The sequence below is a fragment of the Lygodium microphyllum genome, chromosome 3 (assembly GCF_053477565.2).
Source record: "Lygodium microphyllum isolate KBCC chromosome 3, Lygodium_microphyllum_v1.1.10, whole genome shotgun sequence".
Classification (NCBI taxonomy): Eukaryota; Viridiplantae; Streptophyta; class Polypodiopsida; order Schizaeales; family Lygodiaceae; genus Lygodium; species Lygodium microphyllum.
In genome coordinates, this window is record NC_141137.1 from 1,489,686 (window position 1) to 1,627,500 (window position 137,815).

At 40.6% G+C, this 137,815-nt stretch overlaps 1 pseudogene; it reads right to left on the reverse strand.

Annotated features, from left to right (window-relative positions):
• Nucleotides 1-53,079: 53,079 nt before the first annotated feature.
• Nucleotides 53,080-111,771, reverse strand: LOC148037999 (serine/threonine protein phosphatase 2A 55 kDa regulatory subunit B beta isoform pseudogene; annotated as a pseudogene).
• Nucleotides 111,772-137,815: the final 26,044 nt, after the last annotated feature.

Consider the following 137,815-nt stretch of genomic DNA (forward strand, 5'->3'; position numbering starts at 1 on the left):
GCCCTCTTAAGTTTTATTGATTCATCTATTTTTTGTAGTTCTCTCTCTCTCTCTCTCTCTCTCTCTCTCAGTTTTCCTCGCTTCTCCCTCACAAGCTCCTCTCTCTCTTGCATAGCCTCCTAGTCCACTCTTCCATGACTAGGTGGTGCCCTTATCTCATTCACTTTGTGACAAAAGGGAGTTTGGCATAGTATAGAGGCTGCCATACCGAATCTCCTTCATCATAAATTGGTGCCCCCACTGAGGACATTCTCATCCACAATTCTCTACCTCCTTATGCAGAATGATACAACACATAGTGGTGCATCCTGTACAATAAGTGCTCCAAGTGGCTCTTCTCCAATGCCTTCACCGACTCTTTTTGAAGCTGATCGAAGTCCATGACTCCCACAATGGTCTCCCAAAGAAGCCCAAGAAAGAAAGTATGCCTACTAGATGACACCACGTATACGGGTAAAAGGTGTTCACCTTAGAAATTCCATTCTCTCACAACGGAAAAAATCATGTTGCCATCAATTGCTAGGTTCTCATAATTGTGGTGAGTGTTTTGTAAACAAAGTGAAGGCCCTTTCGAGAGGTCCTCATCTCCAAATCATCAAATCCCTCTTTTTCTCTAGCCTAATCCACATCAAAGGAGGACAACTATGCATGAACAGTGTGGAGTTTTGTAGAGGTGCAAAGCATGGAGACTACCTTCAACTGTGGCTAGCTCGAAGGTTGGGTGTGGTTCAAAAGGTGGCCATCACACCTTATGAAATATATGACACCGAGGATGGACACACTAAGGCAAGAACAATCACTAGTGAGAAAATTCTCTGTATAACAAAGTTGGTGGGTTCCAGAAAGAAACACTCTGGGAAAAATCCTTTATAATTCAAGAAAGTGCATTCCCTCTACTCCCTTAAGTAGTCTCCACTTATGAATAATAATAATGGCCTGAATTTCTACACCTTCCACTGTGTACAAAACATCCGAGTTAATGTATGCATCAGTAGGAAGATTTTCTTCCAGTAGCGTCTTGTCATGTACTTTGGGGCTGAAAGATTAAGGGAGATTCTTGTATCACCAGAACCTATAATCTTCCCAATGCTAGACTACAATGCATCCTTCAATGTACATGTCTTTATTTTATTATAATAGTTTCTCATGAATCACTGCGAGTTGTATGGACCAATCCAACCTCTTGATATGCAAACTGTGCATATTGTAGCCAACACAAAGCTTAGATTCCAAGGCATTATTAGAAGCATACTGGGGCCTAGAGGTCTTGCTAAGATCAATGCATCTGTGAACCCATTCATCCTTCCCTTCATAAAATACAACTTAATTCTAGACATGTTCATCTTTGTACTCTACTAAGGCAACATGGCATTTTCAAGCTTCTTTGGGCACAATGAGAAAAATGCAGTGGATTTTTTGGACAACCTTGAGATGGCCTTCCTTGTCTCTGGGAGGGATGATGAAGCATTAAAGTTGAGAGCTTTTCCTTTGGCGCTCAAGGAAGAAGCTAGAATGTGGTTCCAAACTCTAAATCTAGCCCAAAGAGCTAAATGGGAGGGATTGAAGGCAGCTTTTCTTGCAGAGATTTCAACAAACTAACTCAGCTGAAGAGTTATGGCAACGACTTTTTGACCTCCATCAAAGTGATCCTTATGGTTATGCAACTTATGAGGAAGGGTTTTTGAAGCTTTGGGGGCAGTGGTCAGACTCACTGAATTGTGGTGAGAGAGCTCCAAATTGCCTTCAAAAGGATCCATTTATTTCAAGTTTGTATCCCTTGCTCAGGGAGAAGGTAAAGGTGAAATTTCCAAAAACTTTTGAAGATGCTTTGAGAATCACTAGGGAAAAGAATCGAAAGATTCTTTTCCCTAGTGAATTGAAAGATTCTCTACCAAGCCCAAGCTAGCCAAGCACTTTTGGGAAACAACATCACAACTATGGAGGCCTCTCAAGTTCCCCCAAATGTATCCTTGTTAGAGGTCAAGAAGACATGATCCAACAAATAAACAATCTTACTAATCAACTAGAGGGTTTGAGAGTGAATCTTGTGCAAGGTGCAAAAAGACCTATCGAGGGGAATGGTGGGAATCGACCACAAATGCGGCGACAAGCAAGGGAGATGTTGTGTTACAACTGTGGAGAAAATGGACATGGCATGTACAATTATCCTCACCCTAGAAGATATGATCACCCTGCCAGAGGTCCTCGACAACAAGTAATCCCTCCTCATGCTAGGACTCAAAAGCAAGAGCAGTCACGACCTGCATTTTATAACCACCTTATGTTCAAGCTGAAACCCCTGATGTTCAACCAAATGTTAATGTCATAAAAATAGAGGAGGTAGTTAGGGATAGAAGGCTCCAAGAAGAAATAGTGAGAGGTAAGATAAAGGTAGATGTAGTAGAGACCATGTCTATCAAGTGGGTACGTGTCCAAATTAAGGCAAGGAAGGAAGCAATCAATGAGGCAAGTATATCACAGGCACCTAGAGATGAAGGAAAGAAGAGAAAGACTCGAATTAGTAGTAATGTATGAATTCTCACTACTCTCTCTCCATTATTGATAGATATGATATTATTTTATGAAGATTCTCTATTATTTTTTATAGGAGAGCTCTTGGACTCAAGCTATGGGGGGAAGAATGGCGACAACTCACCTATGATGGAACTTGATTAAGTACAAAATTGGTTAACAAAACATCTAGATGGAGCTTCCACATTGGTGGAACTGCCTTAATGCAGCTTTGGTGGTGTTAATTCCTATTCTATCTTAACCTCCTCCCTAAACACCCTCAAGGCCTATATAAAGAGGCCTTCTCCTTTGTAATTTGCAAGAGAGAGCCAAGAGGCCTTCTTTAGCCCTATTGAGCCTTCCCCATTCTCTCTCATGAACTTATGCAATTCATTCCCTTACTATAGCTTATGCATGCTCTACAGTGTAATAAGCCCATGTTATTGGTGTCCATATTGTGTATATTGGTTATGTCTTGAGGGTTCTCCATATCTTGTGCCCTCTTAAGTTTTATGGATTCATCTATTTTTTGTAGTTCTCTCTCTCTCTCTCTCTCTCTCTCTCTCTTAGTTTTTCTCTCTTCTCCCTCAAAAGCTCCTCTCCCTCTTGCATAGCGTCCTAGTCCGCTCTTCCATGACTAGGTGATGCCCTTACCTCATTCACTTTGTGACACAAGGGAGTTTAGCATAGTATAGAGGCTGCCATACCGAATTTCCTTCGTCAGAAACCTAGTTAAAAGTTTCTTAGCTGGTCTTTTTTTTGTGCATTTTCCAGGAGACAAGTGCACTCAAATTATGGGTGGTAAATCTCCTTAGGATATTTAATTCCTGGGTACATTTTAAAGAAATTAATGAGTGATTAGGAAGTCTCTTTCTTAAGAGACTATTTTTCCAAATTTGCCGCAAGATTACCAAAGGCAAGTGTTAGATTGGGCAAGAGACACAACATTAGTAGAGGGGGGAAATTATTTTGGTCCATTGTTAATAGTAGATGTTGGAAAATTATCCTCTTGGAGTTGGGGGTATTATGAATGCACACAAATCATTGTTTTCTTAGTGACACATTTTGCACTGATAAATGAAATTGAAATAAATACGATTAGTATGTCATACCACTTTGATTGGTATTATCACACAGCTTATCGAATGTTAGAAGGGTTGAATGGAATGATGTATTGCTTTGGATTCGTATATCCAGAGGCTTGAAAATTTATTTTGACACAAAAGACATTAGAGAGGTAGCTAAAATTTTAGGTCTAATTTCTAAGAGTAGAAGGAGAAACTACCGTATGGAGAAGTAGATCCAGAATTGTTGACTATTCTCAAATTATTGAGTGCATATACAACCACAAAAACCTTGACTTTGGAGCTTTGGGGAAAATGGATAAGTCACAAGAATTTTAGGTGTATTCCATTCGAGGTTCTTTGAATAGATTCTTTTGTCATTGTTGGCTGAGTTGGACTTCTTCCCACCATCTAGCATGTGTTTTAACATCCATCAATGTAGTTGGCATTTGTAGGCTAACATGTTGATGGACTTCAAGATTAAGCATATCAATAAATTTACACATTTGCATAAGCTCATTAAGGACTGGATTCATCTTTTGGATAATCCTTTCCATAGGCTCAATGTAATGCTCAACACTTTCGGTTTCCCCTTCGAATAAATAGTCCAATTGAAGGGCTAACCGATCTTGGAAACCTTGCCATCGAAACTTTTCTAAGAATTCTCTTAATAAGGCAACATAGGTCCCTTTATTTTGAGCCTTGTTGCTTCATCTTTTAGCATTTCTTAAAAAATATGTAACTTTTGATCATCATCTAATATTTCATTGGCCACACAAGTTATCTCGAAACTTTGGATGTGAGCATGAGGATCTGTCTCATAGTCCCCCAAGTTTGGTAAAATCAGCTAGCCTTACAAGACTATGAGCCATTGTTTCTTTAAATAATGTCCCTAGCCCAAAATCTTTAGTAGAGTCAACCCATGCAATTTCCTTAGACTCCCTGAATAGATAGGGATGTCAATCCTAAATCAGGTTCATCCTGATATGAATCTCCTTGGCAAGGAATCCTAAATTAGAACCATCATCCAAAATCTGGTAATTGCTCTATCCATGAAGCCTCCACTGGCTCTCTAAATAATTGGCAAAATCCAAAATCCGACTCTAAGTCCCAATAAATGGATGGTTCATTACTTCCTACTGTATCTTTAGCTTCACTTTTTATACTTTCACTACTTTGTCTACTCCTCTCTCTAGCAAGGCTACTAATACTTGAGATTGCTTGGTTCCATTGATATGAATCTTCTTAACTTTCTTGTGATGATGTGCTATCAAATGGTATTCTAGGACCAACCAGCTCCACATTTGAGCTTGATGCAATGTCTATTCCCGAATTTAGCAAATCATTCACCCTTGCTAGCCTCTCTAGCAGCCAAGCCTCCTATTAAGCTACCCTTTCCCTCACACGTTGGTCTTGAGCTTCAGTTTGTTGTCTTCGCCTCTCCTCAAAACTCATCCACCACTAACTTAGTACCCTCTAATGTCATTCTTCAAGTGTGGTGCCTAAGAACATGTCTTATGTGACCATTTCCTAAATTCACTTACAATTGTAAGTTCCAATGTATCAAGTATACCTTTAAATCCATACACTTCAATCCTAGCCTATATGATGCAAACATGTGTGCCATCTATGCCTCAGTCTTAGTCTACTCTAGATGAAGCTAAAGTAGTAGACATTATTGCAAAGTCCTTAGGAAAATTGAAAGATGAAATAATGGGTGTAGTTTAACCACCCTTGAAAGAAATTTATTCAGTAACAGCACAAGCTGCTAATGCACAAATGCCTTCGAGTAGCTCGACCTCAAACCCACCTAGATCCAATATCCGATATAGTAAGTGCCATGGTTATGGCCATGTGGCTACTGAATGCCCAACACCTTCACGATTAATTCCAGATCATCCTCCATTCTGTACATGCCTTAAAACAAGGAATTTAGAAACAAATTGTTGGCACAAGATCGGTCAACAACAACAACAACATCATGTGATGCAAGGAAGTTACAATTACATGGATTGCAACAACACTACTTATCAGATTGGGCAACCCAATCAGCCTTTTAGGCCTTGTGGATTGCCTACCCAAGGCAGACCTCCAATGCTACGAAACAATTATAATTGTGATGGAAACTAAGGAGGAAATTCTCATTTTAGGAGAAACAATGGTAATTTGGGACAAGGTGGAAAAAAGAGGCCTAGAGGACTAGTAATTTGTTATTGATGCCAACAAGAAGCTCATATAGCCACATACTACTACCCAAACTCCTATAAAAATCAAGACTATACCCCTCTTTGTAGGAGCTGTAGTGGCAAAGGGCATTACCAAGAGAATTGTCCTAAGCAAGAGGAAAAAACATTAGGAAAAAAATAAACTCACAAATGGGCCATTTAGCCCCCCCCTCTCCTCCTTAAAACAAGGATAAGAGGAGAGAAGAATAGTAAAATAATCCTCTTCTCTCTCCACTTTTGCAATCTCATTTTGCCTTTTTTATATTATCTACAAAGATATATTCAGATTCCTTCTCTGTCCTCATTCAAGAAGTCTTTTTCAACCAAATTTTATATTAAAGAAGGAGTTAGTTACGGGAGTGTGGTGCTTCATTTTCAATGCAAAATTATTAGTAGATACGAGATAATTGATTTTTTAATCAAGAACAAGAAAAATGAAATTTAAAAGTTCCTTTTAACATATTTTGGGGATTTTTTATATTCTAGCTTTTGGTGAGATGTTTTTGGAGGTAAAATAGAAATGTCTAAAATATAAAAAGTCTTGGACGTCCTAACCTTTGAGCTATTTTCTTGCATATCTATACTCTCTCATGGCTCTATTGTGACCTCTTCTATGTGTTTAGGCAACCTTCATTAATAGAGTGAATTACTTACACCCTCCTTTCCCCTAGCACCTTTGTGTGCCTCTCTGTGCATCTCCATTATACCTCCTGTGACAACCAAGTAGGCTCCCCATTTCTGTTAATAATAAAATGAATACAAGAAAGAAGGAGCTGCATATTAAGATAGAGATTAAATGTGCCCCATTATTCAAAAGAACCCAGCATACCAATGTCAACCCTCAGGTTTTGTAGAGTTACTGGTAAATGGGATTGAAGCATTTGGATTTGTGGGTTGATGGGGGAATCTACCCAATTGACCCCTTAAACAATTGACCTCCAACTTTCTCAGGAATCACAAATTTGCTGAAGTATGTGTACGAGGGTGAAAATGGGTTGCTCAGTTATACTAGGCGGCTCAATGATCAAGTGTTCAAAGTATTTACAACTTGACAACAAGCAACCATAAAAAATTGCCATGATGTGATCGCTACACATCAACTTCATATACAATAGCTCATAGGACAAGTGGTATAGCTGAATGACACTATAATTCAACAAAACAATCAAAATATTTCAATGCAGGACACTATCCATGACATTGGTATCTCATATGAGGAGGCAAATGCACAATTGGATGACTTGAGAAAGATCAATAGCAAGCTAACATAGGAGCACAAACGAAAAAAGAAGCCAATCAATGAAATAATTGTGACTAGCGGCCAGTGGAAGTGATGTATCAAAGCATGTGAGGTAGCTCATAAGGAGAACCTAGGTGAGGGTGAGGTTGGATCGTGTATTAGTAGATTTTCTGAAGGCAAGTACATTGGAAAATGCTTTGAGCAATCCTAAGTTTAAGGCTGTGAAGGAAAAGGTGATTGAGTGCACATAAAAAGATGTGTCAAATGAGTTCTCAGCTGTGGATGCACAATCTATTTGTGACATGGCTGGTATTAGCACAACGACTTAGTCAAAGATATTCAAAGGTGTGAAGGCTAGGTTTGGTCGTGTACTGAAGAGAAATAGAATTGTGCCTCTTCCTCGACCTTCAAAGTTAATAGAGGCCCGACAACAACTTAATACAAAGGTTTTGGAGCTAATAGGAGATCCCATGCATGTTCAATGCATGGAAACACTAAAGGTTGGGACAAAAAATGCATATGAAGTGAAGTTCATAAAACTCAACAATTACTATTTAGATTTGTACAAGGTGTAGTCGGCAATGGTAATGTACTACAATATGTATGCTGAGGAATGTAATGGTAGATTGCAGTTTGTTATAAAATTAGATGAAAGTGAGGTCGTCAAAGAAGTAAAGCTTGAAAGAGTTAGTGTAACTCTGATCAATAGAGCTTTACAATTTGACAAGAACAACCTAGGGAACTTTAGTGTTCAATTCGAGTGCCGTGTGTGGTGGCTCGCTGCATTTGAAGTTCGTAAGGAAACATTTGAGGTGATACAATTGTTCTTTATGCACACAAGCATTCCAAGCATCATCGATCATCAAGAACATGGTGAGATGCTCTCGGTTGAAGGGTATGGTAAATATTTGGTTGAATGTCATCTTGCAGAAGACTTGAAAACTTTAAAATGCATGTGTGGAATCTCCAATGGTGCAAATACAAAGAATCCATGCCTATATTGCTTGACAGAGAGGATGGAAGGAAAGGACAGAAAGAAGAATTAGCAAACGGTGACAAGTGCTACACTGATGCGCAATAGAGAAGATCCCACTTGGAAGCCCATTTTCAACATTCCATTAGATCATATTCACATTTGTTCATTGCATGCTTTTGTCAGAATCATGGAGAAACTTGTATATAAACACATTTTCTTTGCTTATAGGATGCAACCAGAAAAAGAAGCCATGCATTTTGAGATGCATGCCATGTTCTTATATGCATCAAGGGGAGAGGCCTGTTGTGGTTCTTCTTTTGTGATCATTTTTTATTTGTAGTATCATCCACCATTTGGTTAGTAGTGTCACACTTACTTTCAACATTATGGTACCTATTGGTTACACTTATCAGCGCCATGATTATGATAGTGTATTGTCGCCTGAGCGTAGCATTTCTTGGTATAGGGTGGGTAGAGAGTAGTAGGAATTTTTCCAATATCAAGCTATTGTTTACCGTCTTACTCCATCATATCTTAATGATTTAGTAAATGTCAATTGTCCTTGTTGGGATTATATCTGTTGGTATATGAATGTAATCAAGGGATACTCTTTAGGATGCTTACCAGTGGCACCTATGCCCTATTATGACAATGCCGCAGTGGCTCTACTCTATGATGTGATGGAAGTTTTTAGTAATGCACCTGATAGCGCGTTTATGACTGATTCCAAAAGGCATATTCCATGGTGGATTCCATGAGACAATAGTGGATTCCGTGAGGTTTTGTGGTGGATTTCGTAAAACTATATTATTTGCTGAGACTCATACACAAGGTGGATTCCTTGTACGATAAGTTGACGGGGATGCCTATCCTTTTCAAGTGTCATGTTAATTTAATGTGCACGTGGGTGATTCCATGGCAAGTGATTCTACAAAATACATATTAAATTAATGGATGCTTATGAGTTTAGAGTGCACTCCTATTTAATTAAGGTTAGGACAGAGTTCCAACCTATTTATTTATTTTGTACCTGAAGACAGCTAGGTATTCACTTTTGTCTATTTAATTTTATTATTTTCTAACAATTGTGAATACTTCAGTTGATGTATAGAGTAGGTAGCGGTGGCGTTGGGAAGCACCGGGCGATGGTGTATACTCAAATTACATGAAAAAATTATTATTTTTTATGGACGCGTGCCTTATCATTAAAGGTGTGGCACTAATATTTATCTATGCATGCTTATTTATTAAAAATCTTGATAAACATTTATTATTTTGTAAGTGTATACGCACTCGATTTAAATATTTCATTATTGGATATTGTTTTTGGGCACAGCCTGACTTTTGGGACGCCCAATTGCTTTATTCTTTATTTGGGCAACAAAAGTAAACACAAAAGCCAAAGCATGCTAATTGTAAATTGGGCTATTTTTAAGCCTGAAGATTAATAAATTTATAAATACATACCTTGTGGAGCGCTCATACAAGGCATGGGGGAAGATTGTATCCATCGTGCAAACCCTCTTCTTGCTTTTATGAAGTTTATGTAGAGTCCTTTGTTCTTAGGGACCTTCCGGTGTTCACTACACGCACATACAACATTCGAATTGTGCACCAATCATATCAAGAGCTTCCAATCGCTTACCATCGCGAAGGCGAAGCTCCTAAAATGAACGGGCTATACAGGTAGTCTCGCGATGAATCCTTAATGCCAGCATGTTCCTAGTAGTGAAGAACCCTCTTCTGTGTTGTGAGATTGCGAAGAACCACTTGCGGGAGACAAACGACCACTTCCCAAGCTCCTTTATTAATATTTTTTTAAAAAAGAGAAGCAAAGAAGAAAATTTCCATTAGTTTGCAATTTCATAAGGTTAATAAGATTAAGAAAAATCCTAAACTCCCAAAAACTTGATGTCGATGGCGGCAACACATACTCATTGGCGTCGAATCTGGCATCAATATACCATCATCTTGTTGCAATAATTCTATTTGTTTAAAAGTTTTTTCTTAAAAAGCTTAAGCTTAAGGTTTTAAGCTTATATTAAAGCTTCAAATTTTCACTCTTTAATTTCTTGCTTAGTAGATGTTCACACTGAGCTCTTTTAAAATTAATCCTGAACCGGTTTTGCAATTCCTACAAGCTCCTATTTGCACCTATAAGCTCCTGTTCACACCTACAAATTGACAGAATCAATTTCCAACAAGTAGACTGTCACATGTAGATTATATGGAAGAAGTATTCACTTGGAGGAATACCTTCATCAATTCCCGTACCCGTAAAAGAAGCAAGATCGCAAAAAGTCATTTAAAAAAAAAGCAAGACTTGTAAACCCAAATTTGAGCTATGGTCATCCCTCTAACAAGATTTTGAGTGTGTAAGGTTGTTTGAGATTTTGCAGGATCTCTGATCAAAACATGGAAGATTTTATGACCGAAGGTGATTTGCCAGAACCAACTATGGGGCAAAAATTGGACCTAATCATGATGCAAATTCAAGAAGAGCACGTCAAAATTTACAAGCACAACTAGCTACTCTTCAATGATCCAGTGTCAATCAAGATGGAGCACAACCCGAAGATGTTATTCAACATATGGTTGACGCAACACTCGAAGCACAGTCTCTTAGAAAAGAAGCCAAGATAAGTAAAAGAAATTTTAAATTTCGTACTTTTAATGGGCAACGTGAAGGAAAAATTGTTCTCACTTTTATCAATTAGTTTAATGAATATTTCCATGAAGAGCAATATGTAAAAAGGATAAACTTAAATGTATCACTAACTATTTAGCAGATAGAGCATCATTATGGTGGATTGTTGTCCACAAGAGTATTGATTGTCCCACTACTTGGGAGGCCTTTCAAAAGAAATTTTTGCAAAATTTTCTTCCACCTCAATTCCATGAAAAAGCAATCAAACAGTGGGATCTTTTGCAGCAAAGAGATCGTGAATCCATTCCACAATACACCGAGTGCCTTATTGCAACTTCAAATGCTTGAAGATGTTCTTGAGGTGGTCCACAAGTGCAAGTATATGTCTAGTTTGCTTAGTCACTTCTATGTGAAAGTGAATATGTTCAAGCCAAAGACTTTGGAGGATGTGATTTCTTTGTTCCATGATACTGAATACAAAATTTGTGGATGAGAAAAGCGACCACAATAATTTTCAACTAATGGTAACTTTGGTACAAAGCAATTCAATTCTAACTTTCAAAGATTCAATCAAAATCGATTTGTTCCTTCTTCTTTTTGTAAACCCTCGACTCGACGCCCTACTTTACCATCAAACACAAATTCAAACCCTAAGCCTTCTCTCTAGCTAAATCCCAACTTACCAAAATTTCTAGCCCTTACCAATAATGTTTCCAAAGCAAAGTCTATAGTTTGCTACAAGTGTCAACGACCTAGACACTTAGCAATGAATTATCAATCTAAGAAGCCAACTGTTCAAATCAATTACTTGGGAGCAACGGAAGACAAAGACCATGAATACATACATACCAAATTTTATTGAAGATGATAAAGACATCGGCAATGCTTCAGATACTTTACCAGGTATGCCAAATTTTTCATTCATTATTAACTATGAAATGTTTTGTGCATAGTCACGAAAAGATTGTTTTGCATGATGATAGGAGCACACATGATTTTATTTGCAAAGTTGGTAAAAGAATTGAATTTACCTAATGTTCCAAGTCATTATCGCATAAAGGTTGCATTCTTGGGCACTAGATACAATGGTACTCAAGAAGTTCATGATCTAGAAATTAAAATTGGTAATTATGTTGAGTGCAAAAATTTCTTGGTTGTGGCTTTGCAAGCTAGTGATATTATTTTAGGAATGCCTTGGCGTCACAAATATAATCCCAATATAGATTATTCCACACATTCCATGAAAATTTATTTTAATGGAAAACAAATCACATTACATGAAACACACACCTTTGATAATTTTCCATTGCTTGGTTACACATAGACTAAAGGTGCATTGAGAAAAGGTAGCAAATCATATTTAGTATGGGTGAATGAAATTGAAGTTAAGGAAAATCAGATGCATCCTAGGCATGCACAATTTCTTTCACAATTTAAAGATTGTTCTATTGCTGACTTACCTCCTAGTCTACCACCTACACATCCTGGAGATCATAAATAGACTTAGTCCTAGGTTCTCAACCACCATGTAAAGCACCTTATAGACATAATCAAATTGTGCAGAAAGAAATCCAAGCACAAGTTGAAGAATTGTTAACTCAAGGACTCATTGGACCCAATAGTTCTCCTTTTGGTGCACATGTCCTATTAGTTAAGAAGAAAAATAATACTTATAGGATGTGCATTGACTATCGTGCCCTAAACAAGATCACTGTTAAGAATAGATATTAGAGCCCTAGGGCAGATGATCTCATGGATAAACTACAAGGAGCAACTATTTTTAGCAAGATAGATCTCAAATTTGGATATCATCAAGTATGATTAGATACACCTGACATATTCAAAACTCCATTTATGAATTCCTTGTTATGCCTTTCAATTTGACTAACACTACAAGGAATTGGGCAATTAGCGATGCCGATTAGCGACGGCGGATATCGGCGTCACTATAGGCGTCGCTATTGGCGTCACAAATGGCGTCGCTATTTGCGTCGCTATTTGTGTCGCATTTTGGTGTCGCTATTTGCGTCGCTATTTGCAAATAGCGACGCCAATAGCGACACTGCAGGGAAAAAAAGCATGGCCGAAACCAGAGCGCCGTTTTCATTTTCTTTTCTTCACCTTTTGAGAGCGAGAGCGAGGGAGAGAGCCAAGGCTTTGTGAGGGAAAGAAAGAGAAAGAGAAAGAGAAAGAGAAATAGAGGGAGAGAGAGAGGGAGGGGGAGGAAATAGGAGAGGGAGAGAAAGAGAAAGAGAGGGAGAAGGAGGGAGAGTGCATTCTCTCTCTCCCTCTCCCTTTTGCTTGTTTAATGTTTAAATTACTTTCTTTTTTGCTTGTTTAGGAGAGGAAATGAGAGAGTAAGAGAGAAAGAGAGGGAGAGAGAGAGGGAGAGGGAGAGGGAGAGGGAGAGGGAAAGAAAGAGAAAGAGAAAGAGAAATAGAGGGAGAGGGAGAGGGAGGGGGAGGAAATAGGAGAAGGAGAGAAAGAGAAAGAGAGGGAGAAGGAGGGAGAGTGCATTCTCTCTCTCCCTCTCCCTTTTGCTTGTTTAATGTTTGAATCACTTTATTTTTTGCTTGTTTAGAAGAGGAAATGAGAGAGAAAGAGAGTGAGAGGGAGAGGAAGGGGAAGGGGAAGGAAATGAGAGAGGGATAGAAAGAGAAAGAGAGGGAGAGTGCATTGTATCTCTCCCTCTCCCTTTTGCTTGGAGGATGTTTAAATCACTTTATTTTTTGCTTGTTTAGGAAATGAGAGAGAAAGAGAGATAGAGAGGGAGAGGGAGAAAAAGAGAAAGAGAGGGAGAGGGAGAGGGAGAGGGAGAGGGAGGGGGAGGGGAAGGAAATGAGAGAGGGAGAGAAAGAGAACGAGAGGGAAGGGAACGAGAGGGAAGGAAATGAGAGAAGGAGAGAAAGAGAACAAGAGGGAGAGAGAGAGGGTGAGAGAAAGAGAGGAAGAGAGGGAGAGGGAGAGAAAGAGAGGGAGAGGGAGGGGAAGGAAATTTAAGATAATATACTTATTGATAATGGTATGCAATGTGCTTTGCCATGGGCCACGTACTTCATCAAAATGAACCCAAAATTATTGTTATAGAAGAAGAAACCCTTAAATTGAGTATAGGATAATTTCTCTCAGGTCTTATGACTATGAGTAGAATTGATTGAAATAAATTTTATTACTATAGTTATAAAATTTCGTAGATGGCGCGCATTAATTTTAAAATGGATTACTTATACTCAAAGCCGAGATATAACAAATAATTATCTACCGGGACAAACAAATCGTTGAGCATGATACAAGGCCGAGATATAACATCGGAAAATCTCTCGACTACTATATACAATGCAAGGTTTATGGTCAACTTGCAACTTGACGTACATCTCCATAAAGCTATCCATTTAAGCCTCGTTTGCTGTAATGTAGATAAGATGGCAAACGAAGAAGGTCTTATTGTTCAAGACCACGAGACGTATCTTAATCAGCGTGTCCCATGTCCTTGCTCTCAATGCAAGTTGGCAATTAGACGAAAACGCCGATTGTCTATAGAACACTTATGACGATTTGGCGAGTTTCAATCTGAGATCATTGATCAGGCGATTGCAGATTTTCAGCAAACAGTAATTTGAAGTTAGCATTTTTCATGCATTGTACTCTCAAGCTAATTGAAAACCATACACAATAAGATTGGGTCTTGTTGGCAAATTTTGTATCCAGGGGGGTGATGTCTCGACCCAAGGGGGAGTGCACCCTTTGCGGCCAATTAGAAGAGTTCGTGGACATGCGATGGATGGATTGCAGGAGCCAATCGACCACTCGCAAGGCCCATCTATACCGTCAATGCCAGAGGAGACAGACAACCTTCCCGACTTGCCTACAATCTTGGAGCCTGAGATGGAGGCAATGATCGATGCATTGATTCCCATGGATGTTGAGACATCTGACCCGCTTAGAGAGGAAGCATCCATACCATTATATGATAGGTGCCGAGTATCTTGGTTGAAGACATTGCTTGCACTCTTAAGTGTGCAAGCAAAATACGGTTGGAGCGATACGAGTGTGACTGAGTTATTCAGGTACCTTGCACACAGACTTCATTGTTTTTTTTTTAAAACAATATTATTGCAAACATGGATGGATTTTTCAAGGTGTTTTATGATTTTTTCAGGTTATTGAAATATCATATATTGCCACCTGCAAACACCATGCCTGAGTCTCGTGATGATGCACGACATGTTTTACGGAAGCTTGGCATGGACTACAATAACATCCATGCATGTATCAACGACTGCATATTGTTTCGAGATGAATACGAGACTATGGAGACATGTCCAAAGTGTGGTGCTCATAGGTATCGAGAGGACTTGCAAGGGCAGACCATCCCTCAAAAAGTTCTCAGACACTTTTCGCTCATCCCCCGCATAAACCACATGTTTCGCACGTCTGCCATGGCAAGCTTGACAACGTGGCATGTGTAGAATAGGTCCACGGATGGAGTGCAACGAATATCAGCAGATTCACGCGCATGGAGCCACATTGACTCTACCTTCCCAGGCTTTGCGCGAGAGCCAAGGAATTTTCGGCTCGATCTCGCCATGGATGGTGTGAACCCATTCGGTCTGCGCTCGACTTCTTACAGTGTGTGGCCTATAGTGCTTGTCAACTACAACATTCCTCCATGGCTTTCTACGAAGAAAGGACATCTCATCCTTAGCTTGCTCGTCCCGGGCCGCTACAAAGTAAAAAATATGGACGTGTATCTTCATCCATTAGTCGATGAGCTTAAGATTTTGTGGGAGGAGGGGGTCACGGTGCAAGATATGAGCAAGCGCGATGGTCGGCGGTTAGCCAACATTCGAGCCATTCTCATGTGGACGATGCATGACTTTGCGGGATTGGGAGAGTGCTCAGGTGAGAAGACCTTTGTTCTCGCTGGTAATATCTATATTTTATTTCATTCAATCAAGTATTCACTAGGTCATGGATTGCCTTGTAGGTCTCGTTACCTCAGGTTATCATGCATGTCCATTGTGTGGGCCACAGTTAGACTCCTGAAGGTCACGAACCATGAAGAAGATGGTATATCAAGGACACGCCGCTTTCTTGCCGGAGGATCATGAACTCAGGGAAAGTTTTCTTGGACGACCTCCAGCACGTATGAACGCTGCAAGCTGGTACGAGCTGAAAATGGTAAACCTAGAATCACATCCAAATGGAATGCGACGGTTCTCAGTTTTCTACTAGTTGCCATATTGGACCCACTTATAGGTCAACCACTTGTTGGATCCCATGCATATTTTCAAAAATGTGGGCAGCTTGCTATGGGACCACATCACAGGAAAGAGAGACACTATAGGGTCACGAATGGATTTAAAGGAGGTAGGTAAGATGGAGGCGCTTTGGCCGCAGTCGAGTGCTGAAGGGGGAGTGCAGCTTCCTCGCGCTCCCTGGGTTTTGTCTACCAAAGAAGAGCGCATTGTGAAGCAAGTAATCAAGTCTATCCGCACTCCGACGGGTATGATGCGTTCTCTCAGGTCCGCATTTTCTAAGGGCTAAAATCCTATGATTGGCATAAGATATGTCAGGTTTGTGAACAGAATGGATTTTAATTAGCGTGGACATTTTGAAATTTGAAAAGTGACCATTATTCTTAATGCTTTCTCATTTGTGGCAGTTTGTCCTACCGATCGCGATCGCGGGATGCCTAACTCCAGAAATTCGCGGGGCCATTTACAAGTTGTCGACTTTGGTGCAATGGATCTCACAGAAAGAGATTAAGACGTCCTCTATTGAATCCGCAAGGCGGGGAGCAGTTGAGACGGTCTGTCTCTTTGAGAAATACCTGCCCACTAGCATGCTCACGATACAAGTTCACCTTCTTGTGCATCTTGTGGACGAAGTGGAGATTGTTGGACCTGTCCATACGCGATGGATGTTCTTCTTGGAGCGCTTCATGAAAACCCTGAATAGCAAGGGCACTGTCCTAGAGTTTAGGTAACAACAAAAATCTCGCTTTATGCTATTTTAGGGGAATGGAATGGGAGTATGCCGTATGGGCAGAGAGGTTGAGCCTTGCATCCCTCTCGTTTCCCATTCTCCTTGAACCAAGTGCAGCATGAATCTGCTTCGTCCTTGGCATTTCTGTGTAAAGTAGTTTGCTTGGGTTTCGATGCTAGTTGCCGTTTAGGAAATGATCATTAGGGGAAACCTTGATTCAGGTCGGTCCTAAGTGGGAACGGCCGGAATACTTCCACTACGTGGCAGACGCGGGAAGTCCTAGATCGCAAAACCCGTAACATTCCATGGGAGTGCCGGGTGGAGCTTACTAGACTCTCTTTCCGATGGACTGCTAAGACGTGTCCTGAAAGGGAGCAGGTGGACACGTTATAGTTGGTATCAGAGCAAACCAACGAAGGATCTATCTTTCTAAGAGATCTTAATAAGAAGAAGTAAAGAAAATGTTGCTGTTAAGAACATTTCCTTACTCTCGATGCCGTCTTGCAGAGTTATGAAGCATGGAATAGGTTCTTAGTGTTCCAAGTCATTTTTATTACCGCGATGCATTCCTCAGCTTATCGACAAAGGATTGATATGATGAACATCTTAGATCGTATTTATAATCTATCGCCTTTGTACGTGGAACGGAGGTGGACAGGTGACTCAGGAATCTACTACATAGCTGCCCTCCGGTTTGTGTACCTTCGAAACAACCTAAAGAGGATCAAGTGGTTTGAGGACCTGAAGATCGTGAAGCTATTCATTTTTTTTGAAGCTCACGTAAACACAACTTTACATGTCAAAGGTCGGAGGGTCGAGCTAAACTCATATGTATACAAGGAAGTGATCCGCATAATCCCCGCCAACAGGATCAAACTGTTGGGATGCTATGAGAAGAATGGGTACCAAAGGAAAGGATACCCTAATCTTCCGATGACTTATCGATTCCTGAAGATCCATGACCCGAAACCATACTATTATCCAGTTTCCATGGCTAAATGTAACACAACATTATTCTCCCCGAACTAATGTACCAGTTGCTTTACTATCCCAATAAATATTGTACTCTGAAAGGGCTATGCCCATATAAATGGAATAAAACTTCCTTTTATCAATGTCTGTCTTGTCTATGAGAATTGATAAAAAGTTAAGTGGCTAGGTTTCTTGGTTGATAGCTAAATTGGGTATGAAATATAACCGTAACGATTAGTGAGTTGTAATGTTAAAAATCCTCTATCCAGGCACAACCCCAGGTACAGGTTCCCAGTGCGCCCCCTACATCAAGTACGATTGTGATTCAAGAGAAGAAGTTTCTTCTCAAGCAGATCAAGCCACCAGAATTTGACAGGAAAGGGAGGACTGTCCAAGCCGATGCTGAGATTTGGATAGAGTCCATGGAAGATTACTTTGAAGTGGCCGATACCGCACCCGCCAACCAAGCTATGCTCGCCAAACTGAAACTCACCGGCGAAGCTAGGCTTTGGTGGAAGCAATGGTGCAGAGATTAAGGGATCTCGGAAGGATCCATTACCTTGGAAAAGCTGAAGAAAGTTGTGCAAGGAAGATACTTACCACCTGTGTATCGCACGTAGAAAATGAATGAGTTCTACGAGCTAAAACAATGTCTTTGTGATTGTCTCTAGTTTTGTCTCTGGTCTGTATCTGATCTATCTCTGATCTATCTCTGCTGTGTCTCTGTTACTGCTTCTGTAACTGTCTATGTATCTGTTAATACTCTATATTTGTTCTATCTCTGTTCTATCTCTGTGACTGTCATCTAATAGGGAGAACAGTACATCCATGCTTCTATCTTGCTGTCAGATGTGATTTTATAAGTCAATTCAAGTTGAGGCAGGAGGTATTCTCCCATGGACAAGGACTTTGCTTCCCTTGGCAGTTGTCTTACAGTGCCCGCTGTTAGGGACTATGCCTCTATTTTCTTAGGAAAGATCTGCTTAAGAGCCTCTTCATCTCCGGATGCACCATTTGTTACCTCGTTAGAGGAGTCAGCTATGACTTCAATGGATGTGGATCCATTGCCTTTTTGTGATCCATACAACTTTAACACCACTTTGTTGGTTCCTCTGCCTAGGGTTAGGGTTCCTTTGAACCAGTTCATCTTGGCTCTTGCTTCAAAAAGCCAAGGTCTTCCCGATAGCAAAGGATATGAGGTCCCATAAAAATTTGGTTAGACCACCAAGTATGTCAGCCAATAATCTTTTCGTGCAAGGGTTGTTTCTATGTATGGGAGGATGCCCAATGGTTTAATTCTGCTTTGGTCTGCCAATCTGATAAGCCACTGTGTAGGTTGAATTCCTTGCAACCCTAAGTCATTCATTGTCACATCTGTCGTTATAATTACTGATGAGCCTCCATCAGTCAATGCATCTGAAATAAAGCACCCTTCTATCCATACACTAATCTCTGGGGTTCTAGGATCTAGGAAGGCGTTAGCCACATCGACTTCCTTTGCAGGCTCCGAGGCCTTATTGGTCTTAGTCACTATTGAAGGAACAATCCTTAGTCTCATCTTCTTGTCAAGATGCTTTTGAATTTCTTTCGGCAGCTGGGAGATAGCATCAGAATGTTAAGTTTAGTTTAAAAGTGTCTAGGTCTTTTACTAAGTCATAATCTTTGATAGGATCCACAGCCTTCTCCAACCTACTGGGGAATGGGGCTACACCCATTTTCATCTTTCCTTTTTCTTTTAATAATTGCAGAATTGACACTTCTTATGTTTCTGGAGGTGCTTCTGTATCACCTATCTCCTGGACCTCTGGTCCTGTTTTTGGGACTGTCTCTGTGACTCTCTGTAGCACTACAGTGCTCTCTGTAGTACTGCACTATTCTATCCTGTACTGCTCTGTCCCTCTGTTGAAAGGTTAAACTTCACAGTCTTGGCAGGAGAATTATTTTCGTTCTGAACAACTGGTTCCTTCTTCTTGGCACACGTGACAACGACAACTTCCAACTCTACCAAATTGGAGGCAGGCTCTTGTGCCTTTTGTTGGCTATCAATGGCATTGGCCTTTATAGGGGCTGGGCTTGGACAACCCTTTGCAGTGTAGCCTTCTCCTTTGCATCGGCTGCATAAGGACCTGTAATCCATAGATCATCTAGGGTTTGGACGATTCAGGGAGATATGACCCTTTTCTCCACACCTGTAACATTCCACTTCTGATCTTTGATCACCGCCAGACTGTCGGCCTTTGTAACTTTGAGAGGGAAACCTCCTTGGATCGAAATTAGGACCAAATTCCCTAGGCTTTGGTCCAATATCCTGTGTTGTTATTTTGGACTCTAACAAGTTGAATCTTGCATTTTCATCCTTATGTCTTCATTCGTGCATCTCTTTCAGAGAGCAAATATCCTCTGTATGGTTCTTCCGCAAACAATAGGAACAGAAGGCTCCAGGAATGGTTGGTTTTTGGGTACATTCAGTGGCTAAATGTCCCGCTTGATGACATTTTCCACACCATGTATTAGAGCGCATCACATCTCTCCCAGCTAGCTGCTCTGTAATCACATCCATAAGCTCTTTCTTGATACTCAATTGAGTTGGATAAGTAGTCCTTCAGATTTTCACCTCTTGAAGTACTTGTAGTAGGGTTTTGGGAAGCTTCTGTAATTACTGCATACACTAGTTGGGTTGATCCAGAGGGTCCTCTATTCTAGTTCTAATTCAGAGCCCCTGTTGAGACTTGGGGTTGTTGATTCCAGTTGGTAGGGTTCCATTGTTGTTGAGTCGCCATTGGAGGAACTATTTGAGGCCACTATTGTTGTGGTTGAACCATCATTTGAGGCACTTTCGTCTATGGTGACCACAGTGGATTAGGTGCATTATATTGCGGCACTATTTGCATCTGGGAATAGGGATACGGAACTGTCCCTGAGACTGCATTTGGTGGATATACCATTCATGGCATAGGAGGAGGTAAGACTCCTCTTCTTGGAGTCATTGACAGCCTTGCTTCAACTTCATCATACAATCTTGCACCTTCCACTGCAGCTTGCAGATTGACTAATCTTCTCAATTCCATGAACTTGCGAACTTTTGGTTGTAGGCTTCTGAGAAACACTCCTTTTTGAATACCTTCGACCAAATAATGGTTAGTCCATCTCTTCAGGATGGATTCCATTCGCGAGACATAAGCTTCTATTCTTTCTCCAGAGGACTGCTGGCTTAGGTTCATGAACTCCTCTTGCATCCTCTCTTCAAAACCTTCACACCTGAATTTAGTGAGGAAGGCCAACTTCAAGTCGTCCTATGTGCCAAAAGTTCCAGCAGCTTGTCTCTCATACCACTGAAACGCCGCGCCTTTGAAAATGGCAGGGAATATTGCTAACCAATGCTTAGGGGTTCTAGCATTGTCAGCCACACATGCTACCATGAATTCTGCTACATGAAGATCAGGGTCTTCATTGTACTCTCCCTTAAAAACTGGCAATGGGACTACATTTGTTGGTCTATCATCAATATTTCTAGGACGAATTTGACTAGGAAGGGCTAGGAAGGGGACCTTGAGTCGCCATGGGGACTCCTGTAAAGAGTGCATTTAGGGCATCAAAGGAGGCTTCTACTGCGAGCTCGTTCTCAGCTTTGATTTTTGCCTTCTCTCTTTTCATGTACCTCTGGACTCGTTCTAACGCTTGCCTCTTGATTGCATCTTTCATTAGGGGCTTGGCTCCAACCAGTTGTTCAATACTCAACAGAATAGTATCAGAGAGGGCTTCAGTCTCTAGAGGGTAACAAGCTCTTGTAGAAGTGAGGTTTATAGTCAAGCACCACATAATGATCCATCTCATATGGGCATACGTCAACATGAGTAATATAGGTCATACCATCAATTATGAGGTCCCCTAAGCCTATAGTACTTGTGATGTGAAGCTCCTTTTCATGTAATATTTAGTTATAAATACGTGGAGCATTATGTTCTCTTCTATACTGGTGAATATTCACTCGATTGGATGTCACAACACTATTTAAAATTGTTCATTATTTGGTAGTTGTGACCCTTTCCAATCATGTGTGTACAAGGGCGACATATTTCTCTTAACAATATTGTGTATGAATATGAGACATGGCATGCTTCTTGGGATAGTGAGTTGTTGTCCAAAAATAGAGCAAGTGGTGCTATAGGCAGACTTGTTAAACCAAATGCTTAACCTATGTCTTAAATAGCCTAATGGATGCCATTACAAAGGGGTGGAAAAGATAATAGAGATAAGATTTTGCCAAGAATATATATATGAGAATTTTATTTTAACATGTCAACATAAATTCTCAAGGTATCACGGGATGAGGAGGTATCCCAAATAGTTGATTTGAGGTGGGTGAACCCTCACAAAATAGTGAAGACTATATAGGAAACCAAAATGGGTTGAATTTTTAAGTGCATGATTTGGGTTCTCATATACCAAAATGTCCTCTACCTATGGGTAGATTGTAGCAAAGCTCTTAGCTACCTTTTTATAGGACTTCTTTAAACATGAAGGGCCAAATGGGCAATCATTATGATCAAAGTTAAGAGATAAAGTAATTTTTTCAAAGTACGATGGGTACATTTCATCTCCTTCTGATCTTGAGGAGTGGGTTTCCAAGCTAGAATCTTAGTTTTGCATTTTTCCAAGGAGTGATGACCACGAAATACACCTTGTCACCATATATTTGGAGGGATTTTTCATACACGATGGTAGTATATCAAAAGGAAAAATCAACTTGTGGATTCATGGAAAGCATTTAAGATTCTCATGGCATGGGTATTTGTCTCTCCATTGGAGAAAAGGGAATTTCCCAATTTGGGTTGGAAAAAAGGGGTTTCTCTATGCATGAATACCATACCTCATTCCTTAATCTCACTTTATATGCTGAGAGTATAAGTGATTATGCAAAACTTTGTAAGTACATGTATGTCTTGGATCCTTATTTGTCATTGGGTATTATGGCTTAAAACCCTACAAATCTCTTTAAGGCTATAGAAATTGGGGAGAGGTATAGAAGTAAATACATAAAAGAGACTACACTACTTTAGCCTACTTTTGGATAGCCAAGGACCATTTTAGACTAGGTTCAAGTGGGAAGCACTTAGGGTAGCAAAAACATGTGTAGTGGGAGCTCACGAGTATTGATTTATCCACTTTTTAATATCTCTAAGCCATAAACCAATTTCACATTGGCAATCAACCATAAAATAGAAAATAGAAAATAGATAAGAGAAAAGTAAGTAAGGAGATCATACTTCTCAAGGAAACCAAAAGTTTATTCCTATGGACCTATTTAAGAATGAAAAACCAAGGTTAATAGTATGTTTATTATTGAAGATTTAGTAGATAAGGATGAGGATCTAAGTGTCATGATTCTTGCTAGAAAATTTAGATTATGATGAAAACAATGGTCAAGAATAATTTTACGATCCCTCAACTAGCTCTCTTTGGACCCAAATGGGCATGTACTATTTAGTTTGGGAGGAAATGAGCCTTCACATGTTGCTACTTCAATTTAGTCTATCTCAATAGATGCAATGAGAGATTCTAGGAGGCTGAGGACACTTAATCGAAGAAAGAATTTGTGGGAAGAATGTTTCTAGTGGATAGTGGTGGCACATGCACTTTCATTCAAAGATCATCCATTTATCAATTGAAGTGTCTTCCCATTGATTTGTATCAATCAGTTAAGGTTCAAGTGGCCAATGGGGATGAGGAGATCAACATCTAAATGTTCTCAAAGGTTCACTTTTTGTAGAAACATTATATTAGGGAATTTGGAAATTCCCAATATATTTAATGTTTGGCCACATGGTCAAATCTTGTCCCCTTACTTGAAAGTGGATTCTACCTTGATTACTATATAGGTTGTCTTTCCAAGTCCCACTTTGAAGCATGGTTTAAGATTTAACCACATGGCCAAATCTTTATACCTTATTTAAAAGTGGGACTTTGGGAAATTCCCAAATTCTCTAATATGGTGTTTAGAGTAAAAATTATGAAATTATGGTAACTTGATAGCTCTAGGTATGGATCTTATTGATGTTTTCTTAGGATTTGATTAGCTAAACTAGTTATGTAAGATAACCATGGATTTATCTTAGCTGTGCATGGAGATTTTGAGTCATGGATAGCTCGTACACCTAGAGATGGCTCAAAGTAGACCAAGTTTCTAGCTTATCACAATAAAGCAACTAAAAAAAGAGTTTAGAAAATGGTCCCAAGAAGGGATGTAGCTCTTTAATATATATTAGAGGAGTACAAAGATTTGTTCCAAGTGTTTGGAATTGTTCCTCCAAAGAGAGCAATGGATCGTCCTATTGATTTGAAGCTCAACTTAAAGACTGTCAACAAATCTTCTCATAGACTTTCTCAGAGCAGAGTTTTGAGCCCGGGATGTGCCTAAAATTTGCCAAAAAATCCAAAATTTAGGGGAAAAATATTTAACATCGAAGGCGGTGGTTGCAGCTAGGACGATTTTAAGCACCAAGTGAAAGACGGATTTTAAAAGGCGCCCAAAAAACACTTGTGGATTTCTGATAATTTTTTAGACTGCCGTGTAGGATGTCAAGAGTTTCCGGTCAATGCGGGATGTCAAGCTGGACGCCCAGGATTTTTCAGAGCTCGAATCGGAGCCAGGACGAAGAAATGACCACAAAAGGGTCAAGATGCGAAGAGATGGACAAGTTTGTGACCAAAATTAGGTGTGCCTTTTGGAGCCTTTGACCCCCCCCCCCCCCCCCCAAAATTTTATGCATCAAGATGAAAAAAACGTGAGGATGAAGAAGGCGACGTGATGCAGAGATGCGCTGAATTTTACGCTTGATTCCATCATGATGATGATTGTAGGTTGTAAGCAACCTATCCAACTGACAATGGGGAGCAACTTCTCCTTCCTTGCTGATGCTATCGCCACCCTTCACGCGAGCAATGGCTGTGGGAATGAAGAAATCTGATTCTAGTCTTTCTCTCTCCTCCCTCTCTCTCTTCTCTATAGGCTGTTCATGTGTTCTCTCTTGAAGAAGGAATCCGGGTGGAAGAATGAGGAAAGTGGTGATGAAGATGCTGAAGAATGAAGTGCAGCATTGGATTGAGAGCTATGGAGGCTCCGTCTGCTGGTTATGCATGCATTCAAGGCGTCTCGGGTTATGAAAAATATGGTATGAGCATTGTTATGAAGGAAAATGAAGGATTTTTTATAGTTTATGATGATAATTATGTTCTTATTGGATGAAAATTTGTGTGAGTGCTCTTTTCATTATGAGTAATTTTTGTATATCAAAAAATTCTGAGTTTGCAATGATTTACATGCTTTATTTAATTTCCGTAAGCCCGAAAAGCAGGTTTTAAGTAGTAAAATGCTAGTTTTTTCCGTTTTAGGTGGGAAAAATATGTTTCCATGGGGAAAATATGGAAGATTAATTGATTGGTAACATAGTGAAGTGAGTGGGATAAGAAAAACCAGAAAATAGTATATTTTATTGCCAAATAAATCAAGAAAATGGAAAAAATGAGTGAAAAAAATAGAAATACGAGTTGGAAAAATAAAGAAAAATATAATAATTATTTGTGGATGTATGGTAGTGGCAAAGCATGAGGTTTGGCCTCAATTTGCCCTATCTCCTTGTAAAAGTTGGTGATTTATCACTTTCTATACATCAAAAAACCATAAAATGAACCTCTACACCTATGCAACGAAGCAATACCTAAACGTAGGGGGTTGGGATGTTTGAATGATGTGATTTGCGTGCTAATTGGTGCTGATTTTCTGATGCACATCATGTCATAGAGTTTTGTGTCATGTTAATTAAGAGGATAGTAGCACGAATTGTCTCGGTGCTATCCTTTCACCGCTGCAACGGGTTAGTGAATAGTGCATTATAAAGCCTGTTTTTGCACCAGCATGTTGCTGATTTTAAAATGATGTTTGAACACTTTAAAAATCATTCACTTTACATGTGCATGATGATTATGGTATCGGAATATAAAACCTGGATGCATAGCACCTATTTTCAATGACAATGACCCACGTTGAGTGTGGTAAGGCATCCTAAGTTGTAGGATAGACGTTGGTTCTTGGGGGATTATTTGGTGAGGAAACATGGTATATATCCTAGAAAACTTTTAAAATGAAGAGCGGAGTGTGTTCATTTGTTTTATATGTTGACCAACGCATCAAGGGGCTAATCCCTGCGATGTAGGAGAGCTGTAGTGGGGCCGCAGTGTTTCTACCGAGAGGTTGCCTCCATGTATGTGATTATCGTGGCATTGCCAATGTGTATAGGTTCTCCCTCTGAGGAGTTTATAGAAAGGGAAACGTTGGACTACAAAACTATAAATCTATAAATGCATAGATTAGGGCAGTTAGTCCTTTAGCAGTAGATAGACATTGCTGGTCCGCGAGGCCGTGAGGGTGTGTTTGTATGTTATGAGCATGAGGTTCAGCTAGTCCCATAGCCAGTGCCGGCCCATTTTAGGTCCCATTAGTGGTGCATTTGCGGGGAGCTGCCAACAAGTGGTGGTTCTCGAATCTAGGGTTTTTAGGGACCAAAAAGTTGGTTTATGTCCTCTGACAAGTACCCTCAAGCCAAAATACAAAAATCAGAACATGTTGAGAGGGCTAGACGGAAATTAGAGATTGTAAGTTGCTATTCTCCTCAAAGAAGTAGCCTGATACGCATAAGAGGAAGTTGTCTTAGTAACCCAACTACTGCACATAATCCTTTATGTGTAGGAGGAAACACAAGTTCTTTCTCTCTTCCACCAGGTCAACCCACTTCAAGTGGGGGTGTGATTACATCAGTTCAAGCTTCTATTGTTAATCCGATTGTCGTTATAGCACAACCCATTGCAATTCCTACAGGGACACCGAATCTGCCAGCTTTAGGAGTTCCTTTTCCCATTTTTAATGGGTTAGCCGAAGAAGATGCGGAGTTTCACATTTGTGAATTCCAAAGATTAATGTTTAATTACCGTATCCAAGATGAGAGACATCTTATGGTGTTCTTTAACATGACATTAAAAGGAAGGGCTGCAGTGTGGTATCATAGCATAGAGACTGGAACCATAACCACAATCGATCAATTTTATGCAGTTTTTTGAGGAGAATATGCCCCTGAAAGAGGTGGCCAATACTGATTGCATGTTTTGAATGTAGCACGCCAAGATCCCCATGAGAATGTGAAAGCCTATACCAAGAAGCTTAAGGAAGTGTTTCCTAAGTTACAAACGTACATTCCTATTTCACCGGCTGCCCAATTGCAATACTTCTTGCATAGATTGGATTTCAATATTTAGGTGCAATTGAGCAATGTGGCTTTGGCTGATATAGACACCGCCATCACGTGGGCAAAAGAAGTAGAGTCACGATTACAAACGGCCTACTCCTCTCGAATGAACCTTAATGCGGGTTTAGTACTTGGAGGCAATTCACCAGTGACAAATGGAAGTCAAGGGATCCCTATGAATAACCCTAATTGGAGAGGAAGCATGGTTCAAAATGTACCTTTGCTGCCAGCTCCTTCCAGTGTGACTATGCCTATGGCTAGTCAGTTGGCTCCACCAAATGTTGAAGGCCAAGTTTCGAACCCTAATGTTGTTCCTGTGAGTCAACAACCAATGCCTAATCAAATTGTTAGGCCAATGGAACGATGGATAGACGATCAGGGCTATGAGTCGAGTGCCTCTAATGTCCTTGGCGAAGTTAAGGATATGATGAAGCACTACACTGACATGATTTCTGAACAATATCGGCAAATAGCTGTTGACGTCAATTTCTTGAAGAAGTAGTAGAATCTGATAGGGAGTCGACGCCCTGAAGAGGGTGGTCCCTCAAGATTCAGTTGTAAGTGGTGTGGCGGACAACATTTCCCTAGAAACTATCCAAATGTTAAATGTGATATTTGTGGGAAGTCGGGCCATTTAGCCGCTACCTGTTGGAGTAAGATTACTTCCCTCCAATAAGGGAGTAAACAGCCAGGTCCAGTTAATCATAGAGTGCAAGGTAATAACCTCCAGCAAAAGGATGGACCAAGACAAATACAACAAAGGGAAAAGACCACTATAGAAGAGTTGCCACAAGGCAATGGAGTCAACCTTATCGAGGCTGTATGCATCAATGGGACTGAAACCTCTAACCTACGAGCCGTGACAAGAGGCCAAAAGGCTAAAGAGAGTGATAAAGATAATGTAAAACCGGTCGAGGGAAACCCTAAGCAAGGGGACGCAAGTCCTGAATCTTGGCGTGGAAGGTGGACCTCTAAGGCCTATTGACAAAAGAGTCGATCCTAAGAAGGATGAGGAAGTGCCAAGAAAGAAGGCAAGAGCTAAAAGAGAAACACCAAAGCAGGTCCCGAGACCAAAAGAAAGGATGGTTTGGTCAGAAAAGAGAGCTTTGGCTACCTATCATGATTTTGATTTAGCAAGGTCTCTGTGCGAAGTAAAACTAGATGTAAACCTCTTACAGTTGATTAAATTATCTCCAGGAGTACGCAAGGAATTCAAAAAGATCCTGCGTATTGGGTATATTGTAGAACCTTTGGGCATAGCACCAGTAGGGGAAGATTGGTTTGATCATGCTGAAAAGAATTTCCCTAAGGTTCCAGCATACGTGGATGGAATATTAGTAGAGCATGCTATTGTAGATAGTGGGTCCTCTGTCAATATCATGAGTTCAGAGTTGATGGAGAGGTTGGGTCAGGGCATCCAAAAAGATAGCTCTATCCTTCTTAGAATGGCTGATGATAGTCTAAGACAACCAGAAGGTTGTGTTACTAGAGTCCATGTTACAGCTGCAAGTGTAGAATGCTTCTTGGACTTTAGGGTAATAAGATTTGCAGGACGTCCTAGCTATCGAGTCCTTCTAGATAGGCCTTGGATCTTACGAACAGACTGTCAAGTCGATATACTTGCCGGTCAAGTGGTTCTAGGTAGAGGCGCTAATCGAGTAATAGTCGATGCTTACCCTGAGTCTCCTCAGAGTGAGAGAGCTTCTTTATCCTCTACTGAATTAGAAACAACAGATGATCCATCTGGTAGTGAGACATCATCTAGCGATGAATCTAAAGAGGTGTCCACTACAGAGGATATTTATCAGATAGCTCTAAATGAGCCGATAGAGCTGCAAGATAGGATAAGAGACGTGGATGTCATTGATTGGACCTTGGCACACCAAATGATTCACAGCCAATTAAATTAGGTTCCATGCTCAGTTCAACAGAAAGGGAGGACTATGTGTCCTTGATTCAAGAATTCCGCGACATCTTTGCTTGGAGTTATGACGAGCTGAGAGCCATTCCTCCCAGCCTAGCTGTTCATACTATTCCTGTAAAAGAAGGCAGTCGTCTTGTGCGTCAGAAAGTAAGGCGTATGCCTTTGAATTGAGGGACGGGTTGTTTGAGGAGTTACAGAAGTTAAGGAAAGCTAGTTTAATTTTCCATGTACAACACACGGAATGGTGTTCACCAGTTGTTATCAAGAAGAAAAACAACCAGATGCGATTATGTGCAGATTTAAGAGAGTTGAATAAGTAGATGGTTAAGGATTACTACCCGTTGCCATTTATTGACCAAATTTTTGATCAATTAGCGAGTAGGGAGATATATTCGTTTATGGATTGCTTTGCGGGATACAACCAGATGGCAATTGCAAAAGAGGACAAGTTGAAAATAACTTTCATTACTGTCTTTGCTACTTTTGCATACCATGTGATGGCCTTTGGATTGTGCAATGCACTTGGATCATGGCAACGAACAGTAGATAAGACCTTTGGTGACATCTCCCCAGATGAGTTGAAAGTATTTATTCATGACCATAAGGCACTCAATAGGCTATTTTGACCAGGCACTTCGAAAGAGGTACATAGCTTTTTGTCATCGATAGGATACTATCGGAGGTTTATAAATGCCTTGGCGGAAAGGATGTTGCCACTAACGAAATTATTATCATTTAGTTGTCTATTTGTATAGAGTGACCCTTGTAAGGTAGCTTTCGAGGATGTGAAACATGAGCTAGTAAAAGCACCAGTTTTAAAAGTGCCTAAAAGAGGCGAGGTATTTTACATATTTTTAGCAACCACCATGCATAGTATTAGCTGCTGTTTAGCCCAAATCTGGGAGAAAAAGTGGTATCATCTGGTATCATCCGATAGATTTTACTAGTCGAAAATTGGGCATAGTAGAAATTAACTACACCTACATGGAGAAGTTGTGTCTTGTGATGGTCTTTACGACTAAAAAATTCAGGCACTATATCCTCTATGAGAAGGTAGTTTTCTATACGAAGGCGAAAGGGCTTAGATTGCTTATGAACAAGTGACAACTGCCTGATCGTCTAGCAAAGTGGTTAATCATTTTGTAGGAGTTCGATTATGAGATTAAGAGTAAGCCACCGAGGTTGCAGGGTATTGTGGAATGCATTGTGTATTTTGGGGAGCTGAAAGAGACGTTGGCTGAAGGAAGTGATATTGATGAAATGTTTAAAATTGATATAGCTTCTATTCCATCTTGGTATGTTGCTATCATGCATTATCTATCAACGGGAGAGACTGGAGTTGGTTTATCAAAATCAGAAAATAGGAAAATCAAACAACAGGCTTTGAAGTTTTCCTTGATCGCAGGAACACTATATCGGCAAGGTGTTGATGATAACTACTGCCGATATGTGATGCCTGACGAGGTTTCTTTTATCTTGAAGGAGTGCCATGACTCTACATGTGGAGGGCACTTCACTGGATGGTTGACGGCACAGAAAGCTTTAAGAGCTGGATATAGGCGTCGTTCATCTTCCAAGATTCCTTTCAGTATGTTAAGAGATGTAATATCTGTCAAAGACATGACAGTAGAGAGAATAGGAAACGCCCACTTACACCTATCATGGCTATCCTTCCATTTGAGAAGTGGGGCATTGACTTTTTGGGTCCTATCACCCTGTCGTCTACTACATAGAAGAGGTACACTATAGTAGCAATTGATTATTTTACAAAATGGTCAAAAGCGTGGGCGACGAGGCAGGACAATGCAAAAGAGACTGTAAGTTTCCTTTTAGAGCAGATTATCTGCCGTTTTGGTCCATCAAAGGAACTAGTGTCGGACTGTGGAATCCATTTTTTGAACAAAGTGATAAAAAGCCTAACTAAAGCTTGGCAAATCAAGCACAATAAAACGACTCCCTATAATCCACAAGCCAACGGCCAAGTTGAAAGTACTAATAAGCATCTTGTGGGTATCTTGTGTAAAATAGTCTCAAAGAAGAAACGAGACTGGGATAGGAAGTTGTATGTGGCAGTATGGGCATACAATACAACGTTCAAGCGAGCTACCGACCATACTCCATTTAAATTATTTTATGGGGAAGAACATGTGTTACCCCTCGAAATCGAGTTGCCAACCATACGGTTTGCAATTAACCACTCTTTAGGAGATTAGGATTCACTCTTTGAGCGTTTTATGACTATAGCCCACCTGGATGAACTGAAATTGCAAAGCTTATTACACTAGGAGGTAGCTAAACGTTGGATGAAGCAGTTGCACGACCTTAAAGCAAAGAAGTATACCTTTAAAAAAGGGCAATTGGTTCTATATTACAATTCGCGTAGGGAGCTGTTCCAAGGAAGCTAGAACCTAGATGGGATGGCCCCTACAAGATTGTTAGGATAGGAAAAAATAAGTCTACAGCTCTACTAGCTGCTCTGCACAGGGAGTAGAATTTAAAAATAAGGTTAATCTTAATAAGATTAAACCTTATTATTTCTAAGTATGCTAATACGGGAAAATGCATTGCAGGTCCATGCTGGGGTTGATTTGAGACCTGAAAAAGAGCTTAAAGTTGGTTGATGGGGCGGTTTATTCCTTATTTGGAGCACCCATATCTGGAGCAGAGATACCATCAGGGGAAACTTATCTGGTGGAGCAAAGGATACAAAGTGACTGAGCAAGAGGACGGAACCTTTGTGTGGGAGATCAAAGTCTTCTGCCATTACTGCTTACGAATGTTGACAAGTATCCCTGTTGAGTTTAATGAAGAAGGTGGGATGGAGTCGTCAGTTCATCCTCTAAACATGTTAGATTTTGACTATCATAATTACGAATAGAGGAGTTCGTGATGGCAGGCTGTGTAAACCCATTGTAGACGTTTGAATCAGTTAGATGGGACGCACACAGTACAGAATCCCATCCTTTTTATGTATCATCGAACTGCTATGACCCTACTTAAGGAGTTTGAGAAAGTGTCTTTTCAGCTGATCCTACGCTACTGGAATTAGTTTGCGGATTCACTGGCAAATCTTGCTTATGAAGAAGACATTTTCTTCAACTGTGGTCCTAGTTTGGATATTGCTATCAATAATGAGATAGGACCCAGTTGCTTGTGGGGAATGTTATCAGAGCATGCAATATATGGCAGGCGATGATTGATATGGGTGATGCAAAGAGTAGCCGAGACCAATCTACTGTTATTATCCGGGACCCATAGGTTGATTAGACAACATGTGAACCGTACACCTCTTGCTATATATGCAGGAGGGATGGGACATAATCTTATGCATTTAGTTTAGGGCTGTGAGCCCTATTTTTCCTCCTTAGCAAGGAGCATATTATTGTATATCTATACCATTTCGGCAAGGGATGTGTAGATGCTATTCTATTTTATTTCGTTAGGCCAAGAGGGTCAGTTTTGCGAGGTAGTGGAGTGTTTTATTTCATTAGGCCAAGAGGACCGATCAGTTTTTTGTAGTGATATGTTTTATCTCATTAGGCCAAGAGGGCCACTTGTCTGTTTAGTACAGGTGCGGTTAATGGTTTTTTGTTTTAGTCCTCTGCTAGAGACAGGTTCGAAGAAGAGCTTGGAAGGAGCCTTTGTTGCGTGGAAGCTTCTCGTGGCCCTATACAGGTGATATCTCTCCTTTACGAGTAATGTGTTTTTATGCTATATGTGTTTGTGTACTTGTAGGGGATTTTCTTTTCTTGTTGGAGACCGGCGTCCAAGGCATGAAGTCCCAGGTTTAGGCTAGGTATTTCTGAGGGAGGTGTGAGTAGTTGTTCCCTCCTGTAAAGACATTACTAGACATTGAAAAACATGTTTTAGAAGGTAGTCCTAGTGACCCTGTTCTGCTAGCCTGCTAGGTGGCCGTTCTAGGAGTTCTTGTTAGTTGTGAGGCAGTTAGAGAAGCCTGCCGAGAGGAAACAAAAATGATGATGGTAGAGAGAAAGAAACCCTAAATAACTTAAAGGAAATAAATATATACAAAGGTGTGTAAAAAGGGGTTCTAACCCCTATCAAAATAGAAAAGCAAAGAAATGAAAACTTATAAGTAGTTGATCATTGCCTTGCGGAGGCCTAGTAGGTTCCTGAGGACGAGTCAAACCTTGTGAGGGCTTGGTAGGCTCTTGGGTACCAAGACAAGACCTGAGGCCGATTCCCTGTTCTCCTTGGGTCACTACGCTCAGCTCCCTCCTTTTAACATGCCCGATTATGGAAAAATAAAAACCCTAAAAGAAGAAATGTGTTAAAAGAAAATACTTCTTGATCAAGCTATAGGAGTCCTCACCTAGTAGAAGCTCTTGGTTGTGTTGTCCTTAGTTAGGTAGGCAGTTCAGACCACCACTTAGGGCGACTTCTTTGATAGTTCTTTTTAGTTTGGCCGTGTTGGAGCAGTCGGTTAGTGACTAGCTTCGGACCTTCTATCAAATTATGCTAGACCTACTCCTTGTGGATTTCATGCCTTGGTTTTGTAAGAGGGTAGGGTGAGTATTGTGCTATGTTTTAATATGTATCTATTTTGTATCAGCTTGATGCTTCCTTTGGTTGTTTTGTGCAGATCTGTTGTGGGATTCGACGGGCTGAGTCGCCCTATCACGTGGTCGCCAATGAGAGCAGATTTTTGAGCCCGGGATGTACCTAAAATTTGCCAAAAAAATCTAGAATTTAGGGAAAAAATATTTAACATCGAAGGCGGCAGTTGCAGTTAGGACCATTCTAAGCACCAAGTGAAAGATGGCTTTTAAAAGGTGCCCGAGCGACACTTGTGGATTTTTTTTAATTTTTTAGACTGCCGTGTAGGGTGTTAGGAGTTGCTAGTCAATGCGGGATGAGTTGTTGGTGAAGCCGAGTTTTGAGCCTGGGATGTGTCTAAATTTTGCCAAAAAAATCAGAAATAAAGGGAAAAAATATTTAACATCGAAGGCGACAATTGCAGCTAGGATGATTTTAAGCACCAAGTGAAAGACGACTTTTAAAAGGTGCCCGAGCGACACTTGTGGATTTTTGATAATTTTTCAGACTGCCGTACAGGATGTCAGGAGTTGCCAGTCAATGCGGGATGTCAAGCCGGATGCCCATGATTTTTCAGAGCTTGAATCGGAGCCACGACGGAGAAATGGCCACAAAAGGGTCAAGATGCGAAGAGGTAGACAAGTTTGTGACCAAAATTGGGTGTGCCTTTTGGAGCCTTTGACCCCCCCCCCCCCCCCCCCCTCCACCCCCAAAAAAATTTACATACCAAGATGGAAAAAAACGTGAGGATGAAAAAGGCAACGTGATGCAGAGATGCGCCGAATTTAGCGCTTGATTCCATCATGATGATGATTGCAGGTTGTAAACAACCTATCCAACTGACAATGGGGGGAAACTTCTCCTTCCTTGTTGATGCTATCGCAACCCTTCGTGCGAGCAATGGCTGTGGGAGTGAAGAAATTTGATTCTAGTCTTTCTCTCTCCTCCCTCTCTCTCTTCTCTATGGGCTGTTCATGTATTCTCTCTTGAAGAAGGAATCCGGGTGGAAGAATGCGGAAAGTGGTAATGAAGATTGATGAAGATGCTGAAGAATGAAGTGCATCATTGGATTGAGAGCTATGGAGGCTCCGTCTGCTGGTTATGCATGCATTCAAGGCGTCTCGGGTTACGAAAAACACGGTATGAGCATTTTTATGAAGGAAAATGAAGGATTTTTTATAGTTTATGATGATAATTATGTTCTTATTGGATGAAAATTTGTGTGAGTGTTTTTTTCATTATGAGTAATTGCCGTATATCAAAAAAATTTGATTTTGCAATGATTTACATGCTTTATTTAATTCCTGTAAGCCCGAAAAGCGGATTTTAAGTGGTAAAATGCTAGTTTTTTCTATTTCGGGTGGGGAAAATATGTTTCCATGGGAAAAATATGGAAGATAAATTGATTGGTAACATGTTGAAGTGAGTGGGATAAGAAAAAATAGAAAATAGTATATTTTATTGCCAAATAAATCAAGAAAATGGAGAAAATGAGTGAAAAAAATAGAAATACAACTTGAAAAAATAAGAAAAAATATAATAATTGTTTGTGGATGTATGGTAGTGGAAAAGCATGAGGTTCGGCCTTGGTTTGCCCTATCTCCTTGTAAAAGTTGGTGATTTATCGCTTTCTATACATCAAAAAACCATAAAATGAACCTCTACACCTATGCAACGAAGCAATATCTAAACATAGGGGGTTGGGATGTTTGAATGGTGTGATTTGCGTGCTGATTGGTGTTGATTTTCTGATGAACATCATGTCATAGAGTTTCGTGTTATGTTAACTAAGAGGATAGTAGCACGAGTTGTCTCGGTGCTATCCTTTCACCACTTCAACGGGTTAGTGAATAATGCATTATAAAGCCTATTTGTGCACCAGCACGTTGTTGATTTTAAAATGATGTTTGAGTGCTTTAAAAATAATTCACTTTACATGTGCATGACGATCATGGTATCAGAATATAAAACCTGGATGCATAGCACCTGTTTTCAATGACAATGACCCACGTTGAGTGTGGTAAGGCATCCTAAGCTGTAGGATAGACGTTGGTTCTTGGGGGATTATTTGGTGAGAAAACATGGTATATCTCCTGGAAAACTTTTAAAATGAAGAGTGGAGTGTGTTCGTTTGTTTTATATGTTGAGTAATGCATCAAGGGGCTAATCCCTGTGATGTAGGAGAGCTGCAGTGGGGCCGCGGTGTTTCGACCAAGAGGTTGCCTCCATGTATGTGATTATCGTGGAATTGCCAATGTGTATGGGTTCTCCCTCTGAGGAGTTTATAGAAAGGGAAACATTGGACTACAAAACTATAAAACTATAAATGCATAGATTAGGGCAATTTAGTCCTTTAGTAGTAGATAGACGCTCCTGGTTCGCAAGGGCATGAGGGTGTGTTTGTCTGTTATGAGCATGAGGTCTGGCTAGTGTCATAGCCAGTGCCGGCCCATTTTAGGTCCCATCACTTTCATAGTGTGAAATGGAAGAAGTAGCCAAATAAATTAAGGAATTTTTCGAGATGGTTTTCATTGAGCCTACTTCATCACCATATGCCTCTTTAGTATTATCGATTAAGAAGAAGGTTGGTACTTTCCCCATGTGTATACAATACAAGGATTTCAATAAGGCTACCATCAAGAACATGTATCATATTCCAAGGGTTGATAATTTTTTGGATGAGCTTAAGGATACTAAATACTTCACTAGGATACACTTGAGGTTGGCCTATAATTACGTTAGGATGAGAGAGGTTGATGAGATAAAGGCTACTTTTTTAACTAATAGCTTGGGGCTTTATCAATTTCTTGTTATGTTGTTTGGATTGGAAAATGCTCCATAAACACTAACCTAAAGAAAGTGCAATGTAAAAAATATTGGCCAGCACTTACCAATATCAATCCCCTTTGCGGATTTCTAGGTTTATCCTATTTGTACCAGAGATTTGTAAGCACTATATGATTATTGCAATCTTTGACTAACATGCTTTAAAAAATAAGCTTTATTTTGGAATATCATAGCTACCTATACCTTTAATCAATTGAAGGAATTGATTACTTTAGCTCTTATATTGGATTACCTTTATCTTTTAAAGGAATTCAATAGACTCAAATTTCAACATCTCAAACAGCAAGCCAATTTATAGAGCGGGATTCAAATTTCATGGGTTACCTCAAGTCATCATCCATGATCAAGACTTTAAGTTTATCAGTGACTTTTGCAAGAAGTTTTTACTTATATGGAAACTAAATTGGCTATGTCCATACCATATCATACTCAAAATGATGCATGAATGGAGTTGGTTAATAAATGGCTTGAGACGTACCTTAGGTACTCTTGTCATGATATGTAGCATGCATAGGATGCTTAGCTTTCTTTGGTTGAGTTTGCTTACGAATAACACTACACATGCAAGTATTGGGGTTTTCTATTTTCAAGTTTTTTTTGGTTACAAAGTGCCCCTTTCTACATTTATGGTAATGAGAAAATCAACCCTCACGGAATGGTAGAATTGGAAAGAATGCAATACCTACTTCAATAACAAAATATAAATCTTAAGTAATCTCAAGAGAAAACAAAAATTTATGCTAATGAAAGAAGGAGTTCTATGGAGTTTCAAGAAGTTGAGTTAACACTCCTAGCAGTACTTAACACTAGTCTTGTGATTTGCCATAAGTCACTTTAGTACTCAAGTCCTCTCTCACTACATTTGAAATAACGTGTGCATATGATACCAAAATCGCATAACACTTTACCAATTTTGTCAAATAGTAAAATAAAATATTTGGCACAGGTTTCATGTGGAAATTTAATTTCTATCAAAATTATATTTTCAAAAGTGTATTAAAAATTGTCAAGAGACACTTAGCCAAACTATTTGGAGCTCTTTAAAAAGTTATAGTTTCTATCTATTTGCAAATCTCTTAATGAGAATCCATACTATATATATCAAAGTATTCTTTATTAAATTTTTAGCTTGATTAAAACAAATTGAGATGGTTTTGAGTAGAAACACTAAACATTTTTTATTTTTTGTAAATATGATCTCAAAGGTTGATATAAAAATATATGCTCCATAGCTTTTTCTGAACCATTTTATTTTTTTTCAACTACTATCTTCTATTGGTCACATTTTCCTAAAATAATTTCTTCTCAATATTTCTTGTTAATGAGAAATTAATTTTGTAATAGAATGTCTGAATTGCCACAAAAGTGATTTCTTTGCTACAAGACTAGTGTTAAGTTAAGATATGCCACACTAAAGAATGGCTTACATAATAATTTTTCACATTGCTACTATGGGCTATATGAGATTCTTGAACATGATGTGGTGAATTGGGATTTTGTAACAAAGTAGTACTTTCCCATATCCATTCTTGGAGTCATTGATAACAAACTCATCCTTTATTTTCAAGGGTATAAAACCTTTCAATAGGTTGCAATGAAGTGGGAAAAGATACACTGCAAGGAAATGGAAGCATAGCAATGGTCATTTCTAATTACATTTACTGTTGCCACGAAAAGCATTGCTATCCGCATCTCTATTTGCATCACTATACATAGCATAACAATGCTTTGTGAAGCATATAGAGATACTTTCTAACACAAATAGTGATAGCATACTGTTGAAAGAAAAAGCATGAAAGGCTAAGTGCTGCATTTTTTTGTTGTATCAAGCGTGAGATAACAAGAGAGAAAAAGAGAGGGAGACAACTCAAAGAGAGAGAGAGAGAGAGAGAGAGAGAGAGAGAGAGAGAGAGAGAGAGAGAGAGAGAGAGGGGGAGAGAGAGAGATACACACACACTCAGACACACACACATAGACCACCATTGCTACCTCCATCCCGTGAAGGATGATATGGGCATGAAGGAGAAGAAGGAGGGAGAAGGAGCGAGAGAAATAAAGAAAATAGATTGATAACAGTAAAAAAGAGCAAGAAAAGGAGGGACAGAGATAAAGATGAGGGATGGAGAAATACAAGAAAAGGATGGAAAATAGAGAGAGGAAGAGAGAGATAAATATGCATATATATATATATATATATATGTAGAGAGAGAGAGAGAGAGAGAGAAATAAAAGGAGAGGGAGAGAAGAAAATAAAGTGAGGGAGGGGGAGGGAGGGAGAGAGCAGTAAAGAGAGAGGGGATAGGAGGAGGAGGAGGAGAGAGAGAGAGAGAGAGAGGAAAAAATAAAAGATGGAGGGAGAAAGAGAGGGGGGAAGAGAGCAATAAAGAGAGAGAAGAGGGAGATAAATAATAGAAATAGAGAGGGAAAAACAGATAGAGGGAGGGAGGGATAAAATTAATATAAATAATCAATATTTTTTATTTCTTCAAGTTATCGTGTTTTTATTTCTTCAAGATATTGGGTTTTCTCAGAATTGGCTATCTTTAACTCTCTCTCTTCTCTCTCTCTCTCTCTCTCTCTCTCTCTCTCTCTCTCTCTCTCTCTCTCTCTCTCTCTCTCTCTCTCTCTCTCTCTCTCTCTCTCTCTCTCTCTCTCTCTCTCTCTCTCTCAATCAATCAATCAATAGTACATCATCTCCTCACTATAATACTCAATAATCCCTCATAATAACCCTTCTTTGTTCGTGGATGCCTCTCCCAAGAGGTGTGCCTGATATGAAAGGTCACAAGAGCTACTATAGGGGCTCTTCATAGCTCATCACTATCACTTCACTCCAATCTTCTCTTGAGTCTTCAATAGCTACTTCTTCCACTTCCTTGAGCTTTTAGGGAACATGGTTTGTTCGCGTAATTTACAGCATTGACACGAAAACAAAGCAAGCAATCCTTTTGACAACCAAGTTTCTTAACTTATTTTCCAGTTAATCTTTGTCTTTTGCCTATACAGGAGAAATTATGTATCCCTTCTATCCAACAGAAGTACCCAGTCCAAATCACATGGCACCATAATTTCAATCCATTATCTATAATATGATCTTCCAACACCCTACACGTTTGGCTCACAACAGTCTACAACTGTGTTCCAAACTAGGTAGGGGGTATCCAAACCTCCATTGACCCCAAGGGACCTAGGAGTGAGACACAACTTTCATGGTTGGCCTTTTCACCACTTGACCTTCAGCCCGTGAATAGAGCAGTGCCCTGTTTGATTGAAACACGGCTTTACCTTAGAGATGATCCAGCTACGCAAAATATTCATCCTTAATTAACACTACAACAAAAAAGCCTCATACACGCACATTTAGACGCGATTTTTGAATACAGAGAAAAACTTACGAGCACGTCTATCCGCCCGTCTATTTGCACGTCTATCATTCCGCGTCTATCATCGCATGTATCGACGAATTTACATGCTCAAATAGACGCGCAATAGACGCACATATACACACGCATATAGACACGCTTTTAGACGCGCTTTTACAAGCACTGATAGACGCGAACGGAAAACAAAAAATGTCATTTAAAAAAAAAAGATATTTAATTTCTGATAAAAGGTTATGGATTTATGATCACACGATGGACAATGCATATGAAGCTGCATTAACTCGATTTTGGGGTTTAAATAGTTTAAAAGCTCATTATTCTTCTCATTTTCACATCTTTCTTTCTTTGCTTCCTTCATTTTCACATCCCCAACCTCTGTCTCTACTCAGTCTTACCCTCCTTGAGCTTGCATGGCACGCATCAAGCAAGCATGTCGCTGTTTCGGCCCTGAGAAGACATCATGCCAAGGCCCGCCACCTAGAGCACAAGGTGGAGCCTCCTTTAGTACAACAATAAGTGCTCCCCATAGAGCACAAGAACCACCACACAGAAGAAGAGGAGATGGAAACTGGGCACTGTCACCCTTCGAGAGATAAGGAGAATCCAACACAGATATGAGCTTGTCATACAGAAAAGTTCTTTTCATAAGTTTGTTCATGAAGTCATACAAGACTTGGAGCTGAAAGGGATGAAAGAGGTCAATGTGCATCTAAAATCGCGTGTAGACTGCAGGTCAAACTTCTGTGCAGTGCGTGTATCATCACGTGTGCATTGCAGAGCACACGCGCCAGCACACGCGCTGTAAGACGCCCTCTCAGACGCACTGAGAGGAGACAATTTTTGTGCGTCTATGTCCGCGTCTACACTGAGATGTAGACGTGCTAGCAGACGTGCTGGGTCGGTCGATTTTAGACCGACGACAGCCATTGATGATTTACATAATGCAATACATTATAATGGAATCACAAATGAGCAATACACAGACAGAGCAGAGAGAGGAAGAGAGAAACAAAGAGAGAGAGGGAGAGAGAGAGAGAGACTCACCTTGGGTGTTGGGTGTGGCGGGTGGTGGCGCTTCTCCTTCTCCTTCTTCCTCTCCTTGGTAAGTTACCCTCCCTTGATGCTTGTTTGCTTGCTTACTGCTTCTTCTTGTTCTCCTCTTTCTTGTTCTCTCTTTCTTCCTCTCCTTGGCTTTCCTTTTTCCCTTCTTGTGTGTTTGAAATGAAAGAAGAGGTAAGTCATGAGGAGGTGAGGCATGAAGAGACTGCATGTCGGCTAAACTCAAGCTTCAGAACCGCAAAAAATGCAGAAAAGGAAAGGCGCAGTTTGAAAAGAAATGATTTAAATATGGTTTGAATTTTGACGTGTGCGTCTATTTTTGCGTGTATATGTGCATCTATTGTTTAGAGAGACGCGAATATAGACGCGTAGTTAAACGCGGATATAGACGCGCATTTGGGATTTATCATAATTTTTTGTTTTTAAGATAAGTTTTGATAGTGAATTCTTATAATAAGTTTTAATGTATTTATGATAATTTTTGTGTATTTCATCTCTGGGAGGCCTCGATTATGTCAAGATCCATGCATGTGCCAATGATTGTGTCTTATTTCGTGGGATTCATGAGTTCGCATGAGAGTGTCCTGTTTGTGGCGAATCAAGATACGAAGTGGAGATGAAGTCAATGGATGTGCCTCGTAAGGTTTTACGACATTTTCTGATTGTTCCACATATAAAACTTATGTTCAAGTGTAAGTCTATTGGAAAGCTCATGTCATGGCATGCTAGTCATCGTTCAAGTGATGGAAAATGGAGGATCCCTGCAGACACACCCGCATGGCAACATATAGATAATTTGTGGTCCGTTTTCAAAGAAGAGCCAAGAAATTTGAGATTTGGCTTAGGTATGGATGGAATCAATCCATTTGGCATCAAAAGCACATCATACAGTGTATGGCCAGTGGTATTGGTGAACTATAATATTCCTCCATCCATGGCAATTAAAAAGGGACATGTGATGTTGTCCCTTCTGATTCTTGGAAAGCACAAGGTAAAAAACATGGACATTTACTTAGAGCCTTTGATTGAAGAGTTAGAAATGTTATGGGAAGGTATTGAGGTGCAAGATACAAGTGCATCTGCATCCTCTAGAGATTTCACATTGAAGGCCATGTTGTTGTGGACCATGCACGACTTTCCAGGATACGGAGAGTGTTCAGGTACATGTATATAACTCTATATTTGAAATTCAAGACTTGAATCAATTGCATTTTATTAATTCACTTGTTTTTTCAGGTTTAACCATGTCAGGATATCATGCATGTCCTATTTGCGGTCCCTCTCTAGTTTCCTCTAGGCCGGCACGTTTAAAGAAGGTTATCTACGACAATCACCATCGAAGGTTATCTACGACAATCATCATCGATTTCTTCCTATTGACCATCCCAAATATGTTCTCCCTACTAATGGAATGACTCCACAATCTCTAACCATTCGAGATTGGAAGGAGAGATGGATTAATGCTGACAGCCACCCTTCACATGGCATGAGTTGGTAAGAAGTGCATTTCTCTCGATTGACTTTAAAGTATTTAGCATGATGAAATGTTTACATAATATATTGTTTGTTTGTTAGGTTCTCTATATTCTTTCGTATTCCGTGCTGGACTGAACTCAAGATCAATCACCTGTTGGACCCCATGCACATATTCAAAAATGTTGTATCTACATTATGGGATCACTTGATAGGGGCTCACGATTTAGTTAATGTAAGGGAGGATTTGCGTAACATTGGTCGTATGAGACGAGCCTGGTCACGAATTGGACCCAGAGGAAAGATTGAGCTACCCCATGCACCTTGGATATTGTCAAAGAATGAGGAAAAAATAGTGAAGGAACAAATATATAGCTTTCGAACACCCACAGGATGTATGAGATGTCTCAAGGGAGCCTTCATAAAGAAAAAGAAAAGAGGTGTGGAGCAACTATCTGGTTTGAAGTCCCACGATTGGCACAAAATGATTCAAGTAAGGGTATCTCTAACCATGAATATAGTAATTAGTGGCGTAACTATGTGTAAACTTTGGGGTATGATGACTTTTTCCTCTACTGACAATTTGCATCTATGAATATTGTTTACATTCAGTTCGTACTTCCTACTAGCATATCCCATTGTGCCTCCAAAGATGTACGTGATATCATTTACAAGATGGGAGAGCTTGTGAGGTGTGTATACATTGTATTTTTTCATTATATATCTTTGAATTTCTACACAAAAATAAACAATTCTCAAATACATCTTGACAGATACGTGAGCTCGAAGGAAATTGATCAAAACACATTGCAAGATGCTCGAGTATTATCTATTGAGGTGGTTTGTTTGGTGGAGGAAATTTTTCCTCGATCCATTTTGACTACTCAATTACATTTACTTATACATTTGATTGATGAGATTGCACTTTGTGGGGCACTTTATGTAAGGTGGATGTTTTTTCTTGAGCGCTTCATGAAAACCTTGAAAGATTTTGTGAGGCAAAAAGCACGGCCTGAGGGAAGCATGGGTGAGGGTTGGTTAGTGCAATTATCCCTTGTTTATATCTCTGAATATCTTGCTGAAATGGATCCCTCTCAACCACAACTATGGAAAGATGATGAAGACTTGAGGATGACCTCTATAGTACCTCAAGGAAAAGGAATGAGTAAAGTGCTAACAAAAGAAGAACTTCGTAAATTAAATAGTTTTTGTGTGCTCAATAGTGATGTTATGAGCAAATGGGTGACACTATATAATGAAGCAAGGGCAAGAAGAAAAAGCGAAAGACAAGAATTTCGCACTCGTCTCATTTCCAGATCATCTAAATGCGCTCCCATGCCAAATTGACATAGATTGGTTACATGAGAAAATGGAGAGAATGGAAAAAGATGAGGAAATTAATATATCTCAAGAAGAGTGGGAATACGCACGAGGTTGCTTATCAAAGGTGAGACATACTATCAATTAATTTGTTTCTATAAGTTTTATTTTATATAAATAATTGACTTGTTTGATCTTTTATCTTTTACTACTAGTGCACATTATTCAATGCACTTTGGTGTGAGGGTAAATATTTTCAAACTCAACGTATAGATGAAAAGAGAAATACCCAAGATTGTGGTGTCCTTGCTCACTTCGAGGCTACCAATGGTACCATGGAAGGTTATTGTGGCTTGATCCAAGATATTCTGAAGCTTGACTTTAGACAATTCTTTATATATGTACTGGATGTGAAGTGGTTTAAAGAAGTGGTAACAAATGGTGAGCATTGCACAATCGGACGTCATCCAAGTGGTTTTGTAATCATTGACTCTACAAAATTTCACCAAAACAAGAATGACACATTAGTACTACCTCAACAATGCGAGCAGGTATATATGCAAACGCTAATTTTTTAATATGTATACATGTGATACATATACACAATATAATAAGTACTTAAGTTTTTTGCTTTTGTTTTTCAAATACAGGTTGTGTATCATCCAATGGTAAACAATAACCGATGGTGGTATGTCATCCCTATATCTAATCGTTCAAAACCAATATATGGTAATATTACCGACATGGAGATAGCAGATAACAATCCAACAAATAATGATGATGTGCATGATGATACCACAATGGATGATATGCGTGATATGGTACAAGATGAACCTTGCGATGATGTTCAAGGAAATGCAGAAGAAGACAATAATGTGATTGTCGATGATATTGATGAAGTTATTGAGCAATATAGCAACACATCTGATAGTGGGATAGACTTATTTTTTTCGTTACCTCTTGGTAACATAGACCTAGAAGTAGATAGTTTAGCAAGGGCTGATCTCATTGAAGATGAGATGGATCATTCACTGTAACATACTTAATTTGCTTATTGATTCAATATATGTGTATTCCTAATTCTATGCTTTTTATCATGCGCACATGTGCATATTCAAGAATCAATAGTCAATTTTAAAGCAAGCATTGAATTTTTCATAATAAAAAGGAAGTATCTTTTATCATCTTCAAGTACATAGAGAAATTACGAGATACATATTGCAATGCTTGCTACTAATTGTAAGGTTTCTGTCGCTTGCTGCTAATTACTTATATCAGGCTTGTCAACTGGAGGAACTGCCATTCATTAGAGAGCAATGAAAAAGTATTTATTAACTCTATTTTTTTAATTCAATGATTCAATGTGTATTCTTAATTCTATGGTTTTTATCATGCGCACATGTGCATGCTCAAGAATCAATTTTAGGTGGTTAAATAATTATTAACTTTGGTTTTTCAATTATGTGAATTGCTAATTTTAGGTGGTTAAATAATTGTGCATCTGATAGCGCGTCTATATTAGCGTCTATTTGCACAGATATATAGATGCAAAATTCACGTCTATTTATACGCACGTTTACACGCATTTATAGACGCGCCCGACTTTGCACGTCTAAGGTGCGCGTCTATGACTCGTTTCTATTGTAGTGTAATACAATTAAGAATCAACCAAAATCAAGGCAATTATCCCTAATATCATTTTTTAAGGAAACATTCCTTTATCCCCATGAAAACTTATCATCACACACCTCTGCCATGCATTTACCATCAAACACAAGAACATGGAATAATCATCCAAATCTCATCCCAACAATCAGTCTAATGCAAAAGCATTTAGGATGTTGTTTGATCAATCATAAAAAACAATGGTATCCTTTTCCAAACATTGTAGGAATAGTCACAATAACCTTTCCATCGCATATTTGCTCTCCCCCTTGGAATCAGCAATGGTTTCATGTAAAATTTACTAAACACACTCTTATTTTGACTAAGGCATATGTTAAGGTTTCAAACATTATACAAGACATAAGTCCTAATAGTCACTTACGTTGATCGATAACCCAACCTTCTTCCCAACAAGTACAAAAGCATCGGTCTTTCCCTTGACACAGGGTTTCCTAATCCTTGAGCTCTTCATTTTCCTTGGATTTTTTGTTTGCATCTATATTAATCCTTATGATCATTGTTTGTGTTAACTACGCACAACATCAAGATTCTCAATCTATCAAACATGAGCTATTAGTGAGAGCTTGGACAAAGGTCTAGAGCTTCGAAAACGATTCTCTTCTAGACTCAAGTGCTTGCCATGCAATCCTTCAAGCATGCAAGTTGCAACATATACCTTCAAAGTGAGGAAAGCACACCTACTATTGCAAGGATGGAAAGTCGACAATGCGTGAAGTACTATATATTGTTTATGAATGCATCCCACAGCATCTAAATACAATTAAATTCTCTCGATAAATGCGTGAAGTCCTATATATTGTTTATGAATGCATCCCATGGCCCGTGAATCGAGTAGTGCCCTCTTGCGTTGAAACGCAATGTGACTTTAGAGATGATCCAACCATGCAAAATATCCTTAATTTATCCAATTAAGAATCAAGCACAATCAAGGTAATTAGTCCTAATATCATTTTCCAATAAAAATTTCCTTTATCCCCATGGAAATTTGTCATCACAGACCTCTGCCATACATTTAACATCAAACACAAGCACTTGGAATAATCATCCAAATCACATCCCAACAATCAATTTAATGCAAAAGCTTTTAGGATGTTGTTTGATCAATCATAAAAAACAATGGTATCCTTTTTCAAACATTGTAAGAATAATCACGATAACCTATCCATTGCATATTTTCTCTCCCCTATGGAATCCATAGCAGTTCCATGTAAAATTTACTTAACATACTCTTCTTTTGACTAAGGCATATGTTAAGGTTTCAAACACTGTACAAGACAGAAGTCTTGGTAGTCACTTACGTTGATCAATAACCCAACCTTATTCCCAACAAGAATACAAAAGCATCGGTCTTTCCTTGAACTTAGGGTTCCCAATCTTTGAGCTCATCATTTTCCTTGGAGTTGTTGTTTGCATCTAGCCCAACCATGAATAGGATTGATAAACATAGTAGCTCTCATATGGATCTCAAGACATCTTAGTTTTTAATCCTTATGACCGATGCTTGTGTTAACTACGCACAGCATCAATATTCCCAATCTATCAAACTTGAGCTATTGGCGAGAGCTTGGACAAAGGTATAGAGCTTTAAAAACGATTCTCTTCTAGACTAAGCTACTTGCCATGCAGTCCTTCAAGCATGCAAGTTGCAACATATACCTTAAAAGTGAGGAAAGCGCACCTACTATTACAAGCACGCGAAGTCAACAATGCATGAAGCCTTATATATTGTTTATGAATTCATCGCATAGCATCTAAATAGAATTAACTTCTCTCGATACACATATTTTGAGAACTCAAACCTTTGAATACTTGCGATGCAATTTATCCTTTTCAATGTCCTATTTTTGTGTAGCATAATATAGTCTGATGCTACTCATGCGAGAATCAAAGCTAGTATCTATTAATTTGAAAATACATTACTTACGGTTGGTATCGTAGTTGAATTGGTAGTGATGTCCTTACCTGAGGCTTCGTTGCGCATTGAGGGATTGCCATATGTGTGTGACAATTCCCGCTTGGGTGCCATCCTGGATCTTCTTCTCTTTTCAACGGGCTTCGCACAAGGTTTTCGTGCATTGTACTCGATTAGCAAGGGCCAATTTGGGAGTGAAATGAGCTTGTGATTGAAGGGTAATCTCACGGAAACAGGGTATGAGGTCTTGGGCAACGGGAGAAGAAAGGACGCGTGTGGACATCCTCTAAGGAGGGGAAGAGAACAAGATCCTTCTCAAGGTATCTCTCCCCCTCTCCCTCTCTCTCTCTCTCTCTCTCTCTCTCTCTCTCTCTCTCTCTCTCTCTCTCTCTCTCTCTCTCTCTCTCTCTCTCTCTCTCTCTCTCTCTTCTTCTTCTTCTTCTTCTTCTTCTTTGTCTCCCTCTCTTCTCACCTCTCCCTTTCTCTCCCTCTTCTTCTTCTTCTTCTGCTTCTTCTTCTTCTTCTTCTTCTTCTTCTTCTTCTTCTTCTTCTCCCTCTCTCTTTCTCTTCCTCTCTCTCTCTCTCTCTCTCTCTCTCTCTCTCTCTCTCTCTCTCTCTCTCTCTCTCTCTCTCTCTCTCTACCAATGTAGTAGCAAATTGAGGCTCTCTTGCTTTATTGCGATTGGGGGTTTGGGGGGGGGGGGAAACGTGGAGAGGACATCGAGTGGTCTCCCTCGCCCACCACTTTGCATAGCATGGAGATGGAGAGCCCATTTTGGGCCACGGTTTGTCGAGGAAGTTAGGGGGGTGATAGGCCCGTGATCACCCCCTTGTCATGTGATCATTTCTTCCTCTTCTGCATTGTAATCATCATCATCCTCTTCCTCATCAACGTCGTCAAGATATGAGTGATTGTCTTCTTCCTTTCCCCTCCTTGATGTGTCTTCATCGTTGTCTTCCTTCTTTCCCCATCATATTCCCCTTTCGCCAGGTTATCCTCCTCTTTCTCCCCCTGCCACCTGTCGATGACGACAGGGTGGGAGAATTTTATTTAAAATATTAACTAAATAAAAAAAGAGAGACATGTTATGGACTGCGATGGAGAATGTCACATCCTCTCCCTCTTACAGAACTTGAGATGTTCTCATCTCAGAAGAACTAGGGAAGACAAGCATTAATGGTGCTTAGGGTCTGTGGGTTAGGACCGACTATCCGTTTGTTGCGCTACTCGTAATGACTCAAGTAGTGCAACTCATATTATTGCAATTAATCATAGATATAAGACTATGATTTATTCCCAAAAAAAGTTGTATTACATGTCGATAAAGTTTCTATGATTGCTAATCATCTTGAAAAGGTCTAGTGGGTTCTAGGTCTTCGTCTTTATCAGATTCCTCTAGATATCGGGCGGCTACACCTGTGTAGCTTCATTTCCTTGGGGGTTCAATGTATTTCGGACTTAAGTCAGGGTAGTCTACTTGGATGTGCCCTAGCTTCTTGAAATGGAAGCATTGATGGTAGGGACATCTCTAGCGGATGTGCCCTATCTCATCACACGTGTGGCATCTATTGCCTTGATCTCGGGAATCATCTTTGTCACAATTTCCTAAATAAAGTTCTTGGACGATTGGCTTTTCTCGAAGTAATGCATCTCGCTAGTCCATTGGAGGCTTTGCTTCTAAACAATGGTTCAGAGGAGTGTTCAAGCCATGGCAAAACTTGGATACTTGTTGTGCAATATCCATAGGCTCTGCATATTTTAGTAGGGTTACAAACTTTGAGTAGTAAGATTCCAAGGTTAATTCCAGTTGCTTGAGCTTGAAAATTTCATTCATTCTCAAAGTTTAGTAGGTTGGTAGAAGGTATCATACGTGTACAACATCTTTCCACTAAGGCCAAGTGACAGCGGCTTCATGGGTGCAAAAGGTTCCTAACAATCAAGCCATACGATTTAGGTTATTATGTTTAGGATATATCTATAAACCATACATTAATGAATCACGCACCATTACAAAGTTTTGCTCCGATATCAACTATAACGTGCCTGTCTATCGACTGTCCTAGCACGTTTAAGCAATCCATCAAGAAACAAATCTAAGCGTCCTTGCCCCCCAAGATAATGGATGAAAATTATGGTGCCATGTGATTTTGACCGGGTACTTATGTTGGACGGAAGGGATACATAATTTCTCTTGTATGGGCAAGAGACAAAGTTTAACTGGAAAATCAATTAAGGAACTTGGTTATCAAAAGGATTGCTTGCTCTGTTTTCATGTAAGTGCTATAAATTACGCGAACGAACCATGTTCCCTAAAAGACTTGCTAAGGAGGTTGATTTTAAATATCACACATAATTGTGGTAGGACCTAATTAAAAAACTAATTTATCAAGGGAAGCGAGACGACGGAACCCCTGATGGGTTTGTCCTATGGTAGGGTGGTCTTAAAGAACGGGGAGGCTTCTCACAAGGTTTTTTCAACGTCCGACCTTTAGATATTGGTAAGCTAGGACCCGATTCATGTCGTTTTAGGGGACTAGAATGAGACTATGCCCTATGACTGAGAGGTTGAGCAGCACATCCCTCTTATTTCCTATTCTCTTTGAACCAAGTGTGGCATGAGTCTACTTTGGCTTGGGTATCTCTACGTAAAGTATGATGTTCAAGACCCGATGCTAGAATGCTATCAAGAGACCTTGACCACAAGGAACATGGATTTCAAGACAATCCTAGTGGGTTTGTCGAAAACGTTCTCTTGTAAGGTAGACTCCGGAAACCCTATGCAAAAACCCCCAAAACATTCCATAACGATTTGCACACTGCGATTTTGCCAAAATTCTTGATATTCATCGTCATGGTCTTGTGCAAGGTATGGATCTTAAATCTCATCCACGTATGGGAATATGTGAGTACTGTGCACTTGGAAAACACCATCGTTTGCCTTTCCACACTTCTACTTTACCACATTCCTGTGCTCTCTTGGATTTGGTTCATACCGATATTTATGGTCCTTTTCCTACCTCAAAGTCTCAATATCAATATTTTATCACTTTCATTGATGATTTCTCACGGTACACACATGTCTATCTTCTTCGACATAAGTCTGAGGCTTTATCTATATTTAAACAATACAAGATAAGTGTGGAGCTTCAAACTGGATTCTCTATAAAGACGCTTCGCAGTGACAATGGCGGTGAATATGTATCCAATCTATTTGATGACTTCTGTAAGGATCAAGGTATTCATCATGAGTTTATAGTTCCTTATTCTCCTCAGCAAAATGGTGTTGCTGAGCGCAAAAATCGCACTATTCTTAATGCTATACGTTGCATGCTTATACACTCTGGTTTGTCTCGAAAGTTTTGGACTGAAGAACTTCTAACAGCCGTTTTTATTCAAAATCATCTTCCAACTACTGCACCTGCTAGTAAAATTCCTATAACAATCTGGACAAGGAAGACACCTTCAGTCTCTCACTTTCGCACATTTGGCTGCATTGCTTATATTCATGTGCCCAAGGATACTCGACATAAGTTGGATCCTCCAGGTTTGAAGGTTATTTTTCTTGGTTATTCAGATCATTCCAAAGGTTACAAATTTTATGATCCTTCTACTCAAAAGGTTATCATTAGTCGTGATGCTATATTTGATGAGAAGACTATGGGTGGCACATGGTCATCAGATGTTTGAGATGATACACAGTCTTTGCTTAGTGCATTTCCTTCCTTGCTTTGTGAGTCTGCTAATTCTCATGATCATAAACCTCCTTCACCTCCAAAGAAGATTGATGAAAATTTGGAGATCTATGTCGATCTTCCTATTGAGATAGAGCATGGATTCTATTCTATTGAATATGATGTCTTTGATGATGCTATGTCTGTCTAGGAGGATCCAATATCGTATATGGAAGCTATCAATTCGTCTCAAAGGGATCAATGGCAAGAAGCTATGCAAGTTGAGTATGATTCTTTAATCTCCAAAGGTACATGGATTCTTACTGAACTTCCCCCAAATCGTGTTTCTATCAAATGTAAATGGGTTTATAAAACCAAGACCAAAGCTGATGGCTCGTTTGATAAGTTCAAAGCACGACTTGTTGCAAAAGGTTACTCGCAAATTGCAGGAGTAGATTATCAAGAAACATTTTCTCCTGTTGTGCGCTCCACAACTGTTCGTACGATTTTGGCTTTTGCAACACTATTTGATCTAGAAATTCACCAAATGGATGTCAAAATGGATTTTCTCAATGGAGATCTTGAAGAAGAAATCTATATGGAGCAACCTGAAGGTTTTATGATTGTAGGAAAGGAGCATCTTGTATGCCAGCTTCATCGTGCATTATATGGATTGAAGCAAGCCTCTCGTGCTTGGTATATTAAGATTGATCAGTTCCTCGCATCTAAAGGTTTTGTTGCATGTTTTGGTGACCCAAATCTTTACATCAAAAGGGAGGTCAAATGTTTTATTATTCTTGCTCTATATGTTGATGATACTATTCTTGTGTCAAATAATATTGCTTTCTTGGATGCTATGAAGAAGCTTTTATCGACTGCATTTGAAATGGTGGATCTTGGTGAGATACATTCTTGTTTGGGTATTCAAGTTCAATGATGTCGGCAACAAGGCATTCTCCTTCTTCGCCAGACAAAGTTTATTAATGATATTGTTAAGAATTTTGGATTGACAAATGCGCACTCTGCTAACACTCCCATTCTTTCGAGCTCTACCAAGGGTACGTCTACAACACGCAATGAAGAATCAGCCATTCATCAACCTTTTTCTAATCTTGTTGGTTGTCTTCAATTTATTGGTTTAAACAAAAGACCAAATATTTTATTTGCAGCTAACTTTTTGGGACAGTATCTTTCTTCCCCTTCCACTATTCATTGGAGTGCTGCAAAACTTATTCTTAAGTACCTCAAGGGTACTAAAGAATTTGGTATTATTTATCATCGTCAAGAGGATTCTTCTTTATCTTCTTCAACTTCTCTTGACCTTATTGGATATACAGATGCTGATAGGGCAAGTTCACATTTATCCATGCGATCTACAAGTGGGAATTGTTTCTTTGTAAATGGATGTTTGGTTTCTTGGTCCAGCAAGAAACAACGATGTGTTGCGGTTTCTACAATTGAGGCCGAATATGTTACTGCATCATTAGTAGCTCACGAGCTAGTTTGGCTTCGACAACTACTGCAGATTTGGGACATCCTTCATCATCTAGTACGCCTCTTCGATGCGATAACCAAAGTGCTATTAGTCTTACCAAAGACTATATACAACATAGTAAATCAAAGCATATTGCTATTCATTATCATTATGTTCGACATGAAGTCAAGAAAGGTTCCATTATGGTGGAGCATTATCCCAGTGATCAAATGGTTGCAGACATCTTCACAAAAGCTCTTAGTGAGCTCGCTTTAGTTCATTAAGACATGCACTTGGTATTGTTCCAAGTTCTTGTCTCACTGATTGAGGCATGTATCATTGTATTCAAGAAAACTTTATAGTAAATCATTTTTGTATCGTAGGTATGTGTAGGGGCTCGGGTTTTTCCCTTGTTCTCCCTAAGGGTTTTTTCACTCGTAGCCAGAGACCTTTGTTTGAGTGGGGATGTTACAACTATATATATCATCTCTCACTTGACTTGGGTCTCACCTATATATACTAACTCTACATCGATATGAATCATTCTTTGGGAGCATGTCTTGTGTATCTCTCTCATACTCTCTCTCTCTCTCAACATCTCATGCAGTTGAAGCTTTGACAGAAAACATCTCAATCTACATCATAATCTTCTTCTTCATCTTGCCATTCTCCATACTCCTCATGTTCTTCATCGTCGTCCTTCTTACTGCAATAATTCTCCTCTTCCTCTTCTTTATCTGCTTCATCCCGGCATTTCGTATAAGGGGTTGCCTTCCTTCTCAGCATCATGCCACCTATACTGTAGTTTTTTTTGCCTATGCCTTCATTTGTGCTCTTGATGAAGTCACCATCATTTCTCCAAATGTCGCATGAGTATTGGATTTTTTGTTGGGTGCCAAGTGAGGTGTTGTAGCTTTGTTGAAAATGTGTATGATCCATTAGAATCGGGTCCAGAGTTCTCATTTCCATGACGAGGATGGCTAGTTAGAACTCTCCTATAGCTAGAAGGTGTGCTCTGTGCAAACCTCCTGCTTGGAGTCCTAGTAGCCTTCAGAGTTGTGGCATCCTCACTCCAAATCTTAATGCCAAACACTCAAGATATATTACTATAAGAACCTATAGCTTCTCTAAAGCCATCTCCACTCAAGCAACACTCAAACTTATCAAATATTGAATCATTTCCATCAAGATCAAGCAGCTATGGAAGTAGGTGTTCATGCACTCTAAAGCTTACATCAAGTGTAGATTCCATGTTTACATCCCATAGCTTGAGAGTCATATCGTCCTTGCTTAGGATGTACCGACCACCTTTTGAGAACTTAAGATAAAAAATAGAAGCAATGATCTTTGTAAAGATAGTTCTTGCTCCTTGTTCTTCAAACAGTTTTGTGTGTCTATCACACAAAGCAGATTGCCGCATGTCTACAAGACGAACAGTGTCTTTTAACTACTCTAAGTAGTGTGCTACAATGAGATGGATGAAATTTAGCTGAGGTGATCACCTCAGTCAAACTCCTCCATCTTGGCAGGCTTTATATCCACTATGTTGAAATTCTAGTCTCACTGATCTCTAAATTCCACAAATTTATCCGCAAATCATCAGCTGAAACATAAGTTTCCCCATCACTGGTGTTGGAAATGGAGTTTTATGTGATAGTCATGAGCATGGGCATAGATTCTCCTACACCTAGCTACATGTGTCACCTCATTGTTGATAACTACCATGGGCAGATGAAGCGATGAAATCCCCTCTGCTGGAAAGACATAATCATTATATAAAAATCAATGGGCGACTAAGATGAGCTCCCATTCAATGCATGTGATGCAAATCTTATAAGAGGGCTTTCCCCTACTATAGATCCATTATCTATAGGATCTGAAGGCTCCACATTCATTTCTGTCACTTTTTTAAGCTTCTTCTCTTAGATCTTCCACAATTTGATGGTTTTGTCATTTTTTGAGAGGGAAAAAAAAACACCATTACTCATTTTGCACCAGGTTATCTTGTTGCTCTTCTTTTTCTTTCGTAATAGCTTGGGAGATTATAGCGGCATTGTCTAATATACTTTCATCAGCACCATCATGATTAGCAATATAGTTGATACACAACAAAACGTCCTTCCATGGAAGGTTTGGAATTAGTGGGGATTTGTTCGTGAACCTCATCATCAGATATAATTGTAGGAGTTAATGGAGGGATTATGAAGGTCCAATCTAGCAACGTTGACGCCTCCTTAGTCCTCCTTGAGCATGGTTCCAATCCATGAAGCTCTCGTCGTTCCATTCGACCCAAGCTCAACTGCAAGATCTTCAACACTAGCAGAAGCACTCATATGAGCTACCACACACACACACATACACGTGGTTTATTTGCGCCTGAGTACTACTTAGCGAATACAAAAAAAAAAGAATGGAACCAAGCAATCAAATTTTCAAACCCATAGTCGAAATTGAAAAGCAAATGAAAAAACACACATAACGGCAAACAAATTCCCAATGATGACTAATGAGTTCAAATTTTTGGCGAAAAACTCCGCCCTCAGGTTCGTAGTGGTGGATGTGAAGCGTCACACCAACTCAATAGCCTAGCCAAAGTTTTTTGAGTCAACAATGATTTATAGCTTGGGAAAGTCATCTAGGTTCAAGCCCTTATCTTATGAAATTGCCAAGCTCTTTACATAAATAACAAGCCAAACATCACTGCTTCCATACTTCCTTGCTCTCATTTCCCAGGAAACTCTGCCTTGAGGTCCGCAGTGGTGGATGTGCAACGCCATGACAATGCAAAAGCCTAGGCAACGTTTTTTGAGTCAACAATGACTACTAGCTTAGGAAATTTATTTAGGTTCAAACCCCTATCCAATGAAATCGTCAATTTCTTTACATAAATAACAAGTCAAACATCACTACTTCCATACTTCCTTGCTCTCATTTCCTAGTATGTAGTCATTCTCGTAAGCCTTCTTAGCAGCTCTTTATCCTTTTGAACAGGGCCCTCTCGAGCATTCTGCTTGTGTGTGTTCTTGTTCAGGTGCTTTCTTTTTCCTTTGCGATGCATTTCTTAGTGTTGTAATTCCTACCTTTAATAATTATATTCTCTATGATGTATTCTCACTAGTGTAGTGCAATTTGAAGTGTACCTCCAATAATGATAATGATAATTGTGAGTTGGATGTGATTTTATCTCCTACAAGTGAACAAATATGATTTATGAATGACTTGAAATAGTATTCCAATCTTGGTTGGGCATAGTTATGGACCCCATCACCTTGAAGAAAACTTTTGGCTTAGTCATTCTAGAGCATTGATCCAAAGGCACACACCTTTGGTTTAATTTGTACGCTTAGATCACTTAAAGACTATGCAGATGGAATGTCTATAAAAATGTCACTCTAGAATGCATTGTGATAAAGAAGCAAAAGTGATGTTTTTATTTGCAATTAATTTCCATTGCCCTTTCATTGATTTTGAGATTTGCTATGCTAACCCATAAACCAAAAGTCATTGGATAGCTACTAGCCATTGCGACTAGTTGTTCAACCATGTTTCTTAATGTTTTCTATTATTATTTCTTATGTTTTTAATAGAGCTAATGCATGACCACTCCTTTCTAAGGACTCCTAAAAGCTAATCTATAAGGGGCCTTACTAGGAGATCCCATGGTAATTACTAGTATTCTCCTCACTCTTTTTTTGTCTACATCATATCTTCAAAATTAGTCCCTTTCACCTCCAATACATGTTGTTAATACATGTAATCTTGTTACCACTATATCAATCCCGGTCCTTCCCTTTTCTTCTCCTGATGCTTGCTTCTTTGGTTATCTCCTTTTGTCCATGTTGTTGAAGAGCTTTCACCCATGAATATCCATATTTGCCACATCAAAACAAAAGGATGCACTAAAATTCTTCCCCATGATTGGACCCAAAAGCACCTATATTGCAAGATCCTAATTCATGCAATGTACACTACAAGGGAATGGGGCAATAGCGACGGCCATTTGCGATGCAAAAAAGCAAATAGCGATGCTAATAGAGACACTAATAGCGATGCCGGTCCGAGGAAAAAGTTTCAAAAACTAGAGCATAATATTTTCCGAGAAAATATTTGTGAGAAAGAATGAAAGAGAGAGCAAGAGTGCTTAAAGCTTTGAGAGGGAGAGAGAGAGAGGAAGAGGCAGAGAGAAAGAGAGAGAGGGAGCTCATCACCATCGTCATCACCGCCGCTGCTATACATGAAGAAGAAAGAGAAGTGTGCAAGGGAGAAGGGAGGGAAGGTGCAAAGAGAAGGTACAAAGGGTTTCATCTTCATGTCTTTAAGGTAGGTACATTGACTCTTCTTGCTTTATTTTTGTATTCTCTTGTTTTCTTTTTTTGTTTTTCTTTGTAAAGAGATACATGGAAAGAGAGGGAGGGAGGAAGGGACGGAGAAGAATGAAGGGAGAGGAAGAGAGAAATAGGGAGAGAAAGGAAACAAATAGAAAGAGGAAGAGAGAAATGAGAGATGAAGGTAGAGAGAGGGGAGGATGAGTGAGAGAAACACTGAGAGAGAGAGGGGAGAGAAACAAAGAGAAATGAAACAAAGAAAGGGAAATAGAGAGAGAAAGAGAGGGGAAGAGAAATAGAGAGAGGGAGAGGGAAGGAAGAGAGGAGGAGGAGGTAGAAAAGAAGGGTGAGGTAAAGAGAGGAAGGAGAGTGAAAAGAAGAGAGAGAGAGGGAGAAAGAGAGATAGAGAGAAAAAATAGAGAGCGAGAGAGAGGGAGAGAGAAATAGGAAAACAATGAGAGAATGAGAGAAAAGGTTAAGAAAGAAAAGTAAAGGGAGAGGGGGGAGAGAGAGATAAAGAGAGGTGGGGTGACATTTCTTTCAATATATTTGTTTCTTAAGGTTTTTATTTTATATCTTTGATTGTCTTTGCAATGAGATGAGTTGAGTGAGAGTGGGGATGGAAGGAGGGAGAGAAATAGAGAGAATAATGGAGGGAAAGAAAGAGAGAGATGGAGAGAAATAAAAAATGGGAGAGAGAGGGGCTTCATAAAAAAGTGTCAAAACCCGAGTATGGCATTTTAAAGGTTTGTAAACAAGCGAGAGAGAGAGAGAGAGAGAGAGAGAGAGAGAGAGAGAGAGAGAGGCCACCGCCACTGCCGCCATCCAGAAGAGGGAGGAGACAAGTGTAAAGGAAAAGGAAGGAACTCCCGAAGGAGAAAAATAATGAGAGAAGTACGAAGGGATTCCTCTTCAAGCTTTGAGCTAAGTGCATTATCTCTTCTCTCTTTGTTTTTCTCTTTTCTTTACTTCTCTATTTCATTTTGTTAATGAAGAGTGTATAGAGAGACGAAGTGAGAGAGATCAACGTGCGAAAGGGAGATTGAGAGAGAGAGAGAGAGATCGCTTCCACCACCAAACCACCACAAAAAGAGAGGGGACAACTACAAAGAAGAAGAAGAGAACCCATGAAGGAGAAGAAGAAGAAGGAGAGAAGCGTGAAATGATTCTTTTTCAAGCTTTGAGATAGGTGCATTATCTCTTCTCTCTTTGTTTTTCTCTTTTCTTTACTTCTCTCTTTCTTTTTGTTGATGAAGAGTGTATAGAGAGAAGAAGTGAGAGAGATCAATGTGTGCAAGGGAGTGAGAAAGAGAGAGAGAGAGAGAGAGAGAGAGAGAGAGGTCACTGCCACCGCCAATCCACCACAAAAAAATAGGGGACAATTGCAAAGAAGAAGGAGGGAACCCGTGAAGGAGAAGAAGAAAAACGAGAAGCGCAAAAGGATTCTTCTTCAAGCTTTGACGTAAGTGCATTCTCTCTTCTCTCTTTGTTTTTCTCTTTTCTTTACTTCTCTCTTTCTTTTTGTTGATGAAGAGATGTATAGAGAGAAGAAGGAAGACAGATCAACACAAGGGAGATTGAGAGAGAGAGAGGCTGCCACTACCACTACCATTACCACCGCATCCACTAAAAGAGAGGAAAAAACTACAAAGGAGAAGGAGGGAACCCCCAACCTCTGTCTCTTCTCCATCTTGCCTTCCTTGAGCTTGCATGGCAGGCACCAAGCAAGCATGTCCCTGTTTCTCGGCCATGGAAAGGCCTCATGCCAAAGCCCACCACCTAGAGTACAAGGTGGAGCCTCCTCTATTGCAGCAATAGGTGCTCCCCATAGAGCACAACAACCACCAAACAAGAAGGGGAGATGAAAACTGGGCACTATCACCCTTCCAGAGATAAGGAGAATGCAGTGCGGATACGAGCTTCTCATCTCGAAAATATCTTTTCATAAGGACGTTGTTCAGGAAGTCATGCAAGACTTGGAGCTGAAAGGGATTGAAAGATTTTGGGAACGACTGTAGGACGACCCACTAGTAGGAAGGTAGACTGCTATAACTATGACAACAGAAAGAAGAGCCTACATGATGTACTACATGTACCTTCTATTACCAAGAATCTATTGTCGATTGGACAGATGGCAGAATAAAATTTTCAAGAATCTACTGTCAGTTGGATAGATGCTTTCAACTGATACACATGGTTGTACATTCGGAAGTACAATGATGAGGTACTCGATGTCTTTAAGAAAATGGGTTTATAAAGAGAAATGCAAGTCAGATGGTTCATTGGAAATGTATAAAGCCCGGCTCCTTGCAAAAGGGATATGCACAACAGTATGGCCTAGATTATGAGAAGACTTTCAGCTCGGTTGCCAAGATGGAAATGGTGAGAATAGTCATTGCATTAGCGGCTTCTAAGGGCTGAAAATTATGACAGATGGATGTCAAAAATGCATTCCTGAATGGTGACTTGCTTGAAGAGGTATATATGGAGTAGTGTGAGGGTTAGCTACACAACCTGAGTTGTATATGGATGCTGGCTAGCAACCTCGTCTATCATGCTAGATCAAAACACATAGAGATTCATTACAATTTCATAAGAGAAATGGTACTTGCAGGACAAATTGATCTATTTCATGTGAAGAAGGAAGACCAGGTAGCATATATCTTTACCAAATCACTTGGTAAAGAGAAATTCGTTCGTTTCAGGGATCTACTTGGAGTATAGCAACTAGTCTGAGCTCAAGAAATGGAGTTTGAGAAGGGGGAGGATGAGCTTGATTCTTTTGATCTTAAAACACCTCCATCCATTGAGATTGAGGGTGAAGATAAGAAAGAACAGATAGAAGATGACTTAAACGTAGGTAAAAACAAGAAGGAAGAAGTAGAGCTTAGAGACACTACAACTCCCTATATAAGTGTTTCTGGCTCCAACACCATGGTATAACTCTTAAAAATGTCCAAATGCTCTCCTAAAAAGACTTGAACAAGTTTGGAATAAGCTATGGGACTTATTCATACCTCAGGGTCTCGACTATAATGAAAGCTTGAAGTGAAGCTCTTCTTCTTGGGCCTAACAAGTGATATAAAAGCTCCTTGAGTAATACTTTTTTGAATTGATTATATCTAGCTTTTACAATCACAATCTATTTTTCTTCTCGGGCCTAAGCAAGTGATGAAAATGCTCCTTGCAAAATACATTTTTGAATTAATTATATCTAGCTTTTGCAATCAAAGGATTTAGTTTTTTTTATAAAATCTGATACACAATTTTTAGACATTAGGTGTAGGTGACATTGGCAAATGAATTATGCAAGAATATTTAGTGCATGTAGCCAGAAGGCCACCAAATTTTTTTTACCTTTATAACCATCACTATTTGCATCGGAAATTTACTGTGCAACCATTGCTATAAGCGTCACTATTAGCGTCGCTAACCCAATTAGTGACGCTAATTAGCAACGCTAATAGCGATGTATCGATCATGTTGCTAATAGCGACAGGAATAGCGATGACGGGGGTAATTTTTTCCATGAATAATTCCGTTGCTTTAAACGTCGCTATTGGGTCTATATGTTGTAGTGGTACAAATTTAGACTTTGGATGTTTTCAAGAAGTCCTTATAAACTAAATCCTGCTCTTTTTTATCATAGACCTATTCTCCCAATTCTCTCCATTTTTTGTGGATTATTGAGTAATTATTTGCCTACTCTTGATGATCAAAACCTCAATGGCAAGTAGTCTAGCCCAAGCTTCCATTCTATAATCGTCAAGAGTTTGTTTTTTTCTTAATGCCTTCACAGCCACTAACTCACATTGGTCTTGCACTCTCTCATATGGTATATGGATTTCCACTTTCGAGGGTATCATCTTGCTCATGGGTTTTCCAAGCCCATTAACTTGATGATACCATTTCTTATAGATTAGATTGAAAGTCACTCTTCTTGTTGAACTTTAGGTGTAGGTTTGATATAGCATATCTTAGGCAATAAGCCCAACTAATGCTTTAAGTGGAAGAGAATTTGGAAATTCATGATTTGGACTTTACTTAGGACTACATTGGATGAGCATCTTTACATGGAACCGCTCTAGATTCCATGGGGGAGAGCACATACGCAATGAATAGGTTATCGTGACTATTCCTACAATGTTTGAAAAAGGATATCGTTGTTTTTTATGATTGATCAAACAACGTCGTAAATGATTTTGCATTAATTTGATTTTTGGAATGTGATTTGGATGATTATTCCAAGTGCTTGTGTTTGATGGTAAATGCATGGCAGAGATTTGTGATGACAAGTTTCCATGGGAATAAAGGAATGTTTCCATGGAAAATGATATTAGGACTGATTTCATTGATTGTGGTTGATTCTTAATTGGATTAATTAAGGAAGGATATTTTGCATGGGTGAATCATCTCGAAGGTCACGCCGTGTTTTTTCAATCCAAGAGGGCACTGCTTGATTCACGGGCTGAAGGTCGAGTGGTGAAAAGGCCAACCACGGAAGTTGTGTCCCATTCCTAGGTCCCCTGGGTTTAGTGGTGCTCTAACATCCCTTGCCTATTCCAGAGGGAGTTATAGACGGCCATAAGCCCAACGTCTACGGCATTGGAAGATCCTACTCTAGATAATGGATGAAAATTACGGTGCCATGTGATTTTGACCGGGTACTTATGTTGGACAGAAGGGATACATAATTTCTCTTGTATGGGCAAGAGACAAAGATTAACTGGAAAATCAGTTAAGGAACTTGGTTATCAAAAGGATTGCTTGCTCTGTTTTCATGTGAGTGCTATAAATTACGCGAATGAACCATGTTCCCTAAAAGACTTAATTAAGGAGGTTGATTTTAAATATCACACATAATTGTGGTAGGACCTAATTAAAAAACTAAATTTATCAAGGGAAGTGAGACGACGGAACCCCTGACGGGTCTGTCCTACGGTAGGGTGGTCTTAGAGAACAGGGAGGCTTCTCACAAGGTTTTTTCAACTTCCGACCTTTAGATATTGGTAAGCTAGGACCCGATTCATGTCGTTTTAGGGGACTAGAATGAGACTATGCCCTATGACCGAGAGGTTGAGTACCACATCCCTCTTATTTCCTATTCTCTTTGAACCAAGTGCGGCATGAGTCTACTTTGGCTTGGGTATCTCTACATAAAGTATGATGTTCAAGACCCGATGCTAGAATGCTATCAAGAGACCTTGACCACAAGGAACATGGATTTCAAGACAATCCTAGTGGATTTGTCGAAAACGTTCTCTTGCAAGGCAGACTCTGGAAATCCTATGCAACAACCCCCAAAACATTCCATGGGAGTGGGGGGCAAGGACTTTTAGATTTGTTTCTTGATGGACTGCTTAAACGTGCTAGGACAGTCAATAGACAGGCACGTTACAGTTGATATCGGAGCAAAACTTTGTAATGGTGCGTGATTCATTAATGTATGGTTTATAGATATATCCTAAACATAATAACCTAAATCGTATGGCTTGATTGTTAGGCACCTTTTGCACCCACGAGGCCGCTGTCACTTGGCCTTAGTGGAAAGATGTTGTACACATATGATATGATACCTTCTACCAACCTACTAAACTTTGAGAATGAATGAATTTTTCAAGCTCAAGCAGCTCGAATTAACCTTGGAATCTTACTATTCAAAGTTTGTAACCCTACTAAAATATGCACAGCCTATGGATATTGCGCAACAAGTATCCAAGTTTTGCCATGGCTTGAACACTCCTCTGAACCATTTTTTAGAAGCAATGCCTCCAATGGACTAGCGAGATGCATTACTTCAAGAAAAGCCAATCGTCCAAGAACTTTATTTAGGAAATTGTGACAAAGATGATTCCCGAGATCAAGGCAATATATGCCACACGTGCAATGAGATAGCGCACATCCGTCAGAGATGTCCCTACCATCAATGCTTCCATTTCAAGAAGCTAGGGCACATCCAAGTAGACTACCCTGACTTAAGTCTGAAATACATTGAACCCCCAAGGAAATGAAGCTACACAGGTGTAGTCGCCCAATATCTAGAGGAATCTGATAAAGACGAAGACCTAGAACCCACTACACCTTTTCAAGATGATTAGCAATCCTAGAAACTTTATCGACATGTAATACAACTTTTTTTGGGAATAAATCCTAGTCTTATATCTATGATTAATTGCAATAATATGAGTTGCACTACTTGAGTCATTACGAGTAGCGTAACAAATAGATAGTTGGTCCTAACCCACAGACCCTAAGCACCATTAATGCTTGTCTTCCCTAGTTCTTCTGAAATGAGAACATCTCAAGTTCTCTAAGAGGGAGAGGATGTGACATTCTCCATTGTAGCCCATAACATGTCTCTCTTTTTTTATTTAGTTAATTTTTTAAATAAAATTCTCCCACCCTGTCGTCATCGACAGGTGGCAGGGGAGAAAGAGGAGGATGACCTGGCGAAAGGGGAATATGACGGGGAAAGAAGGAAGACAACGATGAAGACACGTCAAGGAGGGGAAAGGAAGAAGACAATCGCGTAGATCTTGATGACGCTGATGAGGAAGAGGATGATGATGATTACAATGCAGAAGAGGAAGAAATGATCACGTGACAAGGGGATGACCACCGGCCTATCACCCCCCTAACTCCCTCGACAAACTGTGGCCCAAAATGGGCTCTCCATCTCCATGCTATGCAAAGTGGTGGGCGGGGGAGACCACTCGATGTCCTCTCCACGTTTCCCCCCCACCCCCAATCGCAATAAAGTAGGAGAGCCTCAATTTGCTACTACACTGGCAGTGTGTGTGTGTGAGAGAGAGAGAGAGAGAGAGAGAGAGGAAGAGAAAGAGAGAGGGAGAAGAAGAAGAAGAAGAAGAAGAGGGAGAGAAAGGGAGAGGTGAGAAGAGAGGGAGACAAAGAAGAAGAAGAAGAAGAAGAAGAAGAAGAAGAGAGAGAGAGAGAGAGAGAGAGAGAGAGAGAGAGGGAGAGGGGGAGAGATACCTTGAGAAGGATCTTGTTCTCTTCCCCTCCTTAGAGGATGTCACAACGCATCCTTTCTTCTCCCGTTGCCCAAGACCTCATACCCTGTTTCCGTGAGATTACCCTTCAATCACAAGCTCGTTTCACTCCCGAATTGGCCCTTGCTAATCAAGTACAATGAACGAAAACCTTGTGCGAAGCCCATTGAAAAGAGAAGAAGATCCGGGATGGCACCCAAGCAGGAATTGTCACACACATATGGCAATCCCTCAATGCGCAACGAAGCCTCAAGTAAGGACATCACTACCAATCCAACTACGATACCAACCGTAAGTAATGTATTTTCAAATTAATAGATACTAGCTTTGATTCTCGCATGAGTATCATTAGACCGTATTATGCCACACCAGAATAGGACATTGAAAAGGATAAACTGCATCGCAAGTATTCAAAGGTTTGAGTTCTCAAAATATGTGTATCGAGAGAAGTTAATTCTATTTAGATGCTATGCGATGAATTCATAAACAATATATAAGGCTTCATGCATTGTTGACTTCCCGTGCTTGTAATAGTAGGTGCGCTTTCCTCACTTTTAAGGTATATGTTGCAACTTGCATGCTTGAAGGACTGCATGGCAAGTAGCTTAGTCTAGAAGAGAATCGTTTTTAAAGCTCTATACCTTTGTCCAAGCTCTCACTAATAGCTCATGTTTGATAGATTGAGAATATTGATGTTGTGCGTAGTTAACACAAGCAACGGTCATAAGGATTAAAAACTAAGATGTCTTAAGATCCATATGAGAGCTACTATGTTTATCAATCCTATTCACGGTTGGGCTAGATGCAAACAACAACTCCAAGGAAAATGATGAGCTCAAAGATTGGGAACCCTAAGTTCAAGGAAAGACCGATGCTTTTGTACTCTTGTTGGGAATAAGGTTGGGTTATCGATCAACGTAAGTGACTACCAAGAATTCTATCTTGTACAGTGTTTGAAACCCTAACATATGCCTTAGTCAAAAGAAGAGTATGTTAAGTAAATTTTACATGGGACTGCTATGGATTCCATAGGGGAGAGAAAATATGTGATGGATAGGTTATCGTGATTATTCCTGCAATGTTTGAAAAAGGATACCATTGTTTTTTATGATTGATCAAACAACGTCCTAAAAGCTTTTGCATTAAATTGATTGTTGAGATGTGATTTGGATGATTATTCCAAGTGCTTGTGTTTGATGGTAAATGTATGGCAGAGGTCTGTGATGACAAATTTCCATGGGGATAAATGAATTTTTTATTAGAAAATGATATTAGGACTAATTGCCTTGATTGTGCTTGATTCTTAATTGGATAAATTAAGGATATTTTGCATGGTTGGATCATCTCTAAGGTCACATTGCATTTCAATGCAAGAGGACACTAAATTCACGGGCCATGGGATGCATTCATAAACAATATATAAGACTTCACACATTTATCGAGAGAATTTAATTGTATTTAGATGCTATGGGATGCATTCATAAACAATATATAGGACCTCACGCATTGTGGACTTTCCATCCTTGCAATAGTAGGTGTGCTTTCCTCACTTTGAAGGTATATGTTGCAACTTGCATACTTGAAGGATTGCATGGCAAGCACTTGAGTCTAGAAGAGAATCATTTTCGAAGTCCAAGCTCTCACTAATAGCTCATGTTTGATAGATTGAGAATCTTGATGTTGTGCGTAGTTAACACAAACAACGATCATAAGGATTAAAAACTGAGATGTCTTCAGATCCATCCGATAGCTACTATGTTTATCAATCCTATTCTCGGGGTTGGGGTAGATGCAAACAAAAAATCCAAGGAAAATGAAGAGCTCAAGGATTAGGAAACCCTGCGTCAATGGAAAGACCGATGCTTTTGTACTTGTTGGGAAGAAGGCTGGGTTATCGATCAACGTAAGTGACTATTAGGACTTATGTCTTGTACAATGTTTGAAACCTTAACATATGCCTTAGTCGAAAGAAGAGTGTGTTAAGTAAATTTTACATGAAACCATTGCTGATTCCAAGGGGGAGAGCAAATACGCGATGGAAAGGTTATTGTGACTATTCCTACAATGTTTGGAAAATGATACCATTGTTTTTTATGATTGATCAAATAACATCCTAAATGCTTTTGCATTAGACTGATTGTTGGGATGAGATTTGGATGATTATTCCATGTTCTTGTTTTTTATGGTAAATGCATGGCAGAGGTGTGTGATGACAAGTTTTCATGGGGATAAAGGAATGTTTCCTTGAAAAATGATATTAGGGATAATTGCCTTGATTTTGCTTGATTATTAATTGTATTAATTAAGGATAAATATTTTGTGTAGCTGGATCATCTCTAAGGTAAAGCCGTGTTTCAATCAAACAGGGCACTGCTCTATTCACGGGCTGAAGGTCGAGTGGTGAAAAGGCCAACCATGAAAGTTGTGTCTCACTCCTAGGTCGCTTGGGGTCAATGGAGGTTTGGATACCCCCTACCTAGTTTGGAACACAGTTGTAGACTATTATGAGCCAAATGTGTAGGGCGTTGGAAGATCCTATTATAGATAATGGATTGAAATTATGGTGCCATGTGATTTGGACTGGGTACTTCTGTTGAATAGAAGGGATACATAATTTCTCCTGTATGGGCAAGAGACAAAGATTAGCTGGAAAATAAGTTAAGGAACTTGGTTGTCAAAAGGATTGCTTGCTTTGTTTTCGTGTCAGTGCTGTAAATTACGCGAACAAACCATGTTCCCTAAAAGCTCAAGGAAGTGGAAGAAGTAGCTATTGAAGACTCAAGAGAAGATTGGAGTGAAGTGATAGTGATGAGCTATGAAGAGCCACTATAGTGGCTCTTGTGACCTTTTATATCAGGCACACCTCTTGGGAGAGGCATCCACGAACAAAGAAGGGTTATTATGAGGGATTATTAAGTATTATAGTGAGGAGATGATGTACTATTGATTGATTGAGAGAGAGAGAGAGAGAGAGAGAGAGAGAGAGAGAGAAAGAGAGAGAGTTAAAGATAGCCAATTCTGAGAAAACCCAATACCTTGAAGAAATAAAAACACAATAACTTGAAGAAATAAAAAATATTGATTATTTATATAGAAAAAATAAAAATATATAGTATGTATCTCGATAACATGGTCACACTTACATCACTCAATCTATACTTAATCTGTATACTTAGGAGTGTAAGGAGCATCTTTAAGCAAGATATCCACCACTCATCATATAATGATATTGACACCTCCTCTCTCAATCGATTAGATAACTCAATATCCATGGAATGAAATGCATTGATTATTACATCAATCTCAAGCTCCAAGTTCTAAGGAAGGTTTGGAAAATCCCCAATATCTTTTCCAATCAAGGACACACTAGAAGATGTGCCCACTAGTGGGTTTATCAGATTGGGTGATCCTTCCATTGTACACCAACAAACTCTTCTTATCAACCGCAATAGATGCATTACTTGGGATAGACAGACTCTCTGTGGAAATTTTTAATATACATTTAATATTATTGAAAATTCTTTTAATCCAAGACCACTTGATCAATGATTTTTTGGTTGAAATGTGATGAAGTCTTGCACATGGTCTATAGCGATGTTTTTATTTCAAGCTTGCCTAAGTGCATGGACATGGGACACATTGATTGAGATATGTCTCTCGATTTTCAGTATCTTGGTCCTCATCATTCTCCATTTTTTCTATGTAATGTGCAATACATTTCTCTCCCTCAATTCATCACTCCCTTTCTTCCTCTCTCTCTCCCTCCCTCCTCTATTTCTCTTTAGTTCTCTTTTTGCCCCTCCCTGTCTCTCCATCTCTATCCCTCTCCCTCTCCCTCCCTCTCTCTCTCTCTCTCTCTCTCTCTCTCTCTCTCTCTCTCTCTCTCTCTCTCTCTCTCTCTCTCTCTCTCTCTCTCTCTCGCTCTTCCCTTCTCTCTATTTCACTCTCCCTATAGCAATGTCACTATCTCTCTCCTATCTCCTCTTACCTCTCCCTCTCTCTCTAGCTTTATGCATTTCCCTCTTCCTTTCCCTCTCTCTAACTCTCTCTCTCTCTCTCCATTATTCTCTCTACCTTCCTTCCTCTCTATCATTATTTCTCTCTCTAGCTCTATCTCCCCCCCTTGCTTTATTTATCTATTCCTCTCTCTCTTTCTCTCTCATTCTCTCTCTACCTTTATCTCTCCCTCCCTCTCTTTATTTCTATCCCTTTCCCTCTCTCTTTCTATTCGTATCCCTTCCTCCATCTCTCTCTCTATATATATATATCGTCACACACACACACAGACACACAGAGAGAAATCTCTTCCCCTTCTCTCCATTTTACTTTCCCTCCCTCTCTCTCAATCTCTATCCCTCCCTCCTTTCTTTCTATCCTCTCCCTATCTCTCTATCTTTATCCATATCTTTATATCTATCCCTTTCCCTTTTCCTCTCCCTCCCTCCCTCCCTCTTGCCCTCCCTCTGTGTGTGTGTGTGTGTCTCTCTCTCTCTCTCTCTCTCTCCATATTAATTTTATCCCTTCCTCCCTCTGTCTATTTTTCCCTCTCTATTTCTATTATTTATCTCCCTCTTCTCTCTCTTTATTGCTCTCTTCCCCCCTCTCTTTCTCCCTCCATCTTTTATTTTTTCCTCTCTCTCTCTCTCCTCTTCCTCCTCCTAGCCCCTCTCTCTTTACTGCTCTCTCCCTCCCTCCCCCTCCCTCACTTTATTTTCTTCTCTCCCTCTCCTTTTATTTCTCTCTCTCTCTCTCTCTCTCTCTCTCTCTCTCTCTCTCTCTCTCTCTCTCTCTCTCTCTCTCTCTCTCTCTCTCTCTCTCTCTACATATATATATATATATATGCATATTTATCTCTCTCTTCCTCTCTCTATTTTCCATCCTTTTCTTGTATTTCTCCATCCCTCATCTTTATCTCTGTCCCTCCTTTTCTTGCTCTTTTTTACTGTTATCAATCTATTTTCTTTATTTCTCTCCCTCCTTCTCCCTCCTTCTCCTTCATGCCCATATCATCCTTCACAGGATGGAGGTAGCAATGGTGGTCTATGTGTGTGTGTCTGAGTGTGTGTGTATGTATGTATATATATATATATCTCTCTCTCTCTCTTTGAGTTCTCTCCCTCTCTTTTTCTCTCTTGTTATCTCACGCTTGATACAACAAAAAAATGCAGCACTTAGCCTTTCATGCTTTTTCTTTCAACAATATGCTATCACTATTTGTGTTAGAAAGTATCTCTATATGCTTCACAAAGCATTGTTATGCTATGTATAGTGATGCAAATAGAGATGCCGATAGCAATGCTTTTCGTGGCACCAGTAAATGTAATTAGAAATTACCATTGCTATGCTTCCAATTCCTTGCAGTGTATCTTTTCCCACTTCTTTGCAACCTATTGAAAGGTTTTATACCCTTGAAAATAAAGGATGAGTTTGTTATCAATGACTCCAAGAATGGATATGGGAAAGTACTACTTTGTTACAAAATCCCAATTCACCACATCATGTTCAAGAATCTCATATAGCCCATCGTAGCAATGTGAAAAATTATTATGTAAGCCATTCTTTAGTGTGGCATATCTTAACTTAACACTAGTCTTGTAGCAAAGAAATCACTTTTGTGGCAATTCAGACATTCTATTACAAAATTAATTTCTCATTAACAAGAAATATTGAGAAGAAATTATTTTAGGAAAATGTGACCAATAGAAGATAGTAGTTGAAAAAAAATAGAAGAATAAGCTATGGAGCATATATTTTTATATCAACCTTTGAGATCATATTTACAAAAAATAAAAAATGTTTAATGTTTCTACTCAAAACCATCTCAATTTGTTTTAATCAAGCTAAAAATTTCATAAAGAATACTTTGATATATATAGTATGGATTCTCATTAAGAGATTTGCAAATAGATAGAAACTATAACTTTTTAAAGAGCTCCAAATAGTTTGGCTAAGTGCCTCTTGACAATTTTTAATAAACTTTTAAAAATATAATTTTGATAGAAATTAAATTTCCACATGAAACCTGTGCCAAATATTTTATTTTACTATTTGACAAAATTGGTAAAGTGTTATGCGATTTTGGTATCATATGCACATGTTATTTCAAATGTAGTGAGAGAGGACTTGAGTACTAAAGTGACTTATGGAAAATTACAAGACTAGTGTTAAGTACTGCTAGGAGTGTTAACTCAACTTCTTGAAACTCCATAGAACTCCTTCTTTCATTAGCATAAATTTTTGTTTTCTCTTGAGATTTCTTAAGATTTATATTTCGTTATTGAAGTAGGTATTGCATTCTTTCTAATTCTGCCATTCCGTGAGGGTTGATTTTCTCATTACCATAAATGTAGAAAGGGGCACTTTGTAACCAAAAAAAACTTGAAAATAGAAAACCCCAATACTTGCATGTGTAGTGTTATTAGTAAGCAAACTCAACCAAAGAAAGCTAAGCATCCTATGCATGCTACATATCATGACAAGAGCACCTAAGGTAGGTCTCAAGCCATTTATTAACCAACTCCATTCATGCATCATTTTGAGTATGATATGGTATGGACATAGCCAATTTAGTTTCCATATAAGTAAAAACTTCTTGCAAAAGTCACTGATAAACTTAAATTCTTGATCATGGATGATGACTTGAGGTAACCCATGAAATTTTAATCCCACTCTATAAATTGGCTTGCTCTTTGAGATGTTGAAATTTGAGTCTATTGAATTCCTTTAAAAGATTAAGGTAATCCAATATAAGAGCTAAAGTAATCAATTCCTTCAATTGATTAAAGGTATATATAGCAATGATATTCCAAAAGAAAGCTTATTTTTTAAAGCATGTTGGTCAAAGATTGCAATAATCATATAGTGCCTATAAATCTCTAGTACAAATAGGATAAACCTAGAAATTCGCAAAGGGGATTGATATTGGTAAGTGCTGGCCAATATTTTTTACATTGCACTTTCTTGAGGTTAGTGTTTATGGAGCATTTTCCAATCCAAACAGGATAACAAGAAATTGATAAAGCCCCAAGCTATTAGTTAAAAAAAGTAGCCTTTATCTCATCATACCTCACAGGGATTAGCCCCTTGATGCGCTACTCAACATATAAAACAAACGAATACACTCCACTCTTCATTTTAAAAGTTTTCCAGGAGATATACCACGTTTCCTCACCAAATAATCCCCCAAGAACCAACGTCTATCCTACAGCTTAGGATGCCTTACCACACTCAACGTGGGTCATTGTCATTGAAAATAGGTGCTATGCATCCAGGTTTTATATTCCGATACCATGATCGTCATGCACATGTAAAGTGAATTATTTTTAAAGCACTCAAACATCATTTTAAAATCAGCAACGTGCTGGTGCACAAACAAGCTTTATAATACATTATTCACTAACCCATTACAGTGGTGAAAGGATAGCACTGAGACAACTCGTGCTACTATCCACTTAGTTAACATAACACGAAACTCTATGACATGATGTGCATCAGAAAATCAACACCAATCAGCACGCAAATCACACCATTCAAACATCCCAACCCCCTACATTTAGATATTGCTTCGTTGCATAGGTGTAGAGGTTCATTTTATGGTTTTTTTATGTATAGAAAGCGATAAATCACCAACTTTTACAAGGAGATAGGGCAAACTAAGGCCGAACCTCATGCTTTTCCACTACCATACATCCACAAAAAATTATTATATTTTTTCTTATTTTTTCAAGTCGTATTTCTATTTTTTCCACTCATTTTCTCCATTTTCTTGATTTATTTGGCAATAAAATATACTATTTTCTATTTTTTCTTATCTCACTCACTTCAACATGTTACCAATCAATTTATCTTCCATATTTTTCCCATGGAAACATATTTCCCCCACCCGAAACGGAAAAAACTAGCATTTTACCACTTAAAATCCGCTTTTCAAGCTTACAGGAATTAAATAAAGGATGTAAATCATTGCAAAATCAAAATTTTCTGATATACAGCAATTAATCATAATGAAAAAAACACTCACACAAATTTTCATCCAATAAGAACATAATTATCATCATAAACTATAAAAAATCCTTCATTTTCCTTCATAAAAATACTCATACCGTGTTTTTCGTAACCTGAGACGCCTTGAATGCATGCATAACCAGCAGACGGAGCCTCCATAGCTCTCAATCCAATGATGCACTGCATTCTTTATCATCTTCATCAATCTTCATCACCACTTTCCGCATTTTTCCACCCGGATTCCTTCTTCAAGAGAGAATACAACAGCCCATAGAGAAGAGAGAGAGGGAGGAGAGAGAAAGACTAGAATCAAATTTCTTCATTCCCACAGCCATTGCTCGCACGAAAGGTGGCGATATCATCAGCAAGGAAGGAGAAGTTGCCCCCCATTGTTAGTTGGATAGGTTGTTTACAACCTGCAATCATCATCATGATGGAATCAAGCGCAAAATTCGGCGCATCTCTGCATCATGTCACCTTTTTCATCCTCACGTTTTTTTCCATCTTGGTACATAAATTTTTTTGGGGGGGGTCAAAGGCTCCAAAAGGCACACCCAATTTTGGTCACAAACTTGTCTACCTCTTTGCATCTTGACCCTTTTGTGGCCATTTCTCCGTCCTGGCTCCGATTCGAGCCCTGAAAAACCCTCGGTGTCCGGCTTGAAATCCCGCATTGACTGGCAACTCCTAACATCCTCCACGGTAGTTTGAAAATTTATAAAAAATCCACAAGTGTCACTCGGGCACCTTTTAAAAGCCGTCTTTCACTTGGTGCTTAAAATCGTCCTAGCTGCAACTGCCGCCTTCGATGTTAAATATTTTTTCCCTTTATTTCTGATTTTTTGGCAAAATTTAGGCACATCTTGGGCTCAAAACTCCGCTTCACCAACAACTCATCCTGCATTGACTGGCAACTCCTAACATCCCGCACGGCAGTCTAAAAAAATATCAAAAATCCACAAGTGTCGCTCGGGCACCTTTTAAAAGCCATCTTTCACTTGGTGCTTAGAATGGTCCTAGCTGCAACTGCGGCCTTCGATGTTAAATATTTTTTCCCTAAATTCTAGATTTTTTGGCAAATTTTAGGTACATCCCGGGCTCAAAAATATGCTCTCATTGGTGACCACATGATAGGGCGACTCAGCCCGTTGACTCCCACAACAGATCTGCACAAAACAACCAAAGGAAGCATCAAGCTGATACAAAATAGATACATATTAAAACATAGCACAATACTCACCCTATCCCCTTACAAAACCAAGGCATGAAATCCACAAGGAGTAGGTCTAGCATAATCTGATAGAAGGTCCGAAGCTAGTCACTAACCAACTGCTCCAACACGGCCAAACTAAAAAGAACTATCAAAGAAGTCGCCCTAAGTGGTGGTCTGAACTGCCTACCTAACTAAGGACAACACAACCAGGAGCTTCTACTAGGTGAGGACTCCTATAGCTTGATCAAGAAGTATTTTCTTTTAACACATTTCTTCTTTTACGGTTTTTATTTTTCCATACTCGGGCATGTTAAAAGGAGTGAGCTGTGCGTAGTGACCCAAGGAGAACAGGGAATCGGCCTCAGGTCTTGTCTCGGTACCCAAGAACCTACCAAGCCCTCACAAGGCGACACTTAATCCTTTTTTTACGCTCACTTTTATTTTTGCTCCAACCGTCCTTACTTTCTTCTTTTCCAGCAAGACGCCACCCCTAACAAGACAAGGCATCGGCCCCGAGTTTGTGACTCGTCCCCAGGAACCTACCAAGCCTCCGCAAGTCGATGATCAACTACTTATAAGTTTTCATTTCTTTGCTTTTCTATTTTGATAGGGGTTAGAACCCCTTTTTACACACCTTTGTATATATTTATTTCCTTTAAGATATTTAGGGTTTCTTTCTCTCTACCATCATCATTTTTGTTTCCTCCCGGAAGGCTTCTCTAACTGCCTCACAACTAACAAGAACTCCTAGAACGGCCGCCTAGCAGGTTAGCAGTGCAGGGTCACTAGGACTACCTTCTAAAACATGTTTTTCGATGCCTGGTAATGTCTTTACAGGAGGCAATGACTACTCAGACCTCCCTCAGACATACCTAGCCTAAACTTGGGACTTCATGCCTTGGACGCCGGTCTCCAACAAGAAAAGAAAATCCCCTACAAGTACACAGACATATATAGCATAAAAACACATTACTCGTAAAGGAGAGATATCACGTGGATAGGGCTACAAGAAGCTTCCACGCAACAAAGGCTCCTTCCAAGCTCTTCTTTGAACCTGTCTCTAGGAGAGGACTAAAACAAAAAACCATTAACTGCACCTGTACTAAACAGACAAGTGGCCCTCTTGGCCTAATGAGATAAAACATATCACTACAAAAAACTGATCGGTCCTCTTGGCCTAATGAAATAAAACACTCCACTACCTCGCAAAACTGGCCCTCTTGGCCTAATGAAATAAAATAGAATAGCATCTACACATCCCTCCCCGAAATGGTATAGATATAAAATAATATGCTCCTTGCCAAGGAGGAAAAATAGGGCTCACAGCCCTAAACTAAATGCATAAGATTATGACCCATCCCTCGTGCATATATAGCAAGAGGTGTACGCATCACATATTGTCTAATCAACCTATGGGTCCCGGATAATAACGGTAGATTGGTCTCGGCTACTCTTTGCATCACCCATATCAACCATCGCCTGCCATATATTGCATGCTCTGATAACATTCCCCACAAGCAACTGGGTCCTATCTCATTATTAATAGCAATATCCAAACTAGGACCACAGTTGAAGAAAATGTCTTCTTCATAAGCAAGATTTGCCAGTGAATCCGCAAACTAATTCCAGTAGCGTGGGATCAACTGAAAAGACACTCTCTCAAACTCCTCAAGTAGGGTCATAGGAGTTCGATGATAAATAAAAAGGATGGGATTCTGTACTGTGTGCGTCCCATCTAGCTGATTCAAAATCAACTAGGAATCCCCTTTTACTAACAACCGCTGAATACCACCTTGTTTGGCAGTATGCAATCCCATAATCAAGGCTTTATACTCCGCCATCTTGTTAGTGAATACTACCCCGAGATAAGTAGCTAGCTTCATCATAACTCTACGGCGAGGATCTCGGATTACTACTCCGACACTCCCTTTTTTATTAGGGTCCCTGGACGCTCCATCAAAATATAATGTATACGTCCACAATGGGTTTACACAGCCTACCATCATGAACTCCTCTATTCGTAATTATGATAGTCAAAAATTAACATGTTTAGAGGATGAACTGATGACTCCATCCCACCTTCTTCATTAAACTCAACAGGGATACTTGTCAACATTCGTAAGCAGTAATGGCAGAAGACTTTGATCTCCCACACAAAGGTTTCGTCCTCTTGCTCAGTCACTTTGTATCCTTTGCTCCACCAAATAAGTTTCCCCTGATGGTATCTCTGCTCCAGATATGGGTGCTCCAAATAAGGAATTAATCGCCCCATCAACCAAATTTAAGCTATTTTTCAGGTCTCAAATCAACCCCAACATGGACCTGCAATGCATTTTCCCATATTAGCATACTTAGAAATAATAAGGTTTAATCTTATTAAGATTAACCTTATTTTTAAATTCTACTCCTTGCAAAGCAGCTAATAGAGCTGTAGACTTATTTTTTCCTATCCTAACAATCTTGTAGGGGCCATCCCATCTAGGTTCTAGCTTCCTTGGAACAGCTCCCTACGCGCATTGTAATATAGAACTAATTGCCCTTTTTTAAAGGTATACTTCTTTGCTTTAAGGTCGTGCAACTGCTTCATCCGATGTTTAGCTACCTCCTGGTGTAATAAGCTTTGCAATTTCAGTTCATCCAGGTGGGCTATAGTCGTAAAACGCTCAAAGAGTGAATCCTAATCTCCCAAAGAGTGGTTAATTGCAAATCATATGGTTGGCAACTCGATTTCGAGGGGTAACACACGTTCTTTCCCATAAAATAATTGAAATGGAGTATGGCCGGTAGCTCGCTTGAACATTGTATTGTATGCCCATACTGCCACATACAGCTTCCTATCCCAGTCTCGTTTCTTCTTCAAGACTATTTTACACAAGATACCCACAAGATGCTTATTAGTACTTTCAACTTGGCCGTTGGCTTGTGGATTATAGGGGGTCGTTTTATTGTGCTTGATTTGGCAAGCTTCAGTCAGGCTTTTTATCACTTTATTCAAAAAATGGATTCCATGGTCCGACACTAGTTCCTTCGATGGACCAAAACAACAGATAATCTGCTCTAAAAGGGAACTTACAGTCTCTTTTGCATTGTCCTGCCTCTTCACCCGCGCTTTTGAACATTTTGTAAAATAATCAGTTGCTACTATAATGTACCTCTTCTGGGTAGTAGACGACGAGGTGATAGGACCCAAAAAGTCAATGCCCCATGTAATATTCCGTGTTACAAAAAATAAAAATAAAAAAATGAATGAATTAGTTTAATGGAATTTTTTTAAAAATTATTCCCCCCTTATCCCTCCAGCCGACTGACGAGCTGGAGGGGGGGGAGGGGAATAGAAGGAGCTACTAAGCTCCTTGGTGGAGCCTTTGGAGGGAGGGAGGACATGCGTGTCGACACGGAAGGAGGGAAGATCCCCCTCCCTTCCACTATTTAAACGAGGCAGGGGGGGCCGCGGGAGAAAAAAAGGAGGCGGAGCCATCAGAGAGAAGGCCGAAGGAGACAAGGAGAGCACTACCATGAAGCCATACGCCGTCATACTGCCCAGAAGGAGAGAGTGAGTCTCTGAGTACGTCGTGAGGAGGAGTGGAGAGGAGGCGCTGCAGAGGCTGTCGTCATTCGTCTGCCGGCCCAGCAGCCTGATCTTAGCCGCCATCTGTCTCGACAGCCTCCAACTCCCACGTGCCTTTGTGAGCCTTTCAGAAGGCTGGGAAGCTTCCAAGGGGGCTTCCCAAGCCCCCTTTTCACACCTTTATCCTTCCCCCCCGTCCCGGGTTCTAATTCCCCCCTAAGCCCTTGTTTCCCCCCCCCCTCGCGGGTTTTAATTCCCCCCTAAGCCCTTGTTCTTTTTCCCCCCTCTTAGCTCTTTAGACTATTCAAGTCACACCCATAGGCCTACTTTGTCCTTAGGCTACCTTGCGAACTTCCATTCTCTTGCATTAATTCCTTCACTCACTTTTTAGATCTTTTTGTGCAAGTGCTCTCTTAGTTGAGCTTTGTGTTCTTAGTTTTATCAAACAAGCCGGTGTCCACATACTCCCGTGTCCAAAAAAATCAAATTCATCATCATGGCCTCATATGGTATCCCGTAAGGAAGAAATAACCGTGAGATAAAAGATAGGGAGGGAAGTAGAGGGAGTGAAAAGAGGAAGTGAAGGAGGAAGAGTGGGAAAAAGGTAAAAGGAAAGGAAGGAGAAGACGGTGGAATTCCAAGAAGAAAAAGGAAAAGGCTATCTCACATTCGAACTACGATGCCGCCGAAGAAAGTCCAAGGTGTAGCTGCGGGAGGGTCATCTCCCGGTATCCATGTGGATATCTCACCTCAAAGCCAGGTTTTTTCTTCTTGGTGTTAATTCGGTTTTAAGTCAATCATGCAAAGAAAAATTGTTAAGGATAGGATATATTTGTTCGAGTTATTTTTAAACGAAGGAGTTAGCTTATGAATGTCAATGTATACAACTTAGCTTTCTTCAAATTGCATCAAGCATTATAAAATTACAAGCAAGATTAACCATTTACTATAGTAATATATTCCTAAAGTGTAGAAATTATATCTTGCACCATTAGTCTTATTCCCTTTCGCAACGATTCATGGTAAATAGCTAAATTCAAGAAAGGTTTCTTCAATGCTCAAATTACTAGGGAGTTATCTTTGCTAGTTGCACATCTTAGCAAGGAAATTGTTGTTATTTGGCATGAGTTCAACTTTAAAGGAGGCGGAAGTTAAATGTTAGGAATTAACAAGTATAAAAATTAGAGATACGAATTCATTTGGAAAGAAAATGTAAAAGGGGACTGCTGGATGACACTCTATTAACACTTTTCCCCTGCTATTTGAGGACTTGGGACTAATAAAGTGTGTCTACATGTTGAGTGTTGAAATGACTTGTTTTTTGGCTGATTTTTGTTGTTTTTGAGAGCTGAATGGTTGATTTTATGGGATGGTTGGTTGATTAGGAAGTGGATTGAGAGTGTTTTGGATGATATTGATTGTGTTTTGGAAGTTCATGATGTTTATTGATGGTTCTGTGATGTTCTGATAGGTTCTGAATGGTTCTGTATACCTTCTGTTTTGGTCTGTTTTGTTCTGATTGTCTTCTGTAAGGAGGGATGGAGTATTGATTGATGAAGAATGAGATATTGTGAAAGCTTATTGAATGTTTGTGATATTTTGAAATGGTTTGAGAGTGAGTTATGAGGTTTTGATAACCTTCTGTAACCTTCTATAGGTCTTCTGTAGAGCTTCTGCTTCTGTTCTGTTTCTGTTCTGTTCTGTCTCTGTTCTGTTCTGTACTGTAGCTGTTCTATAGACTGTTCTGTATGCTTCTGTAAGTGTTCTGTGGAATGTATGTGTGACTTTAGGAAAGTTTTCTAGCCTTGGAAAGAGGTGAATACAAGTGCAAAAGAGCTGAAAGAAGTGGAAGAAGTAGCTGATGAAGACTTAAGTGAAGTCTGGAGTGAAGTGACAGTAGTGAGCTATGAAAGGACACTGTAGTGGCTCTGGTGACTCTTCATATCAGACATACCTCTTGGGAGGGGTATCCACGACCTAAGAGTGATTATTGAGAGTGATTTTGGGAGATTGTAGTGAGGACATGATGTATTATTGATGGAGAGAGAGAGAGAGAGTCAGAGATAGCCAATTCTATTGAAACAGAGTGATTGTATATGAGAGATTGAGAGAGAAGACTATGAAGATATTGAAGATGAATACTATGTGATGTATTTCCATTCAAAGATGGTGTACTTCTTTGATTTCTTTGCTCCATTGATGGATTTTGTGAAGATGTTGAAGAATATGATTGATTCTATTAAAAACCGTGGGAGATCTACATGATGCTGCATGAAGATTTGTTGTGCCTGGTGTTCTTTTCTTCATTGTGATCATATGAAACATGATAAACAAGCTTGTTAATGTTACAAGATAGATTTTCTTGCAAGAGAATTCCCTTTTCCTTGGTGTTCCTCTCGGGGCTCCACTACACCAATTTCTCAGCTAGGCCTTTTTGTCCCAAGGAGTATTGTCGCTCTTTGTATCACCTTGGCATTATGCTATATGCCAAATTAAACTGTATTGATTGGGAAAGTAAATTGTGACAAGGATAGTAACACCATGAAAAAATGATTAATATTACCTTCCAAAAGATAACTGAACCAATCTAAACATAGAAACATTCATACCCTAAACACTTGACTACTTTCCTTACCGTAGGGACAATAAATTCATAAAGATAAGAAACTAGGGTTTGTCCCAAAGCTTCTTAAATGAAGAAACCCTAGGCCTGACATACGTCAGCTTAAAGAATCTAAACAGATTATTCCATCGGAGGACTTGCGCAACATGTATGAAATCATTTTGTGATTGATTCACAAGGAGCAAAGGGAAAAAACCTCATCAAGGACGGTGGATCCTTCTGCAAGTTATCTTGCAAAAAGACATATTTTTGGATATCCTTATAAATAAGGAAAGTTGTAAACCAGAAACTAGCATATCTAAGGTACCTTAGGATTAACCAAGTTGGGTATGCCCTACACCGGAATATAAGAGATCTTGCCAAGTTACAAGACACCTTGGGAACGTGTGCTGATACACTCAAAAAGAAAAGAACACTTCCTTAGCAGTTTGCCATACAACTGGGTTGATTAATGGAAATGTTTGTGCTTGCTAGAGATTTTAGGGCTCTGTTTGAATTATGAATTACAAATTAAATAAGTTCCTATACTTCAGGTTAAAGGTCTGAAGGGAGAGGCAGCTTCAGTGACCCCCGACTACCTGCCTGACCCTAACCAAGGGGGTTGTTGACTGCGCTGGGAACGTGGACCGAACCCGCCGCGAGAGGTCTTTCCGTTAAGCTCTACTTGGAGTAGGAGGACGCTTGGGTGCCAGGGGGCTCTGGCCACCGTAAATCCCTCGCCTTCCGGGTGCTGCATAAGAGGCTAACGTGACTCGGGATTGGATCTCGAGGCCCGCATACTAGTTGATGGGCGGAAGCTTGGAATAGTGATCCCTGGAGATTACTGGTTAGCCTTCAGGCAGATTATGGACAAGCCTACGAGCGGAACTCCTTGTATTTCAAATATAAAATGATGAAATGTTAAATGAACTTGCTTGATGTTGTTTTTCTATGTCACGTGATAAGATTACGTGAAGGAACCAATGCTTAACAAGGTTAATTAAAGAAGCTGATTGTTATATGTCAAATTAATGTGTTAGATAATTACATAACTAAAACAAACCGAGAAAAGTGCGGAGGATGGGCCATGGGTCCGTCCTACGGTTGGGTGGTCCCGGTTAGCCGGTAACTTTTCTCAAAAATCTCGAAGAACAGCAGAATGAAATCATCATCAAAAAGAATAACGAGAACGATGACCTAGAGTTACGTCTTACCCGATTTACGTTGTTTTAGGGGAACGGAATGGGACTATGCCTTATGGCAGAGAGGTTGAGCTTTGCATCCCTCTAATTTCCCATTCTCCTTGAACCAAGTGCAGCATGAATCCGCTTCGGACCTGGCGTTTCTGCATAAAGTAGTTCGCTCGGGTCTGACGCTAGTTGCTGTTAATTGATGACCCATCAGGAAAACTCTAATTCCGGTCGATCCTAAGTGGGAACGGCCAGGATACTTCCGCTACGTGGCAAACGCAGAAAGACCTAGATCGTAAAACCCGTAACATTCCACAGGAGTGCCGGGTGGAGCTTTCTAGACATCCTTTCCGATGGACTATTAAGACATGTCTTGGATGATACTAGGGGACACGTTACAGTTGGTATCAGAGCCGACCAACAATGGAATTGTTTTTATGAGATCTCAATAAAATGAAGTAAAGAAATTGTTGCTGTCCAAACATTTCCTCATCTTCAATGCTGTCTTGCAGAACTATGAAGCATGGAACAAGTTTTTGGTGTTTCGGGTCATGTTTATGACTGCAATGCATTCTCTGCTTTATAGACAAAGAATTGGGATGATGAACATCCTGGAGCAAATTTATAATCCATCACCTTTATACATAGAACGAAGATGGATGGGGTCTTCAGGAATCTACTACATAGCTGCCCACCGGTTCGCTTATCTACAGACCAACCTAAAGAGGATCAAGTGGTTGGAAGACTTGAAAGTCATGAAGCTGTTCATTTTTGTGGAAGCTCACGTAAATTCGACTTTACATATTCAAGGTCGGAGGGTTGAAATGAACTCATATGTATATGAGGAAGTAACCCGTATAATCCCAGCCGACAGGATTAAAGTGTTGGGCCGCCATGAGAAGTATGGATTCCAACGAAAAGGGTATCCCGAACTTCCAATGAATTATCGATTCCTAAAGATCCATGACCCAAAACCCTACTATTACACAGTTCCTGTAGACAAATGCAATACAACGTTGTTCTCCCCAAACTGAATGTAATGATTGGATTATCATCACACGAGACGTTGTATAAGGCTACGCCCATGTAAATATAAATAAAGACTTCTTTTATCAATATCTGGCTGTGCATCAGAGTTGTTAAAAAGTTAAGTAGCTTCATAACTGAACTGAAGATAAGCTAATGCCAATTATCATATAATAACGTTAAGAAAACTTTTATCCAAGCACAACCCCAGGTACAGGTTCCAAATTCGCCCCCTACATCAAGTACTGCTGTGACCCAGGAGAAGAAGTTCCTCAAGCAGATAAAGCCACCCGAGTTTGACGAGAGAGGCAGATTCGTCCAGTCTGATGCTAAAATTTGGATTGAATCTATGGAGGATTACTTTGAAGCAACTGGTACTGCACCCACCAATCAGGCCATGCTCGCCAAGTTAAAACTCACTGGCGAAGCCAGACTTTGGTGGAAACAATGGTGCAGAGATCAAGTGACTTCAGAGGGGTCCGTTACCTGGGAGAAGTTAAAGAAAGCCGTGCAGGGGAGATATTTGCCACCTGCATATCGTACACAGAAAATGAATGAGTTCTACGAGCTAAAACAGCTAGGACTCACCCTTGACGCATACTACTGTAAAATTTTCTCACTCTTAAAGTATGCACCACATATGGACACGACACAGCAAGTGTCCAAATTTTGTGCGGGCTTAAATCCACCCGTAAATACCCGTCTCGAATCTATGCGTCCATCAGATCTTCAGGATGCACTCATTCGAGCGGCGCCTATAATTCAGAAGGTGCAAGCTAGACCAAGGGGTAACAAAACTTGGTCCTATAGTGACCCGAACAGAGGAGTATTCAGACCTCAAGTGAAGAGAGTTCAAGGTCACAATCAAGGACAAAGGAAGAAAGCAAGGACAAATAACGTCAACAACTTTGTTCCTACTCAAAATAATGGCCGAAACCTCCGATGTTTCCACTGCAATGAGCCCGGTCACTTCAAGAGGCAATGTCCCAAGCTCAGCGGGGGACATCGTCAAACGCCTTTCCAAGGTGCAGGCCGCGGTCAAGGAGCCGCCACCTGTGGAAGAGGAAGAACTGCCTGCATTGCCAATAGGCAAAGATGCGAAGAAGAAGATGAGGAAGATCCGACTATGGAAGCAGAATTCGAAAGAGCAACCGTCCATGCCGCTTTACACAAGAAAGGGCCGAATCGCCAGTTCTCGGTGATTCAGACACTGTCGAACTATCAAGATAAAGGTTTCAAAACCTTGATTGATTGTGGCAGTACACATTCCTTTATCTCACCAGCATGTGCAAAAAGATTAGGAATAGCCACAGTAGAAGCACCTACCCTGGTTATGGAATTGGCAAACGGTCGTGAGGTAACTTGTACCAGGAAAACTGCTAAGGTGGAATTATTTATGGGAGGAAAGGAAACCTCAGTCAAATTCAGAGTCATGAATTTAGGTATCCATGAGTGTCTACTCGGGATGGATTGGCTTAAGCCTAATGACGCCCACATCCACTGTGGAAAGGGTCAAGTTTCCTTTCAAAACTCTGAAAGGGAATTTGTCACAACTCAAGGTGAGGCAGGAGTGCCAAGAATCCAATTAGCCAAAGTATCTCGGATCATAAAAGGAGTCAAAAAAGGATTACCCGTTTACCTGATCAAAATGAACAAGTTAGATCAAAAGCAAGAGTCTCATGAAGGACCTTCTTGGCTAAAGGAATACGCTGACGTATTCCCTGAGGAATTGATTGAACTTCCACCTCCAAGAGAAGTAGATCATGAGATTAGGCTAGTGCCTGGAGCTGCACCAATTGCAAAGAGACCTTATAGAATGTCCATACCAGAAGTAATTGAGTTGAAGGAACAGCTCAAGCAACTGTTGGATCAGGGTTACATCCGGCCTAGCAACTCATCGTGGGGAGATCCAGTACTATTCTAGAGAAAGAAAGATGGAACACTTCGACTATGTATTGATTACCGAGGGTTGAATCAATCAACAGTCAAGAACAAGTATCCTATTTCTAGAATTGATGAGCTTCTCGATCGTCTTCAAGGTGCAAAGATCTTCTCCAAGATTGATCTCAAGTCAGGTTATTATCAGATAAGGATCAAGGAAGAAGATATTCCAAAGACGGCCTTCAATACAAGATATGGGCACTTCGAGTTCCTGGTTATGTCATTCCGGCTTACCAATGCACCTACCACCTTCAATAGATTAATGCAGGATATTTTTAGACCATATCTTGATGATTTCATGCTTGTCTTCTTCGATGACACTTTAGTCTATTCCAAATAGGAAGAAGATCATGAACCTCAACTTCGGATTGTCCTTGAGACAATGAGGTCTCATAAGCTGTATGCAAAAATGAAGAAGTGTGCATTCTTCAAGCGTCAAATTGAATATCTGGGATTCATAGTATCATCAGAGTGAATATCAGTAGACCCAGCCAAAGTCAGTGATGTGCTTGAATGGCCAATACCAGTATCCGTCAAAGAAATACGTAGCTTTCTTGGATTGACAGGATGGTATAGGGTCTTCATCAAAAACTATGCCTTGATTGCAGCACCTCTTACAAACTTACTAAAGAAGCAGACTTCTATTACATGGTCAACTTCCGAACAAAATAGCTTCGACAAATTGAAGCAAAGTTTGGTATCAGCACCTATTCTAAAACTTCCTGACCTCAATAAGGAGTTCGAGGTAGTAACTGATGCTAGCATTCTTGCCTTGGGATGTGTACTTATGCAGGAAGGTCATCCAGTAGCATACTCTTCAAGGAAATTGAAGAGTCATGAAAAGAATTATGCTACGCATGATCTGGAATTACTAGCTGTCATCCATGCTCTAAAGCTTTGGAGACACTACCTGTTGGGTAACAAGTTTACTCTAGTAACCGATCAAGAGTCTCAAATGGATTTTTACCCAGAACAAGCTCAACATGAGGCAACGTCGGTGGATTGAAGTATTGGAAGAATATGATTTTGAAATCAAGTACCGACCAGGGAAGGAGAATGTAGTTGCTGATGCACTCAGTCGCAAGGCATTCCTAAATTCCCTAATCTTGCAGAATCCATCAACGGCCAGATCTCTGGCTACAAAGGTATCTATGCCAAACAACCCTATACTTGAACTAGCTAGAGAGGAAGCATGCCATGATTTGACCTACCAAACAATGATAAAGGAAATATCTACCAAGGAGTAGAATCAGAAGTTGCAAGCTAAGTATCAGGAATTTTCCATTGATAATGGACTTGTCTACTACAGAACAAGGCTGTGTATACCAATAAGCCAGTCACTTAAGCAGAAGATATTATGGGAAGCTCATGATTCTCCTTTCGCAGGACATCCTGGCTATGCAAAAACTCTTAATGTAGTTAGGAAGAGCTACCATTGGAAGAGGCTTAAAGGTGATGTTCTAAAGTATGTCACTGAATGTTTGTCTTGCCAACGTATTAAGGCCGAACATGTCATGATGCCAGGGAAACTGCAACCGCTTGTCATTCCCCAAATGAAATGGGAATTCATCAGTATGGATTTTGTTGTGGGCTTACCCCAAGTCCAAGGAGGATACAATTCCATTTTGGTTGTGGTTGACATGCTTACCAAGATTGCACATCTGATTCCAGTAAAGACAAACTATAAAGCCTCCGACATTGCAAGATTGTTTATCAAGGAGATATTCAAGCTACATGGGTTACCTAGAAGAATCATTAGCAATCGAGATTCTCTCTTCATATCACACTTCTGGAGAGCTTTCTTTGAAGCTATGGGGACTCAACTCTGTTTTAGCACCACCTACCATCCCCAAACGGATGGCCAAACAGAGCAAGTAAATCAAATCATTGAGGATATGCTTAGGGCATACTGCTGTCGAGAGCGGAAGAGGTGGATTCAATACTTGCCATTAGTTGAATTTGCCTACAATGCTTCTTACCAGCAGAGCATTCAAATGACCCCTTTCCAGGCATTGTATGGTCATGATTGTCGAAGTCCCCTAAACTTTTCTGATCCAACCCTAAGAGTTGAAGCTTCAAGACAAATGTTGGAGGACATGGATAATCAAATAAGGTCAATAAGACAAGACATACAAGCAGCCAAGGATAGACAAAAGGCATATACAGATTTGAAACGTCAAGAAAGAGTCTTCAAAGAAGGAGACATGGTTTTCATTCGGGTACGCCCTAAAAAGAGTTCTCTATCCCTAGGAGAATGCAAGAAGCTAAGTCCAAGGTATTGTGGGCCGTATAAAATCCTCAAATGCCTAGGACCCAATGCTTATAGATTGCAACTCCCTGAGAACCTAAAGGTTCACAATGTATTCCATATCAGCCTATTGAAAAAATATGTACCCAATCCTAATCATGTACTTGATGACCAACAAATTGTAATGCCTAGTCAAGGAGTCCTTGAACTAAGGCCGGAAAGGATCTTAGATGTTAGGGAAAAATAGTTAAGATCTAGAATCTTGAAAGAATGCCTTGTCCAGTGGAAAGATTATCCCGAAGAGGATGCCACTTGGATAGATGAAAGCTCTCTCAACCATCAATATCCCAAGTTTATCTCGAGATGAGGACATCTCGATTCCTCCAAGGGGGAGAGAATGTAATATTCCGCGTTACAAAAAAAAAAAAAGAATGAATTAGTTTAATGGAAATTTTTTCTTTATTATTCCCCCCTTATCCCTCCAGTCAACTGACGAGCTGGAGGGGGGGGAGGGGAATAGAAGGAGCTACTAAGCTCCTTGGTGGAGCCTTTGGAGGGAGGGAGGACATGCGTGTCGACACACAAGGAGGGAAGATCCCCCCCTTCCACTATTTAAACGAGGCAGGGGGGGCCGCGGGAGAAAAAAGGAGGCGGAGCCGTCAGAGAGAAGGCCGAAGGAGACAAGGAGAGCACTGCCATGAAGCCGTACGCCATCATACTGCCGAGAAGGAGAGAGTGAGTCTCTGAGTGCGTCGTGAGGAGGAGTGGAGAGGAGGCGCTGCAGAGGCTGCCATCATTTGTCTGCCGGCCCAGCAACCTGATCTTAGCCGCCATCTGTCGACAGCCTCCAACTCCCACGTGCCTTTGTGAGGATTCCAAAAGGCTGGAAGCTTCCAAGGGGGCTTCCTAAGCCCCCTTTTCACACCTTTGTCCTTCCCCCCTCTCCCGGGTTTTAATTCCTCCCTAAGCCCTTGTTTCCCCCCCCCCCCTCCCGAGTTTTAATTCCCCCCTAAGCCCTTGTTTCCCCCCCCCTCCCAGGTTTTAATTCCCCCCTAAGCCCTTGTTCTTTTTCCCCCCTCTTAGCTCTTTAGACTATTCAAGTCACACCCATAGGCCTACTTTGTCCTTAGGCTACCTTGCGGACTTCCATTCTCTTGCATTAATTCCTTCACTCACTTTTTAGATCTTTTTGTGCAAGTGCTTTCTTAGTTGAGCTTTGTGTTCTTAGTTTTATCAAACAAGCCGGTGTCCACATACTCCCATGTCCAAAAAAATCCAATTCATCATCATGGCCTCATATGGTATCCCGTAAGGAAGAAATAGCCGTGAGATAAAAGATAGGGAGGGAAGTAGAGGGAGTGAAAAGAGGAAGTGAAGGAGGAAGAGTGGGAAAAAGGTAAAAGAAAAGGAAGGAGAAGACAGTGGAATTCCAAGAAGAAAAAGAAAAAGGCTATCTCACATTCGAACTACGATGCCGCCGAAGAAAGTCCAAGGTGTAGCTGTGGGAGGGTCATCTCCCGGTATCCATGTGGATATCTCACCTCAAAGCCAGGTTTTTTCTTCTTGGTGTTAATTCGGTTTTAAGTCGATCATGCAAAGAAAAATTGTTAAGGATAGGATATATTTGTTCGAGTTATTTTTAAACGAAGGAGTTAGCTTATGAATGACAATGTATATAACTTAGCTTTCTTCAAATTGCATCAAGCATTATAAAATTACAAGCAAGATTAACCATTTACTATAGTAATATATTCCTAAAGTGTAGAAATTATATATTGCACCATTAGTCTTATTCCCTTTCGCAACGATTCATTGTAAATAGCTAAATTCAAGAAAGGTTTCTTCAATGCTCAAATTACTAGGGAGTTATCTTTGCTAGTTGCACATCTTAGCAAGGAAATTATTGTTATTTGGCATGAGTTCAACTTTAAAGGAGGCGGAAGTTAAATGTTAGGAATTAACAAGTATAAAAATTAGATATACGAATTCATTTGGAAAGAAAATGTAAAAGGGGACTGCTGGATGACACTCTATTAACACTTTTCCCCTGCTATTTGAGGACTTGGGGCTAATAAAGTGTGTATACACCAATTTCTCAGCTAGGCCTTTTTGTCCCAAGGAGTATTGTCGCTCTTTGTATCACCTTGGCATTATGCTACATGCCAAATTAAACTGTATTGATTGGGAAAGTAAATTGTCACAAGGATAGTAAAACCGTGACAAAATGATTAATATTACCTTCCAAAAGATAACTGAACCAATCTAAACATAGAAACATTCATACCCTAAACACTTGACTACTTTCCTTACCGTAGGGACAATAAATTCATGAAGATAAGAAACTAGGGTTTGTCCCTAAGCTTCTTAAATGAAGAAACCCTAGGCCTGACATACGTCAGCTTAAAGAATCTAAACAGATTATTCCATCGCAGGACTTGCGCAACATGTATGAAATCATTTTGTGATTGATTCACAAGGAGAAAAGGGAAAAAACCTCATCAAGGACGGCAGATCCTTATGCAAGTTATCTTGCAAAAAGACGTATTTTTGGATATCCTTCTAAATAAGGAAAGTTGTAAACCAGAAACTAGCATATCTAAGGTACCTTAGGATTAACCAAGTTGGGTATGCCCTACACCGGAATATAAGAGATCTTGCCAAGTTACAAGACACCTTGGGAACGAGTGCTGATACACTCAAAAAGGAAAGAACACTTCCTTAGCAGTTTGCCATACAACTGGGTTGATTAATGGAAATGTTTGTGCTTGCTAGAGATTTTAGGGCTCTGTTTGAATTATGAATTACAAATTAAATAAGTTCCTATACTTCAGGTTAAAGGCCTGAAGGGAGAGGCAGCTTCAGTTGCCCCCGACTGCCTGCCTGACCCTAACCAAGGGGGTTGTTGACTGCGCTGGGAACGTGGACCGAACCCGCCGTGAGAGGTCTTTCCGTTAAGCTCTACTTGGAGTAGGAGGACGCTTGGGTGCCAGGGGGGCTCTGGCCGTAAATCCCTCGCCTTCTGGGTCCTGCACAAGAGGCTAACGTGACTCGGGATTGGATCTCGAGGCCCGCATACTAGTTGATGGGCGGAAGCTTGGAATAGTGATCCCTGGAGATTACTGGTTAGCCTTCAGGCAGATTATGGACAAGCCTACGGGCGGAACTCCTTGTATTTCAAAGATAAAATGATGAAATGTTAAAAGAACTTGCTTGATGTTGTTTTTCTATGTCACGTGATAAGATTACGTGAAGGAACCAGTGCTTAACAAGGTTAATTAAAGAAGCTGATTGTTATATGTCAAATTAATGTGTTAGATAATTACATAACTAAAACAAACTGAGGAAAGTGCGGAGGATGGGCCATGGGTCCGTCCTACGGTTGGGTGGTCCCGGTTAGCCGGAAACTTTTCTCAAAAATCTCGAAGAACAGCGGAATGAAATCATCATCAAAAAGAATAACGAGAACGATGACCTAGAGTTACGTCTTACCCGATTTACGTTGTTTTAGGGGAACGGAATGGGACTATGCCTTATGGCAGAGAGGTTGAGCTTTGCATCCCTCTTGTTTCCCATTCTCCTTGAACCAAGTGCAGCGTGAATCCGCTTCGGACCTGGCGTTTCTGCGTAAAGTAGTTCGCTCGGGTCTGATGCTAGTTGCTGTTAGCTGATGACCCATCAGGAAAACTCTAATTTCGGTCGATCCTAAGTGGGAACGGCTAGGATACTTTCGCTACGTGGCAGACGCGGAAAGACCTAGATCGTAAAACCCGTAACATTCCACGGGAGTGCCGGGCGGAGCTTTCTAGACATCCTTTCCGATGGACTGCTAAGACGTGTCTTGGATGATACTAGGGGACACGTTACAGTTGTTTTTTTTTTTTGTAACGCGAAATATTACACCCGACTTCTCAAATGGAAGGATAGCCATGATAGGTGTAAGTGGGCGTTTCATATTCTCTCTATTGTCATGTCTTTGACAGATATTACATCTCTTAACATACTGAAAGGAATCTTGGAAGATGAACGGCGCCTATATCCAACTCTTAAAGCTTTCTGTGCCGTCACAGTGAAGTGCCCTCCACACGCAGAGTCATGGAACTCTTCTAAGATAAAAGAAACCTTGTCAGGCATCACACATCGGCAGTAGTTATCATCAACACCTTGCCGATATAGTGTTCCTGCAATCAAGGAAAAATTCAAAGCCTGTTGTTTGATTTTCCTCTTTTCTGATTTTGATAAACCAGCTCCAGTCTCTCCCGTTGATAGATAATGCATGATAGCAGCATACTAAGATGGAATAGAAGCTATATCAATTTAAACATTTCATCGATATCACTTCCTTCAGCCAACGTCTCTTTCAGCTCCCTGAAATACACAAGGAATTCCACAATACCCTGCAACCTCTGTGGCTTACTCTTAATCTCATAATCAAATTTCTACAAAGTGATTAACCACTTTGCTAGACGATCAGGCAGTTGTCACTTGTTCATAAGCAATCTAAGCCCTTCTGCCTTCGTATAGAAAACTACCTTCTCATAGAGGATATAGTGCCTGAATTTTTTAGACGTAAAGACCATCACAAGACACTTCTTCTCCATGTAGGTGTAGTTAATTTCTACAGTGCCCAATTTTTGATTAGTAAAAGCTATCGGATGATACCAGATGATACCACTTTTTCTCCTAGATTTGGGCTATCGGATGATACCACTTTTTCTCCCAAATTTGGACTAAACAACAGCTGATACTATGCATGGTGGTTGCTAAAAATATGTAAAATACCTCGCCTCTTTTAGGTACTTTTAAAACTAGTGCTTTTACTAGCTCCTGTTTCACATCCTCGAAAGCTACCTTACAAGGGTCCCATACAAATAGACAACTAAAGGATAATAAGTTTGTTAGTGGCAACATCCTTTCCGCCAAGGCATTTATAAACCTCCGATAGTATCCTATCGATGACAGAAAGCTATGCACCTCTTTCGGAGTGCCTGGTGAGCTCATAGCGACTATAACCTTGATCTTTTCAGGGTCTGCAATCCCTACTGAACTGACCACATGGCCTAGCAATAGCCCATAAGGCACTCCAAAGACACACTTCTATGGATTAAGAGCGATACAAAATTGTCTGTAGCGCTCAAAGCACTTTCTTAAGATAATCAACATCCTTTTCCTTACAGTGGCTGCCCCTAGGTCATCAATAAATATTTTCAACTCATCTGGGGAGATGTCACCAAAGGTCTTATCTACTGTTCGTTGCCATGATCCAGGTGCATTGCACAATCCAAAGGCCATCACATGGTACGCAAAAGTACCAAAGATAGTAATGAAAGTTGTTTTCAACTTGTCCTATTCTGCAATTGCCATCTGGTTGTATCCCGCAAAGAAATCCATAAATGAATATATCTCCCTACTCGCTAATTGATCCAAAATCTGGTCAATAAATGGCAATGGGTAGTAATCCTTAACCGTCTACTTATTCAACTCTCTAAAATCTACACATAATCGTATCTGGTTGTTTTTCTTCTTCTTGATAACAACTGGTGAAAACCATTCCGTGTGTTGTACAGGGAAAATTAAACTAGCTTTCCTTAACTTCTGTAACTTCTCAAATAACCCGTCCCTCAATTCAAAAGGCATATGCCTTACTTTCTGATGAACAGGATGACTGCCTTCTTTTACAGGAATAGTATAAACACCCAGACTGGGAGGAATGCCTCTCAGCTCATCATAACTCCAAGCAAAGATGTCGCGGAATTCTTGAATCAAGGACACATAGTCCTCCCTTTCTGCTGAACTGAGCATGGAACCTAATTTACTTGGCTGCGAATCATTTGGTGTGCCAAGGTCCAACTCAATCACATCCACGTCTCTTATCCTATCTTGCGGCTCTATCGGCTCATTTAGAGTTATCTGATAAATATCCTCTGTAGTGGACCCCTCTTTAGATTCATCGTTGGATGATGTCTCACTACCAAATGGATCATCTGTTGTTTCTAATTCAGTAGAGGATAAAGGAGCTCTCTCACTCTGAGGAGACTCAAGGTAAGCATCGACTATTACTCGATTAGCACCTCTACCTAGAACCCCTCGACCGGCGGGTATATCGACTTGACAGCCTGTTCGTAAGATCTAAGGCCTACCTAGCAGGACTCGATAGCTAGGACATCTTGCAAATCTTATTACCCTAAAGTCCAAGAAGCATTCTACACTTGCAATTGTAACATGGACTCTAGTAACACAACCTTCTGGTTGTCTTAGACTATCATCAGCCATTCTAAGAAGGGTAGAGCTATCTTTTTGGATGCCCTGACCCAACCTCTCATCAACTCTGAACTCATGATATTGATAGAGGACCCAATGTCTACAATAACATGCTCTACTAATATTCCATCCATGTATGCTGGAACCCTAGGGCAATTCTTTTCAGCATGATCAAACCAATCTTCCCCTACTGGCGCTATGCCCAAAGGTTCTACAATATACCCAATACACAGGATCTTTTTGAATTCCTTGCGTACTCCTGGAGATAATTTAATCAACTGTAAGAGGTTTACATCTAGTTTTACTTCGCACAGAGAACTTGCTAAATCAAAATCATGATAGGTAGCCAAAGCTCTCTTTTCTGACCAAACCATCCTTTCTTTTGGTCTCGGGACCTGAACAGCACCCTGCCACGGCACCATGAGAACCACGAACCGGCCAAGAGAGGTTGCAAATACATTTGCTAGCCATGAAAACCTGCAAGAAACCTCTTCTTTCTCACCAAGAACCATGCTCTCCAAACACACAAATGAAAGGCACACAAGAAATTGAGAGAAATTCTTCCATCCTCACCCTCTTCCTCTTCCTCACTCTCCATAAGATCTTGCAAAGGAGCACAAGAGAGGGAAGCAAGAACAAGAAAGTAAGTGTTGTGCCAAATGAGAGAGGGAGAAATGAACCGTGAGAGGAGAAGATAAAGGAAGAGAGAGGGTGTAACCACCTCAACCTCCCACCTCCCCAAATCCCACGGCTGCAACCACCTCCTTTTCCTTTCTTGAATTATAAAAATTCAAATTTTCATACATTGGCTAAGGTCTAATGACCCTTCAATTTTTGGAATGAGACAAAAGGGTTTGACCTTTCCTTTCCTTTCAACATTTTTTTAATGTGAGCCTTTTGGACTACACATTTTACATTGCTTCATATTTGGAATTTTAACAAAGGGGTACAATTGCAATGAGTCATTTTACAAAAATTTGTTTCCATGTGAGCACATTTTTGTGCCTTTATTTGCACTGATTTCCTGGTCATCATTTCCCCCCACGCTTAAGTGTGAAGCGTCCCCGTGAACAAACTTGAAGAAGAACCACAATCAGCTCTTTGAAAAACTTCATCTTCAATCTTCAATCTTCATTTCTTTTCTTCAATCTTCTTTGAATTGCCATTGGATAAGGAGGGAAATAACACACAAAAAAGAATCACAACTAGGACGTTGAAGCCTAGGGTTAAAAGCATGCCAAATAAAACTTCAAGCAAATACTCAAAAGATAGGGATTTTCAGCAATTTATGCACAAGAGCAACATCACACTTAAGTTAGAATGAAAGATAACCACCAATGAAGCACATAGGAAAACCCGAAAAAAAAAATATAAATGAAGCACACCCTCACTAAGAATATCACAATGGAGTTCTCCCACCCGAATTATATATTGTGAAAAGGAAAAGGCAAGGAAGATCTTATTAAAGATAAAACAACAAAATGAAACAAAATTGAGAGAAAACAAAAAATGTATTGTAATTCTTTTATGTGTATTGGAGGAGAATATAACTTGGTGGAAAAGCTCGTGTGAGAACAAACATTGCATATGAATGAGCTTTAAGGAAGAATGGCCCTATTGTAGATTGAAGTCCCTTGCTTTTTCTTTTATAAAGATTTAAAGTTAACTAACAAAATGATGGGATAAGGTTGAATAATTGGTGATGCCACGTTGATGAGATGAAAGGAGAATAGGATGATGCGTGTGTGGAGGATGAGATTGTGAATTTTGCTATTGTTGAATGGATAGAAAAAGCTTCGGCAGTAGGCAATAGTTCGCTGGCAGGCCTGTGTAACTGACATGAGAGCACCGAAAGAATGAGACATGGGGGCAGGAGTAATTATCCACCGATGCTGCTGCTACTACTGTTCATGTGGGTGTTCCCAGAGAGTTCAAACTGCTGTGGCAGGGGTACCATCCTTGCCTAGGCAAGCATAGAAGCAGCCCAATCGACGTCTAGCTAGATTAATGCCGTGTAATGGGTCGCCTTCTTCTTTCACGTCCAGTTTTCTTTCTCCTTTAATCACCTACGTATAACTTAGCAAGACTAGAGTATGTGGAGGTAGTTGGGCAGGGACAGAGGCTGCGACAAAGCCTATGGAGGCAGCCGAGTAGCCGGGTAGGAGGGAGACAAGGGAGGTGGAAAAGACGGAGGAGCAGGGAGAGAAAGGGGAGGAGGAAAAGATGGGAGATGGTGGAGTTTGGGGCAATAGCGATACCAAGAAGCCGAGCAACAAGGAGCCGGGGGGATGGGGCAAAAGGAGATTAAGAGGGAGAAGATGGCAACGGGGGGGAAAAGGTGGGAGGAGGCGGAGTGGAGGTTGGGGGTGGAAGAAAGAATGGGAGGCTGCAACAGCGACCTTTGGTGGAGGAACGAGTAGGAGAAAAATGAATGTAGCAACCATCTTCTCATTGATAAAGCATTCTTCTTCTTGATTTTACAAAACCCATCTTTCCTTCTTGAGCCTACAGCCAAGAAATAAAGCTTTCCATGACCCAAATCTGATCGTGAACCCTTTGAAGCTCTTGCAAACTTCATAGCCACCTCTTTCCCGGCCAGTGCACCAAATGAAGAGCACCCTGCCACGGCACCATGAGAACCATGAACCGGCCAAGAGAGGCTGCAAATACATTTGCTAGCCATGAAAACCTGCAAGAAACCTCTTCTTTCTTACCAAGAACCATGCTCTCCAAACACACAAATGAAAGGCACACAAGAAATTGAGAGAAATTATTCCATCCTCACCCTCTTCCTCTTCCTCACTCTCCATAAGATCTTGCAAAGGAGCATAAGAGAGAGAAGCAAGAACAAGAAAGTAAATGTTGTGCCAAATGAGAGAGGGAGAAATGAACCGTAAGAGGAGAAGATAAAGAAAGAGAGAGGGTGTAACCACCTCAACCTCCCACCTCCCCAAATCCCACGGCATCTGCCTTGAAGCTTCAACCCTCAAGGTTGGATCCGAGAAGTGTAAAGGACTTCGACAGTCATGCCCATACAATGCTTGAAAAGGGGTCATCTGAATGCTTTGTTGGTAAGAAGCATTGTAGGAAAACTCAACTAGTGGCAAGTATTGAATCCACCTTTTTGGTTCACGACAGTAGTGTTCCCTTAGCATATTCTCGATGACTTGGTTGACTCGCTCCGTTTGACCATCGGTTTGGGGATGGTAGGCTGTACTAAAACAGAGTTGAGTCCCAATGGCTTCAAAGATAGCTCTCCAGAAGTGTGATATGAAGAGAGAATCACGATCACTAATGATTCTTATGGGCAACCCATGTAGCTTGAATATCTCCTTGATGAACAACCTTGCAATGTCTGAGGCTTTATAGTTTGTCTTAATAGGAATAAGGTGTGCAACCTTAGTGAGCATATCAACCACAACCGTAATGGAGTTGTATCCTCCTTGAACTTCGGGTAGGCGAACAACAAAGTCCATACTGATGAATTCCCATTTCATTTGGGGAATGTCAAGTGGTTGCAACTTTCATGGCATTTTGACATGTTTGGCCTTAATACGTTAACAAGACAAACACTCAGTGACATATTCGAGAACATGACCTTTAAGCCTCTCCCAATAGTAGCTCTTCCTGATTGTATTGAGGGTCTTGGCATAGCCAGGATGTCCCGAGAAAGGGGAGTCATGAGCTTCTCAAAGTACCTTTTGCTTGAGTGACTGGATTGCCGGTATACATAATCTCGTTCTATAGTAAACAAGTCCACTATTGATAGAGAATTCTTGATACTTAGCTTGTAGCTTCAGGTCTTGATCCTTGATAGGGATCTCCCTTAGCATCTTCTGATAGGCTAGATCATGGCATGCTTCTTCTCTAGCTAGCTCAAGTATTGGGTTTTTTTGCATGGATACCTTTGTGGCTAGAGATCTAGCTGTTGATGGATCTTGCAAGATTAGAGAATTAAGGAATGCCTTGCGACTAAGTGCATCAGTAATTACATTCTCGGCAACTACATTCTCCTTTCCAGATTAGTATTTTATTTCAAAATCATACTCCTCCAGCACTTCAATCCACCGACGTTGCCTCATGTTGATTTCATTTTGGGTAAAGATCCACTTGAAACTTTTATGATCCGTCACTAGGGTAAACTTGTTACCCAGTAGGTAGTGTCTCCAAAGCTTGAGAGCATGGATGACAGCTAACAACTCCAGGTCATGGGTAGCATAATTCTTCTCATGGCTCTTCAACTTCCTTGAAGAGTATGCTACAGGATGACCTTCTTGCATAAGCACACATCCTAAGGCAAGTGTGCTAGCATCCGTTACTACTTCCTTACTAAGGTCCGAAAGTTTCAAGATAGATGTGCTGATACCAAACTTTGCTTTAATCTATCAAAGCTAGATTGTTCGGCAGTTGACCATGCAATCGATGTTTCCTTCTTCAGTAGATCCATCACAGGTACTGTAATCAAAGCATAGTTTTTTATAAAGACCCTATAGCATTCTGTCAATCCAAGAAAACTGCGTATTTCTTTGACAGTTGTTGGTATTGGCCATTCTAGAACATCTCTGACTTTGGCCGGATCCACTGAGATTCCTTCCGGTGACACGATGAATCCTAGATATTCAATCTAACATTTGAAGAATGCACACTTCTTCATCTTGGCATAAAGCTTGTGTGCCCTCATTGTCTCAAGGACAATGCAAAGATGGGGTTCATGATCTTCTTCCTGTTTGGAGTAGACTAAGGTATCGTCGAAGAAGTCAAGTACAAAGTCGTCAAGATATGGCCTAAAGATTTCCTGCATTAATATGTTGAAGGTGGCAGGTGCATTCGTCAACCCGAATGACATGAATAGAAACTCAAAGTGTCCATATCTTGTGTTAAATGCAGTGTTTGAAATATCTTCCTCCTTGATCCTTATCTAATAGTATCCAGACGTGAGATCAATCTTAGAGAAGATCTTCGCACCTTGAAGATGGTCAAGAAGTTCATCTATTCTTGGAATAGGGTACTTGTTCTTAATGGTTGATTGATTCAACCCTCTGTAATCAATACACAGTCGAAGTGTTCCATCTTTCTTCTTCTGGAATAGCACTCGAGCTCCCCATGGTGAACTGCTAGGACGGATGTAGCCCTGATCTAACAGTTGCTTGAGTTGCTCCCTCAGCTCAATCGCTTCCGGGATGGACATCCTATATGGCCTCTTTGCGATTGGTGTAGCTCCTGGCACTAGCTTAATTTCATGATCAACTTCCCTTTGAGGCAGAAGTTCTGTCAGCTCTTGAGGAAATACCTCCGCGTACTCCTTTAGCCATGAAGGTTCTTCACTAGACTTCTGCTTCTGATCTAGCTTACTAAGCTTAATCAAGTAGACATGTAGCCCCTTTCTAACTCCCTTTATAATCTGAGATACTTTGGCCAATTGAATTTTCAGCTTTCTAGCCTTTCCTTGAGTTGTGACCAATTCCCCTTGAGAGTTTCAAAAGGAAACTTGGCCCTTTCCACAATGAATGTGGGTGTCATTAGGTTTAAGCCAATCCATTCCGAGCAAATACTCCTGGATACCTAGGTTCATGACCCTGAATATGATCGAAGTCGACTTTCCTCCCAGAAAAAAATCCACCTTAGCAGTTTGCGTGGTACAAGTGACCTCACGACCATTTTCTAATTCCACAAGCAAGGTAGGTGCATCTATTGTGGCTATTCCTAATCTTCTTGCACAAGCTGGTGAGATAAAGAAATGCATACTGCCATAATCAATCAAAGTTTTGAAGCCTTTACCTTGATAATCCGATGCGATTTAGGCCTTTCTTGTGAAGGGCGACATGGACTGTTGCCCTCTCAAAGTCTGCTTCCATGGTCGGGTCTTCTTCATCGCACATTTTCCTATTGGCAACATAGGCGGTTCTTCTTCTGCCTCGGGTGGCAGCTCCTTGACCACGGGCGGTTCCTTGGAATGGTCCTTGACGTTGTCCTCCACCAAGTTTGGGACATTGCCTTTTGAAATGACCAGGCTCATTGCAGTGGAAGCAACGGAGGTTGCCGCCATTACCTTGGGTAGGAACAAAGTTATTGACATTGTTGGTCCTTGCTTTCTTCCTTTATCCCCGGTTTTGACTTTGAACTCTCTTTGCTTGGGACCTATACACTCCTTTGTTCTGATCATTATAAGACCAAGTCTTGTTATTTCTTGGCCTGGTCTGCACCTCCTGAATTATGGGCGCAGCTCGAACGAGTGCGTCTTGAAGGTCTGTTGGGCGCATTGATTCGAGACGGGTATTTACAGGTGGGTTTAATTCGGCACAAAACTTCAACACCAGTTGTGTCATATACATTTGTGGCGCATACTTCAAAAGAGAGACGAACTTTGAGTAGTATGCGTCAAGAGTCAGATCAAGCTGTTTTAGCTCATAGAACTCATTCATCTTCTACTTGCGATATGCATGTGGTAAGTATCTTCCTTGCATAGCTTCTTTCAGCTTTTCCTAGGTAACGGACCCTTTTGAGATCCCTTGGTCTCTGCACCATTGCTTCCACCAAAGTCTGGCTTCGCCGGTGAGCTTCAGCTTGGCAAGCATTGCCTGGTTGGCAGGTGTAGTACCGGCCGCTTCAAAGTAATCTTCCATGGACTCGATCCAAATCTCACCATCATCTTGGACAATCCTTCCTTTCCTGTCAAATTCTGGCGGCTTGATCTACTTGAGAAGAAAGTTCTTCTCTTGAATCACGGCCGTACTTGGTGTAGGGGTTGGACTAGGAATCTGTACCAAGGGTTGTGCCTGAGTAAAGGATTCTTAACGTTAACAACTCGCTAATCATTACTATTATATTTCATACCCTATTCAGCTTTAAGCCAAGAAACCTAACCACTTAACTTTTTAGCAATACTCATAGTCAAGACAACCATTGATAAAAAGAAGTCTTATTTTATTAATATGGGCATAGCCCTTTCGGAGTACAATATTTCTTGGGATGGTAGAGCAAGCTGATACATTAATTTGGGGAGAATAAGATTGTGTTACATTCAGCTACGGGAACTGGGTAATAGTATTGATTTGGGTCATGGATTTTTAGGAATTGATAAGTCATTGGAAGATTAGGGTATCCTTTCCTTTGGTACCCATTCTTCTCGTAGCGTCCCAACACCTTGATCCTGTCGGTGAGGATTATGCGGGTCACTTTCTTGTACACATATGTGTTCAGCTTGACCTTCTAACCTCCGACATGTAAGGTTGTGTTTACGTGAGCCTCAACAAAAATGAACAGCTTCACGATCTTCAGATCCTCCAACCACTTGATTCTCTTTAGGTGGATTCGAAGGTATGCAAACCGATGGGCAGCTACGTAATAGATTCTTGAATCACCCATCTATCTCCATTCCACGTACATAGGTGATGGATTGTAAATGCGGTCTAGGATGTTCATCATATCGATCCTTCGTTGATAATCCGAGGCATGCATCGGGGTCATAAACACGACTTGGAACACCATGAATCTGTTCCATGCTTCATGACTTTGTAAGACAACATCGATAAGTAAGGAAATGTTCTTAACAATAACACTTATTTTACTTCTTCTTATTAAGTTTTCTTATAAAGACAAATCCTTCGTTGGTTCGCTTTGATACCAACTGTAACGTGTCCACTGTCCCCTTTCAGGAAACGTCTTAGCAGTCCATCGGAAAGAGAGTCTAGAAAGCTCCGCCCGGCACTCCCATGGAATATTACGCGATTTGCGATCTAGGACTTCTCGAGTCTACCACATAGCGGAAGTATTTCAGACGTTTCCACTTAGGACCGACCTGAATCAGGGTTCCCCTTAATGGTCGATTTCCGAAACGACAACTAGCGTCGAACCCCAGGCGAACTACTTTACGAAAAAATGCCAGGGACGAAGCAGATTCATGCTGTACTTGGTTCAAGGAGAATGGAAAATGAGAGGGATGCAAGGCTCGACCTCTCTGCCCATAGGGCATAGTCCCATTCCCTTCCCCTAAAACAGCATAAATCAGGATTCTAGTAACCTAAACTCTAGGTCAGCGCCCTTGCTATTCATTTCCTTCAAACGAAGTTTCCTGCTATCCATTTCGCTTGAGAAAAGTTCCCGGCCAACCGAGACCACCCATCCATAGGACAGACCCATGGCCACATCCACCGCACTTTCCTCAGGGTTGATTTAATTGTCTACTTACCTACCACATTTAGTTGAATACGAAAAAAACAACTTCCTTAATTAGCCGATTAGACACCGGTTCCTTCACGTAATCTCAGTACTTGACATAGAAAATCAGTGTCAAACAAGTTTCTTTTTAACAGGTTATCTTATTTATCTTTGGAATATATCCATATAATCCAGCCCGTAGGCTAATCCATAATCCACCCGAAGGCAATTCATAATCCGAGCGAAGGCTATCCAGCAATCCACAGGGATTACTAATCCAAGATTCCGCCCGTAGACTAGTATACAGGCCTTGAGATACAATCCCGAGTTGCGTTGGCCGCTTGTGCAGGGCCCAGAAGGCAAGGGATTTACGGATAGAGCCCCCCCTGGCACCCAAGCATCCTCCTGCTCCAAGTAGCGCGCAACGGAGAGACCTCTCGCGACTGGTTCGGTTCATGTTCCCGGCGCGACTAAAAACCCCCTTGATTAGGGTCAAGCAGATAGTCAGGGGTAACTAATGTTGCCTCTCCCTTTAGGCCTTTAACCTGAAGCATTAATTAACTTTCCATCTTTTAGTTCCTTAAGCAAACAATGCAAACAATGCTCCTAAATTGTTACAAGCACAATCAATCCAGTGGTTGTTTATTTGGCCAACTGCTAAGGAGTGAATCCTTATCTCTGAATGTATCCAGCATTCGATCCGAGATCAATTGCAACTTGGCAAGATCCCCCAAGGGTTTGTTTGTTCACCCTTTTTCCTTAGGTTAGGGTCATACCCTATCAACCCAACTTAACCAACACCCTAGGTTTCATAAATTAACAATAAATCCTTGCGACCATGTCACTCTGACGACTTGATTGATCCTTTGCCTCCAAGCAAATACCTAACTTCCCTTAACTTGGCAAATCAGCCCGAGAAAGGTGATGTAGCAAGATGACTACTCATCCTCTTGCCAGTTAGACTTGCGCTAGAACCTGCCAACCTCTTTACAAGGAGTGGCAAATCTCTCTTGTGAATAAACCACAAAGCTGTGTGACGTTGCAACTTACTGCACAAGTGTCGCATCTATCCCATGGGATCATTTCACCCATTGAACGGCATTTCCTGGTCAACGAATTATGTTTAGACAAGAAGCGGAGTTTAGGGTGTCTTCTTACGCAACCCAACCCTAATTGTACTAGGCCGTCCTAGGGTTTCTAAACTCAATCCGAGTTTTAGCATTACGTCGAACGATCCTTAGGCTAGAAACCCTAGATTGTTGTTTGCATGAGCGTCCAATTGACCCAAAAATTTCGTGAATGTGGATAGGACCTTTGGGTTTGAGGGCTTCAACTTGTTGTCCAAGTACGATACTAGGCTGCATTTCTGACGTGCCAAGCCCTAGCTAGTACGTCAGGTGTATATCGTGTCGACTAGTTATAATATCACAAGTGATTTGGGTAAATTAACCTACTTGTCTTGCGACAAGAACGATTCTTTTCTAGAGATGCTAAACTAGTTTGCAAGACCACAATATATGTAAACATGCGAATCATTGCTTCTACACACCGCAAGGTTCACAATAACCCTATCTTTCCTTGGTAAAGTCAAAACGCATGATAATTTGAAGAATAACTTACCTAGGACCTACTAGGATCTACATCAAAGAGTCACGCCTACAACCCTTTTATCTAAGCTTTTGAATTTCATGGTTTGATAAGCCGTGCAACCTTTCCTAAATGCAACTCTTGATGAATGAATTTTTCACATGACGAATATGCAATAAGCAACCCTTTCCTAACTACAACGTAGTTAATGAAGTTCATGCAAAGCGAATATTATAGGACTAGTGTTTGGACTCATTACTTTGGAAATGCACCAAAATAGCAACATGTGACTAAGCTCCTAAGATGGATAAGCAGTTTATGTTCGCAACTTTTTGGAAATGCAAATGATCCAATTTTCATGACATGCACCAATCCTTGTCCATCGTTCAAAGAGAGAATTTATTAAATGTACTTTTATCACTACCACATGAATTAACGATAAGCATGAAATGTATTCTCCCTATGCAATTAAGCGTGTTTAAAGCATTTCTTATACGTGGGATTAAAATCATAAAACGTAGGCTTGTGGATCTGTGGTGATGTCCACATGTAAGTTCGGGGAGGGATTACCGCAGGTGCGCCTTGCATCTTCTTGGGAGCCATCGTTGATGACTTGAACTCCCAGGTAACGGACCCTTTTGAGATCCGTTGGTCTCTGCACCATTGCTTCCACCAAAGTCTGGCTTCGCCGATGAGCTTCAGCTTGGCGAGCATTGCCTGGTTGGCGGGTGTAGTGCCGGTCGGTTCAAAGTAATCTTCCATGGACTCGATCCAAATCTCACCATTAGCTTAGACAATCCTTCCTTTCCCGTCAAATTCTGGCGGCTTGATCTACTTGAGAAGAAAGTTCTTCTCTTGAATCACGGCCGTACTTGGTGTAAGGGTTGGACTAGGAATCTGTACCAAGGGTTGTGCTTGAGTAAAGGATTCTTAACGTTAACAACTCGCTAATCATTACTATTATATTTCATACCCAATTTAGTTTTAAGCCAAGAAACCTAACCACTTAACTTTTTATCTATACTCATAGTCAAGACAATCATTAATAAAAAGAAGTCTTATTTTATTAATGTGGACATAGCCCTTTCGGAGTACAATATTTCTTGGGATGGTAGAGCAAGCTGATACATTAATTCGGGGAGAATAATATTGTGTTACATTCGGCTACGGGAACTGGGTAATAGTATGGATTTGGATCATGGATCTTTAGGAAACGATAAGTCATTGGAAGATTAGGGTATCCTTTCCTTTGGCACCCACATTCTCGTAGTGTCCCAACACCTTGATCCTGTCGGCGAGGATTATGCGGGTCACTTCCTCGTACATATATGTGTTCAGCTTGACCTTCCAACCTCCGACATGTAAGGTTGTGTTTACGTGAGCCTCAACAAAAATGAACAGCTTCACGATCTTCAGGTCCTCCAACCACCTGATTCTCTTTAGGTGGATTCGAAGGTATGCAAACCGATGGGTAGCTATGCAATAGATTCTTTAATCACCCGTCCATCTCCATTCCACATACAGAGACGATGGATTGTAAATGCGGTCTAGGATGTTCATCATATCAATCCTTTGTTGATCATCCGAGGCGTGCATCGGGGTCATAAACACGACCTGGAACACCATGAATCTGTTCCATGCTTCATGACTCTGTAAGATAACATCGATAAGTAAAGAAATGTTCTTAACAACAATACTTATTTTACTTCTTCTTATTAAGTTTTCTTATAAAGACAGATCCTTCATTGGTTCGCTCTAATACCAACTGTAACGTGTCCACCTGTTCCCTTTCAGGACACGTCTTAGCAGTCCATCGAAAAGAGAGTCTAGAAAGCTCCGCCCGACACTCCCATGGAATGTTACGGGGTTTGCGATCTAGGACTTCCCGAGTCTGCCTCGTAGCAGAAGTATTTCGGCTAGACCGACCTGAATCAGGGTTTCCCCTAATGGTCAATTTCCTAAACGACAACTAGCGTCGAACCCCAGGCGAACTACTTTATGTAAAAACGTCAGGGATGAAGCGGATTCATGCTGCACTTGGTTCAAGGAGAATGGAAAATGAGAGGGATGTAAGGCTTGACCTCTCTGCCCATAAGGCATAGTCCCATTCCGTTCCCCTAAAATAGCATAAATCAGGATTCTAGTAACCTAAACTCTAGGTCAGCGCCCTTGATGTTCATTTCCTTCAATAGAAGTTTCCTGCTGTCCATTTGCTTGAGAAAAGTTCCCGGCCAACTAACACCACCCATCCATAGGACGGACCCATGGCCACATCCACCGCACTTTCCTCAAGGTTGATTTAGTTATCTAATTACCTACCACATTTAGTTGAACACGAAAAAAACAGCTTCCTTAATTAGCCGATTAGACACCGGTTCCTTCATGTAATCTCAGCACTTGACATAGAAAATCAGTGTCAAACAAGTTTCTTTTTAACATGTTATCTTATTTATCTTTTGAATACATCCATATAATCTAGCCCGTAGGCTAATCCATAATCCGCCCGAAGGCAATCCATAATCCGCACGAAGGCTATCCAACAATCCACAGGGATTACTAATCCAAGATTCTGCCCATAGACTAGTATACAGGCCTCGAGATCCAATCCCGAGTTGCGTTGGCCTCTTGTGCAGGGCCCGGAAGGCAAGGGATTTATGGACAAAGCCCCCCCTGGCACCCAACTGTCCTCCTGCTCCAAGTAGCGCGCAACGGAGAGACCTCTCGTGGCGGGTTCGGTTCACGTTCCCGACACAGCTAACAACCCCCTTGGTTAGGGTCAAGCAGACAGTCGAGGGTCACTAATTCTACCTCTCCCTTTAGGCCTTTAACCTGAAGCATTAATTAACTTTCTATCTTTTAGTTCCTTGAGCAAACAATGCAAACAGTGCTCCTAAGCTGTTACAAGCACAATCAATCCAGTGGTTGTTTATTTGGCCAACTGCTAAAGAGTGAATCCTTATCTCCGAATGCATCCAGCATTCGATTGGGGATCAATTGCGACTTGGCAAGTTCCCCCAAGGGTTTTTTTTATCACCCTTTTGTCCTTGGGTTAGGGTCATACCCTATCAACCCAACTTAACCAACATCTTAGGTTTCATAAATTAACAATAAATCTTGCCGACCATGTAGCTCCGACGACTTGATTAATCCTTTGCTTCCAAGCAAATACCTAACTTCCCTTAACTTGGCAAATCAACCCAAGAAAGGTGATGTAGCAAGATGACTACTTATCCTCTTGCCAGTTAGACTTGCATTAGAACCTGCCAACCTCTTTACAAGGAGTGGCAAATCTCTCTTGTGAATAAAATACAAAGCCGTGCGACATTGCAACTTGCTGCACAAGTGTCGCATCTATCCCATGGGATCATTTCACCCATTGAACGATGTTTCCTGTTCAAGGAATTATGTTTAGACAAGAAGCCAGGTTTAGGGTGTCTTCTTACCCAACCCAACCCTAATTGTACTAGGCCGACAATGTTTGGTCCTAGGGTTTCCAAACTCAATCCGAGTTTTAGCATTAGGTCGAATGATCCTTAGGGTAGAAACCCTAGATCGTTGTTTGCATGAGCGTCCAATTGACCCAAACATTTTGTGAATGTGGGTAGGACCTTTGGGTTTGAGGGCTTCAACTTGTCGTCCAAGTACGATACTAGGCTGCATTTCTGACGTGCCAAGCCCTAGCTAGTACTTCAGGTGTTTATTGTATCGACTAGTTATAATATCACAAGTGATTTGGGTAAATTGACCTACTTGTCTTGCGACAAGGACGATTCTTTCCTAGAGATGCTAAACTAGTTTGCAAGACATCACAATACATGTAAACATGAGAATCATTGCTTCTACGCACCGCAAGGTTCATAATAACCCTATCTTTCCTTGGTAAAGTCCAAACGCATGATAATTTGAAGAATAACTTACCTAGGACCTACTAGGATTTACATCAAAGAGTCATGCCTACAACCCTTTTATCTAAGCTTTTTAATTTCATGCTTTGATAAGCCGTGAAACCTTTCCTAAATGCAACTCTTGATGAATGAATTTTTTGCATGACGAATATGCAACAAGCAACCCTTTCCTAATTACAACGTAGTTAATGAAGTTCATGCAAAGCAAATATTATAGGACTAGTGTTGACTTATTCCATTTTACAAGCATATGCAACATGCAAGTCCATAGATTCATTTTCGTGCTCTGCAATTTCTTTTCGGATAACATCCTACGGGTGTTAACAACTTTTCCTCATGCGAATCATTACAAGGAAGATACTACCTAAAATGCGACATACGCTTGTTCTTTCCATGGCCAGTCAAAAATGCACTTAACAATTTCATCCTTTGCACTAAGCAATAGGTGTTTGGACTCATTACTTTCGAAATGCACCAAAATAGCAAGATGTGACTAAGCTCCTAAGACGGACAACAGTTTATGTTCACAACTTTTTGGAAATGCAAATGATCCAATTTTCATGACATGCACCAATCCTTGTCCATCGTTCAAAGAGATAATTTATCAAATGTACTTTTATCACTACCACATGAATTAATGATAAGCATAAAATGCATTCTCCCTATGCAATTAAGCGTGTTTAAAGCATTTCTTATACGTGGGATTAAAATCGTAAAAACTGGGCTTGTGGATCCGCGGTGATGTCCACGTGTAAGTTTGGGGAGGAACCACCCGTAGGTGCGCCTTGCGTCTTCTTGGGAGCCATTGTTGATGACTTAAACTCCACGATCTCTTACTCGATTTTTGAATTTCCTCTGCTTTGGCAAAACGGCCTCCAAGCCCGCCTGCTTCCTCCCTTGCACAGGAATTGGGGCTTTACGAACTCGGTTTTAAAACCAGGGGAGGGTACGTAGGAACAAGGCCTAAGGGATTTATCTTTTAGAAGCTTCTGAAGACCAGCAGAGACATCGTGGAAGGACCAATGATTGGAAAAGAAAGGGCGTCGGAGACAAGGGGAGTGACTTGATGACGATGGCAGGGATGGGCGGCGGCCTAGCGGCGATCACGATGGCAGTACAACAGGTGACGGCAGAAACATCCTCCTTCCCTCCACGATCGTGCAGCACGATAGTATCCTCCTCTCACTTGATCACAGGGGGTCACGTGTGAGATGACGACAGCAGTGTTTCTTCAATACGGCAGCCTCCCTCCTCAGCACGATAGCCTTTCTATCTTATCTGTTCTTCCCCAATGCCTAAGGGGTGTTTATATAGGCCAAGGGGGGGAAAAGGAAAGCTCCACCACGTGGATTATGCATGGTTCCCCCCCTCATGCAACCCATACCACTCTACCTAGCCCATTCCTCCCCACACTCCCTCTCCTCCAACCATGTATCGGCTGGGGGAAGGGATAATAATAAAAAAATTTGACTTAAATTTCATCATTATCCCAATTACCCCTTCAAAAAGGGTGTTCTCCCGCAGGTTTTAACGGTCTTCAACCCCGGCCTCGATTTCACAATGCGGAGGCCTCATTCTTGCGCGTGCGGGGTACGGATTAAGCTACCGATAATTATGATGTGAGAGATGATCTTGCACAGGTTTTTTCGTGGCGTGTGGGGAGTCAAGTTCAACAATATTTTTGAGCGGAAATATTACACAGAAATCCTTGTTGTTGCCAATATACATCAAGGATGCTTCTAGCGATTTGAATAAGTTCTTCTATTTTTGCTCCTAAAAAATTATCAATAAATCACACCATTTGGAGACAAAGTGAGAGAGAAATAAGAAAAAGGGCAACTATATTTTTGTGGGCAATGAGATACAACATCATGGAGTGTGCCTAAAATGTAATCCTAGTGATGGTGGTGCAGCTATGAACTCATACATGCAATGATGTTGACTTGCCACAACTAGTGCAAGGCAAGTCGGTGCCATGTAGGATGAAGGAGTACACCTACTAGCATACTTATTGTTGTATCAATACCCTGCAACTTATTGAAATCATTAGCAGTAGAGGTGACCACTCCACGTTGTTGTATAACTTCATCGCTATTAGTTGTGGGGGATGGAGAGTTGTCTTGTGTAAACACCCATGCTGTCGAGGGCCAACCCTGACCTACCAAAAGTGGCCACAATATTTGTGTCTCGACTACCAGAGGTAAATGAGACTCTGTCCTGGTCCCCAAAGGGACCGTAGGTGCCAAGATTAGTCTCGAACTTCATGGAGGTGAGGGCGGTGTATCAGCCTGTGCTTCCATAGAATCCTCTCACTTGGTGGACCTGCTCCTGTGGATATTGCAAGGTGATCTACTTTCCAAACAGCATTAAAAAAGTAGTTATAGCTATTAGACCTTTTAACATAAATATATGTACGTAGGGCGACCAAAATATATAGTTATTGTACGAAATAACAGACACTTATATCCACATGATGATGATGATAAGGATTCTAAATAAGCGACTCGTATCAGGTCCTATATGTACTATTACTATTGTAAAGACGTCAAATCAGTACGCACGACTACGTTCTTGCCCTGGCACAGGCCGTGAAGTGGCCCCCATTCCATGTATACACCCCGACCATTGGTGACCCAATACTATAATAGCCATGCACGTCACGTTACACGTACATTTGTTAGCATATATACATACCTCACTAATCTGATGACTCTCCGCGACAGCCGCAGAAGCGCCAGCAACAGCGAGCTCAGCTTGATCCCTACTGTGTGCATGCACATTAAGTGCGTGATTAATCACTAGTAGTAGTGAAAGCCATTAGGGCCAAAAACGCTTCAAAAATGGCACTTGTAAGAAAGTGATTAAGTTGCTAACTAGTTGAGGTTTAGGAAGAATAAAATCTCTAAATTTGGTTGTCCAGATGTGATTAATGAGAGAATATTTGGTTCATTGAAGAGGTCGGCCATTAATTGCCCTCATCTTTTAATCCAGGTCAGGGGTCACCTTTTCGGCCGTTTATTGTCTTGGAACTCGAGAGATTTTGTATTTTCGAGATTTTCGTACGAACTTCGCATTTGTTTGCTCCCGCGTTTTCTTTCTATACACTATTCTCTTTTACCATTCCTTTTGCTGCACTTGCTTTCTATCACTGTGAGATTCTTGCTCGGTTCATTTGCTAGAATGTCTAGCAATACTACTTCAAATAACACAGGCGCAAGCACACGTAAATACAAGCTATCTATTCAGCTAGATCCGACTTACACATCTTGGAGAAGTATACATCATCGAGTATTGATAGATGAGATTGAAGCCAACAGGTTGCGAACACAAGGAATGAAGCATATAGATTTGTGGGTGGATGGAAATATCTATCCCAGGGATCCTTCTACAGGTAAACCACCTCCTTTTTTGAATGTCCATGACTATATAAGATATGCTAGAGAAGGTTATAATGGAATGCTTGGCTACTGTATGAGGTTATACTCTGCATCTTACACATATATAGCCCAAGTGCACGAAATGAAAAAAGCACTAGAAACTACACAAACAAAAATTTTAGAGTTGACAAGTCAGATTGATATTTTGAAAAATGTTAATAATTCATTGCAGAATAAGCTAATACGCTTGAGAGAAACTCCAGTAGGATTTAGAGAGAGGAAGAGACCGTTAAAAAATATAACCAGCTTGTGTGAGAGAGCAAAGAAAAGGAGACTAAATCTTACAAAGGAATATGTCTCTAACATATTAGGCATAAATATCCGAGAGAATGAGGAAAGAATCAAACTTTTGAAGGAAACCATGAATAAGAAAGACATTTTGAGGATTCTTAAGTCACCAGAAAATGTGGATTTGAGAGGTCCAACTCTGAGAGAGTTAGTGAAGGATTTAAAAGGCATAGTGAAAGCAAATGAAATCGTAGAGACATGCGATACTCTGGGTATAAGTCGAAAAGGTTACCGTGCTATCTCTGGATTATGGTTTAAAAATCTTAAACGCAATAGGGTAACTATATTTGGATTGCCCCGAGCCCTTGCAGTTTCCACTGCAAGAATTTCCATGAATCGCAAGATTCCACATGTTTTTGGAGATTACTTTCACATCGAAAGGTTTATGTCCTATGAAAAACAAAAAAAACAGGCAATTTTTTATTACAATGAGTTTAACAATATATGGGTTGATCTAAAAAAGGTGCAAATTGCAATGGTTCACATGTATAAAATCACAGTAGAAGAAAGTTATGGTGTTCTAAAGTTTGCCTTGAAGTTGGATGAAGCACAGATTCAAAAGGGACAGAAGATGGAAAGAATTAGCATTTGCCTCATGAACATGGCATTGGACCATGGCAATGGCGAGGGCAAAGCTCCATTGCATAAGATCCAATTCGAGATGGAGATTTGGTGGATTGGTGCAGCCCAGGTACCAATTAAAAATCATCAAACGTTGAAATGGTTGTTCAACCATACAGGTATTCCAAATATCATTAAGTCTCAAAGTGAAGGCGAAATGTTGGTAGTTGATGGGGTTGGTAAATTTAATGTGGAATGGCATATGAGTGCTGATTTGAAAACTATCAAATGTATGCTTGGAATATGTAATGGTGCAAATGCAAAATATCCTTGCATTTATTGCATGGAAAGTATTGGATCCAAAGATTGGAGTAGTTTGCGACCAGTAAGAAGAGCCCCAAATAGAGACTCTATAGATTTGAGTAAATTTAAAAACATAGAAGACATCTGGGATCCCATTCTTTCCATCTCTCTCAAGAATGTTCATATTTGTACTTTGCATGCAGAGATTAGAATAATCGATAAGCTTCTCAGGTTGCATCTCGACTACGCATATTCCATTAAGCCATTATCTTTATCAGATGAGTGTATTGATAAATGCGAGGCATTGCTATCGAAAATGGGATTTCATGGGGGCCAAGTTCACTTAAGAAAGGATCCAATACTTTCAGGAAAAACAAGAGATATCTTGGCCGATGTCTCCATGGGAGGCTCAAAAGCTAGATGATTCTTAGGAAATCATTCAGGAAAGCAGGTGAATGTGGCTTGGGAGTGTTGGAGAGAGCTATGTGAGATCACAACAAATGTTGCAAGCACGCCGAGGCTTGCATTTCTTAGAATGGAGGTCTGGATACACCTTGATGTTTTTCTGAAACTCCTCAGGCAACATAAGACAACAAATACATATGCGGAAGAGTTCAAAAGATCAATCACAAAGCTTGTTCAGGCGATAAAAGAGGCATGGGGAGAAAAAGATATCACTTTTTATCTGGTAAAGTAATAATTATTTAATATCGGCTTATTTTGACAGGTTTTTCAATTGGTATAAAATTTGTGTTACTTTGTATTGCAGCATATTCTTCATATTCATGGACCTTTCTTTGTGGAGGAGCATGGCCCCTTAGCAACTTATAGCAACCAAGGCATGGAAAAATCCCACTATCAAGCACGCACAAGTTATTTTCGAAGCACAAGGCATGGGGGAGGAGTTACAAAAAGCAATGCTTTGGAGGAGCTATTCAACTGGTTTTTTCAACGATGTCGTATTGCTGCGCATTTGAGGTGTGTAAACCACCCAAAAGTTGTGCATGGGATTTGGTACTTTGTACATATTTAGTTGTTGTGATTACATTTATTTTCAGCGTATGGAAGGGTTGCTTTCAGGGATGTAAGAGGAGTGCATTTTCTCAAATCTGTACACAATCAATCTTATTGTTGTGAATAGCAAATACTACAATGAGCTGGGTTTCTTTTTCACTTTTCTTGTCCCTGAAACAAAGGGAAGATCTTTGGAGGAAATTACAGGGGAGAATAGTGATGAGCCAAGGAATCACACAAATTTACAGATTGGAACTAGGAATGGACATTTGACCTTGTGAGTTGTTGGGACATGTTTTTGGGGGTTCTAGTGTTTCAGATTTAGTGGAGGCAGCATATTCAAGCTCATGAGAGGAGTCGTGCTTTTGAAGGGGGGAAAAGAGAAGCTTTAATTTTTGAAAGGTGTTTTTGGAGGGAGAGAAGGAAGATAATACAATGTAGAATTTTGAGGAGAAAAAGGGGAGTCGACGCGCAGGGAATCTCGGAAAGGAGGCACCCTTCCGTCCTAAGTGTAGAGCAGCTTTTCGGAGCTCATTTATCACATCATTACCTCGCTGTAATGTCAGCTTCAGACTAGCTACTTTCTCAGAAAGAAATCTAAGGTTCACATTCACGGCACAAATAGCTTGGTCTGCAGAGGCGAGAGCTGAATATAGCTGCTGTGTCAAACTGGTCCAAGAATGGCCAGAATTAGCTAATTCCAACGCCAGCTTTTTGTATGTCGAGGCGAAAACAGCATCATCGCTTCCACGAAATGGAGCATTATTCTCATGACCTATGTTACAACTAGACGGGCGTTGAGAATCAGAGAAGGCGGGAGCTTCAAATGGATGCTCGTCAGAAGAGAGGTCTTGCACCAAGTCAGCAACGCACAAGAGAAGACCACCCACCAGTCCCTTCTCCATAGCCTACTCGACTGATGAGATCAAGCGGAACCAGACTGGATTGTGCCACAGGAATAGAATAACGGTCGTTCGGACTCTGTACTCCAGGAAGGCATCTTTGAGCTTCTTGGCGGCGGACGGCTCGATCTTGCGGCCGAGGAGCTCTTCCCAGAGGCTTCGGGTGTGGCTATGGCGGAGGCGCCAGGGCAGCAGGCAAGGGTGATGGGCCCTTCTTCTTGTGAGGCTGCGGAGAGCTGCCATCATGTGGCCGTATGATGAGATTACTGCAAGGATAGGAAACGATGTGATTTTAACCTGTCAGGGGGGGGACAATCCGGATGAATTCAGACTCCTGCTAAAGATGACGAATTCAAACTCGGTCTTTGACGACACACTCAGCAGTAGTCAACTATCAGATGGCTACTACACATGAAGCTATGAGAGCTGTATTTTCTTCTAGCATACAATTCCTGATTGGTTGACTCGTGGCTTTACTTCTTAACAGAAACAATTAGTTGTTCCGAAATCTGGTTCTCGTCTTTGAAGAATCCTACATTATTGGAGTGACATCAATTTCTTTTCTAAGTAGAGTTAACTCTGTTGAGAGCTTTCCTGCAGTACGCACAGTAAAACTTGGTTTCTCAAAGTGAGCTTGAAGATTATCTCTGCAGAGATTTTTGCTGAAGGTGTATGCATGGTGAAATCAGTAATTTGGAGTAAAGCACTCATGGTCTCAGTGAGCAATTGAAGGATGTTTTGAGGGTTCATTTCTTATATATATATTGGACTTTGCACAGTCATATAAACCAGAATACAAGCTTTGGGTCTACCATTGGAATATCAATGTTCCTCCGATGAAGCAGCCAGCTGAGAAAAGCATTGGTTGAGCATGTTGGTAACCTGAAAGGAGCAGTCACTTAGCTATCTATTGTCAATAGTTTTGTGGATTAAAAGCCAAGAGAACTTGAGAAAGCATATCGATCACTTCTATGAATTGCAACTTTGGACATTGTTTGGGGACTGACTCTTGGGTTTGATGAGGTGCATCTACAAGATGGGAATGGAGCCTTGCTTGCACTAAATTGAGTGCTGTGGCTTGTATATTGTTATGTCACTGTGACCCTGACAAAAGAATGTTTGTAATGAACATTCACTCTTTCAAGGCATTTGCCACATCGTGGTCCACAACATTTTAAAATCTTGTAGATATGGGCTGAACAAACATACAATAGTCTCTTTGCCAAGAATTGTAGACATCATATCACATTGGAATGCAAAGTTGTTGATGCAATGTTAAAAAGTGGATTACAAGAATGCTATTGGTATACTTTACCTGTATGACATGCTGAAGCTAAAACTGAATTTATTGATTGAAATCTGGAATTATTGTATGGTTAATATATGACTCAGAGTTGAATGCTAGAACCATCTCTGACATTGGGATTATTTATTTGTTTGATCTTCCATCTTGATATATATCAAGGTCTTCTGAAGACGCGACTATGCTTTCGTAAACCCTTCGACAACGACAACTTCAAAGAATGCAAATAAAAGACGGAAATGACACATGAGCAATCGCACTTTTATATATAAGAAAGAATATATACAAAGCTAGTTTTCCAAAACTCTCAAGAGATTCTCTTCCTCCTCAGGAATCTTTCCTCTATAACGTAGAAATTTTTTTCTCTTGTAGCCAGCTATAGATTTTACATCAGTTCTGTCTGCAGCTAAGGCGTAGGATGAAAACGTCAAAAAGTATCCTGCTCTAGAAGCAGAGTAACCTGGACCGTAGCCAAAAATCCTAATTGCTGCAGTCTTTTCCAAAAACATTATTTTGTGGGCATTATATTGTAATCCTGAGAAACCTAGAAGCCTTGTAAGAGCTTTAATACAAAGTATCGGCCATGCTGCGTCCTCTGAGAAACTACTATGAAGTACAAAAAAGGATTCAGGGTCAATCCTAGCCAAGTAGTGGCCGAGTGCAATGTCTTTGGTGGTGTTACTAGCAGCTCTCGATCCTTTGCCACGCCCCAAGAAGTTATCTGTATCGGCAATCTCCAACTGCAAATAAAAGCCATACTGAATGAGCATGAAATGTAAACCTACCAATGTGTAAAAGCAAATTCAAAATTATCTTACCACTTGATTTTCATCGTACTCCAATTTAAATGGATTTCATAAATTAATTGATGATGCTGTCTCATTGGTGTTAGTCAATTCTTTAACATATTCAGACTCCTCTCTTCCAAAATTGGAAATGCCGAGCTCGCTTTGAATGCGATCGAAGTCCTCATCAGTAATACTCAACTCCTTTTCGGCTTCTTTGGCCTTTTCAAAACAAAGAGAGAATGCCTCACCAGCATCAATAAACTTATCATCTAGAGTTTCTTTATCAAGTTTCAGAATCTCTTCCTTTGATTCATTTTCTGTGTCAATTATCCCATTAGCAGCATCAGATGCCTCTGCAATAATTGCAAGACAATAATCTTCCCTAAGATTAAAAAGTTTTTGAATATCTGATAGTAAAATGTACTCCTTGTCCTTGAAAGGTATACATGGCAGGGAAGGAACAATATGGTGAGAACTCTCATCAGGTTGAGGGTTTGTATCTCCTTGGCTCTCCTCAATGATAGTCTCAGCTTTGAAGTGAGCAACATCCAAATTCTCAGCAATGGAAGCCTCAAAATCTGTATCTACAACCTCCTCTATTTCCCTTTCATCTGCCAGATCATCCAACATGCAAAAGCTGGCACTCTTTGCTCCTTCCAACTGTTGCTCCTCAGCTTTCATAGGGTATTTGACAAGGATGAATATAATAAAAGCAGCAGATTTTCTCATCATCTTGCAGTTTTTGGAATGAGTGCAGCAAAATATGTCTGTTGAATGAAACCTCTCCATAGAGTGGGCCCTGGACTTCCTAGTAAATACTGCCTTTTCATTTCCTGTTGACCCAATGGGAATATGGACATAGTCAATTGTGCCAACTTCAACAGAAGGACCTGCAAGAGTTTCAAACTCCAAAAAGTCCTCCATAATATATTTTTCACAAGATTTCAGAACTTTGTCAAGTTCCCAATCAGGATTTAAAAAAATTTTCACAACTCCATAGAATGAGAGATCCATTCCATTCTGAAGCATAAAATCAAGTAGCCTCTCTGATGGAGTGATATCAATGAGCTCTGATACTCCTTGACCTCTCACTACTGGCGTTCGCTTCCCTGGAGATGTACTTGACTTTCTCACACTGGTGGCAGAGGATGGAGAGGAAAAAGAATGCACAGGCTGATCAGCTGTTGATACACTTGAGCCTTTTGAAAGCCTTCTTCTTTTACCAGTTCCTGAAGAAACCTTGGATTCTATGGGTTCAGACATGTTTCCAACTTCTGACGATACGGCGCGATAAGAGAGAAACGATTCAGACGGAAAGGCCCCCTCGCGCCGTATCGGTGATCCCAGTAAGAAGCGCAAGAGCCACAACAAAGGTGGTCACACGAGCTTCAGGAACGCTGAAAAAAGACTAGATCTACAGAACCTCCAAAACGAAGCGAAGAGAGGAAAGCGAAGAAAACCAACAGTCGCCCTCGTGCCATATCAGCAATAGAAACAAAGGTCAGAAACCGAAAAAAGCCGTACAGATAAGAAACACACCCTTATGTAGGCGCGGATTATGCCACCTGGCAGTATCCGTTAGTGTCATACACGTGGCAGTAGCCGTTGGGCAACACGTGGCCGAAAACCACGTGGCGAACAAGTGGACCGGTCATTACTTGACACGTAGCATACGGACCATAAATGCAGATACGTGGCACAATCAATATCGGACACGTGTCATGATTTACCTGGGTATATAAGTGGTCATTTGTCCGACGTGTACACTTTTCAATTCTCGAGCTCTTCGCTAGCAAAAAGAGGTGTGCCGATACGGAGTGAGGGCGTCCAAACGGTGAGCTCGTTTTCTCCTAATCGCGCCGTATCGTCTTCTCATCTCCGATACGGAGCGAGGGCGTGCAAACATTGTGCTACTTTTCCCCTAATCGCGCCGTATCGTCTTCTCATCTCCGATACGGAGCGAGGGCGTGCAAACGTTGTGGTTGTTTTCTCCTAATCACGCCGTATCGTCTTCTCATCTCCGATACGGAGCGAGGGCGTGCAAACGTTGTGGTCGTTTTCTCCTAATCGCGCCGTATCGTCTTCTCATCTCCGATACGGAGCGAGGGCGCGCAAACGTTGTGGTCGTTTTCTCCTAATCGCGCCGTATCGTCTTCTCATCTCCGATACGGAGCGAGGGCGTGCAAACGTTGTGGTCGTTTTCTCCTAATCGCGCCGTATCGGCTTGTCATCTCCAATACGGAGCGAGGGAGTTGTTCCATTCTGCTCGCTTTGTTCATATCGCGCCATATCGGAATTGCTCATTTCGTCACTTTCCTCGCCAGTTTGTCTTTCAGTTATTGTCCTTCTGGTTGTTATTTTACCTTTTCTGGATGGCAAGGACAAAGCAAACTGCAAGAAGAGTGTATATAGATGGGAAGGACAGTGGGGGTAGAAGAAAGTTAAAATTTGATGAATCTAAGGGGGTAGAAGAAACTGGTCCATCACAGGCTCCAGAGCATTTTACAACAGAAATCCCTCCTACACCAGGTATTGTCCTTACATCTTCCATAAATGTTTCTTCACCTGAAGTTGAGGAAGCAAAGGATGAGGCTAACCCTGTGAAAGATTCATTCCCTACAATGGTACCTGAGCCCACATCTGCTAAAGCCACTGAACACCCCAAGCCACAGAAGAGGCAGAGGAAGTCCAGGTTCTTCTATATGCAAAGATGTTTCAGTGAGATCAGGAAAGCCCAGAGAGCTACACAGCATGTCATTCCAAAAGCTGCTTTTATAAGGGTGGTTAAAGAGATCTCTGATAGATTGTCTCAAGTGGCAACTGTCTCTGGTCTAAATAAGAAGTGGCAACTCTCAGCCATTCTTGCCCTGCAAGAGGCCGCAGAAGATTTTGTTATTGATTTCATGAACGACGCTTACATTGCTGCCGCCCATGCTCATAGGATCACCCTTATGAATAAAGATTTCAGCATCATTAGCAGAGTGAGGTATAGGTTTGACAAAGTCCTGAGGCCCTTGCCTTCCAATGATCAAAAAGCCTTTGAAATCCTTAACGTTCCCCCAAAATTATCCAGGAAAGAGAAAAATCTAAATGTTGAAGATGTTAGTGACCTTTACCCTACAAGGGGTGCCACCCAGCAAGAGGCTTTCTTGAGTGAAAAAAATCAGGAGGTGTTTGAAACTGAAGACGATGTTTACAAGAGGAAAGCCGCATCACTTGCTCCCGTCAACAGCGAGAGGATGGGCAAAGTGTATGGGCAGATTCTTGTGAATGTTGCTAGGGAATCTGAGGAGGAATATCTTAGTATATCTCCCGAGGACAAGCCCATGTTGGAAAAAAGGGATCTCCAACTATCTGACTCCGTGGTATTTTGTTGCATAAGGTAAGGTTTTTTGTTGCATAAGTTAAGTCTTTTCAGTTATATTTTGGATGAAATTGGTATTGAATAGCTTTTGCTATTATCTGCAGGGCATTGGTGTCCTCTCTCACTCTCGATATCCGAAGAACCATATACATTGTTGATCCACTTCTCTCTGTGGGACTTTTTGCAAAATCTGGTTCTAATATTTCACCATTTTTTCGTAGCTTCGATAGTGTGAGAAATTACCACATCTTTTTCCCTTATGTAGAAATGTATTTTTCTTTTACTGTAGAGGAGAATTTATGTTCATTTGCTTTCACCCTTCTACTCACCTCTTTTATGAATTTGCAGAGGGCATTGGAGTCTCATCTACATTAATTGTCTTTCAAGGGAAATTATCTTTATGAATTCTCTCAGCGGTGTTCACGGTCAAGCACGAATGTATGTTGGAAGAAAATTACTTACTTTGATTTCTTTTATAAATAATATTTTGAACTTACAAAGCTTCCTTTTGCAGTGCTGGTAGACTCGTTTCTACATTTTTGGATACAACATACGAGGATCTTGCTGATCCTCAAAGGCCGTATACTTTTCTTCTACAAGAAGTTCCATTGCAAAGCGATGCGCATTCTTGTGGATGGAGAGTTATCTCAAACATTTGCAGAACAGTGGATTCAAAGCTGTTACAAATAGAAGGAGTGAATGTAAGTTTATTTCATTTGATGTTTGTGTAACCCTTATCATGATGTCTTTTCACTAACTTATAACATTTATTCTTACAGTGTAGAGACTATCCTGAATCATATGTTTGGTGGATAAGGGAGAGATGCATCGAGCTGATTCTAGACAAAGCAATCACACCGTATGATCCTGACTCCCCTCTTCCTCCCAAAACTTCAATGGCAAAGGGCACAAGCAAGGGAAAGGGTAAGGACAATGGCAATGGTAAAGACAAGGGCAAGGGAAAAGGCAATGGGACCACTGCTGCAGAGTCTAAGAAAAAAGGAATGCCAGTGCTCTCTCCTCTTAAATTTGATCCATCCCCTCTTAAGCCCCAAGAAAGGAGACTACCTGTAAAGGTCAAATTTTTTCAACAATCAAAGAAAGGCCCTGTGAGGAAAAATATCTTTGAAGAAATCGATAAAGAATGAAAATAGCAAACATAAGCATACACGAGTCATTTTATTTTGGCTTTGTACATTTTTATGCAATTTTTGTACCTCATTGTGTAATGAAAATTTTCACTTGTAAATCGAATGTAATGTACATTTTATACCCGAGCCTTATTATTTTGGCCTTGTACATTTTCATGCAATTTTTGTACCTCATTGTGTAATGAAAATTTTCACTTGTAAATCGGATGCAATGTACATTTTATTTATACACATTCGAAAGGCGACTTGCTTCACGATAGCTTATGAAGTTCCCATTAAAAAATATCTTAAGGACAGTCTGTTAAGATAAATTCCTGCCAAGTTTTCATTCTTAAGGCCCCAAACTCACAATTGTGGGAGACAAACAACTCGTACAAAAGAAAGAGCGCTCGGCTCTTTTACCAATTGTTACACCATTCACTTTGAACTTATATCTAGGGGATGTATTGTCTAGCAATTCCAAGGTATCCCTCACATCTTTCAGACTCCAATTGGAAGTAACACTCACCTTCTTTACTTCTTCATGCGGAAAAACGTGCACCACAAGTTTATATGTTGTGTTCTCTGTATCAGAATCCAAGGGAACCCAAATACCCAATCTTCGTTTGTATCGCCTGTAATCAAAGGCCAAAGCAAGATTTTGGCGAGGGATACTGTAAGCCAAAGCCAAGGATTGAGGGCATGCACTGCACCTCAAGATATCACCTTTATGATCGCACTCTCTAGATTTCCAATGCATCCCTATAGTGTTGTCCAAATCCTCTTCCGAAAAGTTTCTACTTAACCAGGATACCTTCGTTCTTTGTAAATTTGCTGTTTTGAAGCAAGCCACGAAGATATGGAGGGGTACAAACCATGATAAACGTATTCTTCTTGAGATCCTTCCAGCTGTCATGGACTTTTTAATATCCTGAGATATTTTGAATTTGAAACTCTGCATTGTTACCTTGTCAGGAATCTCCCAATTTAGAGATGAAAGACTTGGCAATGGCAAATCTTCGATATTCCCATACCTATCCGCTTTAGAGGGAACCACATACTGTGCATAATATATAAAAACCTTGCATTCACTATAAAAAGACACAGTTTGATCGGCATAAATAATGTCTGCCAATACCTTATGAATGGCATGGAAAGTCCCACTTAGGCTTTCCACAGGTTGCCATTCAATACTTGTTGACGGAAAGATATCTACAATGACGAACCGTTTGTTAGAACTTGCATAAATGGAAAAGAATTATATACGTTATTCAACTTATAACTTACAATGTGTTTGTTGGGGAACACGTTCGTTTAGAGGCAAGTGCATATCCTTGGCCATGTAAACATGTTGCACCTTGACAAACCAGCCTTCGGGCATAATTTTGAAGGCAATGATACGCCCCTTCCAGTGATGTTTTATATCTTCTCGTTTTCTTCTTTTCACCTTATGGGAGCCCTTGCAAGATGGCAGCATGGTAACCCAATCATTTACAGCAAAGGTTTTGGGCTCAAAATTTCCATCTACTCCCTGGCTATAGACTGTGCAAGAGTGTATTAAACGAGAAGGGCGCCTAGAGGAAGCCATGAAAAGAATGAAAGCGCAGAGAAAGAAGCTCAAAGAGGGGTGAATGAACTAAAAAGTAGCGCCAAGAACCCAAATGAGTATGTATTGGGCGCCAAAAACAATATTGAAAGATCTCCCGACTTTCAAAAAACTCATTATTAATTTCATCACATCTCTGTCATGTATTTTGTCAGATTTGTAAGTAAATAACGTCTTTGGGACTCCAAAACATGTCAGACTTTAGGGGTTTTGGCTAAAAAAGAAGAGAGAATCACGAAATGAACTCCACTATCTCTAAAAAAGAGGAGACAAGAATACCATATTCTTGCACACGTGGCGAACTCTCTTTGGCCCTTTCCTTAATCCCGTGATTAACAAAAGTGCATTTTTTGAAGCGTTTTTGGCTCTAATGCGTCACTATGATCATTGTCAAGGACGACGTCAATGATGATCTGGTCCCCGGCCCCATGATATATTACCACGACTACTGCTGGATAGGCGCTGCAAGTGATAAAGCTAGCTAATGTACCTACGTCTGCTAAATATGTCTCGCGTTCTTATGCTGTTGTGGTCGGCCCTAATATACACGTCGTGTGCGCCAAGCGGAGGTACTGTAGTCTGTCACGTTTCTGTTTAAGACAGTTGGTGTAGTGCGCACTAGCTCTACTAAAGCCATATGTTTATATGTTGGCAATTTCATTGTGCGCACAAATTACAATCTACTATTAAACCCAGATGTTTATATATTCGCCATTTTGTGCGCATAATTGCGGTGTTTAAAAATGTTAGGTCCCTCTCCGTAGATCTGTGGTGCGCTGACTTGTGTACTAATTATATATTATGAGCCACATTAAACTTCTAATTATTGGCTAGCACAGTACTCTACCCACTCACCAAATTGGAATTCAAGCTGCAACTGCATGCATGCCGAGTTGCCAATTGCTACACTTTGGTCACCTAGCACACATGCACGGGCTCCTACATGCGTGGAACGAACCCGACTTCTACTTGCTTCCACTTCCCAACCTGTTTAATTAATCTTCAAAACTTTGTTTCTTGCCCAACTACCGCTATTCTTGCCGATAATAAACTTATTTTGAATCCCTTCAACATTGTCTTGGTAGGTTCTTTAGAAGGAGCATCGATACTAGGGTCTTCTCATAGCCTCTGTTAAGGCAAATTGTAATATTTTCTTACATTGCTATTTTCTTAGCAATACAAGTCAATAGTATTGCTTATCTTGAGCTAATGGGGCAGAAGACCCAATAGCAGTGCTTCTCGAAAAAAGCATGGCTTCTTTACAAGTGTTTTGGATGGCAAATATAAGATTATACGAAAATCAATGCAATGTTGCAAACCCACTTTCCACCTAGTGCATCCTTAGGATGGGATCCTTCTGGCCTCCCTCCACCCGGCGTCTTCCCCCATGCACCTAATTGTATTTACTTAATCAAGAAATCTGTACTACCATGCTAGTTTGACACATACAATTAGCTTCCATAGGTGTCAAGTTGCACAAGGTTCATTGTAATATGATCTTTGGTAGATAAAGCATAAAAAATCAATCATTAAAAAGTGTTTCCCTTTTATTAGGAAAGCTCACCAACTTGTTTACTCAAGAAGGCAATGTAGCACTAAGTCCTTCCTCGTGTACTTAAATAATGCGCACCTTCGAGACAACTTGTCTAAGAAAATAGGGATAAGCTAAGGGGCTATTATTGTTGTGTTGTCCTTGGCATTTTTATGTTTTTGTGTGTGTAAGAAACTTGAGCCAATTTTCATTCAATGGGATGTATCACATAGATTCCTTGTTGGGATTGCATGTGATAGTGAGATTTTGTGGTAATGTCCTCTTCCTCTTTCAATCCAAAATCTACAAGTTGGGTTAACAAGCCTTTGGTATTATTAAGACAAGATGCAAGATGTTAGTCAAGTTTCATTTCTCGTCTAAAATGCTCCATGAGCAATTAAATATTGGAACTTTTGATTGGGCTCCAAACAAGTTGTTGACCATTGTATCCATTATCAATTCAGCCTTTTCATCTCTAACTTTCCATGCAGCTACTTGATGTGCTTCTCATGGCTTTTGCTCTTTTCCATTGGCAATATTTCAAAGTTCTTTCTTCACAAGGATTAGCTTAATCCTTGTTCTCCATGTGTAGAATGTGCATAATGTGAACTTGGTAGTTCATCCTTCACCCTTGGAAGACATGAATGCTAATTTGGGATAACCAAGAAGAATGTTAGAGGCAACTTGCTTCTATGGAGCTCCATTTAGCAACATAGGTGACATTAATATTGAGCATCCATAAAAGTATTTGAGTAGCACATCTCAATGCTTGTTTGGAGAGCTAAAGCTAATGTAAAGGCTTCCTTGCTACACGATAGCATTACTTAATCACATCATGATTAATTTGAGAGTTTGCTTTAGTTCATATGAAAAACACTTCAATTGCACAGACTAACCCTTCCTTCTTGAGTAGGAAGGAGAATAGTGCCAATGAATCTCCAATTAGTCTCCTCTCCCTTCATTCATTGTTGCCAAACCAGCCATGCTTATTTCTATTAAGCTCTTAATTAAAGCTGAATTTTGAAAGTCATTCTCGTAGTTATTTTGGGCATCTAAGGCCGTTACAAGCCCCATTTCAGAGTCGCAAGGTTGCGGACAGTAGTTTCAGGGTACAGTGTGATTTCGACTGTTTTGAACGAAATTGGGTGCGTAGGTTACAGATTGCGAATCTGTAATTCTTGAGGTGTTTGCAGAAAGCAAACATAAGGTTTATCTGCAAACAGGTTGCAAAATGCATGTATTGTTGAGCAAACAGTGAAAAAGGCTGTCTAGTGTATTGCTGTGCACTACAGGTCGAGGGTTGCAAAAGATTTGCTTGATGTTTGGTATTAGTTGTGTGATAATGGCAGAGAATAGTGGAAGCCCCATCATTAAGAAGCTCGACAAGAACAACTACCCTTCATGGAAGTTCCGTGTCATGAACTTTCTTATTGGAAAAGACCTCTACGAGTTTGTTTCAGGTGAAGAAAATGAGCCGGAGGTGAGTGATCCTCCAACTGCATAAGAGACAAAGGCACGGAAGGAATGGAATGCAAAAGATAAAAAGGTCATGTATTGGTTGTCTACAGTAATTGACAATAATATGTTGGGACATATTAGAAATGCAGAGAATTCATATGCAGCTTGGACCATACTTGAAAGTATGTTTTCCGTAAATACAAAGGCGCGAAAGATTCAACTCAAGCAAGAGTTGAATACATTGAAGAAAGGAAAGATGTCTATCAATGAGTATGCACTGAAGGTAAGGAGCATTACAGATGCATTGGCAGCAATTGATGCAATGCCCGATGATGATGATTTGGTGTCGTCTACCTTGGATGGACTTAACAATGAAAATGCTTGGAAGTCTTTTGTAACTTCCGTACATGTCAGAAAGCCATTTCCAGATTTCGATGAGTTGATCTCCCTTATGATCAGTGAAGAGATCAACATGCAGAGTGAGATATCTGAAAGAAGTGGTGAACAGGTTCAAGCTTTCTACTCCAGTTCAGGAAGGGGACGTGACATGTTCTCTTCAAGAGGCCGTGGTAGTGACGACTAGTAAAACAGATTGAATCAGCAATTTGGAGATATGCAGGTTTCAGGAGGTCGTGGTAACTTTAGAGGCAGGGGGAGCTTTAGAGGAAGAGGTGGATGGCAGAACAGAGGCTCTAACAACTTTGGTATTGTGTGTCACTACTGTGGCAAAATAGTTCATATTGCAGCCCAATGTTATGCTAAGAAAGATGATATTCGTAGTGGTAAGTTGCAGCAAGGAAACTATGCATCATCTTCACGACAGAATGAAGACAAAAATGAACATTTGTTTGTTATGCAGCATATGCTGAATGCTATTACAGGAAAGGGAACACATGATGATCTTTGGTATATTGATTCAGGTGCATCCAATCATATGACCAGCCATGCAGAATGGTTTGGAGAGATGCAGGATTTGCAAAATGCAGGTTATGTGCAGACGGGTGATGATTCATGCCACCTAATTTCACACATTGAAAAAGTTCCCTTGTCCTTGCATGATGGTAAGACAAAGAGTCTTTTAGATGTACTACATGTGCCATCTATTACAAAGAACTTGGTGTCAGTCGGTCAAATGGTAGAGCAAGGTATGCAAGTCAGATTTAATGCAAAGGGCTGCTTTGTAGAAGACTTCAATGACAAGTGCAGGTTGGTAGCAAAGGGAAGTAGAGTTGGACGTATGTTTACTCTGGATGCTGGAATTCCTATGCTGTTATGTATGCTAAAGAAAAATGTGTTGTTACAGATATTGAAATTTGGCACAAACGCATTGGACATTTAGAGTTGAAGAATTTCATAAGGTATGCGAAGCATGCCAGTTTGCACTACAACAGAAACGAGACATAGACGCGTAAAGTCGGACGCATCTATCACAGCGTCTATAAGTGTGTGTAAACGTGCATGTAAATAGACACGAATTTTGTGTCTATATATCCGCGCAAATAGACGCTAATATAGACACGCCAGCAGACGCACAATTATTTAACCACCTAAAATTAACAATTCACATAATTAAAAAAACAAAGTTAATAATTATTTAACCACCTGAAATTGATTCTTGAGCATGCACATGTGCGCATGATAAAAACCATAGAATTAAGAATACACATTGAATCATTGAATTAAAAAATAGAGTTAATAATTACTTTTTCATTGCTCTCTAATGAATGGCAGTTCCTCCAGTTGACAAGCCTGATATAAGTAATTAGCGGCAAGCGATAGAAACCTTACAATTAGTAGCAAGCATTGCAATATGTATCTCATAATTTCTCTACGTACTTGAAGATGATAAAAGATACTTCCTTTTTATTATGAAAAATTCAATTTAGCTTTAAAATTGACTATTGATTCTTGAGTATGCACGTGTGCGCATGATAAAAACCATAGAATTAGGAATAAACATTGAATCAATAAGCAAATTAAGTATGTTACAGTGAATGATCCATCTCATCTTCAATGAGATCAGCCCTTGCTAAACTATCTACTTCTAGGTCTATGTTACCAAGAGGTAACGAAACAAATAAGTCTATCCCACTATCAGATGTGTTGCTATATTGCTCAATAACTTCATCAATATCATCAAGAATCACATTATTGTCTTCCAATGCGTGGCCAGGCTCGTCTCATGCGACCAATGTTACCTAAATCCTCCCTTACATTAACTGAATCACGAGCCCCTATCCAGTGATCCCATAATGTAGATACAATATTTTTGAATATGTGCATGGGGTCCAACAAGTGATTGATCTTGAGTTCAGTCCAGTACGGAAGACGAAAAAATATAGAGAACCTAACAAACAAACAATATATTATGTAAACAATTCATCATACTAAATACTTTAAAGTCATTCGAGAGAAATGCACTTCTTACCGACTCATGCCGAGTGGAGGGTGGCTGTCGGCATTAATCCATCTCTCCTTCCAATCTCGAATGGTTAGAGATTTTGGAGTCATTCCATTAGTAGGGAGAACATAGAGGAAACTAGAGAGGGACCGCAAATAGGACATGCATGATATCCTGACGTGGTTAAACCTGAAAAAATAAGTGAATTAATAAAATGCAATTGATTCAAGTCTTGAATTTCAAATATAGAGTTATATACATGTACCTGAACACTCTCCGTATCCTGGAAAGTCATGCATGGTCCACAACAACATGGTCTTCAATGTGAAACCTCTAGAGGATGCAGATACACTTGTATCTTGCACCTCAATACCTTCCCATAACATTTCTAACTCTTCAATCAAAGGCTCTAAGTAAATGTCCATGTTTTTTACCTTGTGCTTTCTAGGAATCAGAAGGGACAACATCACATATCCCTTTTTAATTGCCATGGATGGAGGAATATTATAGTTCACCAATACCACTGGCCATACACTGTATGATGTGCTTTTGATGCGAAATGGATTGATTCCATCCATACCTAAACCAAATCTCAAATTTCTTGGCTCTTCTTTGAAAACGGGCCACAAATTATCTATATGTTGCCATGCCGGTGTGTCTACAGGGATCCTCCATTTTCCATCACTTGAACGATGACTAGCATGCCATGACATGAGCTTTCCAATAGACTTACACTTGAACATAAGTTTTATACGTGGAACAATCGAAAAATGTCACAAAACCTTATGAGGCACATCCATTGACTTCATCTCCACTTCGTATCTTGATTCGCCACAAACAGGACACTCTCGTGCGAACTCATGAATCCCACGAAATAAGACGCAACCATTGACACATGCATGGATCTTGACATAATCGAGGCCTCCCAGAGATGTGAAGTAATGTCTTGCTTGCTCTCTCTTAGTTGGTAATTTGTTTCCTTTTGAAAGCATTTGTGATAATAACCTACATATATTTTTAAAAGTGAGTTAAAAAACCACCAACATATATTTCAGTTTGATTTCAAAATAGAACAATTAATATTATGATTCATAAGCCAAACTGAATTGATACCTACTTCAATAACGCATCCAAACTGACACATTACTCCATCCATAAATTGTTTGCAAGTTAAGTATCTCGAGGGACGCACGAAGAAAGAAGTACGTACAACCTTCATACAATGGAGTAGATGATGCTACATATAGTGGATCATCTGGCTTTGTAGAGTGACCTTCTCCTTGAACTGGTTGCAAAAATAGATGGTGTACCATGTTGTCCAAAATCTCATCCTCTATGACTTGATGGGGCATTTCATAAGGGCTACTATCATGGTCGTCAGTCTCTACTCTTCTTGAAGACTCTGCCTCCTCGCGTCGACATTTTGCAGCCTCTCGACGCCCGGGAGGGAGCATCTGAGGATGTGGCACCGCATCCTGCTCAACCACAAAAGAAAGTTTCATGTACGTTGATATATAATTCCCGTAACATAGATATGCAATCTTAGTGGTAAAAAAAAACAATGAATACCGGTGATTTTTCTCGGTCCCATTCTCCATACAAGCTAAGGTGTGACATTGCAATTCGACGTGCTTGAAAAATACACCCTCGACAACAATCACACATGCATTTAATTTTTCGTCGTAGCCATGCACCTCGATTATGAAGACGCAATGTTTCATCCTCACTTGAGGATGTGCTCATTGACTCATCAGCTTGCACTGCACGAGGTGATGACGACGTCGACATGATTAAACCTAATTCATGACAACATCAAAATATTTGTCATTCATATGTTTACATAAGATATCAATTTTAAATACACAAAAATCATCATAAATACATTAAAACTTATAATAAGAATTCACTATCAAAACTTATCTTAAAAACAAAAAATTATGATAAAGCCCAAATGGATGTCTATATCCGCGTTTACCTACGCGTCTTTATTGGCATCTATTTTCACGTCTATATTCGCGTCTATACTCACATCTATCTGAACAATAGACGCACATATACACGGGAAAATAGACGCACATGTCAAAATTCAAACCATACTTAAATCATTTCTTTTCAAACTGCGCCTTTCCTTTCCTACGTTTTTTGCAGTTTTGAAGCTTGAGTTTAGCCGCCATGCAGTCTCTTCATGCCTCACCTAGTCTCTTCATGCCTCATCTCCTCATGACTCACCTCTTCTTTCATTTCAAACACACAAGAAGGGAAAAAGGAAAGCCAAGGAGAGGAAGAAAGAGAGAACAAGAAAGAGGAGAACAAGAAGAAGCAGCAAGCAAGCAAGTAAGCATCAAGGGAGGGTAACTTAGCAAGGAGAGGAAGAAGGAGAAGGAAGAAGCGCCACCACCCGCCACACCAAACACCCAAGGTGAGTCTCTCTCTCTCTCTCTCTCTCTCTCTCTCTCTCTCTCTCTCTCTCTCTCTCTGTTTCTCTCTTCCTCTCTCTGCTCTATCTGTGTATTTAGGATTTGTGATTCCATTATGTATTGCATTTTGTAAATCATCAATTGGGGTCATCGGCCTAAAATCGGCTGATTGAGCACATCTGATAGCGCGTTGTCGTACTAAAGAGTAAAGCTGACAGTCCCGATAAGTCTCCACAAAGAGGGAAACATCTTTATACATCCCTTTCCACCAGTATCTTTCTTTAATTTTCTCATAGGTAGCCCACACACCTCTATGACCAGCCCATGAGCTCTCATGAAACTCTCGCATAATCTGTATCTGCATCGCTACCTCACAAACTACTCTCAAGGGTAAGCCGCCTCTCTTCTTTGGATGCTTCCAAAGAAAACCATCTTTCAAGAAATGCCCATAAGCCTTCCTTCTAATTTTCTTGAATTCATCATCTGTCCAATCAGCTCTTCGAGTCAATGAACTTAGATACTGTCCAATTTGCAGCCACTCGTCAACATAAAGTTCTTCAATAAAGGCTTCAACAGTAGATACATGACAATCATGAACAAGGATAGAAGCTGCAAACTCTGTCTCATCATCTTCTGCAAGCATTGACTCCTCATCCTCATATCTCGCTCTAGATAGCATGTCAGCAAACTAGATTATCTTTCCCTGCTATGTGTCGAAATTCTGGATTCAATGATTTGATATAGGCAATCCATCGAAGCATCGCTATATCTGGATTCGAGCAGCTAGTAATCATGCCAAGCAAAGGCAAACAATCTGTTTCCACAACAACTGAAGCTCCAATAAAATACCCTTTATCACACTTCAGTGCAGTGACTACTCCCCACAACTCTCTTTTAATCTGCGGATATCTCCTCTGTCGCTCATTAAGAACTTTAGCTCCAAAGCGGATTGCATATCTATTTCCATCAGCATCATCCTGTCCCACTGCCCAACCTATGCCAATAGGGCTAGTATCAACTGTCAACATGATTGGCCGTCCACACTGATAATCTGCCTTGCGAAGAGTAGGAGCTGACTGCAACAGCTTCTTTAGTTTACACATGGCTTTCGAATGCTTCTCATCCTAATGAAATTTCTTCCCCTTTCGAAGCAGCTGATAGAGAACATCTGTTATGTGAGCAAAATGAGGAATCCAAATCATGTAAAATACACAAGCTTCCACAAATCTTCGCACCTCTGAAGTAGTGGAGCAATACTCTGCAATCCTGCTTATGGCATCCACCTTTGCAGGTGAAGGCTTCCTGCCATAATAACCAACCATATGCCCAACTATGATGACTTCATTGACACCAAAGACAGATTTCAGCCCTGAAAGAGTCAAGTTTACCTCCTCTAATCGTGTCAGTATTTGCTCACAAGCAACCAAGTGTTCAGCCACAAACTGTCTACATCCTCGCAAATCAAGGCTTCCATTCTTTTCTTCTTCTGCACAACCCTTAATAGGCACATCATCTAGGAAAGGCATGGTATACTGCAGAATATAGTCTCGTAGAACTCTATGCATAGCATTCATCATATGAGCAACTGAGTTGGTGGCACCTTGAGGCAAGGTACACATCCTCACAAGACCAATAGGTGTCCGCATAGTAGTAATATCCCTGCTTTCCAAGGCAAGCTGAAACTGATCATAACCTGAATACAAGTCACCTAGAGAATAGATGGCTCGTCCTGCAAAAGCCTCAGCAAATTCATCCACAACTGGACCTGTTCCCACATTCCTGATTGTCACTTTGTTCACGGGCTGCATATCCTGAATAAATCTCAAAGTACCATTCTTCTTTGGTATAGTAAACCACCAGTTAGAATAGGGCGCAGAAGAGGGTTCCAAAATCCCCATTTTAATCTTCTCATTCAGCAACTCTATCAGCTTTGGCAAGTGTGCTTTAGGCACAGGTATAGGACGTATATTCCATGGTACATGAGGGACAGTGAAGATGACCATAGGCGCAACCGATTCGGGACTAATGCAGCCAATTTCATGAGGAAAGAAAGCAAATGCCTTACCATGACGTCCAAGCATCTTTCTAAAACATTCTTTTTCCACTGGAAGCAAGAAATCATCATTTCCAATCTTCAATTCTGCAAGAGTTTCAACTGTAAATTTATATCCAATATTTGCAGGATCTCTCAACATAGGCTGCTTCATAGCTTTTTCTATCTGCTCATCACTATCAGGAGGAAGCGGCCCTGCAACCGGCTTAACCTTCTTATCAACTATTTTATACTTCGTGTCAACCTTGGCATCAGTTACGCACTCCTTTCTTTGCTGCAATTTCTGCAAATTTTTAGCAACTCTCAACTTTGTTGGCTGAAAGATTTCAGTCCTTTGCTCTATGGACTGCATGGGTGCAGCCTGAAACTCTGTATGCTGAAATTTTTCAGTATTAAACTCTGTTGGCTGAATGAATTCAACCCTCGGCTCTATGGACTGCATGGGTGCAGCCTCATACTCCATATGCTGAATTTTTCCAACATTTAACTCTGTTGGCTGAAAGGTTTCAGCCCTCTGGAACTCTGTAAGCTGATTAAGATCAGCCATAAATTCAGTTTGCTGAGTTTTCTCAGCCTCTAACTCTGTTTTCAGCATAAAATCAAAAATTTCCTGAAACATATCTAAGGTTTGCACAGGTATGATCTTTGAACCCTTACATACATCAGTTTTCAGCATTGTTCCCATCTCAAACAATGTATTTGCATAAGACATCTCTTCATACAGTCCATCTACATGCTCTTCTGCTTGCAAAATACCTGCAATCTTCAACTCTTTCTCCTTACGACCAATGTACTGCCTGGCAGCTCTAGGCAAATCTGAAATTTTCTGATAGCTCACTGAACTATCTGAAGAAAAACCAACAAAATTAGTGGAGAAAGACTGGCTGCCAGGAGGCCTCTTTTCTCCGCTCCGTACCACTGGCGTCTCGCAAGACAGCGGTACCTAATGAAAATCCAACTCCTTCGCAGGTAGTGGTGCCTCACGCAAGGAGTCCCTGTTTCTCGGATGATTTACCCCAACAGTCATAAACTGAACAGCTCGCATACCATCCTTACTGCGTATCCGTGCATAGGCTGAGCCGTCATCCATCACTTTCGTCTCCATTCTTGCTTCTGTAATGAAAGGCTGTCCAAGAATAATCGGATAAGAGCAAGAATCCTGAACAAAGCAATGATAATCTTCTTCAACATGACCAATAGAAATTCTGATGCTCGGATAAGCAGCATACATATCACCAGAAGTATTATTGGCGGCTCTTATGCGCCAGCCATGCTCTGCATCCATAGGCCACTTGCCACTCTCATAAACACCTCGAGCAATAAGATTAATCTCGGAACCATGATCGACTAAAGCGACCAAAGGAATCTGTTTCTCTCCAATCCTTACCACCGTCTCAGTGGTTGCTCTAGCCCAATGACTACGTGAAAAATGGCTGCGAGGAATGAAGATAGGGGTATCATCATCTTCATACTGCATAGGCTGAACTATTTTCTCCAATTGTGGATTGACAGAAGCATTCTCAACCATCACTGCATCATCATGCTCTTCCCCAAGAGCTCCATGCCATAATCCCTGTAAAGAAGGTCCTTCCATCGCATGTCGTTTCCTCCGCAAAAGATCCTGCATCTGATCCTGTATTTCTCTTCTAGCAATCCCAAGAGCTTCTGCAACAGTAAAAGTGACTTCACTATTCAAAATTCTTTCATGAAAAATCTTACTCATATCCGTCTGCATATCAAGGTCTGACAAGAGCTTGAATCCTGGCTCCTTTCTTGGTTGCCTCTTCTCTTTCATCTACTTGTCTCCCATAGGTTGTTTAGGACCTGATTGAGCTGGAGAACTTGTCATAGGTGGAGCTATAACAGGTGGTGAAACAAAGTCACCCCCTCTAGTCTTTTTGGAGGTGCTGAGACCCTCCTCATCTCTTCTTCTCTTTTCCTCAACCATGGCATCTAAACCCTGTGTTTTCGCCATATAAGCAAAAATAGAATACCTGTCAATAGGAGAATCCCATCCCGTTTCTCCTCAGATGCTGGAGCCCACACAAGTCATAGTAGATGCCTGAACTTTCCCTCTTCTCGCTATCTCTAAGGCAGAGGACCATAAAGTAGAGTCTCCATCTGATTTCTGCTCAAGCTGGACTCCATAAGCTGAAGCATCTCCTCTAACACTCAGATAAGCTGATCGCGCAGCCATATCATCAACGAGCTTCTTCATGCCTCCCTTACCAAAGTTCGTGTCAAGAGGAGCGCCAGTCTCTGTCAGCCATATCTTCCCATCTTGTCCCCAGAACACTACATTCTTCTTACGCGCTTCCTGAAAAGCATCACAATCTCTGCAGTGTTGGTGCTCTGTACTATCGCACCAAATACATCATCTCCCTTTTCTTTGACCAGTTGGAAAAGCAATCGCTGGAGCAGGTGCTACAGCAGGTACTGACATAAGTTGCTCTTTTAACTTTCCAACTTCAGCTTTGACTGCTTCAATCGTCAAATCTGCCAAGCCTTTAATAACATCATCTATAGATAAGGGCACTAGAGCAGCAGGAACTGGTGGATTTACAACAGGAGGAGTAGGCTTAGGCATAGAACTTGCAGCAGGGGTAGAAGAAAAAGTCTCCAAGGATTTTTCAGAAGCAGATCCTGTATTACGATGCAATCGTACTCTCCTGCGCTGCTTCTTAACAAGAGCATTCACAGCATCAATGACATGTCTCCACTCGGTCTTTAAACCTGAATCAATAGCTTGATCTTCCAAAAGATCATCCAACTTTTCTTGTAAATCAGCATCAACGGCTTGTAAAAATAATTCCACTTTCTGCATCTCCAAAGCTTGCTGCTCAGTTCCATCCAACTGATCATAGCGGCTCTCAAACTCTCGCAGAAGGGCGGTAACTGAAAGTCCCTTATTAGGCATAGAAATCCATCCTAAGAAATTCCTGCGGTTCATAAGACCTGTATCCTCCAGGAAATATTCATCTTTTAATGCCTTCTTAAACTCTGCCCAACCAGCATGTGTTTCTTGAATTTCTGAAATTCGGACTTCAAGAGCGCGCACCACGATCCGCAAGAAGTAGCGGCTCCAAACATCTTGAGAAACCCCAAAAAACTTCATCTTTTCTTCATACAAATGCAGGTAAGTTGACACTTGTTGGCCGTTAAACTGCTTTATCTCCTGTTGGATAGCTTTCAAGGCATCCATGGCATCACTATCACGTTTCACGTGAGCTTGCTGCTGCATATAGGTTGTAAATGACTGAAACAGGTTCTTCATGACATTGTCATCTGTCATCTCTTCTTGCGAGTCTCCCATCTTGCTGAAAAGTGACGCAGCACTTTCACGTCGGGTTCACCAGAAATGTCGTAGATTTCGTGTAAGGGTTGCTGAACACGGAGTTCAAGTTGCAACAAGGAAAGAGACTAACAAGAAGAAATCGAATTTTTGATGCCAAAGTTCACTATATTCCTTGTCAAGTGAGTTACATGAGGTCCATGTTCAAAAAAAGCTGTAGTAACTCATATCCAGCTTTACATTCAGATGTTCGAGTTCAGTTTTTCCATTGGCACATAGACTTGTTAAATTCTGCTAGGTAATAATTCCTGTGAACAAATTTTCAGGATTCCATACAAAGTCAAAACAAAGGAGTTCTGTAGGCAGCAACCCCTATGTACATAAAACAATGGAGTTCTGTGGGCAGCAAAAGATGTGCGCCCAGCCAAGCACAAATGAGGAACAATCTGTTTGTATCATGCAAGAGCCTGTTCAAACCCTTGACAAGGTTGCTGGTCTGAGTAAAAACTGAAAATGTTGCGATCATGTGTTATCACATCTCCAAAGCCAAAGCAAGGTATTAAATTGTCTTCATCAAAAGGTGAGAGTGTTCTGCCAATAATAGGTATCGCCTGCTCATAAGGATTCTGAATATTGGGAACCATAGCATGTAGGATTCTTCCATTGAAAGACTTTTTTCCCGTCCATTCATTGCTTTTGGTAAAATCAACACCTACAATCAGATTTGATGATTCAAGGCCAGTTGCTCTTAGAGCATGTGTCACCTGTTCAAGACTGTTGTACTCATCATCAATGCGTGAAAACTGCCTATTAAAACTTTTTGTAACTTGTGGAGAGTCTCAATGAGTCCATTCCTGGGATGAAAATGAAACTGAGCGAGCAATTCTGGAGCCCATCAAAAATCTGTTATCCAATTCTCAGCGTGTTATGTATTGCCAATCGCATCTGAGAGCACCATAAGATCAGAAGCTTTATGGCAGGAATCTGGAGGTATCCAGATGCAGAAAAGGGGCTTGATGGAGGCGAAAGCAGCCTGAAAGGTTCGCCGAAGACGACTGTATGTGCAGGAAAAGGAGAGTCTACAGGGACTCTTGAGATTGATAAAATGATTAACCCCCTCTCTCTCTCATCCACGACGACACGGAAGATGCAATCCATGAATTCACAGTCCTCCTGTCAATCTTCCTTAAAACATTTCTGTGTTGGGAGAATTCTCAGCACAAAGAATGCGATAAACTATACTGATTAATCTTCCACAATCTCTTGATGGATAGAGGGCCAAAAAATTGCGTGACTAGCTTCAAATTTGATGACAGGAACGACGCCACGATCTCCTCCTCTTCAGTCTGGACTAATGAATTGTTTCCCGAGCTTGAACTTGTTATGATCCTCCTAAGCTTCTTCTGCTGGTTCTTTTTCTTCTTTGGGTTCGATCTGCGTCCCTTCCTTTTGCTTCATCTTTAGAGTTCCTCCTCCTAGTCCGCTATCATCCGTCACCCTCAAAGTCAGCAGCGTCTTTTGCCTCGGAGTTTTTTTGCCATCAGTGTCCTTTTAGATGACGAAAACACAATCTCTGAGTTCCATCCTCCGAAGTTGCAGTCATGTTCTCTTAGCTTTAATCAAACTTCGTTATCCTCCTCATCTCCTCTCTATCGCTATTAGGACGCCACAAAATAGTCCCTCTTTATAGACGTCATCAAATTAATATGTACCTTTACTTCGCATCTCAGTCCCTCTATCACATCAAATTTTGATGACTGATATGTACCTTTACTTCGCATCCTTTTAGAATGATATCACTAATATGTACCTTTACTCGCTTAAGCAGCTTTTGAGAGACTTCCTTCAACTCTATTTCATGGGAACTATTGAGCTTAGATGATCAGCTTCCACAAAGCTTCCTTTTATTCCACAATTCCCTGTACTTTTCTTAGAGATCATCATTGAAATTATCAAATTGATAATGTCCTTTGGCATCAGTTTTTCATATTTTTCTAACACACACACATCATGCATACAAACAGAAACACACACACACACTAGCGGAATATATACATTGGATGCGGGTACTGAAAGGACGGATTATCGTAATGCATCAATCACACAAAATGAATCACACGCAGAAAAATAACACAAATGCAGAACAAAAAAAATGGAGGTGTTTACGGCTCGGATGTGTAGCAGCACGACAGCGTCTACATCTCAGTGTAGACGCAGACATAAACACAAAAAATGTTTCCTCTTAGAGCGTCTGAGAGCGCGTCTTGGTGCGCGTGTGCTCTGCAGTGTACACGCGATGATACACGCGCTGCACAGAAGGTTGACCTGCACTCTACACACGATTATACACGCGCATTGACCTGGGATGCGCGTCTGTGCTGCATCTTAGATACGCAGACAGACACGCTGGTCAGAAGGCTCACTTTGGAGCGCGTCTGAGGGCGCGTCTAATCTGCAATTTAGATGGGGGGATACACGCACCAGGTCTCCCAGTTCTGATAGTAAACAATATAGTTTTGCAATGATGAATGTGACCAATCCCATGTTTGTGTTTATCAGTTTTCATGTTTAAGAGAAGCATTAGCACTTAAGTGTTATGCTCAATGTCTAAAGAAAGCTCTTTGAAAATGTAGGTAATATATGATTTTTTGTATGCAAATAAATTTGTCTTTTTCCTGTGTTTTTTTTGCAGATGTCGTATCCTGGTTCATCTAGCAATGACCCGGATGTGGATCGCATGAATGATACATTGGCCTCCTTTGGCGGGGGGGTCAATGCATTTTTTGGAGGTTTTCCTAGTAGGAAAGACTTCGTGGGAGAGATGACCAGACACCTTGGCCGCTCTCCCACAGCGGACGAGGTGTTCAGTGTCATGTCTGGGATGCCTCTGGCGTCTTTGCCTGGCACTACTTCCCAGACTCCACATGCAAGTACTCCACATGCAGGTACTCCATATGCAGGTACTCCACGTGCTCCACGTGCATCGGCTAAAGCACAAGCATCTGCAAAAGCACGTGCATCTGCAAAAGCTCATGCGTCCAGCGAAGCAGAAGGTAGTCGACAGAGAGGGAGGAGGGAGAGTCGAGGGGGAGGACGAGGCTTGTATGGGGGTTGCCTAGGAGGTGGCGAGCGATCACCCTCACCAATAGATCACGTAGAGGAGGTTGTACGCCAGTACTATAGAGTTACAGATGCTGGTGGCATCTTTCATGATGATGAGGGAAGGGATGTAATGGCGTACATGAGAAGCGTCGTGCATGCGACGTATAAAGATTGTTTCATTGCCTTCAAAAATCCGAAAAGCGGCTTGTGGCAGGAGGTGTTGAGGGCAGTCCATAGGAGGTACCCAAATCCTGAGGGTCAGCGATTCTCGGATGATTAGGGATGTACAAAAGTGAGGGATATGCTTCACAACAAAAGTGAGGGTCAGCGATTCTCGGATGATCATGACACTCATGTGCAGGCTGAAAAGCAAGAATCATGGACTCTTAGTGGACCAGAGAAATCATCTGGTAGTCCTTGGTTTGGGAGACTAAGGAGTAGCTCTACTTCTTCAGGTGCATCTAGTAGCACTACAGGTAAAGACAAAGGAAAGAATAAAGTGTCAGAAGGCATTGATGCAGTTCTTGATGGAGACTCTAGTGGCTCAGAGAGCTTGGATGATGAGCTTGGAATTCCTTCAGTGAGGACACCAGGTGTACAGAGAGCTCATAATAATGTAAAGCCTCCATTGAGTGATCCGGTGGTACACAGATCTAGGAGGGTCAGATACCCTGTTAAAATATTTGGTTTTGAAGGTTATGCAGCTCACCATTATGCTTATATGGTGAAACTAATTGAGGATGTTGAGCCCACTTGTTTTGAGGATGTTGTTGGTCATACTCATTGGGATGCAGCAATGGATGAGGAGATGGCTGCATTAGAGGCTAATAAGACTTGGGATCTAGTATCATTGCCGAAGGGCAAGAAAGCTATTGGATGTAAGTGGGTTTATAAGATTAAGCACAATGTAGATGGTTCTATTAGTAGGTACAAAGCTAGGCTGGTTGCAAAAGGCTATGCCCAGACATATGACATAGATTATGATGAAACCTTCACTCCAGTTGCTAGGATGGCAATTGTCAGATGTGTGATTGCTTTGGCAGCAGCCAAAGGTTGGAGGTTGCAGCAAATGGATGTGAAGAATGCCTTGTTGCATGGTGATTTGCAGGAAGAAGTGTATATGGATTAGCCAACAGGTTATGAAGACTTAGAGCATCTCACGTATGTGTGCAGGTTGAAGAAGGCACTCTATGGGCTCAAGCAAGCACCTAGAGCATGGTCTGACAAGATCAGAGAGTATCTTGTCAATATTGGCTTTTATGTTTCTGATGCTGATGACTCACTTTATGTGAGAAAGGGAGATGCAGGTTTGGTCATCATAGTCATCTATGTGGATGACTTGATTATTACAGGTGATAGTGATAGTGGGATTGCTGAAGTCAAGGACTTTTTGAAGAAGAAGTTTGAGATAAAGGATTTAGGTAAGCTAAGGTACTTCCTTGGCATTGAGTTGATCAGATGGGATGATGGTATATGGTTGTCCCAACGACAGTATGGCTTGGATATGTTGTCCAAGTATGGTATGACAGCATGCAAACCACTTTTAGTCCCATTGGAGCAGAATGTAAAGTTGAGTGCTGATGTTGGAGATGAGATAGATTA